Raw genomic sequence first — 121,896 nt, 5'->3', positions numbered from 1 at the left:
TTTATTGAATTGTCTATAGAATTTCATTCAAATGAAATTAATATTCATGCAAAAGAACTTAGATCTTAGAAATGATCTTAGCATATCACTCCAGTTGTGTCTAAACATTGTTTTCCAGTTACATTTAAGATTATTTAGAATAATAATTGTATAATAACAAAAATAATTTTATTTATAATAAATATTTATATATATAAAAAAATATTTATATATATATATATAACTCCAATATCCCCAATATACATGGCCAGGCTGCTATAGCCAAACCTTTGATAACTCGTGCCAATGCCAAACACTGGTTTCAATGGGGCAAACAGCAAAAATCTATGGCTGTGGACAATGTGAAACATGAATTGTTCTCTGATGAGTCCACCTTCACTGTCTTTCCCACAGAGTTACGGTGTGAATAAGCCCCAAATAACTGTCACATGCTCAGAGTGAAGTATGGTTGAATCAGTGATGGTTTGGGCGACAATATCATGGCATTTCCTAGTCCCAGTACTTGATGGGGACCCCACTGGCAGGGTCTTCCGAACCATTCAGGAAGATCATGTGCACCCAGTGGTTCAAACATAGTATCCTGAAGGCAGTGCCGTGTATCAGGATGACAATGCTCCAATACACACAGCAAGACTGGTGACAAGAGTGGTTTAATGAACATGAGAGTGAAGTTGAACATCTCCCATGGCCTGCACAGTCACCAGATTTAAATACTATTGAGCCCTTTTGGGGGCGGTTTGGAGGAGTGAGGCAGGAAACATTTTCCTTATTCAGCATCACGTGACCCGGCCATTATTATGCGATGAATGGCTCAAAATCAATCTGGCCACTGTGCAGTACTTGTATTTGTCATTCCCAAGATTTGTTGATGCTGTTTTGGCTGCAAAAAAGGCCCTACACCATACTAATGAATAATTGTGGTCTAAATTTGTGGTCTACATAGCTGGTTTTGGCTGGGCTCCCAGCCTGGCTAAGCTGGTCAAGCTGGTTTTAGCTGGTCATCTCTCAGCCTGACCAGGCTAAGACCAGGCTGGAAATGGCTGAAAACCAGCCTGGAAGTGGCCAAAACCCCTCTAAAACCAGCATGGTTGACCAGCTAAAACCAGCCAACCAGCCTAGGCTGGTTTAGGCTGGGTTTTTTCAGTAGGGTATAACAGTACTTGTTTCACATACAAACTTGTTTCACATTTTTATATGCATTCAATATTATTTATAAATATGCCTCCTGCTGCCTGCTGACGATGTGGTCCGAAATCAAACCCTGGTTCCAAACATAAGGCAATGTACTATAACAAAAATAATGAACTTTTGGCTAACCGGGAGCCCATCTGCTCACTACAGGAGGGTAATTGGGCTGATCTGGTCCTGTAAACACTGCGAACAAGACCAGCATAAATGTCTGGTTAGAGGCAATTCAGGTCCAAGCAGGCGCATTTTATGTTTATGGAGCCTCTGCAGATCCTCTTTATTGAATCAAATGTTTTTAGTGCCAACCCATCCATATTACACTGAGCTTAAGCAGAGACTACGTGGAGGTCACTAACAGAAACCCAGTAGCCTTCTAGAAAGATCGTGAATGATAAATAACCACACATTCAAAAATAATTAATGCTTGCTAATTAGCATTGCTTATTTACAGTGGGAGCACCATTGTATTTCTGAACTAATTGAATCTTTTGTGGTTGTCATTGTTGTGATTGTGAGATCGGATCTGAAAACTACCGTGCTTTGTTTGTGGGGGGTGCAGACAAAATTATTGACATTTTATTTAAAGCAAAAGATTAAGAAAACCATCCGAAGTGGCAAAGCATACAGGTGTAACGATTTTGGAGCATTGGCGCCGCCTGCTGTCTGAAAGTGAAATCATACATTTACAGTAGACGAAAACGTCTCAGGAGAAATGATAAAGATACAACTTCATCAGTTATTATCTGTTTTATGGGTCTGCCATTATACGTACTCTTTTTTTGAGTAATTAATGTGATAATTCATGTAAATTCATACACTCAATACATGACTTTTGCTGCTTGTTTAAACTTATTTAAAATAAGTAACAGTTTTTTACAATTGTTTTGCCACAAATTCCAGAACTCTGATGCCAATTTTCAGAACTATAGACAGAAAATTCACAACCATTGCCAAAATTGCACATTTTGTTGATTTTTTTTTTCAAATGCTTGGATACAATACACATAAGTCAAAGATACTTCGTTCATTGAACTAAAACCCCCTTTTCAATATGATACAATTGAACATCAAATTGATTGCATTCCAAAATGCAACTCAAACATTACATTTGAAATAACAGAGAATTCATTTAATTAACATGATGTAACTATCAACTACAAGCGCTCAAAATAATACATAACTGTTGCATTACTCTTGATGCATAGAAAAGGATGTACAATATTACATATTTAGATGATGAAAGTTTCAGGATAGATCAAATGGCGTCAGTTACCACCAAAGATGACCCTAGACTACATTACCTATGTATTTCATCCTTATTTTATATATATGGTTTCTATGTTGCATGTACCACTTTTACATACAATGTTGTCATACTTGACATTACTTCATGCAAGAAAGTCCAATCACAGCTTCACAGCAGCAATGTTTGGCCTGGGTTCACATTGACAGACGGTTCTTTCCATGATTCTTAAGTAATGAAAACACCACTGTGATGTGGAGTAGAACCTGTGGCCAAATCCAGAACACCAGACTGATGGAAACACAGATCCCCCCAAAAAGAAACCTGATATATGGAAATATATACAAATTACATATGTGACATACTAGTTCATATGGACTTCATATCATATGTCACGTCAAAATATTGCAAACATTGCCATTTGTGCATTTATAATACGTAAATAGATTACCTATTATGTTATATATTTTACCTACATATATAAGACCTATATTTTATATACTGTAGGTGTCCATATTTGGCTGTATATGAACACACACACAGACACCAGCTATCCCTCTACATTATGTGTAAACCATAATGAAACCTGTATAATATATTTCAAACAACAATGATTGTTAATGATTGTTTCTTAAAATGATGTGTATCTTGTGTGTGGGTGAACTAAAGTTATGTTGCTGTGGTATTTGTATGACAAAAAGGATTATGTGAACCAATGACCCTGCAAATGCAAGACGTCTTTAAGGAAATGTGTTAAAAGTAGTGACTGTTTAGAATTTTGTGTCTAGAGTTTTGAAATTTGAGATCAGGGTTCTGAAATTTGTAGCAAAACAACTGGTAAAAACTGTAAAACAACACAATTTTTTTGTGGGACTTAAAACTTGATTGTTTTAGGTTTAATCTACCTAAATTTGTAAAAACAGTTAACTTAATTTATTTGTGTTGGGACAATATGAAGGAATTGTGTTGAACCCAGCCTATTTTACAGTGTGTGCTGTACTTTAATGACAAACGTGTTTCGGAATTTCAAACAATAATTCTATTTAGAGCAGATCTTTTTTTCAGTGTAAATGTAAAATATTTCATGCTTTCAGATCTTAATATTGGGTGGAAATGTAAAAAAAGCATGAAAAATAATTAAATTATGAATATTAATTTATTATTATTATATATTATTATTTATTTATATTAATTTATAAATATACAATTAATAATGAAAAATTTTACATTCGAATAAATGATTAAAATAAGTTAGCAAGCATTTTATTAAGTGTGTCAGATAAATACGACTCGGAGCCAGAGATTCAAGTAAAGAAAACTTACTGAAGATTTAGTTTGCAATTTCATCAGCAAAAGCCAACTTCAGCATTCACACAGACTTCATAGGTCACTCTGCTTACAATCTCAAATCGACAACAATTAACACAGCTAACTGTGTCATACATATAGGTGTTTTAACCTGATTAGTTCAATTTTCACTTGTGTGCATACAAATCAGAACAATGATAACGTAGGTGTCAAACATACAAATGTCAGACATAACAGGAGAATACTTCTGTGGTCAGGATGACAAGGTTATAAATTCAGTCTTCTCCGATGAAGACCAAACACACACAGTAGACCATGAATGCTTATCTACTTCGAGGATGTTTTGCTCTCTTGCAGGCATTTTATCAGGATAGTAAAATAAACAGCAGACTAATACAGAGGCAGCTCATCTTATAACCGAATCATTAAACAATTATATATATATATATATATATATATATATATATATATATATATATATATATATATATATATATATATATATATATATATATTTATATATATATATATATATATATATATATATATATATATATTGTCATCCCATCTAATGCACTCAACTTAACCAGAGCAGTAATAGAAAGGAAGAATCTAAGAAAATACAACCCAAGCCAAATTAAATCAGATTGCAGAAACCGTCTTATTAAGTGGGAGAGATCAGATATAGTAAGTAAAATCACCTTCTGAATGGACGAAGATAATGTCAAAGATTCATAAGGTCGAAAGTTGACAAATTATTTACCACTAGAGGACGCTGTAACTCTGTAAATTGGTGTCCAATACGTGATTTATTTCAAATTTCTCAAATTAAACTAAATTTATACGTCGCAGTAATTGCACACGTTTACATTACACGTTTGCGTTATAAATCGTGTCAATCTGTTGGAGACTAAGATTAGAGTTGCACAGTGTTTGAAACAGTGCCTACATTCATACCATTTAATTTACCTTTGGCAGAATTGTCAAAATGAACGAGGAGTATCTGCTTTATGCAAAAATGCTACACACAGTGTAGTGTAGTGAAAAACATACTATATAATAACAATAATTTTAACGTGGTCTACAATTAATTTGTCAAGTGTAGGCTAAAACCAAGTATTCTTTTCTTTCTTTCTTTCTTTCTTTCTTTCTTTCTTTCTTTCTTTCTTTCTTTCTTTCTTTCTTTCTTTCTTTCTTTCTTTCTTTCTTTCTTATTTTTATGATATACTATTAATTAATATATATGAAGGTTTATGCAAATACCGAATGTTTTAAAATGTTTTAAATTTTGAAATGTTGTTATTAAATATTAATATTATAATATTAAAATATATAAATAATACAAAAGATGGTCATAACTTTAAAAAAGTTTAAAAGTCAAGTATATTTTTTAAAATGATCTCTTTTCTTTTCAGAAATGTTTTAATTGTATTTTATTGGTGTTTCCTTAATCTTTAACCCATTTAAACCCACCGGCAACTATAGTTGCCATTTTCCTTTTATGAGTAATTTTCCACATGTTATGTGTATGTTTAATTTCTCAATGACATGCAAGCAAACAACCAAATAAAAGATTTCAAGAAAGAAAAAAAAGGAATTGATTTACCTCCTGTCACATGAGGCCTTCAAATTCCTACCCCTAATTCCAGGATGCAAATATGATGCAAACCCTCACAAATAAAGGCAGTTTTCATGATACTAAAAATGAATTTTTGTTCACGAATGTATATCAACATAATCATGAAGGTCTCAGGATTCATCCAAATAACACAAATCTTTTAAGAGAGCTATAGTTTTTTGTATACTTTGTCAAATGTTCAAGCGGCAACTATAGCTGCCAGTGGGCAAATACCTTGTAAGTACATAAATCATGAGAAGGGAATAATGTGTTAATTAGTTAATAAATCAAAGTTAATGGTCTTGTTTAATGATTTTTGCTTTCATAATACCTCATCTAAACATAACTTAACCATTTAACTGATATCTTCACTTTAATTGTAGACTTTTTAGATACACAATTTGATACACAGCAAAATCAATAAAATTAACTTATCCCACTGGTCCCACTCCTACAAAGAGTTTGAATGACACTATAGCAGAGTTAAAATACGGAGTGAACTGAGAATTATCCTCCTGCTGTTTAAAAGCAGAATCACTTAAGAAAAACACAAAGCTACAACCAAATTCAGTCACAACCTGTCCACATAAACATGGGTATTGTCTAAATTGTAGATTTTTTTCTACCCAAAAACACAGTATCAGATCACTGAAACCCAGTTTTTTTGAAAACTCGTCAGTGTGTTTTCTAGAAAGCTGAAAAAAAAAATGTTGTTTACAAAAATACGTGTGTATGAGATCTCTCAAAATCTCAGCTCAACAGGATCATTAATTCCACAAACAGAATCAGCAGCTTTACTTATAAGCTGTAGTGTCATTTATCTTTTTGACACACAGTAGTCTGTTGGGGAAAACTAGTGTGTTTATTCACTTTAGGACAAATATTATTTTCATATTCATTAAATTATTTAATAGATAATTTTCGGGGGTTCATATCAAATGGTTTTCTAATTGTAAACATAATGAATGTGTTTATGAATATGAACTGATCTTTTGAAAGCAGTTGTTTTGAGTTAGAATGCCAAATGTTCTCCTCCTAATTTTACATTGAAAGGTTCTTAAAACCTATTTGCTATACTATAGTTGCCGCATATATATATATATTTATATATATATACAATTTTCTTGAAAAAAATCAAAAACATGAAGAAAATAAATGCAAAACATGTTAGTATAGGATACTATTAACAAGGCTACATGTAACCATTTTAAAAAATGTGGGCACAAATGAGTTAAATATGTTTTTTATTATCTGAAGAAAAAAGTTAATATTAAACATGTAGTTAATAAAAGGGAATAAATAAACATGTTTTAAAAATACTGAAAATTGCATCATACATCCTTGGAGACATGGCCAGGCACTCTACATCTGTCAGATGAGGACAGAAATGATAGAGAAGGGTGCAGGTTAAAGCTAAACTGATCATGTTTCACCCTTCAGTGTTTTCTTCTGTTCATAACATTCATCTGCTCCATCAATCTAACCTCAATTCCCTTTAATGGCTGATGACTCAGATGTACTTTTGACCTGTGCTCTAGAAGGTCAGTGATCGTCTACAGACTGGTGTATTTTACAACTTGCAGTTTATAACACCCAAGTAAATTTGTTACTACTTCTTTTCTATATTAAAGTGACAACAACAAAAGAAAGTAGGTCAGTTAAATGCAGAATTTCATGTCTTGTCACAATAGTGGCTAATTATTACTTTAACATTTTACATTTTTTATATAGCAGATGCCAAAATGATGAATAAAGGGGGAATACAACAAGCAATTGAACATTAAAATGCAAATAATGCTGATTCTGATTTTATGTTGTTTAACCCGTTTCAGACCCTATTAACAATGGACATCATATTCTCGCGGTGGCGTAGGTGCCACGACTCCATTCTACTGAACTTGTACGAATTTGTACGATTTATATTTACGTTTTCTCGTGAGATCAAGCTGGTCAGCCCGTTTTTTGTGGTTCCTGAGCATTTCATCTAATTTAAAGCCTGCAGTCCATGAGAGTAGACGATTGTCATCCAATCAAATGGCGGTAAGGCTCGGCATCTTGTAATATGAAAAAAAAAAATTATACTATACTGTACTATACTACACTATACTGAAGCGCAGCATGGCATCACTTCACCCCAGCCACAGACGAAAGCCACATTTACACATTTTTATTCAGATTACTCAGTTTGCCAAGATTTCATATATTGTATGTAAAAAGTGGGATTGCACTTGCTAAATAAAGATTTAAATCTTATGTAACATTGCAAGCTTTTGATTTAGATTTTTCAAATATGTCTGTCCATTAGAATGGGTTTAAAATCGTTTACTGAAATTAAATCTTCAGTAATGCCGATTGAACTTTCTCATATAAATAAAACTATAAATTCATTGCTGAAACTATTTCATATGCAGAATATACAGATCTTGAAGTTCTTGAGCACACAGCAGATGCAAATATCTCAAATGTGGACATTATGTGGAGTGATGAGGAAGATGAAGATAAAGTTTGTCATAAACAAAATGCAATTTATACAACAAAAACATCAAAATTAAAGTAAAAAGTTACAATCTTAAAGTTTTTGGTTTTTTTGGTATATATATATATATATATATATATATATATATATATATATATATACATAAATGAGGCCAGATTATAATAATAAGAATTCAACGCCTTTTATATATATATATATATATGTATATATATATGTATATATATATATATATATATATATATATATATATATATATATATATATGTATATATATATATATATATATATGTATATATATATGTATATGTATATATATATATATATATATATATATATATATATATATATATATATATGTATATATATATATATGTATATATATATATATGTATATATATATATATATGTATATATATATATATGTATATATATATATATATGTATATATATATATATATATATGTATATATATATGTATATGTATATATATATGTATATGTATATATATATGTATATGTATATATATATGTATATGTATATATATATGTATATGTATATATATATGTATATGTATATATATATGTATATATATATATATATGTATATATATATATATATATATATACATATATATATATATATATACATATATATATATATATATATATATATATATATACATATATATATATATATATACATATATATATATATATATATATACATATATATATATATATACATATATATATACATATATATATATATATACATATATATATATACATATATATATACATATACATATATATATACATATACATATATATATACATATACATATATATATACATATACATATATATATACATATACATATATATATACATATACATATATATATACATATATATATATATATATATATACATATATATATATATATATATACATATATATATATATACATATATATATATATACATATATATATATATACATATATATATATATATATATATATATATATATACATATACATATATATATACATATATATATATATATATATATATATATATATATATATATATATATATATATATATATACATATATATATACATATATATATATATATATAAAAGGCGTTGAATTCTTATTATTATAATCTGGCCTCATTTATGGGACCCTCAAAAACTGTGAAAACACTTACATTTTTCAGAAACTTGGAACATAATTTGGGTCTGTAGGGGTTGAAAAACAGCAAGTTAATATTAACGGCCTACATGTTAGAAGTTTGTTTTGCTCTCCTTTGCTAATAAAATCAGTTCTAAGATTAATCTGTTAAGTAAAGTCTTTACTTGCCTTCTACATAGTAAAAAAAACGGTTATTTTTAAGTTGCTTGTAGTTTGTGATTGGTTTTTCCATTTATTTACGCATTCAAATTGCATTGATCTCTTCTCTCGACAACTTTTGATACTGAAACCTTTAATAGTGAGTTTTATTGACATTTGAGTAGGGTTGAAACTATATATTGTCAGGGTTGGTCATGTAAATTAAAAAAAAAAAATCACATAATAAGCTGCCAGTTTTTTTTCTGTTTCAAAAACTACATTGAATTACACTGTTCCTATTTACTATGACCCTTTATGTGAAGCTGCTTTGACACAATCTACATTGTATAAGCGCTATACAAATAAAGGTGAATTGAATTGAAAAAAAAAAAGCATTTTAAACTTACTGGAGTGGAGGTTAAACTCTCCCAATATTATTCAAAAGCATAAATCATTGGAAACAACCATACTCAAGCAATGAGTAACTTAATTAACCATTTTTAACAGTCTGGTGGTTTTAGTTTCATATTTACTTATTTACATTGCATACAAATGATATTTTAAAATATACGCATTAAACCCAAACTAACCATATTGATTTTGTTATCTCACATTGCTAGTTTTGTGGTGAACAATTCATCTGTGCATGTTAATAAAAAAAACAAAACAAAATGTTTGCCCCTGTTATCTAAAATTAAAAATCTGAAAGCGCACTTCCTGTTTGTTATGAGTTAAATTCTCAGATTATAGCTGTCTGAACTGTCATTTTTGTCAGCGCTGACAACAAACAAAAATGGTGAGGAGGTGGTGTCTGTTAGATTTGATTAACTCTCCCAAAACCCCTTTCCCGATCTTTCTGAATGAATTACTTCATCCAATAAATCATTTTTTTTTTATTAATAATTTATTTACTTTATTTTTTACTCAATTTACTTCATCCAATTAGCTTGCAGTAAAAAAAACAAAAAACAAAGTCACTAGTTTAGAACCATGAGGGTGTAAATGTAAATTTTTGAGTGTGCTATCCCTTTACGTACTGTTACACTGGTCTTGAATCAGTTTCATCTACTCAAAGTAGTGGGCTATGTTCCACTCTACTTTTAGACATGCACTCAAATCACCACTTTAAAGTGTTCCACTTCATCAGGTGATATATCAATGAATTCAATGAACAGCACCTATATGTGCCAGAATACAATGCGATTGTGATGTCACAGCAGCGTAGTTTCAAAGGTTTAGAGCAAGAGCGTCAAACTCAAGTTTCTAGAGTTTAGCTTCAACCCTACTTCAACACACTCACCTGTAGGTTTCAAGCAAGCCTAAAGAACTTAATTAGTTTGATGAGGTGTGTTTAATTGGGGTTGGAGCTGCGGGCCTCCAGGAGCTGAGTTTGACACATTCCATTAAAACCCACTCAGATATTCCATCAGAAAGTTCCACTTTTGTAACAATCATACATCTGAGACAACAAGACAAGCGAAGTTAGTGAATAAAGGGCATAAAACAATTGGAATGGAATGCAGCACTGGTCATGACTTGTAGTGCATTCCATATGGCATATATCACACACCGAAGAACACTTCATAGTTTATAATCATGGTTGTCATATTGAGGTTTCATTACAAATCGAAGTTCTCAAAACTGATCACTTCGAAGTTTACTTATGAACAATTCAGACTCCCAGAAGTTGTTTGGTGCCGCAAACTGCTATGGGATCAATTTTCACACACTCAAAAAATTATGTTCAACGAAATTTTGAAACACAATTCTTGAGTTTTTTTGGGGGACAACTGAATTGTTTCATGTTCAATTCACTTAAAATTGTAGAAACTAAAAGTTAATTAATTCCTTCATGTTGTACCAACACAAATCAGTTGTGGAAACCAGCATTTTACAGTGCATATCGACAAATAATAAGCATAATAAACTATAAAAACATGAGAAATGAACACGATAAATGTATTTAAAACCATTTAGATTAATAAAATGCAGTCACAGGTCAAAAAATAATAAGCATGAATTATTAATGCAAACATTTAAAATTATACTGCATAAGAACAAAGCTGAAATTAAAGTTTTCCATATTTTAACACATTTCAACCATTTGCGTGCTTTTCCCCTTTCCTCGTTTCCATGTCCTACTCTTCCAAAAGATGTCATTTGCTCTTCGGTGTTTGGGCTTTCAGGAGTGACATTTACATTACACTGATCTGAACTAAACAGAGCTTAAACTCTGAAAACTGGACTGAAGCGGTTTCAATTAGCTAAAACCATGTTCTTCACCTATAATAAGCTGCTTTGACACAATCTACATTGTAAAAGCGCTATAAAAATAAAGATGAATTGAATTTGATTTTCATATAAATATCACAGCGGGTTTCAGCGTCATCATTGGTCCACTAGTTGAGGTTGACAGCAGCCCCTCTAGCCAATCGGTCAAGGTAAGTTGACGTCACTGTAATGTGACTTTCAGTGGAGAATTTATTCCATACACTGCGTTCTTTCGTAAAGACTCATCAATATGCCCTCAGCCACAGGTGTCAAGCTCAGCTCCTGGAGGGCTGCAGCTCTGCACATTTTAGCTTTAACCCTAATTAAACACGCATGATCAAACTATTAGAGTTCTTCAGGCTTGTTTTGAACCTCCAGGAAAGTGTTGAAACGGGGCTGGAAGAAAAACTGTACGGTTTAAAATAAAAAAAACCCCCAAAGTTGACTCAACATTTTTAGGCAATAAACATCACAACATTTTAGTTGACTTCAACCCAAATACTGCACTTGACTCGATTTAAGTTTAGTAAAATGTCCTGAAGTTTATTACCTTAAAATTTTAAGTGGAGTTTTTATTTTTTTTTACATCGTGTGCTGGGCTGTCGGTTTCAAGGTTTACAGCGGTTTGGAAAAGTCAAGGTTTTAAAACCACTAAAATTCGTTCCTAAGGTATATGTCAGGATGTTTTTGAAACTAATTATTTATTTTAATCATTTAGCCTGACATGTTTACCATTGCAAAATATTATAAAATGTTTCCTAAAATAAAATATGGTGTTCAATAGGGAAAAACCTTTTTGTTTTTACCCAGACATTTAAAAGTAACTTATTTTAGAGCAGTAATCACAATATGGTGATACCACAGTATTTTTATTCAAGGTTATCCGATCAGAAACCTATACCGGCCCATGCCTATTCGTAGGTACAGGTTTTAGAAAAATAAAATAAACCAACATTATTTCTGCTGATCATATGAACTGATGCCAGTTGACCTCAGAATTGTCTGTAAAATACTTCTTGCCGTGCTTAACAAAAAGAAAAAAAAAATAAAGTCATACCATACACTCATAATTTGTTAAAAAAACAGCTTTATTAATACCTCTCGTTCAAACAAATATAAAAAGATTGAGAGTTACTTCTATGTATATTTACAGAGCATAGTTTTTGCTTCAAACAAACAGAAACAAATCCTACTTGTACAAATTGAAAAAATATCCCCTGCTGTGACTATTGGATATCGTGTCTGCAGTAGAAAGAAAATAGTCCTCTTCATCTCTCAATAATGGTCTGTGCAAAGAAAGAATGCATATCAAACACACCGTGTTGCTGCTACATTAAGGCAAACCCCTAGGAACAATACACTTAGGAAACTCCTTGGTAAAGTGACAGTGTCGATTAATCATCTTTTTGTTTGTTTTAAATAAAAACTTTCCTATAGATAACCTTCCACAAAACAACAACGCATAATAAAAAAGCTCAATCTCTTAAAATGGTTAGCAGACCACACTCAGTACCCTTTTTAAACTCAAACCAAATTATTCTTCGACCAAAAAAAACAATGAAAACAATAAAACAAATACAATTGAAAGTATAAATCTCTCAGGAGTGTCGATTATGGAAGTTATGAATCTATGAAAGGAGGATCAGTAGTTTGACAACTTCCTCTAGTCTTAAAAGTGCTGGGTTTTTGCCACCTCCCCGCCATTAAATACCTTTTTCTTCATTGGCATGGAAAACTACTTAAAATAAAGTCAAATCCACAGCAAATAAACACTCAAAAAAAGTGGACGTTGCATATTAAAAAAAGCGAAACGTAAAATTCTTTTAAATAAACTACTTTCTAAACATCGGCATACAGATTTTGTGCAGGTTATGAGGCGAAAACATCAACGTCTGCATGCGTTTGCGGATGAAGAAAATAAACACTTTCATTTAAACGCGTAAAAGAGAACACTTTCAATTATCAGATCAACTGATAGAATTAATTTAAGAGACAAACATTCACAGACATGGAAAAAAAAAATAAGAAATCAGCTCCTCGATGGTTTCAGAAACATTTTCACCGAGGAGCGATTCGACCTTGGGCTCTCAGACTTTCAGTCCGGTGGATGAGCGGGTTGGTCGGTTTAGTTTTGGTAGATTTTCTCGCTGGTTGAGTAGTCGTTGGTAGTGCAGGTATGGGCCGCCATGCCTCGATGGATGGGTTCAGGACTGTTTTCCCCAATGGTCAGGTTTAGTAGGCTGGTACATGTGGGTAAGTAGACGTGTTGGACGTGTTCGACCTCTGACCGACAAACTGGGCATGACTGAAAAAAAGACAAGAGACTTAGGTCAGCATTTATAGCGCAATAAAATACTGTGTGCATGGTTATATGGTACTCAAATATTGATATAACCGTCATGTGGGGCAGTAGATTGTATGCCATGTATGGCGGAGTCTTAATTACGGCTATGGAGGAAATGTCAGCAACAGAGATTTAGTCTTTCTGGTTAATGTCGTTCATGGTGGTATTTGAGAAACATGCTTTGTGGAAGTCTATTGGTTTGAGCCTGAGCCATTTGATTTCGGTGCTTTTTCTAAATGTTGTAACTGTTTTATAGGTTGTTACATAAGGCGTTTAGGCATGTCTTAACTCTTTAACTGCCTGCTCTGCCAAATGGTTGACAATAGTTTGACTGTTTGAAATAATGACTGTTCTAAATCTAAAGAATAATGGGGTTTACACTACACAGCATTGTTGGTTTACAAAAACAAGCAAGATCCTGTTGCACTACTACACTTGATTTTGGTTTTATTGTTTAAATAAAAATAATTTAAAAAGTTAAATTAGAATCTGAAATATGTTATAGCATACTTAAAAAAATAAAGACATTTTTTAATACTAAATCATTTTATTTTGATTGTTTTTAAATAAATTTTGGTCTTACACTCATATTTTCTGATTGTTATTGTAGATGTATTAATTCCGGTACTTTTACCATAATCAACCATTCGGGAGAGGTCGATATTTTAGAAATTATGGTATGCATGGAGTGTGTTAACCAGCGACATTAGGAGTTAAGAAATGCAATCCAAATTATTATAATTATTATTTTTTTTGTGGTTGGTGGGGCAGTTAAAAGGTTAAAAGCAGTAGTCAAAAAATTTAAATTACCCCCATTGTGATTAATGCTTTAGAAGTTGTTTTTTTTTTGCAAAAAGAAGTTTAGAAATAATTATTTAGCTAGTTGATGGTACCCATTGACTTCCATAGTTTAAAAAGGTACTATGGAAGTATAAGAGTGACAGTTAGCATTCATTAAAATGACTTAAGTTGTGTTCAATTGAAAAAACACAAATAAGTTTTGAAAAAGTGAAGGGGGAGTAATTTCGAATTTTTTTTAGTGAACTGCCCCTTTAATCCCAAAGAAATCAAAATATATAAGATTCTGTAATTTTCTATAATATATGCAATAAAAAATAGTTTACAATTTCAATAAACTAATAATATAGAATAAAATAGTAAACAAATAAATATTAATAATAAAATGTATAGTTGAAGTCAGAATTATTAGCCCCCCTGTTTAATTTTTCCCCAATTTCGGTTTAACAGAGTTGATTTTTTTTTCAACATTTCTAAACAAATAGTTAATAACTCATCTGTAATTAATTTCTCTTTACCATGAAAGTAAATAATATTTGACTAGATATTTTTCAAGACACTTCTATACAGCTAAAAGTGACATTTAAAGGCTTAACTAGGTTAATTAGGTTAACTAGGCAGGGAAATTGCATAAGTTATTGTATAACAAGGGTTTGTTCTGTAGACTATCAGAAAAAAAAAATAAAAAAAAATACAGCTTAAAGGGGCTAATAATTTTGACCTTAAAATGGTTCTTAAATTTAAAACAGCTTTTATTCTAGCCAAAATAAATAAGACTTGCCAGAAGAAAAAATATTATCGGACATACTGTGAAAATTTCCTTGCTCTGTTAAACATCATTTGGGAATAAATATATAAATATAAAATAAAATAAATTATATTTAAAAAAAAAATCTATCCATCTATATAAATATAAAACATGATATATAAATATAAAAAATGAGTGAATGATATGTTCACTATATTTAACTAGATCCCTTTTAAAATATAGTTTACAACAGAAAACGACAGTTTTTTTTTATTTTTTTATTTTTTTTGAGTCTAGGCATAACCAGAACTTTAATGCATCAAGGAGGATTATAATACACTTAAGGACTAGTACTACAAGATTACACCATACTATAACTTCACTTTTTGCAGGACACTTTGACACCATGTTGAAAAAAAAAGTGCTTCATTCATCTAACATACTCATACAATAATTATAATAAATAATTATAACTAAATTCACATGATTTCACAATTAAATTAACCATTCAGTAGGTCTTATGTAATTCATTTATGTATTCATGGGATTTCCTTTAGAAAATTACATTTATTTACCCAGTGATTTTTTTGGATTTATTTTTAATACAAGTAATTTTATACATGCATTTAGGCTTAAACTTTTAACGGTCATTAAATGAAGTTGAAAGTTGCCTGACCTGCAGCTGAGCAGCACAGTTCTGGCAGCAGACCATGTGTCCGCAGGGGCAGAAGGCGGCGTCGATCTCCTCCTCACAGCACAGCATACAGAGCAGAGCCTCCCTCAGCTTCTGCAGCTTCTCCTGCAGCAGGCGGCTCTGCTGGCAGCCCCCACAGTCCAGCGCCCCCTCCTGCTCCCGGGACGGAGAGCGGCTTGATGGCGTGCGCTCTCCCGGCCGAGACATCATGTCCACGATCCCAGCATTGTAAAGCGCACGTCTGGCGTAGTCGTACACTTCCTTAGATGTGCGGCGGATATCAAATACGTACTTCTTCCCCAGGTTGATGTTCTCGTTGAGGAAAAGTGAAGCCAGGTGACCCTTGAAATCCCGGCTGTACTGCATCATGACTGCATTGGTCACAGTGTCGCATCTATAGGCAAAAATTAACACGAGATTAAAAGGATGGATTTTAATATAAACTATACAAAAATCACAATATTTGCTGGTAGTGCTGCATGAAAGATTGAAATTAAAAATCATAATCATGATAAATCAACAACTGTGATTGTCATGTGCATCTTGCTAGGGAAGCACGGTTCTGTGATCAGTAGTAAATCTTATCTAGCATAGAAACGCCTAGTACCTGTGAAGAAACAACCAGGAAACCCACATATTGGTTGCCTGATAAACAATGTTTAACTGCTTTAGTTGATTCAACATGACTAAGTGCACACCTTCATATGACTTGTTTTTACGAGTAATCATAAAATTAGGGCTATATGATATTGAAAAAAAATAATAAAATTATTATTATTCTGCGATATACATTGCGATATGAATACAATTTCACCTGATGACTTGAATATCTCTATTTGGAAATGAATAATTTTAGACTGATTGGGAGGATTCTGTAGAGAAGTGCATCCAGGTATAGATAAATACAAATAAAAAGAGATACAGTTGAAATAAACAAATGTTTTATTATTTTGAGCAAGATACAATAATTGATTACTAAAAATAAAAATCATTAAAGTTACACACTGTATCATTTCTTATGCCTGAATGCTTTAAAAATAATTATAAAGTCACAGGACTCAAAAACAGATGAAAACGAAGCTATAACAGTAATGTCACAAGATATGTAATGTTGAGTATATTGCGAATCTCATTGCGACATCGATGCTGAAACAATATATTATCATCATCATCATCTCACCGAAGGATTTCTTTCAAACACTCAATTGAAGTTATGAAGTGAGTAAAGCAAAACTGCTTTTTTTTTTAAAGCATTTTCAGAATTAGCAGCAACAGAGACAATTTACAGAGAAGCGATGCAAACAGTCGTCATTAGAGAATTAAAATTTAATTTAATTAAAAAAAAAACAAAAAAAAAAACGCCTAATTAAAATTATATGGGATTTTGCAAAACTTGTCAGTAAACTACAGCTGTGTGTGGTAAATGCTGCCCCATCTGAAAGCACATCCTAAAGATTTACTGCCAATCCTAGAAATCGGCTTTACTGACATCAAGCATTTATTGGTGTTTATTGCAATAACAATGAATGAGTTCAAAATGATCCACTGATACAAAAAAGTAATGCAGCTTCAGAGAGAAGTGTTATCATTCCTGTTCCCCCATTCACTTTTAGTGAATATGTCAGAATATTTTACTTAAAGTAAAATATGTCAGAGAGAGCACATGTAAAACGCTTCATTCACACTGGAAGCTAGAGGGCAACCTCATGCATTAATTACACATGCAAAGATATCCAGCTTTTATGGTAGCTAGTGATGGGAGAAAAGCCTTTCAAAGCTTCAAAATAAATTTAACCAATTGCTTTGCTAGAGGATTGATTTTGATGTATTTAAAAAGACAGCATTACGTTAAAAAATAGAAACTTCTAGCGAATCTTGTAGCAGCAACATGATTCATGTGGATGTTTTGGTTTTAAAAGAGACAAAAGGCCAGTGGAGAATCACTGATTTTTCTAAAGTTTTCAAAACTATTATGACTTAAACCTTTGATTACTCCAAACTACTGATAAAAAAAAAAGTATAGTGTGGAAACAAAAAAATAAATAAAGCGTAAAAATGCTTAAACTGAACATGAACAAACAGTGGAAAAATTTATTTTGTATGCGTTTTCAAAAAAAAAAAAAAAAAAAAAAAAAAAAAAAAAAAAAAAAAAAAAAAAAAAAAATTTATATATATATATATATATATATATATTTATATATATATATATATATATTTATATATATATATATATATATATATATATATATATATATATATATATATATATATATATATATATATATATATATATATATATATATATATATATATATATATATATATATATATATATATATATATATATATATATATATATATATATATATATATATATATATATATATATATATATATATTTTTTTTTTTTTATTATGTAATGGTAATTGACCATGCTTATTATAGTTATGCCTTTTTAAAATTAGTTATTTTTTTCCAATACATTTTTAAAATGGCTCTACATTTCAGTTTAGTTTGTTTCATTAATGGTTTTCCTATTTATCATTTCGTATCATTTTTTTCCATTATATGGCTTTTTCTTTAGTTGAAATGAAATGATTTCCATTTAGTTTTAGTACTTCTAGATTTGCAAAGTCAACAAAACACATCCAGAGTAAACCAAAGCAAAGTCTTATGTTCACCCAGCTTACTTTAACTCCTGTGCAAACCTCTTAGTAATAACAAAAAGATTAAGCAAACATTGAATACAAAAACAAATAGAGCGAATATAAGTAAATTATGAATTCAAACAAAATGCCTTCATAAAGATCATACATGGATTAATCATATACAACTAGTTTATATTTAACAAAAGAAGAAAATCTAGAACATGGATCTTATTACCCTGTAAAAAAAATTATATGATTAATTAGTCATGACAGCACATGTTTTTACTTCATAGTAACTTATCAAATTAAGTTAGAACATGATTAACTTATAAGTTAAGCGGTTTTTAAAGTCAGTTTAACATAATTTCAATGGACTCGAGGCAACCAGGATTTTGTTTACGGTGTAATAAATGATGATTTTGCAAACAATCATGTGCTTGACTGGTGTGTTTTGCTGTAAAAGAGACATCTACAGGTTGTCTAAACAGCCATCATCAATCATCATTTGAATTCTGAAAATTATTATTTATTTTTGATAATTATTTCAGTTTTACTTTGTTTTATTTATTTTCCTCATTCGTTTACTGAGTTTCAGTTTTTTAGTGACTGTTGTTCTAGTTTTATTTTTTTTGACCATTAGTTTGACTTCGTATTAGTTCATTTACAATAACAACTGTGTAGTCAACACTATGGTTTGATAAACAAACGGTATGATTACCTCAGTGTGTAAAAATAAAACCAGGTCTGTTCTCAAAAGGACGACATTTGCTTGACAACTGTTTGTAAACTGGCTCATAGGCATGCAGAACTGTATTGCACATGCATGCATACACACTATTTTTTTAATAATACTGTTTAGCCCTGACCAAACAACTTCATTTCTACGTTTTTTATTATCATCAGGACTAATTATTATCATGGCGAGGATTTTTACCTGTATATCTCAAGTGATATGATATCAGCCATTTCTACAGCAGATCAGACATTAGGAGGTTATCTGCAGAGCGTCTGTCGCTCCGCACCTCCAATTCTCCATTATCCATCAGGGATAATGGGCTACTGAAAAGCTGGCGGAGCGGTGAAAATGAAGGATGGTGTCGCTTGTTAGAGTTGAAGGGCGGAGAGCAGCAGCTGACTGCTTATCCAGCATCTCGCCAATAAAAAGCTCTTATCGGGAGCCGAAGAAACTGCACCTCACACACTAACACGCATTTAAACAGGTGAAAGCAGGCTTATGTAACACTGTCAGGGTTGAATAATGGGAGTGCACGTTGCTAGAGAGCGACATCTCAGTTTTTTTTTTTTTTTGACTGCTCTATTAAGACTGAATTAAAGTTTAAAACTTAGTTTAAGTGATTCTGATTCATGGGATTTCATTCATTTATGGGTTTTAATTTATTATTGTATTAAAAGATTTTAATAATCAATTAAATAAACCAGAATTTGTCAATTAGTTTTAATTTAAATAATGCTTTGAGAATTTAATCATGAAAATGATTATTATGGGAATTTACTTTATGAGATAACGGATTCATGAGATTAAAGCTTATCTGTGTCTATTGATTTTACTCTATTTTGACTGATGATTTTTATTGGTTGATTTCAATGGAAGATTTTATATATAATCGTCTGTATTTATTCGTGATTGACAAAAAACGCATTTGTTTTCATTTAATGCATTGCTTTATGGGATCTTTATTAAATTCCACGTGATTTTAAAATAAATCGCTCAGTCTGTCTGTTGCATAAACTTAAAAAAAATAAAACAAAAAACATTTGATTACTCATGGGATTTTATTTATTTTTTTTATTTAATGACCCACTGGGATTTTTTTTTAATTTGTGTAAACTATTATATTATGAGACTTTTTTTTGTAGACTGAATAACTATTTACTGTATTTTAGTTGTTAACAGTTTTTTTTTTTTTTCATAAGTCTGACCCACTTATGCTACCATTTCATTATTGGTTACTTTATAACTAAATTAACCATGCAATACTTTCTCCAAGCTTGCCGTTTCAAAATACCCAAAGTCCAAATATGCAAATCAAATCTTCAGAGAAAGTCCAAAATAAAAGCTCATAATCCTGTATTTCTATAAAACAGAAAAAAAAAACTAATTAATTTAAACCGCTGACACCGTTGCATTCTACAAAAACAATGCAAGAAAACTAACAAGAATCATGCCAAAGAGAGATTATCACTACCATGACCATAGATAGAAAAAGGCATACAAACAAGTATAATCAACCATGCTAGATGCTAAAAATAAATGTGAAAAAAGGAGTGCATATTCGCACGTAAAAGGCAAGTGAAAAAACACTAGATAACAATACTTTAATAATATTAAGAATTTAAATATTTGTTTTGTTATTACAAGTTTTCTAAGATATATTCAAAAGAGAGATTTATTATAATGTGCTATTTTGAATGCAGTTCAAACACAAAAACAAATACTAGATAAAGTCAGGTTCTAAATAACCAAGCTGATAAAGTGAGACAAAAAAATGCTTAAGTGTATACAAATGTTTTCTTTAGACTATACTCTAGAAAAAAATATAAATAAATAAAAAGAGAAATAATTATTTAATTAACAATAATAATAATAATAATAATAATAATAATAACCTAAAAATTGACAGGCAGCATAAAAAATAAATAGTTTTTTTTTTTTTCCAGCAGTGTCACCATACCAACCTGCAAAGCTGCTTAACTCCACACTAATGTTACACGATTTTAGAATGTAATGAAGCATGACTGTGTTCAATGAAGAGTTTTATGGTCTCTGACCCCTGGATGTGCTCGTCAAAGTGCGTCTCACCTGTAAAAAGCGTGCGTCTCTGTGATGGCGCGGTAAAGTCCACTGGCGGCTCGATTACTGATCAACTTGAACAGCAGGACCACACTGTCGCTGCTCTCCTTGGTGACAGTCAAGTATACGCTCTTCCCTGACTGTGTGGCGATTTGAATGATGGGATAGGAAATCCTGCATCAAAGGGAAAAGATGATGCATTAGACAAAGTTAGATGACACAAATTCACTTGGTCTACATTTATAATAATTTAGAGGCATTTAGACTAATGCATTTAGAATGGTACAGACTATTTAGATTTTTTTTATAGAAGCTTCCATGTTATGGCACAATCTGCAATCACTCCAGAACATCCAGTCAAACATGTATAAAAAATAAAAATGTTTATGATCTGCACCGGTCACACTGACTCATTGTGATGCCAAATGATAACCTCATACATAGATACTGAAACATAATTAAAGTACATTTTGTAGCTAAAATTGTGGGAAATCTATACGAGCTGTTACAAAGGAGTGACATCATTTAGCTTTAATTATATTCAGAAAGATATGTATATAGCAAATATGCATACTAGACCTGTACGGTTTATAATGAATGGTTGTAAATACACAATTTCATTATTTCTAATTTACTAATACAACTCGTATATACGGAATATAAATGAAACTCAAACGGTATACACAATTTTGTTCTAATATAGTTATATATGACTTATATTTTGTTCCCATTACAAGTAACTTTTAAATGATTTGACGGCGACTTGAGTTGACTTTTAATTCAAATGCTATAGTTTATAATAATCTGTGTTTTAATGAATTTTTGTATACATGTATAAAGTACTATCAAGACGTTTTCTGAAGGTGGAAATGCCAGTATTGATGATCATTGGTGACTTAAGAGATTTTTAATACAACCTAATTTAAATAAATAAAATATTTTATTAAAAAATAATTAAAATACAAATATTAAATACAAACAAACACCAAAAAATAACCACCAAATAAATAGAAATGGTATAGGATACAAATACACGTATTCATAAATATAAATAATAAAAAAAATAATAATAAAAAAATAAACACATGCATACAAATAATAAATATCAATACAAAGTAAATACAAATAAACAAATAAATAAAACAGACAAACAGATACTCTTCTAATAAAAATGCACAGTAAACAGACTTAATGTAACATGATTAATGCAAATTATTAGACAAACAATTACACCATTTGTCTGTGTCTGACCTGTTGACCAGGCTGAAATCATCTCGACAGATAGCGATGCCCTCTGGACCCACACCGATAGCCAGTCTTTGTGCTTCAGCGTCCCGCGCCCAGTGCCACTCCACCCCATAATGCTCCAGTGACGATACCAGCTGCAGCGCCTGATACTCCACCGAGGCCTGGCTCAGACCCTCCAGAGCCTTGTGCTTGGCTATGATACTGCAAAAGCACAAGACGCATTGAGTCTGAGAGGAAAACGCACACCCCACTTGATCACATGCCCAATTATGGTAAATAAAAAGTTGTTTCAATTTGATCAATGATACATCCTTTAAAATCCCTTCAGAAGACGCATTTTTTAAACATCTCTCTTAAGCACTTCCTGAACAAAAGCATTCACTAATATATATTCTATTATTAAATATGTTTTATAATTATTATATTAACAAAATATTCTTACACAAGTCATTAATAGGTTTTTCTTCTGCTTTCATTAAACATGAGCAAGTCTTGAGTGACCAATTCTACATCTCAGACCTACTACCCGATCACGTCTTTTCAAAATGATAATAGTTTCTTTCCTTCCAACCAATTTGTAGACGTGGATAAACTAGTAATTTAATATTGCTTCAGTCACTGAAATAGTCCATGGCTCCGTGTTGCCCTTTGATTTACTTCATGTATGCATTAGCCTTAACTTGATTTGATGACAGTGATTAATCACTATAGAAAAGATTTCATTAATCCACTCTCAATTGTGTTTGATTAGCAAGTCCGTTTACTAGCCAAAACAAGCTAGACTTTGAACAGAAGTGTATAAAAGGAGAGCTGCAATTAGTCAAACGGCATTACGAGTGCTTTGTTTACATCCACACAGGCTTGGATAAGAGGTTCACAAGGGCACGGATTACAGCTCACTGCGCTCATTTGGACAACTAACCAACCACAGCACTTTAAGGGTAAAAGAACATCCACTGCCCTAGCATTATTTATATTATAGCAAATAGATTTGCATTCTTTACAAAAACAGGGTTGTTATTTAGCTTCTCCAAGATCTGTGCTTGTAGTCTTATTTATTTTTTTTGTTTAATATTTATTTTACCATGTTTTATTGTTCTCAGAAGAGATGCATTTACATCACAAACAAATTGCAGTGAGAAATAATAGAACTGCAGTATTTTCTTATTATCTGAGTGACTAAATACCCTTTAGATTAACGTTTAGAGCTTCATTTTATAGGTGAAAATAGAGTAGGAATGTCCAGATCAGATCACGTGATCGGAAATCGGGCCCAATCACGCGGTTTCAAACTCTATCGGAATTGGACATTACCTCCCGTTCGGAACACGGACACACACACACTTTAACACATCTATAGTTATGTAGTGGCACAGAGTTAGACCTCTTTCCCGACTTCACACAGAAACAGCAATATATGCGCCATGACATCACTTTGTTGCAGAGATGCTATTGGTTAAATGCCGGCAAAGTAGAACATGAAGCAGAAAGCGCAAGTATGTCTACAGTCTGGAGGCATCACAAAGTTGATGACGACAACACTGCCATAGCAAACTTTGAGATATGTAAAAAAAAAATTGGATTGCCTGTCGGGTAGAAGTTGAGGTGCCATTTGTTTTTATATTTGATTAGTGCAACAGTAAATATAAAAATAAAGTCCAAAAGTGAGGAATATATATTATTTATTACTAGGGGAAAAATATAAAGGGACATCCTTGATCTGTTTCTTCGCTCTTCTTTATTCTTTTTTTTTTATATGTTTTATACAAGTAGTGGACAGATTTTCTGTACTCAAAATCAAATGAGGCAAATCGGGGGCAAAAACAACCTGATCAGGACATCCCTACAATACAGTTTAAAATTTTAACATACTCTAAGCTGATCCAAAGTGACAGCAAATACATTTATAGTTTATAATATCTCAAAAGACGAGATTTTATATAGGGGATCTTTTATGAAACATCATTTTTATAATGGTTGGAGGCAACCATGCGAGAATATAGCCAGCATCTAATGGTAAACATTTAATTAATTTTATAATCAGACTTCATAAAAGCAGACTGCAGAAAAGCTTTTCACTGATATTTTCTCTTTGTACATGTCATCAGAGAGGAAAAGCCTGGCCCATTAGTGATGATCTCTCCCTTATTACCATAGACAGCCCTGAGTGAGAAGCAGCCGTCCACCATTAGAGTTTTCACTGTACCAGTTGAATTATGATTCACAAATGAACATTAAAGTCTTCATTGACTACCTTCCTCTAAGCCACATCTTTTGACAGTTCCAGTTTTTCACAAAGATAATGTTAGTCCTGTTTTGAATCTGCTGCAGAGACATTTTTCGCATTTGTGGAGCACAATCTCATTTGAATTTAAAGCAACAAATCACCAAAACGGCAAAATTTGGATCAAAGCCTAAAAGGGGCAGTGTCAAAGTGATGTATAAAATAGGTGTTGAGTATTTTGAGCTGAAACTTCACATAAATACCACAGGGACATCAGAGATCAGGAAAAAAAACAAAAAAAACAAAACAAAACAGGACCCCGTTAAACTCTAAAAGCTGTTCTTTTAAAATTTTGGTCAGATTATTTGAAAAAGAAACATAAAAAATAGATCTGCTTTAATGTTATTAATAAATTCAAAATGTAAATATCAATGTAAATAATGTCAAATATAAATATAAAATATGTAAAATGCATAAAAAAAAATAAATAAAAACGGAAAAAACAAAAACAAACTAAAAAATAAAATAAAAACATTTCTAGGGTTCTGGTTTACCTGTTGATGGTGGTCTGGTTTGGCTCCGAGCCGCAGAGTTCAGTGTACCAGTACTTGGCTGTGTTCTGGTTATAATCCCCAAACTCGGCCTGTGCGAGGAGTGCGCTAAGCTCTTGGGCTTGTTCTGAGCACATGCGCAGATGCCCACGGTGCAGATCCTCTTTCACATGCATGAAGAACAGGTGCCTGGACAACAGCACAGAGAGAGAGAGATGGAGTTAGTAATGGGTGGAAGCAGGTGTTGTGGAAAGTAAGTGAAGGTTGTATGGATTCGGACAGCTGCTACGTCTCGAAAACAAGTACGATTCATGCAGACTGAAGCAACTCAATTTACAAAAACATGTCTTGCACACGTGTGCTGCATTTAACAAATGTTTTATTGCATTACCTTTTTTTGTATAGTAACTGATTGGATCAAATTACACTTATGCAATCAGATAACCAAAAACACATTGTAATTACATTTCTTTCTAAACGCAGACTACAAATCCTGTTTTACTGACTGTGCATTTTCCAGAATTTACTACTGCTTCTTAATTCCTTTTAATATTTTAAATATTATATAATTAAATTAAAAATACTTTGGAGGATTAAAAAAAAAAACTACTACATTCAATAATTTAAGAAAAATAATTACTCCACAAAGTTTTTATATCAATGGTACAACATGATTATCCTAATCAAAATTATCAAAAAAGTAAACTTTAAAAAAAAAAAAAAAAAAAAGTTAAGCAAAATAATGGCCGTTTAATTACAGAAATCTACGGAAAAATGTAAATTCAAGGATATTTCTGTAATTTAACGTCATTTATGTTACGATAAATGTCTAAGTTTATGTATTTTTATTTAATTAATAATTTTTTTTTTGGGGGGGGGGGGGGGGGGGGGGCAGTTTAATGATGGGACAGTGGAGATTAACAGACAGGAAAGTGTGGGGAGAGAGTGGCGCCGCGAGCACCTGGGTGCTATGTCGACAATAACCACTAGGCTATTGGCGCAGACAACAAATGTCTAATTTAACAGCTTTTTTTTTTTTTTTTTTTACACTCCCGGCACCCCAGCTGCCAGAAAAAAATAAAAATAAAATAAATAAAAATAAATTATTACAGTGAAATAAAAAAAAAAATTTACTTGAATAATATCAAAATTAACATACATTGTGAAAACAATTGGTTGACGTACATATTCCAAGTTATAATTGGTTTAATCACCAAGTAACTAATCACTATAAGGAGTCAGACTACAGTACTAATTGCAAGGTATCAACAACAACTGCACACCAACAATTACTTATGATAATGCAAAATATTCTTATTCTGCTTGCAGATACGTTTCATTATGGAGTGACCACAAACACTGTCAAATGACACAATTGTTATTAATGACTTAATTTTCTGCCAGCAATTGTTATTATTGTAGATATTTTCCTCATTTATTAATATTAATAAATGTTAAAAACTAAAACACTTAATACTGACATTAAAACCTATTCCTTTTGTAAATTTCTTTATTTTTTTTCCAAATAAATATTGAATACTACAATCTTAAGAAAATAAGAAATTAAGAAAAAAAAGTGTGATTAAACCCATTTCCTTAAGTAAATGAAAAAAGTGAATAATTAATATTAATAACAAAAAATAAGCAGAATCAATGGTTCCAAGTTATAACTGGTTTAAATCACCAAGTAACTAATCACTTTAAGCAGTCAGACTATAGTTCCTAATGCAAGGTATCGTTACCACACTAGAATTTACATGTCATTTGGATTAAGAAAGAAACCACAAATTGCAGCCTTCAAACCCAACAGCACTGAACATGAACATATGTTTTTAGTTAAGCGGTCCCTTTAAGAAGAAACAGTCAAAACAAGAAGTGATCAAATATCAATTGAAAATATCAAAAGGTCAACGAAAATGCAGAAATGGAGCTCCAATTTCATACAATTGTCACTTTCACATCAAAAATGAAACAGGAACACTTTCCGACTGCATTTGTGTGTGTGAAGTGCTTTGACTTTTGCCCTCGTCTCGGTTTAATCTCTCTTATCTGCCAGCAAAAATGACTCCTGAGGTTATAAGGCCTCTAATGCACAAAACCGCCAGCGTGTTTCAAATGATAAGCACAACGTTACAAAGAAATTATAAGAAACACTCACTGCTGACATAGAGCCATAATGTAGCGCTGACAGAAAATCCTGTTGCTAAAAGGTGTTTTACTGCGAATGGATTTTATTTTTCATTTTCTGTTGTTTTGTCTTTGATCGGTCTGTTTTAGGAGAGGACTGAGGAAAAGTTGACATTAAAAGTCACAATCCAGGCAGGAGGACTCTGGTTTGTCATTGACTTATCTTGTTATTGAGCCATTCTCTCTGTGGGAATGTTTTTCACCTTGACAGAGTCAGAGCACTTCCTGCTCAGCTGGAAAATGTAGGGACAGACAGTTCAATTACATTGCAATGTGAAAGGCAGTTTGCATGCACTAAATTGTTAATTATGCAGTATGAAAATAACCACAATAATAATAATAATAATAATAATAATAATAATAAACAAACAAGTTATGATAATGCCATTAGAAACAAAATATTCACATTTAGAGATAATTATGAGTAACATTTGTTAAAATTACACAATTAGTAATTGTTAGTACTGTAAATATTTTCCTATTTATTAAAATTAATAAATGTCAAGTAAAAACCACTTAACACGGATTAAAATCTATACTCATTGTAATTTACATTTTAAAATTATTTCATCTTACAATCTTAGCAATTATTATTATTATTATTATTATTATTATTATTATTATTATTATTATTATTATACTATTTCTATACATTAAATTTTACAATCTTTGCTACTACTACTACTACTACTAATTTATTTACAATCTTAGCAAATATTACTATTATTATTATTTTATTATTATTATTATTATTATTATTATTATTATTATTATTATTATTATTATATTGAGAATTGCCCAGAGTAAAATAAAAAAATTATTTCACAATCTTAGCAATCATAATCATCATTATAAAATTTAGATAAATATAATTTACAATCTTTGCAATTATTATTATTATTAGAATATTTTACAATCTTAGCAATTATTACTATTATTATTATTTGAATAAATATTTAATTTCACAATCTTAGCAAATATTAATATTATTATAATCAATATATTTAATTTTACAATCTTAGCAATAATCAATCACTATCATCATCATCATCATCATCATCATCATCATCATATTTAGATAAATATAAATTTTACAATCTTTGCAAATATATTTAAATAAACTTAATTTTACAAATCTTAGCAAATATTATTATATGAATATTTATTTACAATCTTAGCTGCTACTAATTAGTAGTAGTAGTAGTAGTAGTAGTAGGTACAATTGTCAAAAAAGGTAATAAAAATGTTTTACAACTTCTATTCTTCACATTATAATTTAGTAAAATCGTTAATATTTAAAAAAAATGATAAATCTAAAATATTGTTTAGCATTGGTTATTAAAATGTTAATGATTTAAGCTGCAAATTTTATGTCATTTAAGAATGATTTAATATTTAATTACATTAACTTGCAGCATCTTAATCATCAATTATTCTAATCATGTTTGTGTGGTTGTTTCTGCATTACACTGATGATTATGCAAAATAAAAAAAAAAAAAATAAAAAAAACCCAGACATTTCCTGAACTGTATCAGCAGTTTATCTGCTCCTGTGCTTCTTCACAAGCCTGTTTAACAACATCATAGTCCCCAAATTCTCAATTTTCCTGCAATTTAACCAGCTCTGACCTTTTAGCTTTATACCCATCTGACCCAAAGCCCTTCAGTCCATTTATATCCACCATAAATTTCACAAGTCTCCCAAGACGAGGTTTAGAGCCCAAACAGAGCTGATGTTTACCCCCCAGCATGCCTGTTCCAGACCAGAGCATGGGAACACCAAAAAACACAGGCCTGGAGATATTCCTGATCTGCACACAGGCGATGGCTCTTTAGGAAAACAAACACCGGCATATCAGTTCGCACAGTGCTGCCGACAAAAGCCCCGGGCCGATAAACATTGACTTTGGATGAAAAAAGGACACTAGACAAAAAAAAAAAAAAATAAAAATAAAAAAAAATAAAAAAAGAAATTGAGGTGGATTCATAAGGCAGACAAATAAACAAGAGCTGCCGTTTGACAAAGGGAGTCTGACGAGGCACTTCCCTGTTTGACATCAGACTCGTGTGATGAATTACCTGGCAGGCAAAACAAAGGCGTCTGATGGAGGAGGAGGAGGGGAGGAGGAGGCTGAGGTTACTAGCGGTCAAACTCCTGCTTCTCCTGGACAGAACATGAGCGCATGTTCAGTCAGGATCGTTATAGTGCTAATCTTAGCAACACGCAGCTGCTCGACGTCAACAGACACACGACACACAATGTGATCTTTCACCATCTAATAGGCTGCTGTGAACATGAGGTTTATATGTGCCACTAGAGAGCACATTACAGTAGCCTGCTGTAAACTGCAGAATTGAAAAAGTTGAAGGGATAGTTCATTCAAAATTTTAAATTTACTCATTTATTCACTCAAAGTCATTCTGAACCTTTGAGTTTCTTTCTTTTGTTGAACACAAGATGATTTTTGAATGAAACGCGTTACTTTTGACATCCATTGTAGGAAAAAAAACAAAAAAAAAAACAAAAACAAAAAAAAAGTACTATGGATGTCAATGATTACAGGTCTCCAACATTTTTCAACAGAAAAATGGTAAAGGTCGAGTAAATGATGACTGTTTTCATTTTTGGGGTGAACCATGCCTTGCCATAAATGACGACATTTAGTGATGCTATCTAGATGTTGATAAAAATCTACTTACGAAATGACGCAAATGTTCTTGTTAACGACTAAAATGTTTTCGTCTTTTGATTAGCCATTCAAAAAAAAAATAAAGATGAAAGATCATGGTAAGTTTATGTATAACATCATGGCCAAATCAGTGACTATTATTAATATTAATAAAAGGAGAAGTGCAAGTGTAATTGAAGCATTAAAGGGATCACCTAAACTTTTAATAAAGTTCACACAAAAATTTTAAAAAAGGGTCATCATTTACTCATTTTAGTTTATTTTTTCTGTTGAAATCTAAAAAAGGTTGATACTGCAGAATGCTGGCAGACAAGTCATCTTTTTTTCTTCTTTAGTGGTGAAGGGCTTGTGGAAGTTTTCATTTGTCAAGAGAGCCAATTTGTCCAAATGCCATGGGACGATAACCGTTTTCAAGGTATACCTCAGTTTGGAAGAGTCAAGGTTTTAAAACAGTCAATTTTATACCGTTCCTAAAGTATGTGTAAGATTTTTTAATTTACATTTTTATGCTTTTTTTTTTTTTGGACAACAGCATCTCCAGGAGAAAAGATATCCAAAGATACTGTTTTAAATTGTAACAGCAGGAATAATGAAGACAGCAGGAGTCACTGATTCATTTAATTTATTTAGCCAGACATCTTTACTGCTTCAAAATATTTTAAAATGTTTTTCAAAACAAAATATTTTGTGTGCAAAAGGGAAAAAGTTTTTGTTTTTTACCCAGACATTTAAAAAAAAAAAAATATATATATATATATATATATATATATATATATATATATATATATATATATATATATATATATATATATATATATATATATATATATATATATATATATATATATATATATATATATATATATATATATATATATATATATATATATATATATATATATATATATATATATATATATATATATATATATATATATATATATATATATATATATATATATATATATATATATATATATATATTTGGGAGCAGTAATCACAGTATAGTGAAACTGTGATATTTATAACCAAAGTTATAATACCACCAGAATCTTTTACCGGCCCATGTCTGGTACAAATAAACCCATTATATCTTTAAGGAATGATCATTTCACTTTTACATAAGCCAGGTGACCTGTAAATGCAAAATATTAAATAAACTGTAAATTTATAAAAATAAAAATGTATATCCCCCCACCCCCATTGCCAAATTGACTGAAACCCACCTCATGTAAAAAAAAAAAAAAAATTCTGCGACATATTTCAGGTTAGCAAAATCAACATGTTTCCATTAGTCACATCTTAAATAAATTAAGTTTCCATTACTCATCTTTAATAAATGCCATTTCCATTCGCAAATTTAAAGTGTAATAAACATTCAGCTACTGATTGACCATAGTTAAAAAATAATAATAATAATTTTTTTAAATAAATAAAAATAATTAATAATAATAATAATAATAATAATAATAATAATAATAATAATAATAATAATAATAATAAAAATAAAATAAAAAAACTATGATATAGAAGATATTGATAACCAAGTCCCCATCCTAAACGTACTCAAAAGGTCCCCATTTTCAAGAGCAAAAATAAAAATAAACTTCTTTTGGTGTTAACTTTAAAAAAAAAAAAAAAAAAAAAAAAAAAAAAAAAAAAAAAAAAAAGTTACACACACTACTTGTTAAATATTGAACAAACTAACAACAGTTTAAAAAGTTAACTACAGTGCTAAAGTAGTCTTTTTAAAGCAAGCACAAAGTCAATAATTCACAAGAGAAAGACACTGTAAGCTGAGAGCAGTTGAAAGCTGCCGGTTGTGGCGAAATACTATCATATAAATGGGGATAAGGGGGGGTCTGGGGGCCGCAGGTGCGTCCCACTCTCACTCAACACCTGTCCCAGTCAATTCAAAGCCCCTTCAGATAAGCAAAAGTGAATACTGCAGATGGTCAAGAATTGGTGTTATGAAATCAAATGTCTGTCTATCCTTCTTGAGCAATGCAATAAAAGTAGAGCACGGAGTACTCTACATGTTTCCTTTAACTAAACAAGTCTTGAGTATGCAAACTGCCTATAAAAGCATCCACACCCCATTATACTGGTGTTTACAATATTACATTTTAAATCAATAAGCACTGGCACACCTAAAAACAACAACAAATCAAAACACTCAAACTTAAAAATATATGGGGGCAAGTTGTCTTTATTAAAAAAATAAATAAAATAAAAAAAGAAATGAAAAAGAATCACTTCACAGTAGAAACGCTTGATCATGTAGCTGGAAGGATTCAATTAAAAACGCCTGTACCCTTCTGCTGACTGGAAATGGGTCATGCCATGATATCTGAAGTGCGAGCTTTGCGAAGGAGGGTGTTTGTTTTCGTTTTTGAGGTTTTGGCTTCAGATGCAGCGCACTTTCTGCAGAATTTCCCCCGGTACTTGGCTGAAAAGCGAATCTCATGACAGGCAACAGGGAAATAATCAAAATTACAGAGTTCACGAAGTTTATGGTGCTGTCAAACCAGCTAATAGTTGGTTTGGGAGACATTAAGGTTTACAGAGAGGATGAAGCTTGGCAAGATTGCAAGTTTTATGAAACGTATGTGCACACATGCTCAAAGTTAAGACATTAAGATCATTTTTATTACATAAACAAATCATAGATGATCAAATGATTGAAAATACCAAAGTAAATGTAACATTAAAACATTTAAAAAGTAAATATATTTTAATGTGTCACTACTAACTACTTTTGTATTTAAATAATTGTAAAAAAAAAAAATAATAATAATAATAATAATAATAATAATAATAATAAAAAAGTATGAAGGTCAAACAAATAAATTGAAAAATTCTCATGCAGAAATTATAAAAGTATTTAATGCATTTATATTGTTTTTGCTCGTATTTTCCCCTAAACTGATACTGTGTGCAGACTTTAGCTTTCTTTAAAAGGCCAAAGACATTAAGCCGAAAAAAAGTTAGCGTTATTTACTCAAATCCTGTTGCTACTACACCTTTCAGGATTTTGGCCACTATTTTTGTTTTCATGGATTCTTCCCTTTACTAATTGTTTTCTCTTCTCAGTTTCAAGCATGGTCGTTGTGGGGGGCCAGATGTTTGGGGGTCTGCAGCAAAAAGAACAAAACATTCCTCTGAAATGAAACGAGAAGCTTCTGCCTGGAGACAACAACAAAGAGGCCAATCCGCACAGGAGCTTCATTCTTTTCAGGCGCCCTCAGAAACAATGTGGTTTCAGAGTTAGTCAAATAACATTGCTGTGAGCGGTGTGGCGGAGGTTACTGGCAGTCAACGAACTCTAGTAAACCCGGCCGGCAGCTCATGCATCACAGGTAAACACCTCCTCGCTAAAGTGTTAATCATCATTTGCAAAAACGGCAAGTATTCAGATGAAGACGGAATCAAAAATGGGGAATCAAACAAAAGACCTGTTTGGTGAGCAAACGCCTGTGGGAAGTGATGTTCTGCATTAGTTTTCAAATGTTGATAAAGCCGTAGGCTAGAAAAACTAAAATTTAACAGAGCCAACATGATTCCTGAGCTAAACAAAAGGTATAGGTTACTACAGTTCATGCAGAAAGGTGGTTAAACCTGTTCTGCTGTTTTTGGAGCGCGTGTAATCTATAAACACAGTAAGAGCGCTAGTGTAAAAACACGACTAAATCAAGGTAATTTTATCAACTGTTTGCAATTAAAGTTTTATCCTGTGAAACCTTTAGATCAATGATTCATTGCTTTTAAATAAATGGAAATTAAACTGATCATTTTTAAATCAAGCACTGACTCCTAAATAAGAGGAAGAAAATGGCAAAAAGAAATATGCAAACGGCGTTTGCGCAGTTGACTAAAAGCAAGGAATTGGTGTCAAAAGAGAGACCTTTATTATGATTCTTGCTCCAAAATATGTTCTTTTAAAATGTCTGGGTAAAAACACAAGAACTTTTTTCCCGTTTGAACAATATATTTTATTTTGAGAAACATTTAAAGTATTTTGGAACAGTAAACATGTCAGGCTAAATAATTCAAATTAATCATCGACTTCTGGTGCATGTCTTCATTAGTGAAAAACACTGATTTCTTTACAATTTATAGTTATATCTTTGAATATCTTTTTTGTTGGAGGTACCGTTGATCTAAAAAATAAAATAAAAAATAATAAAAATCTTACACGCATCTTAGGAACGGTTTAGCAGAAAATTTTGCCAGTTTTAAAACCTAGACTAAAACCAAGGTATACCTTAAAAGGTTATCATCCCATGCCTAAATACGAGTATTAAACTAGTTTGAATCCTTACAAAAAAAAGTAAATAAATTATAATAAATAATGAAGTACGCTGAGCTAAACACACATGTGGTAGAAGCTTTTTAAAATGCATCAAAACGCCAGAAATGTCTAACAGCCAACATTACGAATTTGACTAAATGTAACAGGTATGCTCAATTAGGCTGTCCTATTTATGGTCACATCTTGCGATATCCTGTTCAGTTTAAGGCCCATTTTGAGGTCTTTGGTCTGTGTTGCATTTATATTTTAAAGTTAACTTGTAAGTAGACCAAGACTTTTGGTTTGGTCACCAGGTTTGGTGCTCTACTTTCATCAAATAGCAGCATCTGGTTGAAACAAACCGCACTAACTGCACCAGAATTGCAAGTGTGAAAACACCCTTAGAAACATAGATGCATTACATAATGTGAATTAAAGTAAATAAATAGCACACACACACACAAAAAAAACTAATTAACTTGACCCAAGTTTAAACTTTATTCCCACAATTACTTTTTCACTACTGACCTTATTCTTCTTGTACAAGCGGGCGCATTCCATTTGAATCTCTTTGCTTAAGGCTTCCGGTCTCATTCACTTCCATTAATTTTTAGACGTTAAAAACAGCTTGTTACGCTGCTTGATGTTGCAAATGATATTTTATTATTATATTATTCTACTTTGTCTGTATAGTAAGGCGCACACTTGATTGTAGTGAAAGTAGTTTGACTTTTTCTGCCATTTTCTACACTTTTTGCAATGTTTTTCTTCAACATTTGACATGTTGACAAAACCGCTCAACATTTCAATGCATGTTACCTACATTTCTGACAGCCAGCTTGTTTTTGTGCATCTTCAAGAGCATCTTGAGCGTCACAGTCTCCCTGCAGTAAGGAGGTAATCAGGAGCTTACTGGGATTGCTGGTGACCTTATTGTCAGGATTGGACATGGGGTGAGAGTGGCTAGAGGTTGCCTGTTCAAGCCCACGTTGACCCTGAATAGCACCCGCGCTCCAGTTCCTGCTGACAACACCCAGGGCCCTGACTGTGAAGATAACAAGACCTGAGATCACAGCGAAATGTTTTGCATATTTGCAGGCGTAAAGAAAACCAGTGGTGTAACACATTCGAGAGAGCGTACTGAAGATGTTCTCGTGTTGCCAAACAGCCAGAGTATGAGAATGCGCACGGCTTAATCTTATAAACATTATTCACTGCTCTTCCCAAGGGCTGAGGCTAAACCAGTGCACTGATTAATGTTTAAAAGAGCCCTTCTCTTATTTAAAGTGCATTGCGCCTCTGCTAATGGCGCTGGCCCTCTGTGGATCAACAGGATCATTCAGTCCTGATGAGAATGCTAAACACTCAAGCCCTCCAAAACAATACGGGCATCTTTACACAAGCCTGGCACGCATACTATGCCATAAAGGCCAGCTAAAGCATAATCGAGAGCATGGAATGATTGCTGAGAGCTGACTGCTCACTAATGACCTTACTTCTCTCCATAGCACAACAAACGCTAGCTGTGAATAGTCAAATCAACCATTCTTCTGACAAAAAAAGGCCTCCAGGATGAGTTAATGAGGCTTAGCAAGGTACTTTTGAGAGTCCTGCACAAATTTATGCCATGTCAGTGAATGGTGCCACATTTATTGATTTTAAGGCTGTGGTGCAGGGATGCTGATGAAAAACTCAAAAGGTTTGTGACATCCATCTCTGAATCTGATATAACGTGGAATTGCCTGAAAGGGTGTTTCAGGTCCCTAATATTTGTCTTAACTCAAATGTGAACGACGCCTCTGATAAAGTGTACTGAAAATAGAGCAGGGCAGATTAAGAGATACGTTTTTTGGGGGTGGGAGGGGGATGTGGTTGGGAAAAGAGGTGGGGCAGCTCTGATCCTCAAAGGATCCAATAATGCTGTAAGCAGGATTAGGCCCCTCAAGGCCAGTGGTTATCTTTAACTCTGCCTCGTTTGAGGATTTTCCTCAGCCCATAATTAAAACAGAAAACATAGATGTCCACTCACAGTCATTTGTGCGGAATCCTCATTGCGGTTCTAGTAAACATTTCTTCTTAATATCTGGCGAACATCCACCAGCACTCTCCTCAGGAGGAAGTATAAAGATCTATTTTTGGAGGATGCACTTATACTAATGAAAATGAGGAACTGTCATAATAAATGGGAGTACAGAAGCTAGCTTTTCCATTCGGGCTGCTCTGGGGCTTATATAAGAGGCTCTTCGGCATTCAGAGGCCTGTTCTGTGCATCTTACATAACAGAATAGGCAGAGATAGAAAGGAAGCAGAGAAACTGTGAAAGCCCAAGCAGAGTTCTAGCCCTGGACAGGAGTTGAGGTGAAGCAGGGTTCGGTGCGGAGCCCTTTCTCATTCTAACTTTTCAGACTCAGAAACCTCTCAATGAACAGAGAATGTTTTGCCTTTTGTTATTGGCTAAGGATATCTTGTCCATTTTTAAAGTCACCCCTTTATAAAAAGGCAATATAATAATATATTCAATTTAGCCTCAAATTGGTGTCACCAAGCATTTGTGTTTTAGCCTTCAACCACCTTGCTTTGATCCATATTTATCCCACAATCAAAGTATTTTCTGATAGGTTTCCTCACTTTGTACTAGATTTCTAGTTTGGAAAACTGGAATAGTCGCAAAAAGACTTGCGAATAAAGCAGCGTTTCCAAAATTCACTTCCTGATTAACTGCCGTCAAATATCAACAGCAAAAACTAAATTTGCTGTGGTAGGAGAAGCTGCGTGAATCTTTTCCTTATTAAATAAATGACATGTGCCTCAGAAGACAAATGCCAACACGCAATGAAGACGTGGTGGCATTTGAAGGCGTGAGACGCAGAGCACAAACACTCTTTAAAGTTCTGGAGGTAAATAATAATATAATAACACTAATACTGCAATGGTTGAGGCGTTTTAGAATGACCAAAACAACATTTCAGATGTTTTACAATGTGGCCAGCCTGCTGGTTTGTTCATTCACACACATTTTTCATCACATGAACTCTTGGAAAAATAAAACGCATGACTTTAAATGCGCATACCGGAATTTGTTCGGTAAAGGCATTTCCATAGTTTATGTGCATCTTTTCTTATTGAATAAAAAGTTCATCCTACTCTATGCGCATATGTTTTTATGCACATTTTGGCATTTCTATCAACCATTTTTATGCATATATCCAAAATGTGCATAAAAATAGGTGGATGGAAACATAGCTAGTGGTAACTGGTTTCCGTATTTCTTCAGAATTTCTTCTTTAGCGTTCAACAGAAACTTAAACAAGTTTGAAACAACTGAAGAGCGAGTAAAAATGACAATTTTCAGCTTTGGGTGAATATCCCTTTAACAGGTTAATTTAAAATAATATAACACGTTTAAAAATAATAATAATTTTTTTAAAAACGTATACAGCAAGCTAGTATTAACAATTCTATACAGGAGGTGGTTATTCTTTGCAACTTCCAGCACAAGCTGAACTATCATTACTTGTGGCTGATTCTAACACGCATATGTGCTTATAAGCTCACTTTCAGTCATACAAATCACCACATTGCTCATCTAAAGAAGTTTTATGGGAAGTTTTACTCAGTTTCTACAATAGCTTCACAAAATGAAAGCTAATTATAGAGTTCTAGCACATAAACAATTCACTCAAACATCATTTCGGAGGGGAAGACCATGTGGCTTCAGGCTGCATTCGTAGGAGTGCGTGGTGAATACATGCCATAGCTCACTGGTCGATGTGATGAGCAGAGGAACGCAGTGTCGAAGTAGGGCAGAGGTCATTGCACAAACAACAAGGTTAGAGAACACGACCCTTGTAGCTGGAGGCTGGGCCGCATCATGCATGCATGTGCGCGTGCACACACACACACAAATTTACAACAGTGCCAAAGAGTGAACAAAGGACTGTTTTCATGCAACAGCAGCCTGTGTTATACTCAGAAATGCCAGGCAGCCATCTATATTCTGCCATGGGCGTCACTTTCTCCACTCAGTCCATTTACTTTTGTATGGTTTACTTTGACAAACAAAAGAGTGGAACTACATGAAAGCGCTTAAATGGTTTGGTTTACTTTGACTACCAACAGAAAAGAAAAAAGATTGTATTCTGCATCCATTAGAAGAATGGACAAATATTACAATTCTGACTAATATGAAAAGTTGAAAATGTTTGATTGTTATTTAAGATCTTTAATTTATCTGAATATATTGCAAATAAAACTGAAAAAACAAAACAAAAAGATACTATTTTTAAAATAATTGATTAATTGATCAACTCAATGTACAGTACAAGCAGCTCAAGATTAATCTGAATTATACCTTTACGTTTAATCTAAAATGGGTGGTGGTATCCAAAAGCCATATATACCAGTCAATTAAAAAAATTACAAAGACATGCAAAGAATCACAGAACTTTAGACTTTTTACTGTTAATAATAATAATAATAATAATAATAATAATAATAATAATGTTTTCCAATACATTCCTTCTTCCATGGAGGGGCACCACAACAAAATTCATTCCCGGCATGGATTCATTACAGCTTCTCATTCAAAACATTTAGTCGCCTTTTTTTTTTCAAATATAAATAGCGGGTTATTTATTTATTTATTTATTTATTTATTTATTTAAATAAATAAATAAAATACAAAAAAAAAAAAAAAACGCAATACAAGCGAATTATAAGAGCAAAATTTTCTGTGATCACAGGAGTACAGTGCATTATTTGTTTAACCTTCATTTGAGCGCACAAGAAAATCTGTGCTTGAGCAGTGTATATTTGAGGGCGAGCAAGAAGATTTGTGCATAAACAGAGGAAATCGGAGAGCAAGCAAAGAGATTTGCATGCTTGTATTACATGAACGCGATCAACTTATGATACGGTACTCACGATATTTGTCATTGAAATAACGCCATAGGTAGATAGAAGATCTGTGTAAAAAGCCTGCCACCATAGCTGGAAAAAGTCCTAGAGGAATCACTAATAATAATAATAATAATAATAATAATAATAATAATAATAATAATAATAATAATAATAATATTATAATAAAATATACACATATAACTGAAAATAAACTACCTCTCCGAAGTTTTGTATATGGGACAACAGCCACAACCAATATTTTTAATGACTCATTGGTTCAGATTCTCATTACATGTCCTTTCTAAATTATTAATGCAAATTATTAATAAAAAATTAGCAAGGCTGCATTATGATTTAACAACTTGCCATACTACACTTATAGAATGTGGAATGAATACATCCATAAACATTCCTAAGAAAAGGGCAGTGAATAAATTCAGTGCGTGCTAAGCAAAATGCTAATATTTCATTCTGAATACTTCCAGCTCCTTCCATACATGAGGCACAATGATGATCTTCATTGTTATTCAATGTGCATCTCATTTCCTCTACCAAATTTTTAGATCTCAGCCCGAATCAAAGCTGTGCTCTCACTTGGAAAAACAAAGTCTCAACCCCCGCCATCTCGGATTTTCCTAACACGTCAGCCTTCACACTTTCACACACTGTAAGCTGTTTTCATGCCCATTTGGAAGGCCGTCCAGGGTGCCTTAACAGCTTGAACGATAATATATGTGGCGGCTACAGGGGTGTAACATCCCTCCACAATGAATCAAAAAGCCACCCGCAACACATCTTGAAACTTTTAATTACCGGTCCAAGTTTCTCCCCCCTCAAAAAAAAAAAAATCCTCTCATTCACCATCTGTTGGTGACCCCTGCTAATCTTCCTCAGGTCATTAAAAGTCCAATGAAAAAAAAAAAGGTTTTTAAAAAAAAAAAAAATAAAAAAAAAATAAAAAAAAAAAAAATAAAAAAAATCACAAATCCTTGGAAAAGGGCAAGTAACCAGGAAACGGAAGCAAGTATACATGTACATACTGCCCTGCCAGAGACGCTTTCCAGAGGCCACATGTCTGGCACACAATCGCTTCTCATTTTATTCAAAAGGATCCAGCAGAGCTTGGAGAGCGCTGAACACTGGGCTCCAAAATGGACCGGATATCAAATAACAGCACACAGCAGATATCGGAGAAGAGACTTCACTGGAGGAATAGAAGTAGCAAGCAGCAGGTTCATGTGTACTGTAAAGGCACGCACAACCTGAAGCGAATGATAATAAATTACTTGTAGAGACTTCGACATTTTACAAGGGGCACGAGTCTACATTTACACAACAATGTAGCCAAAAACAGAAAAACATTTAAGTATACCAAAGACTATAGAATACGCAAGACATGTCACTCATATTGTCTTGAAAAAAAGTGTAACAGTCAATATGGCGAATGAAGCCCCACCTACTAGTATGGGAGCCAATCATCGATCGCTATAGACTGACAATTCTCTGGGGGATAAGCTCAGACCAGACATGTGCTTTTACAACACACCGAAATCTCAGCGAATACTTGTTTCAAAGACATTAAAAATATATCCAAATGCTGATTCGAACGTTTAGAAACAAAACTTATGAGACAGTTGTTGTTTAATTTTATTGGTGATTCCAAATATGTAATGCAATCGTAAGCTTGGCTAACAGTTTGAGATATTGATGTTTTCCCATTTAGACAGAATGCCCAAGCATACTGCCTGAGAGGCTTTTTAAAGATGGCTGCAGAGTGAAATGACTTGCCTTAAAAGGGACTGTGTATACATTATGCTTTCAAAACGGATTTGTGTTTAAACATATCCACAAAAACGACACTTTGCTGAAAGTGTTAGCAAACTCGATACTTTTTTTCACTCTTGCTTTTAAAATTTGACATTTACATATCTATAACTTTCTATGCATTAATTTAATGGGTGTTTACATGGAAATTATAATGGTGGTGTTTTCCAAAGCGTGCACATGGAAAGGAATTTTTATACTTGCGCATTTCAGTCACCAACATTCGACTGTCATTTAAACGAACAGGCAAAATGCATTTAAATATACCCATATTTGCTGAAACAACTTCCATATAAAACCACCCCTAATAACAATATGAAACCAATCTGGTTGAATACATTTCTCAACTACACTTGATAATCAAAAATGGGTGAGCTCAAAAGTTTCTACTCAATTACACTAGCAATTAGCCTCATCCACTAGTAATTGGAGTGACAAAAACCTGCAGTAAAGGGCAAGAGAGAGTGGAAATTCACGAGTGAAGGGAAAATGAAAAACAAAACTTAGCACCTGTCTGTACTGCTCCATGTTAGAAATGAGCATTTGCGAGGGCAGCGTTCTGACAGAAAGAGTTTATTTACATGACAAGCAATGTAACGACGCAGTCAAATTATCTGCAGACTCTGTCTGGGGAGTAAGTTGATGGCTAGAGTGCTTCAAAACCTTCCACTAATGGCTTCATCTTGTTTTTAAACTGCAGAGCTCAATAAAACGGTTTCCAATTGAAAAGAAAAAATATATATAAAATTCAAAAAGTCAGAGAATTAGGGGAATTGCACAAATTCTACGAAAAACTTCAGCATATTTTTCCTGACCACAGAAAATAATTAACTGCAGTTCAATGCACAGTACATTTCATTGACTGTAAACATACTAGTTACAGTCTGGCACTGACAATAAAGGAACACAGGCTGACACAAACAATAAAACACACCTTACAAAGCCACATGACAGGTTAGAACAAGTCTAACCTTATTAGTAAACAAACATGGCTTTCCACTTTTCAGTGTTCTGATTTAAAGTAATTTATACCTTTATAATATCCAAATTCATCAATGTTGTGAATTATCACTTCATTATTATTATTATAGTTTAAGTTTCAGTAATTTTATTTGTAGTTTTTACTGTACCATTTAAAAAACATTATATTAAGATTAATTTAATAGTTCTTAATTGGAAATTGCTGCCTTAAACTAAATGAGCACATTTTTCCATCTAATTTTACAGATTTCTTCAATTAGCAAACACTTTCAATAGATATTTAACAGTTATTAACAAAAATTCTTTGAAAAATATATTTTTAGTTGTCCAATTGTTTCTTTTTTACTTGTACTTAAGAAACAATTCTATAAACCAAAAATATTAATTACTACAGGAGAAATCTTTCCTACAAATATCAAATAAAGAGATTAATGCTTGTGGTTGATTAATTTCTGCTGAATAAGCATTAGAACTAAAAATTAAAAAGTAAACGGTTGCAAATACCCTTTGCTATATTACATACACATGTTTATATACATATATAAATAAATAAATGTCTTCAAACTACACTAACAGCCTTTAATCTATCTTTTTTTTTGTTTCAAGGAATGAGAAGCATTTCAAATAATAAAAGGGAGTAAATAACACAAACTTGGTAAAACTGCCTCTAAGTCGATACTTTCAAAATGATTTTAACGCATTTCAAATTTACATTGCTGTAACTCCATTTTAAAATAACGGTCGAGGATAGTCACAAATGCAGCAACAAGAGATTGAATTGAATCTTTGTATCCTTTGCGCTGTGCTCCACATTTGTCTCAGACAAAGAAAAGTAACAAAACTCCAGAGTCAGAGTGAATAAAGACGCATGAGGTGGTGGTGACTCCGCCAGCTCAGTCTCTGTGGGCTGGAGCCTTTGAGCAGGGGGATCGCATTTCCTGCTGCCGTTCAATCGCACAACGACCTACAGTAACCCACAGGGAGCAGGGTTACTACAGGGCAAACCACTGTACTTCACAGGCTACCGTGCGCTTTCTGCTTTGCTACCAGAGATGCATGACTTCAGCCGAAAGAACAGTAGTTGAGAAAACCAGCATTGCTAAATCAATATTTAATATGTAACTTGCCCTAGATTTTTTTTTTTGTGTGGTTATAGCTTAACGCAGGCAGGCAGGCTCCAAAAAACGAGATACAGCTCAAGTCGGGCATTGAATCCACATTAGACACAGCGAATGGCAGAAAAATGGCTTCGCTTCCTCTGATCTCACACTAAATATTCATACACCCACATGCGCAGTGGCTTTTCTTCCTGTCGCTCTTCTTCTGAAACCTTTTCTGTTCTCAAGCGGAAGTTCAAAACAATCTCTACCCACAGACAATGATGAAATGTTCTCAACTTCCTCAAACAAGATCCAATTTTATGCATGTTTCTTGTGTTTTTGTGTGTACGTACCTTGTCTGCTCCTGCAGAATAAGATGAGGCTCCACGAAGAACTTTACTCGGAGCCGCAGTCTGCAGGGCGTGAGATTGTCCATCTGCTGGGAGATTCTGTTCCTCAGGTTCAGCCATAGGTTTTCTCCCTTACTGCCAGAGAACTGCAGCCCAAAGTAATCCACTTCTATAATTCCCAACTTCCGACATACCTGTTCACAAGAAACATTTTTTGCATTGTTCAAGTCTCCAAAACTGAAGAACATGATTTTTTTTTATAAAATATTGCAGTAAGATAAATGTATGGTTAATTCTTATGATAAATTTAATCTGTGCACATTTTCTATATTAATACACTCGGGTAAATTTTTAATTAAAAACTATTATTTAATGAAACTCTTCCCTGATGATTGTTTATCGGGGAGAATTTGTAACAACCTTTCGCCAATGTGAGATCCACCAATATTAAAAAACAGTCTATCAATTCAATGGATAAAAATCTAACAACGCTCTGTGTTCTTTGTTTATGAAGTGGTTTCATTCAAGGAATGACAAATTAAATAAATTAAATTAAATCAATCACAAAATAAATAAATGACAATCTTTAATACACTGCAAAACCCAAAAAGTTATGATAACTCAAACCGTTTAAGGAAACCGATTTAACCATTTAAGTAAAAAAAAAAAAAGTTAAAGCTATTAGGTTAAAAAAATAAATCTATACGAGTACTGTGAACTTACTCTAATTTAAAGTAATAAGGTATTTAATTAACTCATTCCCATCAACACGGAGTTCAAAACTCTTTTTAAATGAGTAGAATTTTGAGTTAACGGCACTCACTTCATTCGATAATGTTTACTGTTGGGTTTTACGGTGTATGATGTCGTTTCATGTTCCCCATTCACATTTAAACTTTCTCTTCACTTCAGTTGACCTCTTTTTCTATCGCTATTTGACATGTTTAATATGAGCTAACAATCTAGCCAAATTAGCAATAAAAAAAAAAAACTGATTTCACTCAGAAATGGTGTAATTGCTAAAATTCTCAATCTAAATCATAAAAATGTATAGGCATGAATGTCACAAAATAAGTCAGGTATCTTTTAAATAAAAAAATACATTTGTGAAATTTAAAATTACGACAGAATTGCAATTAACACTGAATTAGACTTTTAAAATATGAAAAATGATTAGCCTTTTCATTAATTAATTTATGTTTTGTTTTTTATAAAAGCCACACTAAAAGTATTTATTTTAATTATAACTTTAATATACAGGCTACTTAGGACAAGGTTTAGCACACAATAAAGATACATAAATTCATATTTGTAATCTATAGTTCTATATTTAAATTTAAAAAAAATATAGAAATCATATAAGATTAATTTAAATTATTATATATTTTTCACACCAAACAACTACATTTTTTTCCATGCTGCACATGGCTGACACTGCAATGTATAGCAAACAACGCAAAAGCTGGGTTTCATAATCTGGGTTTAAAAATAGCACCAACTCTCCTTCGTAATTGTGAAACAATCCTTTATGGTGGTTAAAAACTGCTGTTTAGCATGATTATAATCCTGTGTTATGAGCAGTGTAAAAAAAAAAACACAGCAGATTAAACATTCTGCTAAACAGCTCAATTTGTATGACGATTTTTTTGTTTGTTTGTTTGTTTTTGTAACAAGAAATCAGGACATCTGTGAAATAAAATGACAATTCTACACTAAGGAACTATTTAACACGTTTGTAGTACAACAACATATTTATAAAGTCATTGCATTAAGGTATAATTGTGCAGTTCATTAAAATAAATAAAATATTTGCTGAATTTTTCATCATGAGCCATGAGAGATTATTTCCCCTTCAGAATATCAGTTACATAACTAGTATAGAAAAAAAATACCTCTTAAAGGGAACATTTAAACTGCCCTGGGATTAAATAACGCTTTAAAGCATGCTTCTACGAACACAAACAAACTTTAAGTCAACGGCATCACATTCTGACTGAAGCAAACTTAATGATTCTAACCTGAGCCTCGTTGTTCCTCACATCTGCTCTGCTAATTAGATTTTTCGCTTTCTAAATTGATTGATTGAAATGTCTAAGTTGAGCGTACAAATCAAACAACTTGAGACCTTGTTAAAACATTTATTATAAGCAAAAAGGTGTTGAAAAGCTTTCATTTTGTCATTTTTTGTTCGAGAGGAGCAGTACCTCCATGCACACGACAAACATCTGCTGCTGAAGTAAATGAACTATAGTAACCTCGAGCATGCCATCACACATGCACACTATTGTTCGGTAATACCACAAACACTGCTCTCTTTCTAAAATATGAACGAAAACATTTCAACGACACACTCGTGTCTTGAATTATGATGCAAATATAAATTTTCTTTGTTTGTTGTTGTTTTTGCAGCAACATTAGTAGGCTAACACATTATATTTGATATAATGAATAAACATCATAGACAAGTGACGCAAGCACTCAAAATTGCTTTGCATGCTAAATGTTATTCGCCATTTTTGCCTAAATAAACGCATGACATTAAAGATATAAACAGAATGATGTTGATATTAAGTTTCCATGTGTGACTCGAACTCATTCATTCCGCGCTCAGGCTACATCTCTTTATCAACATTTGTTTTTATGTAATTTAAAGCAATGCAAAATAGCTAAGAGGCACATTTCAGACCCGTTTACAAATAACCATCACATCAATTTCACATTGAGACTTTCATTCATGAGCTCACCTTATTCAGACAGTCCTCTCCGTTCGCCTTCGCGTCTACTTCAATCTCCATCACCACCGCGTCCGGTCGAGTTACATGGCAGAGCATTTTGGAGAGGTGTTTTGTCTTTGGTCTACCAGTCCTGTACGAAAAACACTACAAACCGCTCTCAGTGTTGTCTTCTTTGAACACCCTACATCAGCCCTCGCTCACTTTCCTCAAGCCTTCTGTTTTCTCTCAGTCTGGAGCTCAGGGCTTCCTGCTCCTATATAAATGCGGCGCTGATCAGGCCCCGCCCACTCCCACCACAGCCAATCACACGAGGTGCTTCGAGCATTCAGCGAGCGCTCTGACAGCAACAGAAACCCTGCCATGTTCACTTAGAAGTGAACACTGTAGTCGCCACCAGCGTCCCCTACAGGTGCGCTGTATGAAGATGCTTGAGGTGTTTTCATTTAGACAACCTTACATAACATAAACATGGTGACATAAATACCAAAACTATATATACTATTTACATGTAGCCTACCTAATATATATATAAAATGAAACCATTATGACAATGAAACCTTCAAATGACCTATAAATCCATATTTAGGCCAACTGTTTTTAATTAATTACAAACAAATGCAGGAACACGGGAACACACATTGGCCTAAACATGAAACTGTATAATATCACATAAGTTAAGTTACTATCACAATAAAAAAGACATCTATCTTAACATTGTGTTGCTTCTTTTGTTTACATTCGTTTCATCTTTTGCTACACAAGCTTAAAAATTGATTTTGTAAATATCTCTCCAATAATCTTTATTTTATTTACAGCTTTAATATACAGAGTGCGGTTATCAGGACAAAAGGTTTTGCACAAACATCAAAAACAAAAAGCAAAGAAATAAATTCCTATTTGTAATACAACTCCATACTTAAAAAATAAATAAATAAATATAAATCCTAAAAAATATAAAAATCATTATACATTTTCACTCAGAAATTACTATATTCTCCAAATAATTACAAAGAAATGTAACAGGTAAGTAACAGACTGAATTAAATGTGTAAGTTAAAATATATTTAGTCAAAATCGTCAAAAATATTTATTTAATTTGAAATATTGGCAGTTTTATGTACACTTGTGAGCAAACTTCAAATCGGTAAACTGTATAAAAATGATGATACAAATACAAATTTAAAGATGAATATCATTTAAAATAAATGTAAATAATATATTTTGTAAGACAAATCTGTCCCATAGTGAGTGAGTCTCTCTTTAGAATAGACACCATTTTATGATCACACTTACACGTAAATCCTAGCAAACATTCTCTTGAGTGAGAGAGTGGCCCTGCGCCAGAGCCTGCGGTCGTGTCCAGTGACTAGAGTGACTAGAGTGAGTGCCAGTCTGTTGCTGACTGGAGATTACACTTCACATGTATTATGCATGTTTGCCCACAACTCTCCCTTGAGCAGCACGTTGACGCTATGAGTGAGACATCAGCAGAAAGCTTTTGATAATGAATATTTAAGGAAACACACTGCAGGTATAGGGCAAAAAAATAAACTAATAGTTTTAACCTCACTTCTCTTTCCCATGCCACTTTCTCACTCAAGAGAAATTTGCTAGGATTTATGTATAAGCGTGATCATAAAAAGGTGTCTATTCTAAAGAGAGACTCGCTCACTATCTGTGAGTGACAGATTTGTCTTAAAAATATATTATTTACTTATTGTATAATATATAATTTTCTTTTCAGCCTTGTCCCTTTATTATTTTGGGGTCGCCACAGCGGAATGAACCACCAACTTATCCAGCATATGTTTTATGCAGCGGATGCCCTTCCAGCTACAACCCATCACTGGGAAGCATCCACACACACTCATTCACACACATACACTACTGACAATTTAGATTACCCAATTCACCTGTACTACATGTCTTTGGACTTGTGGGGGAAACCAGAGCACCCAGAGGAAACCTACGCGAACACGAGGAGAACATGCAAACTCCACACAGAAATGCCAACTGACCCAGGCAAGACTTAAACCAATGACCTTCTTGCTGTGAGGTGATTGTGCTACCCACTGCGCCACAACGACGCCTTATTTACATTTATTTTAAGCGATATTAATTTTTATATTAGTATTTATATCTTAATTTTTTTACAGTTTCTTGTTTTGAACTTTGCTCATGAGTATATCCCCTAAAGGGCGACGTGGTGGTGCAGTGGGTAGTGCTGTCACCTCACAGTAAGAAGGTCGCTGGTTCGAGCCTCAGCTGGGTCAGTTGGCATTTCTGTGTGGAGTTTGCATGTACTCCTCGTGTTCGCGTGGGTTTCCTCCGGGTGCTCCAGTTCCCCCACAAGTCCAAAGATATGTGGTACAGGTGAATTGGGTAAGCTAAATTGTCCGTAGTGTGTGAGTTTGTATGGTTGTTTCCCAGTGATGGGTTGCAGCTGGAAGGGCATACGCTGCGTAAAACATATGCTGGATAAGTTGGCGGTTCATTCCGCTGTGGCGACCCCAGATTAATAAAGGGACTAAGCTGAAAAGAAAACGAATGAATGTTTCCCCTAAAACTGCAAATATTACAAATTAAATAAATATTTTTTTATATTTTCTCTACTTTAAACACATTTAATTCAGTCTGTTACTTTAGCCCCCCTGTTTATTTTTTCCCCAAGTTATGTTAAACGGAGAGAGGATTATTTTTCAACACATGTTTAAACAAGTTACATAACTCATTTCTTATTACTGATTTATTTTATCTTTGCCATGATGACAGTAAATTGTATTTGACTAGATATTTTTCAAGACACTTCTATACAGCGTAAAGTGACATATAAAGGCTTGACTAGGTTAATTAGGTTAACTAGGCAGGCTATGGTAATTGGGCAAGGTATTGTATTACGATGGTTTGTTCTGTAAACTATCGAAAAAATATATAGCTTAAAAGGGCTAATAATTTTGACCTTAATATGGTGTTTAAAAAATTAAAAACTGCTTTTATTTTAGCTGAAATAAAACAAATAAGAAAAAATATTATCAGACATACTATGAAAATTTCCTTGCTCTTTTAAACATCATTTGGGAAATATTTAAAAAAGAAAAAAAAAAACAAAGGGCGGGCAAATAATTCTGATTTCAACAGTGTATATTTTAGGAAAACACCCTTTTAAACAAATATCATTAAAACGGCAACAAAACTTAAAAGTTCATTTTAGATGTTTTTCTTTAATTAGGCTGAAAAGCCGCAAATCTAAAAATTGACAGGTGCATGAAAGAAGTCTTTTGCCTGGAGTGTCTCGCTTTAAGTAGTTGTAAGAAATCATGTATTGAGAGCAATACAATCAATATGTCCTCCAGTCATCTCAGATCCACAGAGAGGTGACTGGGCTTTATAGTTGTCAGGATGACCTTGCAGTATAGAGTTGTGTGAGACAGATGCCCCGGGACAGACGCCCAGTGTCCCAACACCTGTCCCCAAACTTCACTCACTGTTCCCTGAAAACATCACATCAGGACAGCAGTGTGCTGGAGGCTGCTTGAAGAAAACAACAAGCGTCAAATGCCAAGACGGATCTTTTCTGCTCACCGTGTCCTGCCCACACAGTGCCAGTACGAAACTCTTTCTCCGCACGCATTCACAGCTAGACATGACAACAGTCTGAGTAAAGTTGACTACGCAGACAGCAGAGAGTTCATATGTATGGAAGTCTGAGTTATTATTTTTACACGTTGTTAAAATTGTCAACAGGATGTCAGTGGATTTAAATGTACTAAAATCCATAAATATAAAACAAAGTTTCTCTTTCTGACTAACCGAATGCTGTTGTATAGAACTTCCAAAAGGATATGTTGAAGAACAAATAGACTTTGTGGCCACATATTAAAGGACTGGTTTACCTAATAATGACAATTTTGTTATTAAAGGTGCAGGCTATGTAAGTTTGACACCAAGTGGTTGAACTAGACATTGCACTCCTGGTTCAAAACAAACGCAAGCGCAGGTTGCCAGATTGAGGATAAACAGGAGCAAGTGATTTAAACCGTGCTCCAAATAAAAGCAACTGCACGCGATAGAAGGAATATTTTCCATATTAAAAGGAGTTTCTGTTCTAACCAACACCTCAAATTTATAAATCTGTGTCTATTTCTTGCAGGTGAACAATAGAAAGCTATGATAATGATCACCCCATGTAAACCTTGTGCTTTAATCAGTGTTAAATGCTAACGAGTTTGAACGGCATTACATGACATTTATTGACATACTACTGAAAGCAGAGGCAGATAGTTTACCTCTGATCTTAAAAATAAAATAAACCGTTTGGAATTGAACTTTAGAACTAAACACTTATAAGTAATTCAGCATGTACATTTAATAATGCTAAAGAGAGTTAATATGTATTAAATAGATTATAAACCTTACCATTTCGTAAGTGAGTGCATATTCTGTGTCTCTGAATGGATGTATTTAAATTTCTGTTGTGTTTCGTCTGGTGCAAACATCCAAATTGCTTATCACTGCATATCTCGTCACAAAGTGTGACACCTACACCACTGCTGAGATTTTCACAGGCCTTCAGCTCCATTGTTCTCTTGCTTTTGTTGACAAACACACCCATTACCTGTGAAGCCTGGCACATTTGCATTTGTTAGCTTAAAATGTTCCTAATTATAATTTTTTAAACAACTTTTTTAAGAACGTTGGCTATTTTGCAAACCAAACAATTTCTTATGTGGTCACCGAAATCTGGTTTCTGATTCTTGTTTACTCATTTACTCATTCAGCACCTTGTTTCAATAGAATCATGGCCATGCTGTTCCATCATTTTAGTTAAATTATGGCCACACTTGGCTAATTTTCTTCCTTCCATATGTAAAACATTTATTTGTTTCTTTACCACATTTGTTACCATGGCTGTGAAAAGTACAGCCTGCATTTAGGTTGATGAAAAAACAAACAAACAAAAGCTTAATTAAAACTGTACTGTGAAAATTAGCTAACCTGCTGATATTAAAGTTTAACCATGAAGTTTTAAACCTTGAAGAATGTGATAACATTTAAAATTGAAGCCTGTACTCTTTTGTCAAAAATGTGTGAATGGTTCACATGATGTTGCTATTAAGTTACTAAATGGTTGTAAAAATGTTTGCTAAGTGGTTGCTTGATTATGCTGTTAATGATCCCTTACTAGCATTCATGGAAAGAGCTCACTCCTTCAAAAAACACATATTTTTGTGTGGTCAAAAATAATAGCACCCCTCTTTTACACATTGTAAAAAACAATTAGTTGACTTTAAAATAGTAAACCCAATTGCTTTAAAAGTATTGTGTAAATTAACAATGTGCATAAATATAAAGTTAATTTAACAGTTCCAAGTTACAATGGGTTTACTTACCTTTTAAAGATAAGTAACTCATCGTCCACCTTTTTACAGTGAAGTTGTGGCAAGCTAAAATGAAAATACATAAGTAAGAGATTCTGAGTTATGGATGCAGAGCTGAAATTTCATTAGCTGCCTGTCTTTGTGGGACTAAACAGAAATACATCAAGAGCATTGCAATGATCTCTTATAGTCCTAAATTCAAAACATGCACACACAGTATGACAAACAGAACAAATTACATGCGTTTTGTTACATAATTCAAATCTGCAATCAAATTGTGGGAGCAGCTTTTGATGTAAAGTCTCTGACACAGAATCAAAAGATCTGTTGTAGCACATGATAGAAAAGATGACATTCAGAATATTAAATCCATAGCTTGTTTAAATGTATACACAGTTTATAGTATTCACTGCTTACCTTGGTACTGTGCTTCAGTGTCCTTAAGCCGATATTGGACCACATGCTGTTTTGGCACCATTTTCTTTTTTATAGCAGATTAGAAGTTCTAATTGGCAGATGATCAAATGTGCTCTGAAAGTCACAGAACGTCCAATCCTCTGTGATTATGTTTAGATGCACGTTCCATCAGAATTCATTTCCATTATTCCAGTCTTCAGTGTGATTATGTCTGGTTTTGCGTTCTTTACACAACAATGATTAAAAATTTTAACATTTGTCTTTTTTGCATTTATTATGTTGAAGATCCCTCCTAAACAAATATGATTAAAATGTTATATTGTGCATGCCAGGGTACTAGTTGGTAATGCTATTTTGTCTCTAATGCATCATCATTTTTTAATTTTTACAAAAATTTTTTGCATTATAACACAAATACAATAAGGCAAAATTTGATTAACAACTTTCATCTACATTTACAGAACAGAGAACAAATAATAATCAAATCAATAAGATCATAATAAAAACAAAAAATAAAACGTAAACATAGAAAAGACACACAAACACAACCAAAAGAAAAAGAAAGAAAAAAAAAAGAAAAAAAAACAAACATTTACACTGCCGGATCTACTAATTAGAATTTTTAATCAATAAACTTATCAGTCTTCTTTCACATTCTGACTTTAGAAATTTTAAAGATTTACCAACGCAATCTCATGACAATTCGTAACTTTTTGATTTAGAGGCTAATTCGTATGAATTCGTATGATCTAATTCATACAATTTAGTACGATTTGCTCATCACCCAATGACGGTTGGGTTTGGGGGTGGGGTTAGGTGCCACGCCTAAAAAAATTTAAATTTAAAGTCGTACATTTTCTTATGACAAAATGTAAAATACTTACGCTTCCTCATGAGATCAGGCTGGATTTACAGTATAACCAAATTTCCTTTTGAAAAGCTAAAAACAATAGTTTTGCTTTAAGGCACTTGCATATATTAATATAACATTTCTCCAAAATTAGAATATTATTCAATACAAAGTGAATATTAACATCTTCCCCAAATAATGCTAAGAAAATATAATTTTTAAAAATTGGGAGGACAAAGAGAAACTTTTAACCACTCGAATGAATCAGACCAGAAGGTTTTGCTATATAAACAGTCCAAAAATAAATGTGGCCAATAGCCTAGTGGTTAGTGCGTTAACATATAGCACGCAGGTGCTCACGGTGACCCAAGTTTGATTCCCAGCTTGAGGACCTTTGCTGACCCTCCCCTCTCTCTGCTCCCCACACTTTTCTGTCTGTTAATCTCCACTGTCCTGTCATTAAAGGTGAAATCCCTAAAACAAAATAAATAAATAAATAAATGTGGAGTTGTTTCAGTGTGAACTTCAGAGGATGTACAATTGTTGTGATCAAAATTAAATCAATGTCTACTAAACTCTGAAGAAGGGTAAATATTTTAAGTCTACTTCTTTTGCTTTGGGAGGTATGGGGAAGGAAAGAAACATTGTTCTTAATTCGATAATAGAGCTCTTGGAAAAAAGAAAAGACACAATATTTCTATGGCTTATATTGGAAATTTATCTTGGGTTAATGTTGATCTTATTATTTCTCTGATGCACTATCTTTGAGGTGGTGTAAAAAACAGTAAGGGTTTTCTGTAAAGGATGAAAGTGTAAATGCTAGAAATTAAGTCAACCACACTGTAAACAGTATCTGTTAATTAACAGTTTCCTTTTTTTGTGTTTTCCGTTTATTTACAGTTGACATTGATCTCTGCTCTGTTGACTCTGTTATGCTGAAAATTCAACTTTAGAGTTTAGCAAAGTGACTTTTATTGACATTTTAGTAGTTTGGAATAATATAATGTAAAAGAAATTATATATAGAGCAATAACGGAAACTGTACTGGCAGTTTTTCACAGGTTTTTGTATTGTGATTTACAACACAAATACAGACAATATATCACTTTAAACTATTAAAAATGTTAATAAAAGTCACCTTTTCAAAGTTTTTAAGGTTAAAAGTTGTCTGAAGACAGACTAAACTCCTATACTGCAATCCAAAAGTATTAACCTTTGTGCACTGTTCAAATTTACTACCCTTTTGTTATGTTAGGGATAAAAACATCCACAGAATTAAACTGCGGTAAAATGCATCAGATAAATGATTTTTGTCAAAATTATTTGCATAAATCTGTTAATCAACCTCAGCCCTGATCAAAAATAAATTGTTTAGAATACAGAAATTACAGGATTTTAACTCTTTATTTGACAAATTCATTAATGATGTCACTAATTTGGTAAAAAAAACACACAAAATGACCTATTTTCAATATAAAATTAATTTTGGACTGGAAGTTTTTTACCTTTTATCAAAGTAAATACAAAGTAAATATGTGAAGGAAAGACTGTGTTTGTCTCTCTGAGTCTCTGATGCATCATCTTTGAGGTGAAGTGTGGCAGTAAGGGATTTCTGTAAAAGCCCAAGAGGTTGTATGATATATATGTGCACAGACAGAAGTGCCATATGATTCTAATCATTCAGTGAGTTAATTTGACAGGGATGCTGCTCATCCTGACACAACATCATGTTTATCTGAAAAAAACACACTTGCTGTATGTAGAGGCTTTGTGTTTACAAATTAGGCCACCGTTACACCTCACATCAGCGTGAAGCTCTGAGGAATTCAGACGGCTTGCTTGTTTCCCCTGTAGCTCCACACTTCAGCTTATGAAAAACAGTTTTCTGTGTCAATGTAATCTTAGTAACAAACAGCATGAGGAGAGGAGAGTGAGTGGATTTTTTTTTGTCCAGATAGAATGAGAGTGAAGTTTATGCAAATCCATTAACACTGTTTAATTTATTAGCAATTTACAACATGAATGATATACTCAAAACGTAAAATACTTACGTTTTCTCGTGAGATCAGGCTGGGTGGAACAGGAGATTCGCATTATGGATGTGCAGCTGATAAATCTGCAGCAACTGCGTGATGCTGTCATGTCAATATAGAGGAAAGTCTCTGAGGAATATATCCAGTACCTTGTTGAATCTATGCCACTAAGGATTTAGTCAGTTCTGGAGGTAAAATGGGGTCCGACCTGGTACTAGTAAGGTGTACCTAATAGAGTGGCTAGTGTGTATATTAGTAATCTTAGACACATAAAAATAATTACGAGCAATACAGGATTCCCAAAAATGCTGAGGTTTGCCAGAAGAAACCATTTTCCCAATACATTTAAAAATTGGGGGATTCCTTAGCACTTTCTTTAGTCCCTCATAAACTTGTTTAGCCTAATTGTTTCCAAATCTATATGCACCTCTTTTTTCTGTTGATAATTTCATTTACAGCAGTGATGTTCCCTTCTTGTCATTGTTTTGTTATGCCATATTTTCTTGTGGACTACCAGTAAACCCATAAACTGTATGTGGATCCTAACTTCATCATTTCTTCACACTACACACCGGATGTGACAGAATGACTCATTTCAGACTGTTAAAAATCACTTCATTCTTTTGCATGACAGTTACTCCATTTATCATGCACTTTGATCTTTGAAACTTTCCAGACCTTTCACATTCACAAACAGCTTCATTATACTTGCTTCACACCAGATGTGAAACTTTCTACATTGTAAAATAAATGCTGTTTATTAGCAGTTTTTTGATTGTGTAATTCACAACTGTTTATTAATGTTTGTGAATTGCACTATGAGACATTCATCTCTGCTCTATCAACTTTTGATGTTGAAAAATCAACTCTATAGTTTAACAAACTGACTTTTTATTTACTGACATACATATGCACACATCATACCTTCTATACATATACACACATGATACACTCCACACATATGGACACATGATACACTCCACAAATATGCACACACTATACATATACACACTCCATGCATTTTATATATATATACACATGATACACTCTAAACATATACACACACATGATATACTCCATACATAAACACACCATACATTTGCACTCATGATAAACTGCATACATGATACACAATACACTCTATACATATGCACACACGATACACTCTATATATATGGACACTCGTTATACTCTATACATATACACACATGATACATTCTATACATATACACACGATACACTCCAAACATATGCACACATCATACATATACACACTCCATACATTCTATACATACACACTCCAGACATATGCACATGATACACTCTATGCAAATACACACATATGATATACTCCATACCTAAACACACCATACATATGCACACATGATAAATTCCATACATGATACACGATACACTCTATACATATACACACACATGTTACACTTTATACATATACACACTAGATACACTCCATACATATGCACACATGATACACGCCATACATAAACACACCATACATATGCACACATGAGTTACTCTATACATGAGACACTATACATATACACACATTATACACTCATGTCAGGGTCTGGGCTAGAACCAGGGTCTCTGGCGTGAAAGGTGAGTCTCGTTACCACTGGGGTTATGTGTGCATATGTGTGGAATACATCATGTGTGCATATGTATGGTGTGTTTATGTAAGGAGTATGTGCATGTATAGAGTGTATCATGTGCATATGTATGGAGTGTATCATGTGTGTATATGTATAGAGTGTATCGTGTGTATATGTATAAAATGTATGAAGTGTGTATATGTATAGTATTTGTATATTTATAGATATGCATATGTATGGAGTATATCATGTGTGTATATGTAAGGAGTGAAACATGTTTGTTTATGTATAGAGTGTATCGTGTGTGTATATGTAGAGTGTATCATGAGTGCATATGTATGTAGTGTGTCATGTGTATATATGTATAGAGTGTATCATGTGTGTATTTGTAAAGAGTGTATATATTTTAGTGTGTGTATATGTATGGAGTGTATCATGTGTGCATATGTGTGGAGTGTATCATGTGTGTATATGTATTGAGTGTGTATATGTATAGAGATTATCATGTGTGCATATGTATGTAGTGTATCATGTATGTATATGTATAGAGCTTATCATGTGTCTATATGTATAGAGTGTGTATATGTGTAGAGTGTATTAGTGTATGATGGTGTGTTGATGTATGGAGTATATCACATGTGTGTATATGTATAGAGTGTCTAGATGTACAGAGTGTTCATCAACTTCCAGTGGCTCAGTGTTAACATGGCTCAGAGACCCTGATATGTGTGTATACAGTATATATAGTGTTTCATGTGTCTATGTATGGAGTGTGCATATTTATGGAGTGTACATGTATAGAGTATATTGTATGTGCAAATGTATAGAATGTATCATGTGTGTATATGTATAGAGTGTGTCATGTGTGCAAATGTTTGGAGTGTATCGTGTGTATAAGTATAGAGTATATCGTATGTGCATATGTATGACTACAGAATTAGAACTTAACAATATAAAATGACAAAATGTACTGCAGAACATTTTACATCAGTAAAGCGATATGATGTAGCAGAATGACTGGGACCTATCCAGGCTACTAACAATATAGTATATATTTGGCGACGTGAAGGCTCAAGACAATGCAAGAAAGGATGACAGTCAGAATTACAAATGATCTAAGTCTGTTAAAAGTATGGTAAAGGTGATTATCTGGCAATATCTGTGAATAGCTTGGCTATATTTATATTTTACACAACAGGCCTATATGTAAACTCTAATGCCATGACAAGATGCATTTTTTTTTCTTATTGTTGCCATTATTCTATTCACTTTAAATTCAGGTTCACAACACAAAACTGTCATGCACAAAGTGAGCATGATGAACATAGCTTTCTCAATATAATGCTCATGCACCGATTTCCTGTTTGTGGACAAAACTGCTTGCGAGCTCTCAAATATATGCTGCTTGCATGCAAATTGTCTCACGCTCTCTCAAATATGCACTGCTCAGGCACAAATTTTCTTGCGCGCTCACAGTACACGGCTCGCTCAGTGAGATTATATGCAGACTCACAATTTGTGTCTTGTGTTCCCTCTTCCTCTCATGCTTTTTGATATGATTTATATTGGTGCACTATTTATTAACAATAACCAAAATACTAAAATAGACTTACATACTACATTTTTAATCTAATAAACCATAACTTTTTTTGCTATATGCTATATGATGAGATATTTCCAGTTTCAAACACTTAAGACACAGAGAAAAGAAGTTGAATGTAAAGAATAAATATTTTTAAAAACATTTATTAAACCTCCAAAAGGTGCACCATACTAATCAAATAAAAAACATTTAAACAAAAATAATAACGCAAGCAAAAATCTAACTGTGATAAAAATAGGGGAAAAATTGATAAGGTATTATAGCCTACTGTACTATTCACTCTTCAAATAACTCTCACTATCAATCTCATTTTATCATGTCAAGTAAAAATACAAAAAGAATGTACAAAATAAATTGTACACGTCTCTGCTGTCGTCCACATTGTTGATGAGATTGTGGAGGACATTTTCCCTGTCATGTACAGTGTTTTGAACAGTACTACAGTAAAGTACTTCAATTAATCAGTTGTGCTAATACTATAGTTGCTATGGTAACACAAGTGTCAGATAAACAAATTAAGTGCTGTATTTTTTTTTACAATATAGGGTATACTACAATTCACCACACTTTACTGTAGCAAAACTACACTTTGTATTTCATTTTATCACTTCACTATTAAATAACGGCATATGCACATACGTCCATCTCGCGAACGTACTGTCTTCTGCCATATTCATCTATTTGCTGCTCTTCCGCTGCAAGTCAGGGCTTGACCTTACTGTGAATCGGGCTGAGCCAGTAGCCTCGGACCTCGAGCTCAGAGGCTGAAATCATTCCGCATTCAAAGTAAAAAAGTTTATCATGTGTGCATATGTATGAAGTGTTTCATGTGTGCATATGCATAGAGTGTGTCATGTGTCAGACCCTGACGTCAGTGTATCATGAGACACACCATACATATGTGTTTATATGTATAGAATGTATCGTGTGTGTATGTTTGTTGTCTGCATATGTATGGAGTGTATCATATATGTATATGTATAAAGTGTATCATGTGTATAAGTATAGAGTATATCGTATGTGCATATGTATAGAGTGTATCATGTGTGCATATGTATAGAATGTATCATGTGTGCATATGTATGGAGTGTATCATGTGTGTATATGTATAGAATGTGTCATGTGTCAGACCCTGACGTGAGTGTATCCTGTGTGCATATGTATGAAGTGTATCATGTGTGCATATAAATAGAGTGTATTTGTATGGAGTGTATCATGTGTATAAGTATAGAATGTATCATGTGTGCATATGTATGGAGTGTTTATATATATATTTTTTCTTGTTTATAAAGTTTGTTTACTAGTGTATAAAGCTAGTATATTAGCTAGTGTATAAAGTGGAAAAATTATACTGGTTGACAAAATGAGTAGCATCCAAAAATATTATATTTTTTCCATTTCTTTTGTAGATTCTCTCTCATGTTGGTTGTCTGAAGGATAAATATGAGGTCTTTCTCATGGGAGAAGGGCTGGAAAAACTGTCCTTGCTGTGATTGGTTAATAATTTGTCTGAACTAACAACATCATCTTTATCCAAATGGTTGCGGCATACCAAACATGTGCGGACACTCTCAATGTCTTTTGGAGTAACAAAGTACTGCCGGTTGTTTAAGTCGTTGTGCCCATGAGATCTGAACCATTTGTGAGCCTCCAGTAGACTTGACACCCAGTGAGATCCATTCTTCAATTTGTTTGACCAACTCTGGACAAACAGTTTGAAAGTGTCCGTCTTTTTTACAAGTTGCATTGTGACCATTGTGTTCATTGTTGGTGCGTTGGTGGTGTATTGTCACACCCTCGGCTTGTTCCTGCAGCCGCAATCACCGCTCTCCCTCACCATCCACAACACACCACACCCATGAACCCTCACCTGTTTACTAATCACCCGCACCTGCACCTGCAATCACCCATGCACTATATAAACTCACCTCATTTATTCACTCTCCATCTGGAATCAAAGTCAGATGGTTCTCCCCAACGGCTCTCAATTTTCCTCCTTTGCTCTTCCGTGGATGTCCTTCTTCTCTTGTGGATGCAAACACACCTGCTTAAGGGAAGTGACTAAAGTCAGGCCCATAGCCAGCCTGGTGAAAGGGGTGGTTCTTTTTTTCTCAAAAAGTGGAATGATTAGAAAAATGATTAGACCTGTCCAGTTTCATCTGAAATGCATCACAGATCACCTCCTGAAATGGTTTGAGCGATCGGATATCTGATCAGAGTAAATCGAATGAAGTGAGCAAACAGCCTCATAAACACAGACGTGACAAGATTAGCGCCTTTAGCTGTGAAGTGACATCTGCAGCTGAGGACTCTGCTTGCCATTAAAGCCTTCGTCGGACAGTTATTTTAAAAAAATAATGTCAAAAGTAGGGAAAGGGAGGTCATGTATTGGACAAGTTAATAAACATACAGGACGTCCCGGCTAATGCGGCCAGTTAGCCTAGAACCTCATGGATAGGGACAGATTTTCATCTGTTAGGAAGTACGTAACATTAGCCTTACCCTGTTTGACAGTCTTTTTGAACATATGTTCAATATTTTGCGATAATGACGCCGCTGCCTGCCTTTTCTGCCTCTCTTGCTCTTTTCGACCCATAGCGTTACTCTGTATGAGCATAGTTCTAAGCTCTTAGTGGGCCATAGTTATGTAAAATTACACTTTATTACAATATATATATTAAATATAAATATAACTATATTAATTATATAATAAATATATTATATAATATTGACTTACATAAAATAATTAAAAGGACAAATTCTGGACCTTTTGGCCGTGGCCGGTGGTTTGTTCAAACCACCCGAACACCCCCTGGCTACGGGCATGCTATATTGGTGCATTACCAAGGATCTGAAACTTTTGAACTTTTGAACTTTTGAAACCATTTGAACTGTGTGTTCTCCCTCTGCTGACTTACTCACACCTGCAGCTTCTCCACGATGGACGTCCAGCATTTTTTTAGCCTCCGGCGCCTAGACTGCAGCTCTGCACAGAAAGTTAGGCCTAAGAAGAAATGGTCAGGCCCAAGTGAGCCTGGTTTCTCTCTAAGTTTTTTCCTTCACTTTCATCATTTGGTGAAGTTTTGTTCCTCACCACTGTCGCCACTGGTTTGCATGGTTTTGGGACTTGTGGAGGTGCGCATCGATGGATTTGCTCTTCAGTGTTTGGACTTTCAGCCGTGAAAATTAAACCACACTGAAACGAACTAAACTGAACTTTAACTCTGGAAACTGGACTGACACAGTTTCAATTTACTAAAACTTCTATGTTAAGCTGCTTTGACACAGTCTACATTGTAAAAGCGCTATATAAATAAAGATGAATTTAACTGAATCTACAGAAGTTGATACAATACTGAGGGATTCAGAGTTCAAAGTGCTGACAAACTTAATAGCACAATGACAAAATCTGACCACAGGTACTTTGTATGACCTCGTCTTCAGTGACATCACTGCTAAGTGCAGAAATTGACATCTACGGTAACTTCCAGAAAACTAGCATCATTGTTATGCCATCAGAATGTAGTCACCCCCCTTTAGCACACAACACCGCCCTTTTTGAGAGATCACATTTTGCTTCCTTGACTCCTTCACACAGGGCATCATTCTCCAGACAATCCTTAAAATATGGACCTGTCCGCAAGAACACAAACCTCCAGACTGGACAGGAATGATAAGAAGATGGCAAAAAGGTCAGACGAATCTAAATTAGAGCTAGTCAACAACAGACAGCCTGGGAAGTTTGTCTTGCAGTCGTTCAGGAAGGACACACACTGTCAGACTTCAATATCAGGTGGTCAGAATCAGCACTTACAACCAAATCTGGCATCCTGTTTGCCTCTGCGCCACTGCTGGTGGGTCTGTTTACCTGATAGTATAGAGGACACTCCAATCTCTATGGACTCCAACTTTGTATCGGTTGTTGGCAGCGCTGTGAGCTCTGAATCCTCTAGTGATATATCAACTTTCATAGATGCAGGATTGATGGACGGCTGCCACCCAGATCCGCACACCCAGGGACAGGAAATGGCTCTCATGACTTCTCTCTCCTGCTGTAATGCACCAAGTGAAGGAGAGCAAACGAAGATGGATTTGGGCCTGTGGGAGATCAGCATTGTGCTTAGAGTGGAACTCTGGGATACGGGAAGTCAGTGCGGTGCCAGACGCTACATGGCAAAATGGCAGCTGTCAGATGGAAATACCCTGCTGGCAGAGGACTTCTGGGTGCCTGGTGTGACTGAATGAGAGGATAAACAAACACAGCTCGAGTCATACAGCATTTGTTTGTGTATTTTGTGTATTTATACTGTTCTTTATTGTAATCGCATCTCTGTTATTAAATTACAGAAGAGTTTTTAGTGATGCAAACCTTTTTGGGTTCCTCTAATTAAGTAAACAATCTTATAATCTGATACGTTGAAATGTATGCGAACTAATGTACAAACACTATATGTTCAAATATATTAGATATAATTATATATTAGGTTCATATATGCCATATGTTAATGTTTGAACATATACAGTTGAAGTCAGAATTATTAGCCCCCCTGAATTATTAGCGCCCCTGTTTATTTTTTTCCCCAATTTCTGTTTAATGGAGAGAAGATTTTTTACAACACATTTCTAAACATAATAGTTTTAATAACTGATTTTTAATAACTGATTTCTTTTATCTTTTCCATGATGACAGTAAATAATATTTTACTAGATATTTTTCAAGACACTTCTATACAGCTTAAAGTGACATTTAAAGGCTTAACTAGGTTAATTAGGCAGTTTAGGATAATTAAGCAAGTCATTCTATAACGATGGTTTATTCTGTAGACTATCGAAACAAAAAATAGCTTAAAGCGGCTAATAATTTTGTCCTTAAAATGGTTTAATAAAAAAAAAATGTTCTAACCGAAATAAAACAAACAAGACTTTCTCCAGAAGAAAAAATATTATCAGACATACTGTGAAAATTTCCTTGCTCTGTTAAACCTCATTTGGGAAATATTTAAAAAGAAAAAAAAATCTAAGGGGGGGCTAGTAGTTCTGACTTCAACTGTGTGTACATATTTGTAATTTGATGATTAAAAAAATATGTGAAAGAGGCAGTTTTTTATTTTATTTTATATATGTAAAATTCAAATAAGAATTAGAATGTCATGTCACTCAAATGGTTGAAATGTGTGAGTGTGTATACTCTCACTAGCCACTTTATTAGGCAAACCTTTCTAGGTACAAATATCGAATCAGCCAATCACATGGCAGCAACAAAATTGCATTTAGGCATGTAAACATAGACAAGACGATCTGCTGCAGTTCAAACCGAACATCAGAATGGGGAAGAAAGGTGATTTAACGTGGCATGGTTGTTGGTGCCAGACGGGCTGGTCTGAGTATTTCAGAAACTACTGATCTACTGGGATTTTTGCACACAACCATCTCTAGGGTTTTACAGATAATGGTCAGAAAAAGAAAAAATATCTAGTGAGCAGCAGTTCTGTGGGCGCAAATGCCTTGTTGATGCCAGAAGTTAGAGGAGAATGGCCAGACAGGTTCGAGCTGATCGTAAGGCAAGAGTAACTCAAATAACCATTTGTTATGACCGAGGTATGCAGAAGAGCATCTCTGAATGCACAACACATTGAACCTTGAGTCGGATGGGCTACAGCAGCAGACTTTGGGCCCATTAGTATCAATGCAGAATCCTGTCAATGCCACAGCCTACCTGAGTATTGTTGCTGACCACGTCCATCCCTTTATGACCACAGTGTTCTGATGGCTACTTTCAGCAGGATAACACGCCATGTCATAAAGCATGAATCATCTCAGACTGGTTTCTTGAACATGACAATGAGTTTACTGTACTCAAATGACCTCCACAGTCACCAGAGCTCAATCCAATAGAGCACCTTTGGGATGTGGTAGAATGGGATATTTGCATCATGGATGTGCAGCTGATAAATCTGCAACAACTTTGTGATGCTATAATGTCAATATGGAACAAAATCTTTGAGTAATGTTTCCAGGATCTTGTTGAATCTATGCCATTAAGGATTAAGGTCGTTCTGAAGACAAAAGGGGTCCAACCTGGTACTAGTAAAGTGTACCTAATAAAGTGGCCGGTGAATGTATATATGGGATATTGGGGACATAGAACATAATTAAGAAAACTAATATATCAGATATAATTATATTTATATGTTTTTATTTGCACATGAATGCATACATAAAATTAAAGCAAATATATATGAACATATTTGTAATTTGAATAGTTAAAAAAAAATTATGAAATTGGCCATTTTTGCCATATTTTGATTTAAATGTTGCATATTCATTCTTTCATTTTCTTTTCGGCTTAGTCCCTTTATAAATCTGGGGTCGCCACAGTGGAATGAACCACCAACTTATCCAGCATATGTTTTAAGCAGCGGATGCCCTTCCAGCTGCAACCCATCTCTGGGAAACATCCATACACACTCATTCACACATATACACTAGGGTCAATTTTAGCTTACCCAATTCACCTATACCACATGTCTTTGGACTGTGGGGGAAACCGGAGCACCAGGAGGAAAGCGACCCGAACACAAGGAGAACATGCAAACTCCATACAGAAATGCCAACTGACCCAGCCAAGGCTTGAACCAGCTACCCACTGCGCCACTGCGTCACCAATGTTGCATATACGACACACAATTTATGTGTGAAAAACTTGAATACTATATATATATATATATATATATATAATATATATATATATATATATATATATATATATATATATATAATTGGCAAAAAAATACACTTTAAGAAAGCCATTAAGAATTCTAAGGATTCACACACAGATGTCAATCAATAGAACAGGGAATGTGTGCGAAACCAGTTGGAAACCACGGTAACAAACAATGAAGTAGAACTAAGGATGAAGCTACAGACAGTGTCCTGGCCAAAGCCCCTCAATCGATCATGGCCTCAAACGATCATGGCCTCCCATTCATCCCCATCCACTAAAATTGGCTCTATCACTGTCTCTTCACTCCACCAATAGCTGGTGTGTGGTGAACACACTGGCGCTGTTGTCCTGTGGCTGCCGTCGCATCATCCAAGTGGATGCTGGACACTAGTGGTGGTGTGGAGAGACCCCCCTCATGATTGTGAAGCGCTTTGGGTATATGGCCATCCACAATAAATGCGCTATATAAATACACATTACATTACATTACACTGTACTCTGTAAATGCTGACAAATTTCTTAACAAATGCAAAACAGTTTTACTACTGTAGAAATGATTTAAAATATTTATTTGAATCATCTAAAGAACATTTCACCCACTTTAAAGAACCTTCTGTGGAATGTAATGTTCTTTGGATGTTAATATTTTATATTTAAAAGTTTAAAATTATATGTAACAAACTAAATGAGATGTTTCATAGGTCAAATGCTGGGTTAAATAGCACACACATAAAAGCTGATATTCATACAGTTCAACTTAATATTTTTTGGCAGAGCAAACAGGTTTTTATTCCTCTAGAGAGGATTATGAACAGCAATCGTGGCTATTAAGAAAACACAGCTCCAGTGTATTTTATATGTGTAACAGACAGCTTATGAATCACCAGCCCTGAATCTGCCAGAGGGATCAAATATGTTAGAGAACGAGGATCAAACGAGGAAAGCTGGAAATAGTCAGCAAGCAAAAAGAGAACTGTCTGCTGACAATGCAGCCACACAGTAGGAACTCTGTCAAAGGAAATGATTTAGCCTAGCACAAATAATTTCATTGAATGAGGGAATCTGATAAGAAATGTTCATATTGAAATCTTTGACATTTGATTGATAGACTTTGGTATCTGGCAAATCTGAGGAAGTGTGTGTCATACTAGAGAGGAGGCATATCACAGATTATTCTGGACTTTTTCTTTAGAGAAAAGTCTGAGAGGCTTAAGACTTGGGCAATTTACTCTGTATTTAATCTTGTTGCAGTCTAGGAAACCATAACTAAATATTCAGGATTAGGGGGACTGGATGTAATGAAGCCATTCACTGAAAAGCACATATTGGTTGAGCATTTTAAATATTCTACATGACAAGGAAAAACAATTAAGATACACACGAGCTCTTACTATATGTATTATATAAAATTAAATCAGTTTATTATTAAGCTATGACAAAAAAAAGTTTATATTGTATGTTTGGCACCAATTTTATAACCCAAACTTTTGCATTGTGTTGCTTTTTATTTTTAATATGAGGGTCATATTCCAGGATCAAAACTGTGAAACAAAGTTTAATTTTCACACATGTATTAACCTTCAATTGACCCGAACACATCTAAAAGTGTAGACTTTACAGACCGGTCCTTCTCAGGATCCTTTTTAGTGTCATTTTAAGCTTTTTCCATTGTGCATGATGTTGTTTCAACAACTTTATGCAATATCACATCTTTTTTTATTTATTTATTGGGCAAAATCAGCTATTGACAATGGAGTTTCACTGTTTACTCCAGCATATTTGAAGACTTTCAGTTTATATATTACATTGTATTTTACTTTACATACAATAAAGATTATTGACATTTTCACACATACAGACATGAAGGGATCATGTGTGAACAGGCCCTTTTTAAAAATACCAGTAAAGCTGCGCCAGTAATTTTCCAGATATTTACTGGTATCGCTGTGTGAAAGGTTATGTCATACTGATATGTCTTGTTAAGGCATCTCTAAACTGCCTGTCAACCACAACCAAGGAAGCCATTTTTTTTTAACCCTCTGTCTGTCCAGTTAATGTTATTAATGGTGCCATAACATGTCTATGCTTCATGTCACAGTTGTACGGAGGTCAACTCTTTATAACCATGCTCTTATATGTTTGCCTTTCTAAACAGTATATTAGTTTGTTCGGTTATGGTGCCAGGAGAATTTGGTCATTAACCTTTGAATGCACATTATGCAGTCATAAAATGCCAACACAATCAGGCTGGAAATGCCCACCAATGGCAAACTAACATAGTACAGTATTTCAAATTCAATATGATAGGAAATTAAATTGAAAAGTAATGGGAATTATTGACAGGGCCGTTCAAATTGTGACAGTGTGCACAAAACCAAGCAGTTAAACTGTCTGTTAAAGGCACAAATAGGGAGAAAATAAGATATCACAAGCTTGCCTAGGGGAGCTCGGGGCAACAAAATAATGCAGGGTAAAATATAACACGGAGTTTTAGGTATTTGCTCAGGGTTAACCATGGCATACTTTCAAGGTTTTCACCACAGTGGTCGGCAGACGTCTTCCTGCCTATTTTTGAAAAAGTTTGGCAAAATCTGGATGAGAAACACAGGAGAAACCATTTTTGCAGCATAAATGTATTATTTATATAGTCAATATGTTTTTATTATTAAAAAAAATATGTGAAAGTATGAACGTAAAATCTTATTTTGTTGTGATTGCCGTCTTCTAGGCTAAAAGATGGAACCATTTTGAAAGATGTAAAAACACACAGTGACTGCAAGCGAGTTTTGAGGAAAACACGACACAGCGGGGTACAGTTAAGCCACACACTGTTGGACACCAACTAAACTAACAAAATAATTTTGAATTTTGAGTGTAATGGTAAAAAATGTTTCAAATAAAAGTTTTTTTGATAGAAAATATTTTTTTAATAAACAAAAAAATTATTTTATTGCTAATACTACAAATAAATGCATTGTATAATAAGGCATAATAATGCAAATAAATCCAAATATGTTCATACAATAAATAGATAAATAAATAAACATAGTGTGCTATGTAGAATAAAAAAAAATAAATTGAGCTAAAGTACTGAGGAAATATAGCTACTATTTAAAGTAAACTGAAACTTAAATTAATTGTGTAAAATCTGCCTTTTTAAGCATGTGTTACAACTAGCCCCCTGTCTGTTACAGGGGTAAATAGTAACATTTACACTCCTGGCACTTTTGGCAATACTGCACAGAAACCATAGGTCCTGGTGATCATACAACCAGTGCTCAATTTGTAGTAGAGACTTGTGTGTTGCTGGTTAAAAAAACAAATGGTTTGTCTAACCTTATTACTTTGCTTATTATTTGGCCAAAACCAAAAAGTGTTACTTTGTGCCCTGCTCTCCCCTATTGTTTTGTTACAGACTCAAAATTATATACATTTTATTCACAAAAAGAGTACACAAATAGGCAAATTGGGATGCAGCATAGGATCTTATTTGTTTCCATTGCTCCCCCTGTTAGTTAGTGAATCATTACCCGTACCTGGTTATTGTAACGCCTTGTTAGCTTGTTAGTGTTTACGCTTATAGCCCTGTGTTTGTGTTGTCTTTTGTCAGTTGCTGTATTATGCTTTACATCCTATTGCAGAGCTGCTGCTTTTGGTTTTTGTCTTATCCTCTGCCTAATTTGCAGTTAGATCCTGCCTTATTCCTGCCAAAGTGTACTTTCTGGCTCACAACGACAATATTTTTTAATGAAACCCTAGAGATTCTGCTCAATTCTGTTTTGAAAACATATTTCACCCAAAATCCAACTCCAAATAGTTAATTAAAAAACAGTTTTTTGGAAAAGACATGGTGCTTTATAGACAACAGATTTATATTAGTATTTTTTAGACATATAGTCTGATAAATGCTTTTAAAATGATCTTTCCAGTTCTTGATGCTAATTAATGAATCACTGTTTTAATTATTTAATAAAGCACAACTATATGCCAACTTCATTGAACTCATTTAGAATGTGTCACTGCACATCACATATTATATATTTTTAAGGAAAATCTAATTTAAAACATTAATTTATTTAAATATTAGACATTATTTCTGTGTTTGTTACCTTTAAGTTTGAGATTTTTTTCTCTGCCCATCAAAGAATGTCTTCTCATGTGGGACAAACGTTGATGTGTGAATTTGTATGCAAGTCCACACTTTCTGACTGAATATTATTGTAAAGTTTTCTTTTTCAGGAATGGTATTTAATGTCCATCAAGTTATACTGTTTAATGATTCTTCTTATGTGCAAACTTATTTCACACTATGTAAGGAAACAGGTCCAACTAATCTGAAGGATAGAACATGAACATTTTCTTCTTTTAAAAGAGATAAGCAAATGCCAAAATGCCTGTCTGAATATAAATCTAAATGGAATGTAAATCTAAATGCTGTGTTGTAGCTCATAACTTTAGTGGTTTAGAGCCGGAAACACCCTGAGATGCTTTAATAAGGCTTAATAATCTCCCGATGGTGCATCATCACCTTGTGACAGAACAACACAGAAGGAACACTATATTTTTTTCCATTCGTTCAAGCAATAAACCAGCCTGCTTTAATTCTGCAGTGGTATTAAGAGGGTTGTTTTGTTGTTTGCTGGGAAATTTAAATCACATGCATGAGCTGTACAACTGGCACGTGAGTCACTGCTTTTGTTTTACGTTAAGCCCTCATGAGCACTCAACAAATGCTTCAGTAATGAGCCTGACTCTAACACTCACCCTAGCCAAGATATGACCCTTAACCTTGAAACAGATTAACCTGTGTTTTGCTTATCTTAGCAGAATTATTGTATGGCTTAAACAGTTGCTAATGATTTCTTAATTAGCAGCTCATATTGATCAGAGATAAGTACTATCAGTTTTACTACAAGGGAACCTCTGATGACATTACTACAATTTAATGCTTTTTTTTCCCCACACATGGTTGTCATGATATCTTGCATCCAGAAGTACAGTAGATAATAAACCAAATTTAAAGTTTTTTTTAATTGAAAGATTACAAATTACAGTAATTTAACAGTATTTGTTAAATTTGTTGGTTCAGAAGACTCCTATTTCAAATAAATGCTGTTCTTTTAAAACATTCTATTAGCAAAGGATCATGAAAATGTTTAAGCAATATTGTTTTAAACGTTACTAATGATTATGGGTAGATAATGACAAATGCAAACTGACTACAACATTACAAGTTCCGAGCCAATTTCAACCAATTGCCCATTAATACACATATGTACAGTGTTTCTTTATAGATTTTGTTATTGCACTGCAAACTTATAGTTGACATCCTAGAAATCCAAACCCTTAACACATTCAGATTGTTTTGAGAAAATTGCCTACAAATAAATCACAGATATTTTTTTTTTTTGAGTAAATTGTCCTTGGCTTATCACTCTGATGTTTGTTTTAATTCTATAAAAAAAAGTAGACAAGTATGTCCTTTATCTCTCCAAATGGGGACAATGAATGGATACCTCCATTGTCTTGTAGATACATTATTGTAAGACCTTTTGAACTGAAAATCTAGAAACTAATTGTTCATACCCTGCCTGCCCATTTGTTGTTTTGCTACCCCTTACAAAAAATGAATCATGATTTTACTTTACTACTAAACAACACAAACCAAAGTTTAACCATTGTATTTTTTAACACAACTGTAATTCTTGTAAAGGTTACTAGACCTTTTACTACAATAAAAACCATCCATGATTATTTTTCTGCAGTAAACATATCCAAAGTTCTGCGATGTAAAAGTGCACATTCATAACAGATGTACAACTTCAAGATATCTTTTAAGAGTGCCTTGTCTTGACAGAAACTGCCTTGAACAAAGATCTGATCAACTTCTTTAAAAGTCTTAAGGTCATCCATTTTCTAAGCATCAATATAAAAACAGCCATGAAATGTCTCATGCACGTATTACAGATGAGTAAATTCTCTTAAATGGGAAGTTCACCCAAAAATAAAATCGGTCATTATTTACTCACTCTTCTCTTGTTCAAAACCTATTTAGTTTTCTCTGTCAAACACAAAATAAGTTGTTTAGAAGAATGCTGGTTTATGGTACCCCTTGACTTCCATAGTATTTTTTCCTACTATGGAAGTCAATGGGTACCATCAACCAGGAGTTTTTCTGATTATCTTTTTTATCTCGTAAAAATTCAAAATCACATCCCCTTTAGAGTGGCAGCATGGTGGCTCAGCGGTTAGCATTGTCACCTCACAGCAAGAAGGTTGCTGTTTCAAGTTGCTGCGCCAGTAGGCATTTCTGTATGGAGTTTGCATGTTCTCCCTGTGTTCATAAGGGTTTCCTTCAGGTGCTCTGGTTTCCACCACAGTTCAAAGACATGCGCTATGAGTGAATTGGATATACTAAACTGGCCAGAGTGTATGAGTGTGTGATGGTGAGAGTGTATGGGTGTTTCCCAGTACTGGCTGAAAGGGCATCCACTGCTTAAAAGATATGCTGGGAATAGTTGGCAGTTCATTCCACTGTGGCGACCCCTGATAAATAAGGGACAAAGCCACAGGAAAATTAATGAATGATATCCCTTTTAAAACCAACAACAAAAGTCTTACAGCATATATGAAAACATGCACATCAAATATACATCTCCACTATAAATGTTTTCTCTTTTGGAAGCAAAATCATGTGACACTGAAAACAGGAGAAATGACTGCTAAAAATGCATATAGAATACAACAAATAAACTACATATTAAAATAAATTCTAATAGGGATATCACAAAAATGTAGGGTCAAGCCTTTCCAATGAGTCTTGAGCTTGCATTGAGATTGGTGCGTTGTTTAGTCCCAGTTATCCAATTACATGATCTACTGAAGAAAAGTCACATTTGTGGGTTGCATATTGCAAAAAACAACTCCCAAAATTATTAAAATGAAAACACAGCTGCTGTCACATCTGAAGCGGAGGTAAGGTGTACTACCTGTCTTTCACAATCTCTCAGATCACGTTGCTCACACACAGAGTCTGAGCGGTAAAAACATTCAAAAACAAGAATATTTCAGAACTGCATCAACAACCTAAGGCAGCTACATTTCTAAAATAATGTACTGTTTTCGGTCTTGGGTAAAGTTTTGAAAGCATTTATCTGATTTTCAGAATGCGTCCAACTGTCAGTTTCAGAGCAGTCATGTCTGTAATGAATATAAGTTACGTCCATAACAATTGTTGCCGATCAGACACATAATTATTTAGCTTTATTCCACAAATGATACATCATCATCTTCTCTTACCAAGAAAAGATTAGATTTTCAGTGTGTAAACTGATTCCTAGGTATTTACGACACAAAGGAATGTGCTCACTAATGGACACACAGAGACCTGGTTAAACTTTCATAGCGTCCTTGCTTAAGACTGAGGCTTTTACTGTAAACATTTATTCTCTTTTTATGTGTAATCAGAGGTTTTGCAACAAGTCTCTTGCTCATGTAGTAATATTAGGGTTTTAATACTTCTGCAATCAATGTTTAACTCTACCACAGCTAACCAGATCATAAATGGTTCATGTTTGATGTCCCTGCAAAGCTAATTTGATGTACTGAACGATTGTTTAGATTTGATGTTATTATGTGTGCAATATATTAACATTTTAAGAAACTTAAACATGTCTGCATTGGGCTTACACCCAGCATGCCTATGCAAATCACCCCATTTTAGAACAAAGAATATATAATGTGCCTTGGGGATGTTAACTTCTCATTGGTCAACTCGGTTCCTGAGGGTGGGTACTAATTATATGGGGTGTTCCTTATAATAACTGGTGTCTACAGCCCAGAGAGCCCAGATCTGAATCAAGAAGAATGACAAAATGGGTGAACCGCACAGCTTTGACATTCCCCATCTCTGACACCTTTCTTTCTTTCTTTTCCGTCAAGAGTCTAGTTAAGTTTAGTGCGCTGTGAAACCAGTAGTCAACACAACTAGCCCTCTTGCTGCTTCAAAACTTGAAGCAACCAACTCCACCCCACTGCAAACCTCGTGAGGACAAAGAACTGACCACCAGCTAACCACATGCTCAACAAAGGGAGTTCTTCCCATTCAAAAATGGAACGCAAGCAACACCTCTAGACTACCAACTTAACTGGTGTACATTTAAACTTAAATGTAACCCTAAAGAGACCATAAAAGGGGTTAAATTGATTATTTTTGGTCCGAGTTTTTCCATCATTACACTCTCTCAAACTCTTATTTTTTCTTTCTTTACTCCTCTCTACACTTGTATGAATGTGTGTTTGTGTTTCTGTTAGATTAGTCAATAAAGTTTCATTTTGTATATAAAAAAAGGTGCCTGTGCATGTTTATGAACCTAATGTCTTAAACTTCTTTTTATTTTATTTTTGATAGAAATTGAAGTCAACTGTCAGTTCGAACGATTGCTGGATGATTTAAAGAGTCCCTTTGAGCCAATTCGCTACACATAGTTTTTCCTCATTAATGCAAAAATGAAAAACTAAATATAACGAATTATATATGTTCCATGGAGAGCCAGTCCTTATCCTTTTGACTGTTTACATTTCTGCATTTTAAATTTCTGCATTTTATTCACAATGTCAACTCACAAAAACTCATTACTTTTTTTGTCACATCCATAACGCATTAATGTTGCCGTTATTTTAAATATAAAACACATGCATAGACTGATATTTTTTAATGCCTGAACTCCCTGGTTAAGGGGTAAGAAAGATATAACCAGATATTTCAATATACTGGTAATATATACATTCTCTGAGTATGTATGTTTCATTTTTTTTTACTGCAAATGTCACATACACAACACTGGAATCAGCCCAATATGTCTGTTAGATTCGTCTGCTGAATTACAAGCTTTGCAAGTTCTGAAAAGATTCAAAATCCTGTCAAAAGCTTTCAAAATACTGCCTTCCAAAACTGACCAAATGAATCTATTTCAACAGACAATCTCAGTACAATGAGGATTAGCTCACCAACCACATGCAATGAACATCTCAGTACATGTCACAATTCGTGTACATTTGGAACCAGCAATGACATTTTAATCATTTTCATATCAATCCGAAATGCATGTGGCTGAATAAAGCCTGCATTTAAAATTGTAGAAAAAATTATGCAAGCGTGCCATTTTGATACAAACATCAGTGAATCAATGCGGCTTGTTTCTGAGCACGGACTGCAAGCTCTGAGAGATTATCAAAATCACACAAACATTTACACACTGAATGCAGGATAACAAGATAAGAAGCCGCTCTCAAAGGAATCCGTGCATATTAAGAATGCACACACATTCATGTAAGCCCGGTTGGCATTCTTGGGTGAATCAACAACATGAATAAAAATGTAATCCACTGCTGAGTTTGGTTTCGATTGGGCAAATAGGATAAATGTTGACATGTTGTTCCAAGGTCTTTTTGTACTCATCATGTTTCAAAATTTATTTCTAAGTGTTTCTAATTGTTTTGCCAATATTGTATGCATAATGTTGATATTATTTCAACCACATTTCAGCAACGATGGTTAGTCAATTGTCAGCTGGAAGAGATCAAAAACGTGATGGCCACCATTCTCTTAACAATTTATATTTAAAATCTGTATGAAATGTGTTTGACACAGGATCATAATCTGTAGCTATTTACATTTAATTGCACATTTAGATGCGCTCAACAAAAATATAAACACGAGACTTTTTTGCTCCCATCTTTCATAAACTAAAATTTTAAACTTTTCTATATACATTCATTCATTTTCTTTTCAGCTTAGTCCATATATTTATCAGGGGTCGCCACAGCGGAATGAATCGCCAACTTATCCAGCATAAGTTTTTACGCACCGAATGCCCTTCCAGTTAAAACCCATCACTGGGAAACACCCATACACTCTTGCATTCACAGAAATGTCAACTGACCCAGCCATGGCTCGAACCAGCGACATTTTTGCTATGAGGCGACAGTGCTACCCACTGCTCCACCGCACCGCCCTTTATATACACACAAAATACCTGTTTCTATCAAATATTGTTCACACGTCTCACAAAAGAGCGGCCTTTTATTGTGGCAGTCTAAGGCACACCTGTGCAATAATTATGTTGTTCTAATCAACATCTTGATCCGTGAGGTGGATGGATTATTTTGGCAAAGAAGAACACTAACTAAGCTCACTAAAAACAGATTTATTCAAATGTGGTGAACAATATTTGACTATAGTAAAACTGCCATACAGTACCACTACAGTAAATACAGTAATCCAGTAAAACTGCACAGGAAAATATATTTCCCAAGGGGGCAACTCATTTTGACATAATTTTTATAATGTAAAACTTTGATTTAAGCCGAACTAAAAGACATTTTTTTCCAGAAGAAAAAAAAATGTATTACTGTGAAATGTTTCTGACTTTCTTGCATTATAAATGTGAAATAAACTTATTTGGCCCTAGCCAATAGACATTTTAACAACAGAATCAATAGACAATGTGGGATCAATAAGTACAAAGCGAATATTTAGAAATAAAGTCTTAAAGTATACATTCATTACTATTTCTGAGTATTCATTCAGAGTTCACCCCTTAGCTGATGATTGAAGTGTGTTGTCATGTATAAAGTGTGTTTTTCATGTTGTCCTGGGAGAGAGCCCTAAGCTTGTGAGATCCTCAAGCCCGGGGCTCCCTCCCGTTGCAGGGCGAGAGGAGGAGTCTGAGTTCAGGTAGGTCTCAAGAACTCCCCTGCTTAATAATGGTAAATGTAGATTTTGAATAGCTATGGAGAGTCATATGCTAAGTTCAACGCTTGTCTATGATGTCGATTAATTTTGTCAACTTACTTATGTTACATGTTTTTGTCTGTGGGGAGGAAACCGGAGAGCCCGGGGAAAACCCACGCAAACACGGGGAGAACATGCAAACTCTACACAGAAAATCTGACTTGACCAGGTAAGATCTGAGCCAGTGACATTCTTGCTGTGAGGCAATGATGCTAACTATTGGGCCTACCGTGCTGCCCTGACATAGAAAGGGGAGGAGTAAGGGTGGAAGGAGGGATTTTTTAAGAAGAAGATGGCTAAGGTAAAATTCTCTGGTTATGTTATAGGGATTTAGGAATCGTCTGATTGGTGAATCATGCGTTAGCTAATGAGGACCAGCTGCTATCAATCATAAGTGCGTGCTCCTCTCGAAATTAGTTTATAAATAAACTTCTCTTCATGATATAGCTGAATAAGGGGCCAATCACACTGAACGTGTTTTTACGTTCCAAAAACACGAGGCACACCACACTGCCTTTTTGTTGACAAGAAAAACGACTTGACAACGACTGAATCAGCTGCATATTGTGCATGAGTGTTGCTGTTGATGTTGTTTTAATTTTAATATTTAATAATATTGTGATATTCAAGATTTGTGAAGTCATACAGCTCCGGATAACGCAAAACAGCAACCATTAGTCTCTCCTCCATCTTCAAAGTCCCCATAGTTGTCTTGACAACACAAACACAGCTGTCGCCTTAATGGAAACCCCGCCTCTGCTTTCATTTGATTGGAGAATGAAAAAAACGTGACTGACATAATGTGCTTTTTCCGCTCAGAGTTGACGTTTTTCAGTGCAAACGGCTAAAACGCGAGGGGCAGCAGGTGGTTAAAACATGCACAGAGTGCATAAGCAGCATGCAAAATGATCACGGCTGTTAGTAAAACATTAAAAAAAGGCGCCTCCCCAACGCAAAAAGCACATCCGGTGTGATCAAATGCAAAACAAACCTGTATTTCAAGCTTAAACGTCACATGCTAGTTTGCCTACACAAAACATTTCTATTGAGTCAAAATATTCCCCATCTTGCTCGCTTTCTGAGTGGAAGTTTCTCTGAACCGTAAAACAAAATGAAATGGAACACTGATTTCCTTTCCATACATACACACTAGAAATAATTTAAAATAACATAGTTTTAAATACGTGACAGTAATTTGAATGTAGCCATTGTAAAAACACAATGAAAAAAATATATGAGCCAAAAAAGGTCAACAGCTAGTGTTTTTAGTGTCAACTAGCAGCTATAGTTTTGTTAGTTTACCCTTTTTCATGATTATAGCTCTCAAAAAATTGCATTGTTGTAGTTCACTGAGAAAATAAATTTAGCATTTCCTAAAATATTTTCAAAATTGCATTTTCAGACCCACAAAGCACTGCTGTTGTGTGTTTTGCGAGCATAAACTTTGTATAATTGTCCTCTTAATCTCTCTTTACATCATCAACAGCCAAGCCAGACTTAAAATTTGCCACATATTTTTGCAAGAAAATCTATTACCAAAAAAATTCCCACCAGATAAAGCCTATATTAAAACTCTGGAAAACAACAGCCTAAAGGCACGTGGCGTTCACAGTGAAGCTGAATTCAAGGATGACTGCAGCACTTTGAAGCATTGTGATTCCAGTTGGTGAGGCGGCGGGAGTCCTCTTAATTAGCCTGTTAATCAGCAGCTTTGCATGGGAGAAACTAACGCTTTTCAGCATAAAGCAGACACTCGTTGCATCCCAGCATGTGGTGAAGGAGAAAACACGTCTGAAGGAGGAACACAGCATGTATTCTTCTATCTCGACATGCTTACTGTTGGAAAAAACAAGACACGGCTTCGTTTATGATTAGCATGCTAACATGAACAATTAACTAAGCCGTATTAATAAACAGAAGACATTTCTGAGATCACAGCTTTAGCAAGCTCAAAGAAAAAGCTTCTTTGGAAGAAAAAAATTATTGGTTGTGCTTGAAATTCTGCCTTGACAACCGTGCTGATTGGTTGATATAGTTCATGACACAAGGTGGTTATTGTGCTTGTGATGCTGAATTTTGCTGAAGTACAGCAGGACAGAGACACTACCTGAAACCCATCTGACGAAAGAGAAAAGTTCAATTAGTAAGTAGATATTTGAATGGCTTAATTAAATTTTTCTTATTGATATACAGGCAGGGAAGATACATAAGTAGCGCTGTCGCCTCACAGCAAGAAGGTTGCTGGTTCGAGTCCCGGCAGGGTCAGTTGGCATTTCTGTGTGGAGTTTGCATGTTTTCCCATGTTCGTGGGTTTCATCCAAGTGCTCCGGTGTCCCCCACAGGTCCAAAGACATGAGCTTTAGGTAAATTGGGTAAGCTAAATCGTCTGTAGTGTATGTGTGCATGTCCTGGTTGGGGGTTAAGCATTGGGACAACAACCCACCTCGTAAAAATAAGATGTTACAAAACACCAACATGCTGCGGCTAAATATCAACTTCGATATAAATGGCCGAAAATAAAATATTAAAAAATATAAAAGCTGAAAATTTGGAAGCTTAGTGTATTAGCTATTTAAGTTAACTCGTGTAAAGTTATATGTGAATTAAACATGTAAATTATTCAATGTAGAGATACATTTGGTCAACTCAATTATTACTCATTACTCAAAATGAACTGAGGGAATCACTTTCCTCAAATCATTTGGGTAGTACTCAACTAAAAAAGGTTTAGAGGTTTAGACGCAGTGGCGCAGTAGGTATGCTGTTGCCTCACAGCAAGAAGGTCGCTGGTTCAAAGCCCTCGGCTGGGTCAGTTGACGTTGACGTTTCCTCTGGTGCTCGGGTTTCTCCCACAGTCCAAAGACATTGGTAACAGGTGAAGTGGGACGGCTAAATTGTCCGTAGTGTATTATGTGTGAATAAATGTGTATGGATGTTTCCCAGAGTGGGTTGCAGCTGGAAGGGCATCCTGCGTAAAACATGTGCTGAGTAATTGGTGGTTCGTTCCGCTGTGGCAACCCGGATTAGGGACAAAGCCGAAAAGAAAAATGATAAATGTAAAAAAGAGCCATTGACTTTCAATAGTATTTTTGTTCCTACTATAGATACCAATGGTGTTTCCCCCAACATTATTCTGAACATCTTGTTTTGTGTTCAAAATACTAATAAAAAATCATAAAAGTTTAGAACCACTTGAATAAATAGGGAGGAAATAATAAATAGGGAGCTTTATTATGTTGTTTGCAGCATGCTTAATAGGTTTTATGGAAACCATTATACATTTTATCAGCATTCTTTGCTAGAGCAAAATAACAGTATTTATTAAGGCATAGGTGTCAAATCCAGTTTTTGGAGGGCCACAGCTCTGCACAGTTAAGTTGCAACCCTGCTTCAACACACTTACTTGTAGTTTTCAACAAACCATTAGTTTGATCTGGTGTGTTTAATTAGGGTTGTAACTAAACTGTGCAGAGCTGCAGCACTCCAGGAACTGGATTTTACACCAGTGGTATTAGAGAAATAATAACTTGTAACATAAATGTCATTTCTGTTATTTTGTTGTATTCGTGATGACTAAACTATGAATTTCTTTTCTTTCAATCAATTAAAAAAAAATCTAGGGAGGCAAATATGCTTTATGAATGAACTTTTTCCAATAAGCAACCTAAGAACATTTTTTGTATGACCAAGTGCATTGACATGCTTTAGAAAATGCACTAATGTTGTTTCTTTTATGGCTATTATAGTGAAACAGCAATTTTCACCTCACAAAGTAAAAAAAAGAGAACAAAACAAAACAAACATTCATCTTAAGATTAATAATAGAACTAAAAGGGCTTGTTAAAAGGATTTGTGGTCAAGGGCTTCAAAAAGGCCTCTGGCGGTGAGAAATATGATTAGCTTGTTGGTTGCGTTAAGTTTTAATGGAACATTAATTGGATTGGAGTGTTTAGGTCTGACGGCGTATGCCCACTGACTCTTGTGCAAATGGAGTTGTGTTTGTAGGTTTGCTGGAAACCATCCTGGTCACATTAGAGAATTCAATTTGATGAAAAAATTTAAAAAGATTCCTTTGTCCTTGGGATAGTTTCCTAAGGCATGACAAGAAAACTCATTAAGTTAAATCTCTGAGAGAAAAAAAAAGTTACGTAAGCATACAAGGGCAGGATTAGTGCCAAACTCTTACAAAATATGTTTGTGTGGTGGTAGTAGAGTTCAGTGATGTTATCAGAACAGCAACACATGGCACTCTTTGATAAATATCTTAGCATTAGATATGAATGCATATTCACACATTATGGAAGTTACAAAGTAAAATGTATACTGACTTCAAGCTTTAAAAAGCTCTAAAAAAGTAACAGAACATGAAGCTTGTTATACAGTAGTTGATATACATATACATCATTAATGTATTACTCAAGACAAACAAATAATTAAATAAAAATTACAAAAAACAAAAACATTACATATAAATAAAATTAAAAATACAAAGTCCATCCTAATTATAGATCATTTTCATATTAATAAAGCACAGTGTATTTGAAAAAAATATGGATTTGATGTTTGATATAATTGTAGATATTATTTTAGAAATTGTTATAAATGTACAAATAAATTTTACATACTGCTTTTTTCTTGTGATACAAACAACATAGGCTCATTCTGAAAACTAGCTCTATATACATTTCTGGAGATCGAGAATTATGTAGCCAAAAGTTCGTATGTCTGCATTTAATCTTTAAAACGAATGCTACGGGATGAAAAGCGGCAAAGAACGATTCCAGAAAGTGAGTAAGACAAAAACAGAAGCCAAAAACAAAAAAAATAAACAAGGAAATAACAGGGTGAGAATGTGGTAAAAGCTGAAAACATGGGTTTAGGGAAGCGGGTGGAAGGGTCATTAGGCATTAGAAAACACTATTGGTTGGGTTTAGGGAAGGAGGAGGGTGGGTCAGTCGATTGGTCAGTCCGACAGCGACCTCTGGTGGATTTACGTGAGAACAGCAGGCGCAAATGGCACTCACGAGAGAAATTTGAGATCTCAAAAAAGCATACAAAGCCGGCCTCAGGGTGGATTTGTGAAAGCAAAAAACTGCAAAAAAAGGGTTGTATTCACGATATCCAGAAATGTATATAGCAGTACGTTTTCAGGATGAGCCTGGGTTGGATACAATATACAATTTCAAACTTTAATCACTGTTCTACTATAACCATAACTAAAATTACTTTATATTTTGAACAACCTTCAAAATACTTCATATAAAAAAACATCACATTTTTATAAATTCTTTTAAAATGTTGATCTCTGCTGTATTAGACAGTCTAGCCAGCATTTTATCCGGCTTAATCTACATATACAGCTTTTCATTGTAGTGTAATAATTACACATGGTCGCTCTACTCAATCACAGACTGACTTTCCCGTCTGAAGGTCACACAAGACTCATGAGCAATTAATATCTGAAGGATGGAAGGGGTCACATTGATTAAAGACTTAGTTAGTGGTTACAGAAACACCCACAAGCCAGTGCTTCTCATTGATTACTGCTAATGTATTGCATTTTAATTTTAGATCAGATTAGCATCAGATGCACTAAAGAGCTAAGGCAATGTTTGTTGCAATGACCTTTCAGCCTTCTAAGGCATGCTGCAGTTCAATTCAGTTTGGCTTACAAAGCATTTTTAAGATTTCACATCGCTTTGCAACAGTTTTACTTGAATAACACCAACAGACAGACCAGGTGAATGTGGTAAAGAAAGAAATGTTTTTTTTCCTCAACATTTTCATATATGTAATAGTTTTAATAACTAATTCCTGATAACATTTTTCATTACACTTTTTTGACTTTGTCATGATGACAGTACATCATATTTTACAAGTTATTTCGCAAGACACTAGTATTTAACTTAAAGTTTACTTTATATGCTTACCTAGGTTAGGTTAACTATGCAAGATAGGTTAATTAGGCCAGTTATTGGATAACGGTTTGTTCTGTAGTAAATTGTTTCTTAAAGAAGCTAAAATACTAAACTTAAAATTGCTTTTAAAGCTGCTTTTATTTCAGCCGAATGAAAAGAAAATGTGATTTTCTCCAAGAGGAACAACTATATGTGTAATAATAAATGGTTTATTTCTTACTCAAACATCAGTGGAAATACACACATATATATATATATATATATATATATATAATATATATATATATATATATATATAATATATTATATATATATATATATATATATATATATATATATATATACAACACACACACACACCACACACACACACACACACAATGCAAAATGCAGCTGCCAGAGTTCTTACCAGGTCTAGAAAATTTAATCACATCGCCCCAATTTTATCCTCCTTACACTGGCTGCCTGTTAAGTTTCATATTGAATTTAAAATATTGCTTTTTACATATAAAGCTTTAAATAATCTAGCTCCTGTTTATCTAACCAACCTTCTGTCTCGCTACAATCCAACTCGCTCTTTAAGGTCTCAAAACTTCGAGTAAAGGAGCCTTCTCATTTACAGCTCCTAAACTCTGGAATAGCCTTCCTGATAACGTCCGAGGCTCAGACACACTCTCCCAATTCAAAACTAGATTAAAGACCTATCTGTTCAGTAAAGCATACACTTAGTGCACCACTTAGCGGGCTTCCACACAGGTTCTGCATCTTGTTGATATACATTATGAACAGCAGCTACGCTAATTATTCTCTTTATTCTCCATTTCCACCTTGGGATACTCTCTTCCCGATGCTCTCAGACTATGCAGAGTCACTGATTCGATCCAAGACCAAACGACGAGATTATCCCAAGGTTTCCATATCCTGGACCAGGTCCGTATCCTGAGCAGCTACTGTGATGGTCTGGAAGAGTGAGAACATGAGACTGATTCCTGTGACGCTCCGGAGACAGACGAGTCCTTCGCTGAGGCCAGCTTCCAGCCTCCGCCACTTGAGACTAACAGCTCTGCAACAAGACGTTTGGGCCAGCGGAGAAATTAAAATGATCGGTGCCCAACTGAGCCTGGTTTCTCTCAAGGTTTTTTTCTTCACTTCCGCCATTAGTGAAGTTTTTTTTTCCCTCTCCGCTGTCCGCCACTTGGCTTGCATGGTTCAGGATCTATAGAGCTGCGCATCGTTGGATTTGCTCTTCAATATTTGGACTCTCAGTAGTGATTATTATTAAACCACACTGAACTGAGCTAAACTAAACTGAACTTAAACACTACAAACTGAACTACACTGTTCCTATTTACTATGACCTTTTATGTGAAGCTGCTTTTACACAATCTACATTGTATAAGCGCTATACAAATAAAGGTGAATTGATTTGAATTGAACACGCGCACATTTAAATAGGGCTTTTCAAAATGGCTTGTAATTTTGCCTACAATAATTACTTACACATTCATTTCATAATCGTTATTTAATTTGGTCAATTTAGACACAAACCTGGTTGAAACAATACAATTCTTAAGGTTTTTTGGGCACAACTTAAAATAGTTTTATGTTATATTCACTTGGGAAAAAAAATTTATAAATAAAAAAAATTCGATTTGGGTTGGGACAACATGAAAGAATTGTGTGAAACTCAGCATTTTTTACAGTGTATTTGTAAATCGATTCTGTGTAAACATTTGCCTCTAATATTTACTAAATCTCATAAAAACATAAATCAAGTTTAGAGCAGACCAGGAATAGCATTTGCTCCAAAACCCATCTTCTTTGCAAGTTTATAGGCCATATATCCTGATAACCATTACATCCTCACAACACAGAAAACCTCTCCTAAAGGACTTCTGCTGTAACATACGGTAAATATACTGTAAATGTATTAATGAAGATTAAAGTAGTTTAAAATGAGTACACACACAACGTGCACACGCGCACACACACACACAGTTTTTCTCCCACTCTCTGCTATTTTTTCACCTCTAGCACACTCTTTAAACCAATCCACTGAAATAATGATTAGAGAACAGTGCACCATCAACCCACTCTACACTCTTCATGCTCTCCAGAGCAAAGAATAATGTAATGTTCATTTCATAACCAATATTAGTGTTGCATAAATGTGTCTTAGTCAGAAGAACAGTGTACCATTGTATTTGTACACCAAAACACAGTTTTGTGCTATTAATGTTTTTGGTAATGATATTTTCCACAAAGTTTCCTCAAAAACTTTTTTCGGACATTCCACATTTGTACATACTGTATGTACATTACTGTAAAACGTTTTATTCAAGAACATTTGAGCTGGTTTCAGTTCTTATTTTTTGTATTTTCACTTTATTTAATATATATTTACTTAACCTGCTTGTTAATTAAATCCCATTTTGTTATTTAACAAAATTATTTTATGCATCAGTCAAGTTGCATGTTAATTTGCTATGCGAAGAAAAGAAAAGAATTTATTTTTGGCATGCTAATATATCTGAAATCATGAATATAGGTCTATGTAATCACCTTGCAATTTTGAAATTATGGCTTTTTTTTGCTTCGAGTAGGCTATTCAGTTCATAAGATCAGTTTAAACTTTTATTAAGCTTTTAAAATAAAATCAGTTGTTCACTGTATAAAATATAACATTTTGAACTATTTATATTTATCGGCTATAGTATATCGGCTATCGGCCTTCAAATCTTAAGAGTCATCAGTTATCGATATCGGCCCAAAACTCCATATCGGTGCATCCCTAATTTTAAATAAACAACTATTCATTAGCTCTTCTTATGAATATTGTCATCGATAGGTTATATATATGTTGTTTGTGTTAATATTTTCTTTTATTTTTGCAAATGATCAAAAGATATTGTTATGATAATGACTATTGTTGGTACAATGTGCAATCTTTTACTCAGCATTATAGGATAATACACCTTAGTACTATATATATATATATATATATATATATATATATATATATATATATATATATATATATATATATATATATATATTATATTATATATATATAAAAATCAGATATAATAAATGTTAAAATCAGAATTATTAGCCCCCCTGAATTATTACACTGTAAAAAATGGCCGTGATTTCAATGATAAAAACCTGTAAAAATGTAACCCGGTTAACAGTATGCTTCCTTAAAATATACAGCGAATAACCATAAACTGACTTTCCCAGAATTCTCTGGATGGCACACCACTTTTTATGCTTTTTGTTGACATTACTATGAATCTTTTTAGTTGTTTCCCCAATATTTATGTACATTACAGATTTATGTTACATCTAATGGTGATAAACAACGTTTATTTCATGATTTCAATTTTATGCGTGTTACCATACTGGTGTTTAGTAGCTGTGTGAATGACACTGAGCACTTTCTAAACACTGATACACTTTTCTGCTTGTGGGAAAAGTTGTTTGTGATGAGCATTGGTTTATTATGCAACTTTCTCATCACCACCTGCTTATGGCTATCTATATGCTGTATGTCTATCTATGTAACAAAAGATGTGTAGATGTTAGTAATTTAAAATATAGACATATTACATTTATAAATTAATGAAATACGGTAGTTTACGGTAAAAATTTGAAATTTACTTTACGGTTTGTATTGTATTTTTAATGGTGAAATACTGGCAACCACAGCTGCCATTTTTTACCCTAAATTTTACGGATTTATGTTCTATAGTGTAGCCCCTTTGTTTACCCCCCCCCCAATTTCTGTTTAACGGAGAGAAGATTTTTTCAACACATTTCTAAACGTAACAGTTTTAATGACTCATTTCTAATAGCTGATTTATTTTATTTTTGCTATGATGACAGTAAATAATATTTTACTAGATATTTTGCAAGACAATTCTATACAGATTAAAGTGACATTTAAAGGTTAAACTAGGTTAATTAGGTTGACTAGGCAGGTTAGGATAATTAAGTAATTGTATAACGATGGTTTGTTTTGTAGACTATCGAAAAAAATATAGCTTAAAGGGGCTAATAATATTGACCTTAAAATAGTTTAAAAAAAATTAAAAGCTGCTTTTATTCTAGCCGAAATAAAACAAATAAAGACTTTCTCCAGAAGAAAAAATATTTCCAGACATACTGTGGAAATGTCTTTGCTCTGTTAAACATCATTTGGGAAAAAAAAAAAAAAAAAAAAAAGCAAAGGGGTGGCTAATAATTCTGACTTCAACTGTATGAGCAATATCACACAAGTAGCAGTGCAATATGGCTGTATATCGGCACTGGTGGGAGGCGTGCATTGGCTCGAAGATGCAGGCTGAGTGCCTTAGTATCGCACCAGTGATGATATACGGCCATATTGCACTGCTACGAGTGTGATGTTGAGTTTATACAACAGTTCGACGGCATAATCATGTATATAAAAAAGAAAATCAAACACAGAGAGTCTAAAATCCTTTTGTATAAGGAGCAACTTTCTTCCGCCATTCATACACATCTGCAGCTGATAGTGAGAACAGCAGAAATGGTTGCTACTTCACAAACGTCACTTTAGTATTTGAATGGTTCTCTTGTGTAATGTCTAAAATGAAAGCAAAACAGGTTATTTAGCTCACAATTTAAGATTATAAGGCTGAACGGCATGAAATGTATAAACGTATATATACACTAGTACTAATAATACTTCCCTTCAACATGGTCCCTGATTCATCAGGGGTTGCCACAGCAAAATTAACCTATATTACTATAGGAAATACTACCAAAACCATAATTGATCCAAAATGTAGATTTTTTTTTCACAACATTAAAGAAGATTTTTTTGCTGAAACCATTGTCTGAAACATACATAGGCAAAACAAAAATAATACTTGTGAGAACTATTATATAAGTACATTTTTAAATAGTGCATATTTACACTAATGTTCAAAGGTTTTATGTTAAAGTACTTTTTAAATCAATGCTTTTAATAATGTTGTCATGCTTTAACAAAGTTGTATAAACACATCATCATTTTTGTCAAGTTTAAAGTATTTTAAATTATGTTAATGCATATTTTTGGATGTTTTGGCAAAATACTGTGCACTAGTATTATAATTATATAGTTATAATGCAAGTACCCTTTTTAGATCCTGAAAGGTTTAACCAAACGATTTTCTTATGAACTTTTCATATGTTCCACTCATCTTGCAGCATTTTGCTTTTGTAAAATGGAGACACTAAAAAGTCAAATCTAATCATCTCCAGAGAGACCGTTTACTATCTTACAAGTATAATAAGTGATTCATGCAACTACAGAAGATGATTCAAGCTTTTCATTTCAAACTGCTAAACCATTCCTTCAGAAGCCTAACGAAAACAACTCTGCATTTATAAGTTCCAAAAAAAATCCCTGTGCTGATGATCTGACCATGATCCGAACAAATGTGCTTGTTTTTTTGTGTGTTGTATGAGTTTGTGACTGGGACAACCTGACTGCATACAGGAGGCGTGTGTGTGTGTGTGTGTGTGTGTGTGTGGGCTTGTCTGCAGGTGCTGTGACTTGCCTGTGGCTGAATCTTCATGTTCCCTTGAGCCATGTACAGGTCTGTTCCTGTCCACCACCTGTATTGATCTGCTCTAACATGCTTCTGGTTATTCTCCAGTCAGTGTTATGCTCATACTTGCCCACCACAAACACACACATACTTGTTTTGGTGGTTTATGGAGTTTCCATTTGTGTAATACATTTTATACTCTAAAAACTGCTTATTATATTGACTTACCCTAACCAAACCTCTAAAACCAAACCCACAGGAAACATGTGGCAAGTTTTGAATGTGAATAGACCTATTAAATACGATGTTTAACAGTTTTGAATTAAAAGGACACATGGCATATCTATGAACTACCTCAACATGGTCATACCTAGGTCATCATACCCATTTCATTATACAAACTTGCATGCACACACATGGACACACACACACACACACACGCACGCACGCACCGCACGCACGCACACACACACACACACACACACACACACACACACACCACACACACACACACACACACACACACACACACACACACACACACACAAACACACACACACAACACACACCAATATTTGCCTACGTACAGGGTGCTATGTAGAGAACATCAATCAAGCAATCAGATTAGATAGATAGATAGATAGATAGATAGATAGATAGATAGATAGATAGATAGATAGATAGATAGATAGATAGATAGATAGATAGATAGATAGATAGATAGATAGATAGATAGATAGATAGATAGATAGATAGATAGATAGATAGATAGATAGATAGACAAGCTATTTTTAAGAAATCATCCTATGTTGATGTTATCAATGGGAATAAATCTCACCTGTTTGTTATGATCCTTCTTAGCACAGCTGCCATACTGCTTCTTGTTGGAACTGTTTGAGATAGAAATCAGTTGCATTACAATCCTTTAAAGTGTTTGTTTTGGGATACACCAGTGACACAGTGTTATACTCAGGGCCAGATAAAAGGCTAGGTGGGGCTTAAGCCTCAGGGCCCAAGGAAGGAGTTTAAAATTTGTATTAATATACTTCTTTGTATTATGCTTTTGCATGTCAAAAATGTGGAGACTTCTGTTCGACTCACTGGTGTTCAATTAATAATCATTTTGAGACAGCCCTGGTTTAGCCCCCCAAAGGGACCCTTTTCACATTTCTGGGTTTCTAGCAGACTTTTGTAATAGTTGGGTAAACTTAGTGCACAGTGAAAGGGAGAGTACAACAATACATTTTTGCATTCCATCCTTGCTCAAATAATAAAAGAAAAACTGAATATAGTGTTATCAGAAAAAATAAAAAAAAAATGTGAGTCTAAAAAAAACAGCAGCCAGAAGAGAAACAACATCAAAACATTCTTTGACACTACATTAGAAACACCTCTATTCATTCATTCATTCGCTTCGTTTAGTCACTTTATTAATGTGGGGTCGCCACAGCGGAATAAACCTCCAACCTATGCAGCATATGTTTTACACAGTGGATGCCCTTCCAGCTGCAACCCAGTACTGGAAAACATCCATACACACTCATGCACTATGGCCAATTTAGTTTATTCAATTCACCTATACCGCATTTCTTTGGCCTGTGGGGGAAACCCACACAAACATGGGGAGAACATGCAAACTCAAACCAGTGACCTTCTTGCTGTAAGGCAAAAGTTCTAACTTAGAATCCTTGTCACCCTTAGAAACACCTTATATAAAAGGTAATTCTTTTTTTTTTTGTAATTTGATGCAAAGATGATATAATAAAATGTATAGCTTTAGAAATGTATATGCATTGTTTAAAACATTTAAATATTAAAAACTTCATAGATTCATAGATTTAAGATGCTGATGAGAGTAAGCGCAACATAACCATCTTGTAAAAGGGTCCATAGTGTGACCGAATGTCCCATTTTTCCTGGGACTGTGCCATATTTCTATTTTTAGTGTTCCGTGAGAACAACCTAATCAAAGGTAACCATGCTTGTTGTAGAAAACAAATACAGTTCAAACACAATTCTTAACTTGCAATTAAAATGCAGCAAGAATCAGAGCAGAATCAAGCCAAATGAACTTATAACTAAAGCGCTCTCTGGGGCCAATTATTGCAATTATTGGATCTTAGAAACATAGATTTTAAAGATATCATCATAGGGATTTCATCTTAGCTGAAGTTTCTATGAAGATGGAATACCCCTAATTTATTGTAAAGTACTCATTTTAAGTATGACTTATTATTTTTGCAACCTGTTTGAATTTCACGTTTGGAGTTAATGCATTTATGTGATTAATGTGTTAATTTGCATGTTAGCACACGTATAAAATAACAATAATAAAAAAATACACATTCACGGTAACTTTGATTTAAATTTATATAAACATAAATCTGAGAGGAAAACTACCATTGTTGTAATCTCACTAGAAAACACTGTGACCAATCAAACGCAGCCTGGAGCGTGCATATTAATGATCCCATGTGCAACATCTTATTATGTGTTATGGCTCCCAAATTCTGATGACTCGGCTGCTGGTCAGACACAGTAGGTCCCATTTAAATTAAATCCTAGGTTTTTGACCCTTGAGACCCATAGGACATTGTAATCACTTACATCTTGAAAGTCATACAGTACTACATCTGGAGCTATAATGACCCATAACTTCTTCATTGTGACAAATTACACAAATCTCAAGGTGAGCATTTTGTCAAATGGTGTCCACTGACTGGCTTGGAAACACAATCAGGGGTTTATATTGACATCAAAAGAGATTAACACAGGCATGTAGCAAAAAACATCTGCCCTCTTCTGATTACATAAGTGTGACCAATGAGATGGGTTCAAATTTGACATGAGCCGTATGTCCAGAAACCAGATTTATTTTTAAGCCCATTACATAATAGTTTGTCCTAGGAATTAAACACGCAGGGTGAAGGTGGCTGTGACTTTCTAGTGGAATTTACAGTTTAAAATGGATTAGAGCTCATTGTGATTAGGATTGGATACTGATGAGCAGCATCTACTGGACCAAATCAGAGCATACTTCTCTATGTGAAGAAATCAATATACTTTTTAAATAAATAACCTGTTAGTAACATATTTATAAGTTGCATTTATTGTTTAACCTATACTATATGTGCATGTTTTCAATCATTTTTACATGAATTAGTTTGTCCATTGTATATTTCACATTCAGGAAACTAAAAAACAAGAGACAGAACAACTAATTGTTATAATCATCACGATCTAGCTTTTGCAGATTGCTGGAAAACACTCCCTGTCATTCACCTGAACTACACTATCTGCCACTGAACTGAACTACATATCCCATAATGTACTTTACTCACACACCAGTCCTATATTACCCCTTGATTGCGCCCCACAGGTAATGCTGTTCAAGACTGCACGTCATGATTTTGCAGAGTACAATAAGATCCTGGATTACCATCTATGTTGAACCTGGAACATAATTTTTGTTTGAAAATATAATCCATATCTACTCCCTACCCCTAAACCCAACCCTAACTGTAAATCATTCCCAAAATCAGAGGGGAATAATGGTCAGATAACAATCATATAAAAGTGCATAAACGCTAAATACATGTAAATGTTTCCTTAAGGGGCAGCATGGTGGTGCAGTAGCTAGTGTTCTTGCCCGAGGTTGCTGGTTCGAGCCTTGGCTGGGTCAGTTGGCAGTTCTGTGTGGAGTTTGCATGTTCTCCCCGTGTCCACGTGGGTTTCTTCCGGGTGCTCCGATTTCCCCCACAGTCTAAAGACATGTGGTACAGGTGAATTGGGTAAGCTAAATTGTCCGTAGTGCATGTGTGAATGAAATTGTATGGGTATTTTCCAGTGATGGGTTGCAGCTGGAAGGGCATTAGCTGAGTAAAACGTATGCTGAATAAGTTGGCGGTTCATTCCGCTGTGGCGACCTCATATTAATGAAGGGACAAAGCCGAAAAGAAAATGAATGAATGAATGTTTCTCTTAACTGGCTGATTGGAATGTTGTTCCAGGATCAACATAAATGTTAATCCTGGATCATGTCCTAATGGTGAAATAATGTTGGTGGGTTAGGACTAATGATATGGACTATATACACACCTCATACACACATCTCTTGTTTACCTGTAGTGAGCATTACAAAGTGTTTTCCTGGATTGTCTAACAGTGTTTTTGGCTTTTGTTTTGTTGTACTGTTAACGTGTGTTTTGCCACCTGCCTCGAACTTTAGCCTGTCACATCAATGACGCTTTGAACTATTTGCTTATTACCATCTATCGCTGACTGAATCTTGCTTGTATGACCATTCTTTGAGTAAAGCTGCCATTTGGATCCAACCTTACTTGCCAACCCTAATCATTACACAAACGCACTACTGAAGACAGCAATAACTGTACATTTGGTGACCGAACAATGGGTTTTTAAATTGGTACAAAAACATGGTTATTGATGATAACTGTGAAAATCTCAAGAAGTTACTGCAGGATAGACTATGTGTGACAATTGTCATGGCCAGGTTTGATCCTTGTTAAGTTTTTCCCATTCTGTGCCCTCTCAGCTGTTAGTCTTTGCAATCAGTGCGAGCACTTATCTCAAGACACCTGTTCTCAGCTTTACTCTTATTGCCGTCCTTATATCTCCCTTGCCTTTCATACCCTTTCTTGTCAGTTTATTGTTGCTATGTGCATTATCTCAAGTCCACATTGCTCAAACTTACCTTCATAATCCTGTCCTGTCTCAATCCACGTTTGCGTGAACATTCTAGGTGAGAATTTTGCTTTTACCTGTCACTCTGCTAAGACTGCCAACAACTGAAAGTCGGGAGTTCTCAGCGTCACTGTGGTGGGCTTACAGAATCCTCCAGCCTTCTTCTCCCTCCGGGCTGAGTGGGTGACTTTCGTATATATGCAATTAGATGTAAATGAAGTGCAATTGGAGTAAAAAATATCGGTTCAAAATACTACTCTAAGTACAAGTTCAAAATTGCTTTTGATAATGAGTATTATACGCTGTGTAAACCATTCCTCCTTATATCCTGCAAATTAAAATGTAACTTACTCTTCATCAGTATTTTGTTTTAAATGTATTATGTGTAAGTTATATTATTTAACAAACCAGCTAATGTGCCCGGCAGTTGGTGCCGCAAACTTAAGCTCATGCAATACTGATAGAATACATGCAATTTGTGCATTTATTTGAAAACGTAACATTCTGTACTGAATTTAACTATTATTTCTGGCCATTTTGCAACTTTAGCCACCAAGTAGGCATCCTTCATCTTCCCATCGGTGACAGTAAAGTCTAAACAGTCTCTTGGTCATTGGACACTTTTAATGCTTCAACACTTTAAGCAATGTTTGCTGCATTTATTCATCATTCATGTCTTGAGGTTGGTCTGTCTGATTGGATTTTTCTATGCACAATTTGATTGAAAAGAAATCACGGAACTGATTATTCTACTTAGTCAATAACCAAACAATAAAATAAACATAGTGACTGCAGGTTGCAGGAAAATAGTACAGTAAAAGCACCGATTTAGCACAAACATTTCACTCAGGTACACATTTTGAAACTACTTAGTACAATTCCTGAGAAAAAAAAAAATACTCAGAAATTACAGTAATTTGGAATTCATGACTTCACACTGCAGATGGGTGGATTGATGGATGGATGAATAAATAGATAGAACATCAGTTTTATAGAAGGACAGACAATACATTAAAATGAAATACAGACCGAACACAAGGATAAGATAGAAAGCATGCAGTGAATAGTCTGGGATGAATCTCTCTGGTTTATGTAATCATCTGCTACTGCACTCAGCAGAAAAACTTAGCTGCACATTCAGGGGTTTGAGACTTTCATGTGCAGGTGTGTATTTGTGCAAAGATGAACAATACAGCTCAGTGAGACTGATGATCTGGCTTAATAAAATGCTGACTCCTGACCACTAATAATAGCATGAAAATCACACAAACTTTAGGCTGAGTGAGACATTCAGCGAGAAGATGATGCATTATCTGCTCTACCAAAGAGGAAAGCCTTGTATAATACGCTCAGTCAAACTGACTGCCAGTTGTCATTTGGGGAAGATAATAACTACTGCAAAATTGTACATTGACAGGATGAAACATAAAGATACTAAAATCGCTCTCTCTTTCTAGCAAAAATGTTAACCCAAAGTTTTTCAAAGCAAATGTCTGGTGCATTAAATCTAATTGCATTTCCCGAGGAGTTGCGTCTCTTGAGATTCATCATGCGTCATGCACTGTTTGCGTATCCACAATGAACTGGGAGGCTGTTTGTTAAAATGTTCAATTAGTTTCACGAATATTACACAGATCCAAAACAGAAGACCACTCTGATATGTTTTATTAGTGTGATGGCTCTGTTAGACTGAGTTTGGAGTCACTTGAAATGAGTAAATGTAAATCACAGAGCAGTAGGTGGTGGAAAATGTGGGTAGCTACAGTATATTACACACAATTCTTCATCAGAAATAAGCAATGATGCTTACCCAGCATACTTATTTTGTAAGCACTGATTCATTCTGTAAACAATTTCCAACAAAGCACAGTAATGATTTGGACAATTATATTGACTGCATTACATAAAAGAATTTACTACTGTTTAATCACAGCCATGAGGCAATTATAAAAAAAGATATGGAAACTGTAAAATAGCAAAAAAAAAAAAAAAAAAAGAGAAAGAAAAACAAAGGACTGATGAGGGAAAAAACTTTAATATGTCTTTTATATGTAAAGAGCATCAATTCTTCAAAGCATTTAGAAAAGCACTGGTTCTGATACTACAGCTGACCAGAATTTGGTAAAAAGGAATCAACCCATTTTAGGTATTTAATAATTTACACTATTGCTCTAAATACAAATTATTGTCGATAATAGATAAATGTGTACCATTAAAAACAAATCAAAAACTCCAAATACAGTTTTGAGTATAAATGAACTTAACCCTTTAACTAGCATTATAACCACTTGGTTGACCTTTTGTCCTTAGGTTCAGTTCAGTTCAATTCACTTCAAGTTTATTTGTATAGTGCTTTTTCCAATACTTTTCATCCCAAAGCAGCTTTACAAAAGGTTAAGTTCACTATAGACTACATATACATAGTAAACCTGCAATTGTACAATATATGGTGGGTATTTAAAAAAAAGGTTGTCTATGTGTGTGTATATATATATATATATATATATATATATATATATATATATATATATATATATATATATATATATATATATATATATATATACAGCTAGGTCAATTAATATTTGGACATAGACACAATTCTAACATTTTGGCTCTATACACCAACACAATTGATTTGAAATGAAACTAAATTCATTTAATAAACATAATGTGCTTTAACTGCAGAGTATCAGCTTTAATTTGAGGGTAATAGCATCCAAATCAGGTGAACGCTGTAGGAATAACAACAGTTTGCATATGTGCCTCCCACTGGTTAAGGGACCAAAAATAACTAGACCGAATAATCCATAAATCCTACTTTCACTTTTTAATACTTGGTTGCAAATCCTTTGCAGTCAATTACAGCCAGAAGTGTGGAATGCTGGATTTCATTCCTGGTGGTATATATATATTAGAGGTGTGAACCTACACTGGTCTCACGGTTCGGTTCAGTTATGATTATCATGCCATCTATTCGGTTCAATTCGATATCTCGGTGCATTACAGTGCAATGACAATGCTTTACATACACAATTTTATATTTTACTACACAGGCGCTGTTCACCGATGAGTGACAGTGATAAACTGGAGCGGCACAGTGTTGCCAGATTGGGCAGTTTTTGGACAGGCATTTTGGCGGGTTTTGGATAGTTTTTGGGCTGGAATCAGTCAGCTACATCTGGCAACACTGCAGCCATGATCATAGCTGATCCATGATAGACGTGGTAGATAAAACTTGCGCGCTTGTGTCTGTATCCAGAATTATCGCTGTAACAGCTGAGAGGAGAGGAAAAGTCATGCAGCCGGTCAAATGGGCCACAGTGAGAGAGAAAAATGGAGTTTACTTTTATTCTCTCAATCGCAGTGAAATAGGGGCTTCTAGTGCAAGTCTCAGTAAAAGACTATCCAGCAAACACACACGCAGTGAAATTGTGCACAGTTTCTGCGTTTTTAAGTAGTTGGAGCGTAAATACTCGCGCTCGCCTCCCTCATCATAGTAAGCTACCACGACATAACGCATGTGAGATATATGACGTCAGTACATAATAACGGTAATAATTATTACTGAACCGATACCGAATTGTCTGCATCTGCATTGCGGTGCACCGCAGAAACAATTAATTTTGACACCCTAATATATATATATGTTTAAAGTGATCTGATCATTACAATACATAAGATCAGTTTGTATTGCTTAAGACTGTCCTCAAAGTCCTCAGAGGGTTGGCATCATCTATTCAATTGCTGTTAGGGTTGGCATCATCTCTTCAAGGTTAGGTTATCATTAAAACAACTTAGAGTGGTTTAAAGAACACAATTTAAACAAAAAAAATGTAGTGGAAGTAAAAGGTTAAAAAGATAAAACATTTGGAAAACCTTTAAATGTGAAAAAATAATTACATCTAGTCAAAGAAAAACATTTAAGCTCTATATGTCAACTGTGATGGAGAATTTGCATATGGCCTGTGCTGACACAGATAGCTTTTTTTGGTTCAGGTTCTGAACCTGAAATAGGGTATAGGCCAACACAAATGGTAAGAAATGTAATATACACTCACTCTAAATAGGGCAGAAGCTTATTTGATAAGGATGTTGGTTACCAGCTTCAATCAAGACAATGTCATGTCTCTCAGTATAATCAAATGCTTAACAGTTTTTAACAGATCTTATTTTTGCATCAGTGGCTCATCTTCATTCATCTCATGCCACTATGTGCAATGTTTTTTATGTTGTAAGTGTATGTATTTAAGTTGTACAATTTTGTGTCAGTTGTATTGGTCAAAGCTCTGGTCTTATCCACAGTCTTTCAAGCTTTAAAGTCAATGTTAACATTATTATCAAAAATTGCTAGAACATATGAAATCTTTAGAGGAAATCCTAACAAGTCAAACAACACCAAAGTTAACATAACACAATTGTTTTCTATCATATTAGTGACTGTTATTGTTTAATGCATTTGTACATTTTCATCAAAATAATATTTTAGGAATTTTAGGATATTATTTCAGAAACCATATTTGCTATGTGGATTTCATGACATTTGGAAGACAAAACAGTGCCTTTAAATTATCATTCCCATGTGAAATAATTACTTTATTTGTCATACAGCCTCAAATCACATTCCAAACAACTTTTCCAGCCTTTGAAATGTTTTGGCCTTCTTCTAACCTGTGCCTTTTTACAACTTTTCCCCAAAGGTCTTTTTAAATCAGGGTGTAATGTGAGATTTTCACATGGTATGATGATTTCCCATTACTTGACAGAACTGAAACCAATTATTAGGGATTGTAATATCAATATATAAAACACACACTATGCTGAGCTTCTGGTGAGTTCTTCCTTCTTGAGCATTTTTTGAGCTATATGAATGTCAATATGACCCAGACTATAGCAAAGTTGAGGATGTTTAAACATCTTTTTGTGAGTCTTTGTCTCTCAAATGTCTCTGTTTCCTGATTTTCTTGTCTGCCCCAAGAGGATCCAACCGAGGAGCATACATAACCAGGGATGTGTCTTTGATTTCACATAACTTATTGATAGAAGCGAAGTATCGTAACTGTTTCCCTTCATTCACATTTAATGAGCTGTGCTATTTGATACTGATTACATCAACACGTGCAGTGTTTCATCACATCTTCATCAACTTTAAGAGTCAAAACTCTTATAGTATGCTGTTTATTATGAACTCAGGACAGATTCAATTACAGACATTTCCAAAACTACTTTAACTACTTTGAATCTGCAATGATCTGACCAGAATTTTCCACTTGTGCATACAGTATCTACTGTAGACGTGACTGAATCATGGAAAGTGAAATAGACCTGTAGCCTTGCTCAGCAGTTACAATGATTCAGAGTTTGGTAAGGAGTAAACCAAAACCTTAGACACAAGGGACACCAAATCAGAGTGAATTGCATTCTCGCTTGGGTGTGAGAAACTAAAGAAAGACTAAAAAGTGATAGTAAAATACTATTTGGACAACCGAATTGTACTGTAATATAATGGTTTACAGTGATAGGGTGATATAGCACCCTAACAAAAATGTCACCCTACTAAAAATTCCATGCTGACCCAGCCGGTGCTCGAACCAGCGACCTTGCTGTGAGGCGACCGTGCTACCGACTGCACCACCGAGACACCCTCCCCTGGTTTAAGGAAAGCAAAAACTGGCAAGACCCAGGTCACCAAGTGCAAGGGCAGAAAAACTATCCAAAATTCATGCTTCTTTATTATGCATCATAATAGGTGGGGTTTGAGGGATTCCAGGAAGATTTTACTTGCCTGCGATGCAATGTATCATGTACGTAAAGTATGAGGATGGATAAAGCTATAGGGCTGCTTTTCAGTGGTCGGCATAGGCCCCATGCTTTCAATGAAGGCAAACTGCTTCAGCATACCAAGACATTAGGTACAATGTGTTATAATTCCAACTCTGTGCCCATGTGTACATAGCAAGTCTCAAAACAACATGGTTAGGTGAATGTGGTGTGGAAGAACTTGTCAAGCCAGCATAGAACCCTGACCTCAACCCCACTGAACACCTTTGGGAGGAACTTAAAGGGAGATTGCATGCTAGGCATTCTCGATTAAAAAAAAAAGAGTGCCGGACCTCACAAATGTGACCCTGGACGTTCTATGAAGACATCCTTTATCAAAACATTATTTTGATTAGTAATATATTACCGGCAACACGGCGGCTCAGTGACTAGCACTGTCGCCTTACAGCAACAAGGTCGCTGGTTTGAGTTCCGGCTGGATCAGTTGGCATTTCTGTGTGGAGTTTGCATGTTCTCCCTGTGTTCATGTAGATTTCCTCTGGGTGCTCAGGTTTCCCCCACAGTCCAAAGACATCCGGGTATAAGTGAATCTAATAAACTAAATTGGCCGTAGTGTATGTGTGTACATGTGAGAGTGTATGGATGTTTCGATTCCCAGTACTGGGTTGCAGCAGGTAGGGCATCCACTGTGTAAAACATATGCTGGACAAGTTGACGGTTCATTCTGCTGTGGTGACCCCTGATGAATAAAGAGACTAAATTGAAAGAAAATGAATGAATGAATGAATAAATAAATGAATATGTATTACTTAATTTGGACAACTTTAAAGCTTTTTATTGAGATTTTCTTAATATTTACATTTTGTTTCGCAATCTCAGTTTTCAAATTGCTGTATCTCAGCCAGGGACAGGTCCAGGGTCACAAATGATCTTCTACAAAATTTCCCCAGAGAGGTTGCAAAGGTGGACCAACTCTATCTTAGGAAGCTTTCACACCTGGTTTGATTGCCTGATTGCTCACTGGATTGTTTTTTCCAACCCTATTATGTTTGCATCATCAGAGTGGTTGTTATCATCTGTTGTTATAGGCAACCACTCTGCACTTTTACTTTAGCTTTGGAAAATTCTGATTAATTTCCATAGCGTGGACACAGAACATCACGTGTCTAAAATACTGTAATGCAAAAGTTTAAAAGAATGTGGGAGTAAGTTTTTGCAGGCAGTACTGAGATATAATTGCTCTCCACTTGCCGTTAGTCAGTCACACTTGTTAAGAAATTGAGAGTAAACATTAAATTACAGTTTGTCTAATTCAGTAGTTCAATAATACCAATTTGCTTTTATGATTTAGTTTGATTGTGTTCTCATCAGAAGAAACAGTACCATAGACCACCTTTAATATTTAGAGTGTAAAGTAAGTTTTTTGATGGGGGTGATGGTTAGGGGATCCCAATTCTGTAATAATTATGCTAATATTATTTCACTTTAATGCAAGAACTTAATCTAAAACAGTTCTAGCCAAGTAGTTTGTTAAAATGCAGCACTAATGAGTCCTAAATCCCAAAACAAGTCATCATTTTAAACTTCTGGTTTTAGTTATTTGTTATAATTTTTGTTCAGTGTCCAAAATTAGGTCTTTCTCAAGCCTGTAAACTATTCTAATTCAAACCTTGAGGGATTTTAGTTATAAATAAACCTTAATGTTAGTGCAGCTGCAGTCATACGACTGTGGTGCAATTATTTTGTAGTCTCCATTTAGCTTTTCACTTCTGGCGATTGTATTTATGCTTCAAAGAAGTAGTATTCATTCGTGTATTCAAAGCATGTAAGAATCATAAGCTGGGTCACAGAGCAGCAAATTAGTTTTGGGTTATTTAAGCCATTATTTAACAATAGAAATGGGTCTATGTTTTAAAGGCCCCGACACCTAATGTTTGGCTGCTGGCCAATGTTGGACTGTCATCGAGCTTCAGTCAAATTGGCACTTGTTTTGGTTTGTGGACAATTAAGCCAGTTGAATTGGCATCCACTGGCATCATCAGTGAGCGACAGAACTCAGATTAGCTGTCAGTGCAGGAGAACAAAAGCAAAAGTGAATAAAGCGAGTAAATAATCAGTGTTGCCAGATATAGCAGACGTTTCCCAGCCCAAAAGCTGTCCAAAACCCACCCTAACGCAGAAAAAAACGCTCAAAATATTAGATTAATATTTTATTTTAATTTACTTAAATTAGAAATGAACCTAGTTACTTTAATTGTCATAATTTTCAACCATAGAGCAAGCAACACCAACAGTCACAGAACCACAATAGTAAAACAACATAACTGGACACATCACATCACAGCATTCATTGTTCTGTAGACTACCTATTCGCCTATATATTGTAGATTTATTTGTTTAAAGATGATATTTAAATAGTTTATAAATTCTTTGCATTAAATGTTCTGTGTAATTAAAATTAAGTATTTTAGATGTTAGTTTCAGTCTGTTAGTTTTAAGCATATCAATTAGGTAGTGTGCTCCAATGGGTCTCCGGTAAATCTGGTGAGAAATAATTCATTTGGCAACTCATGAAATGGTGACTTGTTTGACACAACAGAAGCAGGAGTTCCAGCTTCCACAGCAGCTCCATGATTTCCTAGTATGGATTCTGGTAGATGCATAAAGGCGTAAATGAATAAATTCGTCCCGTTTGGTGTTTTACATTCTTTTGAACACATCGAGGTGCTGCTTGTCAATCAGGCAACGCTTCTGTGTTCATTCTTGCTGTCAATTGCAGGAAAAAATGATCGATAATAGTTTTATGAACTGCTTTGAGTTTAACTGCAGGCGCTGCGTGAAACACGTGCATGCGAATGGGAGTCCGATTTTGATACAACTTTTCCTCACTTGCTTGCGGGTGAGCTAATGTAGCGTGTCTCACCCAGCACCACAAATTACAACAGACACCAGACCTTTTTTTTGGATCAGTGAGCCTGCAGTTTATTGACAGAGGACAGAAAATTAACACACGCTCCTTCACACACCACACTCCTTCCTCTCTCCAGTCACACGCTGTTCTCAGTTCTCACAATTTTATGACTTTATCAATAAACAATGTCTTTGCCTCTTATTCACATAAATTGACATTCACACTTATACACACAAAAAACAAATAAAGTTATACAATAAACATTAACAATTCACATTAATTATCATGATATATCTGTTCATTAGATCGTATAGTGGTACTTTCTGCATATCACATTTTACATACCTGCAGTTTATTGACAGAGGACAGAAAATTAACATACGCTCCTTCACACACCACACTCCAGCTGAAGGATGCAAAATAAAACACATTAATACTGCCCTCTTTAAAATCAACTGCAATTTGAATACACAGGTTCGGTTTTTTCTTTGTTCTGCAAGATAACCAAATAAAAAAAGAGATGCTCAAAAATAAAAATATTTTTCTGTATAAAAATAACTTGCCTAATGAAAAATCGCAAAAAGAAATATTTTCAAAGCAAAACACAAATCAAAGGTTTGCTGGAACTGAAACAAAAATAAAACCCACCACACTACACTAACACAGATTGCGCTACACATTGGTCATTACTAACTGAATGGAATAAGAGCACATATAAATGTTTTGTCAAAGAAAATGGATATAAAATTTGTTTCAAACCTGTCCATATTTTGTCAACTCCCCTAAGCTATTTTTTACCCGCACAATCAAAACCACCCAGTTGGATGGGAAACCACCCAATCTGGCAACACTGCAAATAATTCAGCATGGGCCCAACAGAAGGCTGTTGTAATTTTATGTCATTTTACCTGAGCATTTCAATATGCAAAGACTATTTATAAAAATGTGAGCCTTCTGGATTGAAGAAAGTGACCAACGTTATTCATGGTAAACATGCTAAACAGGAACAGCTTTGCTTAAATGGACAGTTCGCCCAACACTAAATTTTATAATTTACTCATTATTCACTTGTCACAAACCCTTTCAGATTTTGGTAACATTTTGCAATAACAGTACATGAATAATGATGTGTTAATACATAAACTAAACATTATTATGAATTAATGACATTAAAGGCATGTGCTAATCATGCTAACTAACTTTAACTACAACAATAACAGCTACCTTAATTACTTGTTAGTACATGATTGTTTGTTATTAATGTATTTATACCACACTAGTTTATACTTCATTTAACCACTCATGATATCTTAATGTATAATTGTGTCATGACTTTACTTGGAGGGCACACCATCATTATCATCATTAATCATCACCCATTCCTACCTACCCATGAACTCCTTATGCACATCCATCTAGTGCGTTTACACTGAATAACAAAAGAAAAGTGTTCTGTCAACATCAACATGAACAGTTTAAACACAGGAGTTCATGAGTAGTTAAAGATAAGTTAATGGTGATGTGCCCGTCCAAGTAAAGTCGTGACATTATTATACATTAACAGCTCATGCGTTCATGTTGGTTACAATTAGATTAAACTTAAATGTTACACTTAAACTTAAATGTTAATTAACAACATGTACTAACAAATAATTAAGGTAGCCATTATTTAGACAACTCTTGTTGTAGTTAAAGTTCATGATTAACATGTGCCTTAACTCATGATTGATTCATAATAAAGTCATGTATAATTTACATATTAATACATCATTATTCATGTACTGTTATTGTAAAGTGTTATCCAGATTTCCTTCTTCTGTTGAACACAAAGGAAGATATTTTGAAAAATGCTGAAAAACTGTAACCATTGACTTCCATCGTATTTGTTTTTTCCTATATGGTAGTCTGTGTTTTAAATGTTTTCAAACATTTAAAAAAAAATGTAACATTAATAACCACAACAATAATCCCCAATAATTCTTTGTTGTTGGTTTGGTGGATGGCCCTAATAGCACTACAGTTCCATTCAGTAGTTTTTGGTTTCAATTCAGTTTATACCATGGAACGTGTTGAGAACTGATCACAATAGCTGGATGCACATTATAACATTAGATATAGATATTAGATAAAATCTCCAGAGCTAAGTTTTGCGGTTTTTCTCTCTCATCTGTTCCCCTGCGACTTCAGTAAAAAATAATCTGCTTATGTACGTTTTCTGTATTTTGTGATTCATGTTTTCTGTTTGTTAACGGTTATGAATAGCATTATGGTACATTAATCTCTGCTTTGTCTTATTTTGATTATGTAATATCAGCTCTGCAGTTTAACAGAGAGAGACTTTACCGACATTTTAGTCATTTGTATTCGGTGGCCGAGAGAGCTAAATGCGCTGCAATTTAGGAAAGCACATGCAATTACAAAAAATGCCAGCAAATTAAGAAAAGATCTTCATCTGTTTGACAGCACACGTGTTGAAAATCCTCACAATGCATACACACTTTAAAAAATGCGCTGAATTTTTCCACAATGCAAACAAGTTAATAAAACAGGCTGCATTTTCTCACGGCGCAAACAATTTACAAAAACGAGCTGCGTTTTCTCACAACACAAAAAGAACGGAACACAACGAAAAAGTTTGAAGTGGACCCAAAAAACGTGATGGACGCCGCTGTGGTGTGACTATTGCTCAGTGAAGTTGTAGGTGATCTTTGAAAGGTGAGCTTTTTGTTTGTTTAAATTAATATCCCGATTCCCATGTCTTTCGTATTTATTAGTCTAAATAACCATAACCTAAATTGCTGGGTCCATCACGTTTTAGGGTCTCCTTGAAACATTTCCATTGTGTTGTAAGAAAACGCAGTGCATTTTCGTAAAATGTATGCATTGTGAGAAAATGCAGTGCGTTTTATTAATTGTTTGCGTTGTGTAAAAATGCAGCTGTGTTGTGATGATTTGCAGCACAATCTTTTCTTTATTTGCTGGCGTTTTTTGTAATTTCACATGTTGCCTTAAATTGCAGCACATTAAGCTCTCTCGGCCACTGTACATTTGTAATAAGGTATATTGTATAAAAATAATATATACATAAAGAATTAGGTCCATAAACAAACAGAAAAAGCATGGCAGTTTAATTCCATTTTTCACTGAAATTTACAACAACAAACCCAGACAATAAATCACTAAAAGCTATCAAAAATGTCAATAAAAGTCAATTTTTACTTTTAAACATCAAAACTCATCACAAAATATGGATAACTTAATTTAGGGATATTTTTATTGTGTACTGTACACAGAATCTAATATTTGAGGAATGCTGTCAGAAGTCATAAAATCACAAGCACAAAAACAGCATTGTATGCCTTTGTACAGTGTATCCGGAAAGTATTCATAGTGCTTCAAATTTTCCACATTTTTTATGTTACTGCCTTATTATATTAAATTCATTTATTTCCTCAAAATTCTACACACAATACCCCACAATGACAATGTGAAAAAAGTTTTTTGAAATTGTTGCAAATTTATAAAAACAAAAAACCTGTAAAATTACATGTACATAAGTATTCACGGCCTATGCTCAATACTTGATGCACCTTTGGCAGCAATTACAGACTCAAGTCTTTTTGAATATGATGCCACAAGCTTGGCACACCTGTCTTTGGGAATTTTTGCCCATTCCTCTCTGCAGTACCTCTCAAGCTCTATCAGGTTGGATGGAAAGTGATGGTGTACACCCATTTTCAGATCTCTCCAGAGATGTTTAATAGGATTTAGGTCTGGGCTCTGGCTGGGCCACTCAAGGACATTCACCGAGTTGTGAAGCCACTCCATTGATATTTTGGTGGTGTGCTTTGGGTCATTGTCCTGCTGGAAGATAAACCGTTACCCCAGTCTGGATATCTCTGTACATTGCTGCATTCAGCTTTCCCTTTATCCCGACTAGTCTTCCAGTTCCTGCTGCTGAATAACATCCCCACAGCATGATGCTCCCACCACTATGCTTCACTGTAGGGATGGTATTAGCCTGGTGATGAGCTGTGCCTGGTTTCCTCCAAACGTAATGCCTGGCATTCACTCCGAAGTGTTGAATTTTAGTCTCATCAGACCACAGAATTTAGTTTTTTATGGTCTGAGAGTCCTTCAGATGCCTTTAGGCAAATTCCAATACCAAGGTGTGGCTTCCATCTGGCCACTCTACCATACAGGCCTAAATGGGGGATTGCTGCACAGATGGTTGTCCTTCTGTAAGGTTCTCCTCTCCACAGAAGAACGCTGGAGCTCAGACGGAGTGACCATCGGGTTATTGATCACCTCCCTGACTAAGGCCCTTCTTCCCCGATCATTCAGCTTAGATGGTCGGCCAGCTCTATGAAGAGTCCTGGTGATTTCAAAAATCTTCCACTTATGGATGATGGAGGCCACTGTGCTCATTGGAACTTTCAGAGCAGCAGAAATTTTTCTGTAACCTTCCCCAGCCTTGTGCCTCGAGACCTGTCTCTGAGGTCTACAGACAACTCCTTTGTCTTCATGCTTGGTTTGTGCTTTGACATGCACTGTCAACCCTGAGACCTTATATAGATAGTTGTATGCCTTTTCAAATCATGTCCAATCAACTGAATTTACCACAGGTGAACTCCAATTAAGCTGCTGAAACATCTCAAGAATGACCAGTGGAAACAGACTGTGAATACTTATGTATATGTGATTTTTCAGGTTTTTTTATTTTTAATAAATTTGCAACAATTGCAAAAAATCTTTTTCATGTTGTCATTATGGGGTATTGTGTGTAGAATTTGAGAAAATAAATAAATTTAATCCATTTTGGAAAAAGACTGTAACAAAAAAATGTGGAAAAATTGAAGCGCTATGAATACTTTCTGGATGCACTGTATATTTTTAAAGACTTTTAATGATTTCTATTAATACAGTAGCAACTATACATACTCTGTATATACTGCAGACTCTTGTTTCCAAGCCTCTCTTCCAGTGACAAAGTCATATTCTTATCAGCCTGAGTGCTGCTTCCAGTGAGTCTGTGAAAATGCCAGGCCAATGGCATGCAATGGCTCTGTATCTCTCTCAGTTAAACATCATGCCCGCTGCTTCTGCCAGTGGTGCCTACACTCCAGTTTAAAACACTCATCGAAAATAGCCCTTTATCTGTATTTGCTGTTCTGTCTTAGTGGCTCCGAAACATTCCTATAATCCCTCTCTGTGTTTGTCTGTATGATTGTGCACTTCTTGCACATAAAAGACTATGTGTATTAGACTTTCAGACAAACATACAATTACTCATCCACATATGCCTATACATGCAGGCTAGTGTGGGTGGCTCTGTGCCAGCGCTGCTGCTGTTGCTTTGGTGGCCCCACAGGAAGAGCCTGGGCCGCTGGTGCCTACTGTCTCACTGCTCAAGCAGATGTCCTACAGACATGCATATCTGTGTGACGCACCTTTAGATAAGACTTATTTATAACTCACCAGTTGCAACAACTTGCTGTTAAATGCTGCTTCGCTTTATAGACTTTGCCTTGTTACAAAGACTTTGGTATACTGTTAAAGAGGAGTAAACATTGTTAAAAAAGTCATACTTTAAAAGAAAATATACTTAACTGAATATAAATGTATTATATTAATCTACTGTAAAACTGTAGATTTAAATGAATTAAATTTGTTGCACATTACAGTGAATTTTGTTTCAGTTTGCTGCAGTACAGTACATATTTTAATATAACTGTTTTTTAAAATGTATTGGCAAAAACTGTCAGTAGTGGACAGTAACTTTACTTCATTGTACTTCAATATATTACAAAATAACATATCTAGGCTTCAATAATTGATTCACCATAAAAATGGGAGATCTCACAGCTTGAGTGAGACATATGCTATAGCTAATGTTATATTATATAAAATGTATGTTATTCATTTTTTAATATTTTACATGTACATTACTAGATATCCGACTAATTATTTAATGTACTGGCATTATGTAATGCACTGCTATCATGCACCAATACCTTAAGTCATTAAAAACCTGTTCTGTATGGGTGTTAGTTTCTTCAGTGGTATCACAAAGATACTCTTCAGTATAATCAGTGAGAACAAGATCAACAACAATATTTGTGAATGAGTCATTTATGTGTGTATCCGTTTTGTGAACTGGATAAACACATCCACTGAAAAGCTCAAAACCCACAAATGACTTGGAGGACTGAAAAAAGAGTCATAAGGCTTCTTGCACTGTGCTTAACCCCAGGTTATCACCATGCTAAACCCCAATTTTTCACTCTGGGTAAAGGAACTGTCACAAGAAAGTCACAGGATCAAACTTCATAACAGCCTAAAGTCGACGAACTAACACAACAAATAAATAAACCAAAATAAATCAGGGTTTAGAAATGTACATTGCAGCATAGTCAGCATAAGAATACCTAGAATTAGCCCAGGGTAAATATGAACAGTGTTAAAGGTGAATCAGGGTTTAGATTGACTAAACTATGTGAAACAAATTTTAATCCATCCATCCATCCATCCATCCATCCATCCATCCATCCATCCATCTAGGTAGTCTAGATCTGATATGCGGCTGGCCGGAAGTGTGATATGCACATTAATATAGCAGCATTTTTTAATGTCACTGTATAACAATAATTAATATTTTTACAGTAATTTGATGGTTGGGTTTAGGGTTGGGGTTGGGGTAGGCATTAAAAAATAAAATTTATTAGGTAATTTGTCACGTGGCGCAGTGGGTAGCACGATCACCTCACAGCAAGAAGGTTCAAGCCTTAAATGGGTCAGTTGGCATTTCTGTGAGGAGTTTGCATTTTCACGTGGTTTTCGAGTTTGCATGTTTGCGTGGGTTTCCTCCGGGTGCTCCGGTTTCCCCCACAGCACAAAAACATGTGGAATAGTTGAATTGGGTAAGCCAAATTGTCCGTAGTGTATGTGAGTGTATGAGAGAGTATGGATGTTTCCCAGTAATGGGTTGCAGCAGGAAGGGTATCCGCTTCGTAAAACATATCCTGGATAAGTTGGTGCATTATTCCACTGTGGCGACCCCAGATTAATAAAGGGACAATCTCCCTCTTTCTCTTTCTCTCCCTCTCATATATATATAGAGCAAGGTCATTTTCAGACATATCCTGTGTTACAATATAAATAACTGCAACAATATAAATATATACTGTACAAATAGAATAACTTTCCTAAATACCCTAACTTGCATAAATAACAGGTCTTGCCTAATGACAAGTCTTCAAATTGCAAGCTGAATACTATTATCTTGTAAAATAAGTATAAATATGTTAAGCACTGTCATCATGGCACAGACAAAATAAATCATTAATCAGAAATTTGTTCTTAAAACTGTTTAAAAATGTGTTGCAAAAATCTTCTTTTATTTACACAGCACAATTTTTTATTTTTTTCGTAAAGTCTCTATGTCATTTTCCCTTTTTTGACATTTGTCCGAGCATCTCAAATGTGAAAAAAATTGGAGTGACTTGATTTAATTCACTGAGAATGAACTGTTTACTTACAGCAATAAAACAAATCATTATTTGAAAAAAAAAAACACTAGAGAGAGGGTAATTAGTTTGGATAACACAATTAAGAGGGCACCTTTTTATTTTTAAGTGGCAGCATTAAAAAAAAAAAACTTGATTTCATGGAAACTTTAAGAATAGCGATCCACCTCCTTAATAATGATGCCCATTAGATGAGATTTGCATTCTCTAAGCGTTCTACTTTCTAGGTCAGTTCAGCAGTTCAACAGACATCCAACCAAGCTGAACAAAAACTCATGCTCATCTGCCTGGCTGAGCAGCTCATATATTCTTACTCTTTACTTAAGATGAGATCAGTCACACAGTGGAAATAGTGGAGTCTGTGTGCTGCTGCATGACATGCTTATTTATCCCAGTTAAAATCCTGCTTTATTTATCAGATTTAAAAGAGTCAGAGTTAGTGGCGAGTCAAGTGAAACTGATTCATTTGCCCTTAACATATGAGTGTGCACTCAGACATTAACTGGAAAATAATGCTCATTATCTACAACCGGACAATATTGTGCGTAAAGCTGCAGATTGGGTCATGTTCAGGGAATAGACCCTTGCCATGGTTGAAGCAGATGGTGTAATTCACGCTTTAATTAACAGTCTAATCAGGACCCTGATTAAAAATCTGCCACTAGAAAAATTGTATAATTAAATTAGCACTCCCAGTGCATCCATCCAGAATTTTATTAAGAAGATTAAATGTTATTTTAGTACAGAGGGAATTTGAAGAACTCCGAAAATAGCTAAAGCAGTATTTGTTTCACTGAACACACAGTGAGAGAAAATACAGACGATGGTACACAGTATGCAGCTTTTATTAGTTAATTGTACATTATTGGGCGTTTTTAAGGGCATACAGTAAACTGTGGACAGAATTATTTATGAAAAAAACTAATTCTGTATGATTTTTTAGAAATGATATTTTGAGGACATCAGCGGTGTCCTCATAATTTACCATCTCCTTGTAATAAAAGGTAATGTATTCACTAACATAAGCTAAGAACAACCAATATGGAGTCAATTCAGGGCCATATATACTTGCAACATGAAATACAGTTTGCAAATGAAAAATAAAGTATTGAGCAAAAAATTGTAAAAAAAAAAAAAAAAAAATGTAAAGGGAGAAAAAGAAAAATTCACAAAAAAAAAAAAAACTGCAAATAAAAATCAAGCAGTGCAAAAACACCTAAAATACCTAAAATCAATCAATCTATCTATCCATCCATCCATCCATCCATCCATCCATCCATCCATCCATCCATCCATCCATCTATATTTGCAAAATATATTTTCCAGGATTGTCTTTACAAAACCCCTCAAGTCAGTTGGAATCTTGATTTGCTTTCTAGTTTGCGATGCTAGTTTCACTTTGCATTTCCCATTTCTGCACTTTATTAAGAACTTAATTTTCCATCTACAGTTTTTGATATTGCTTTTATCTTTCTTTTTAAAATTTTTTAAATTTTTTTTGCACGTTAGTTTATTTTTGTTTGCAAAACCTTATTTTATGTTGCAAGTATATATATATATATATATATATATATATATATATATATATATATATATATATATATATATATATATATATATATATATATATATATATACATACACATACACACATACACCTGTATATATATATATATATATATATATATATATATATATATATATATATATATATATATATATATATATATATATCAGTTGAAGTCTGAATTATTAGCCCCCTGTTTATTTTTTTTCCCCCAATTTCTGTTTAATGGAGAGACGTTTTTTTTTAATAACTCATTTCTAATAGCTGATTCATTTTATCTTTCACCTGATGACTGTACATAATATTTTACTAGATATTTTTCAAGACACTTCTATACAGCTTAAAGTGACATTTAAAGGCTTAACTATGTTAATAAGGTTAACTAGGCAAGTTAGGGTAATTAGGCAAATTACTGTATAATGATGGTTTGTTCTGTAGACAGTCGAAAAAAAAAATATTTTGAGGGGCTAATAATTTTGACCTTAAAATTGTTCATAAAAAATATAAAACTGCTTTTATTCTGGGCAAAATAAAACAAATAAGACTTTCTCCAGAAGAAAAAAATATTATCTGACATACTGTGAAAATTTCCTCGCTCATTTGGGAAATATATATATAAAAAAAAATTCAAAGGGGGGCTAATAATTCTGACTTCAACTGTATATTTGACTAAAATTAACTGCTGGAAATGTCATGTAAAATGAATGAAAATTTAACAAACAAACCAACAAAAACAACAACAAACCTCCAATATCCTATTGTATGCAGGGTCTCTGGGGTGTAAACTATTTCAATATCTTGGTTTGAGCAGATTTAGTTTGTTAGTTATGCATTGCCCATGAGTATTAAGCCGAATATATCAGTTTAGTCAAGACATATTTATACGAGTTTGTAAAATGTTGACTGTTTTTCTGTTTTCAAACTGCTACCAGAAATATATTAAACATTTCCAAGTCAGAAAGTGTACATGAACATCATCTGAAGTTGTATCTACTGGGAAATGCTGAGATGGAGCTAATTTAAATATCAGAGATCATTGTGATATTTTGACTGGTGGAGGGATAAGCAATTGTTGCTTTGACTATTTAAGACAGGTTAAATAAAAAGTAAGTAACTGTTAAAGTGTATTTAGTGTTATTAAATAAGATTTAGAATGCATTAGATGGTTTAAATAATTGATTATTGCTGATATTTTAATGATTATTTACTGCATTGTGTACTGTATTGCACACAGCATGTTTTTTTCAGCTCATGTTTCCATGTTAATGTCAAAAACAGACCCGCACAAATGAGAGAATGCATTGTGAAAACTGCTTGATGTTATTAAGTCTAACATCCACTGAAAAGAAGCTTCCTTTCTGTACTTTCTTAAACAGTCACAGACACAGACGTTTGTTTCCTGCATTAGCTCTTAAAATGACCGCAGGCTCATTTACCACTCCCTTTTCTGTTTCTGTTCTATTTTTTCCCTCTTCCAGGTTAGACAGAATTTCTAAATAGTTTCATTTTGATCAACTCATCATTGTTTCATTTCAGGTGTGGTTTCTAAAGCATGTTTAAATTGTTGCATTTCACGTTGTACATTACCAAAATGCAGTGTTGTGAAAACATGTTTACTGGGAGTGATTATGAAACTGGAAGTCAATGTCAGTTTGATAGAACTACACTTTTTGTAAACAAATATAAATACTAAACAAATATAAATACTAAACAAATACTAAACAAATATAAATAAATAATGTGGTCTAAATGGAATTGTTGCAAAAGTCTGCAGTAATTATACATTGCAATTACCTTTAAAAGTTTATTTTTTTAATCTTTGGTTTAATAGAGTCCTATTGATGTTATAACAAAATGTTATATAATCCTCAGCTGTAACTTTATTATCTAAGGGATCATTTATTGTACCATGCTGTAAATACCCCTTTTCATAAACAGTTGGGAGAAGAATCACATGGATATCAGCAAACTAGATCTGTAGAACATTGTTATTTCAACATGGTTACACACACTGCATATCTTCACTAGTTCTTAACAGTAAGATATTAAGTAAGTAAATAAATATAACATTATTTAAATTGAGGATATTTTACTTAATTAAGGCTTTTGCTGATATTAAGAATAACTGTGTACTTTGTAACTGGAGATCTTTTTCGTGCTCAAACGAGCGCATCATTTGATCCGCTGTTAACTAATTCTGAGCATTTGCTGCCCTCGTCAGGCCAACAGCTGCAGTAATTTGGTTCGTTATTCGGTTTATGGTTAATTCATCAACAAATTCGCAGACGTTATGCCAACATTCTTTCTTGCACGAATTACAATAATATAGAGCTCATGAAGAAAATATGCAGTCAATTGTAAAGTTCAGGCTATACATCTGCTTTTGTCAAGAAAAGAGCTTAGTTAAGTAATTCAGGGGGGAGTTCACCCAAAAACAAAAAGTTGCCCGACATTAACTCACACTTAAACGGTTGTAAACTTTTATGAATTTCAGTCTTTTTTTTTAACACAAAACAAGAGAACATAAAAAATGTTGGAAAAACATTCACTAACATCCATAGTAGGAACAAAAATACAATGGAAGTCAATGGCTGCTGCTTTCCATTCTTCAGCATATCTTCCTATGTGGTTAAAAGTAGTAAAAAATACAGACAGGTTTGGAACAAGTGGAGGATGATATAAATATGGCAGAATTTAAATTTTTTTTGGGTGAAATATCTCTTCAAGTTCTCAATGAAGAACACGGGACTGAGTCTTTAGAAAATCTTTATAAAAGTCTTGATGAAATTCCATTAAAATTACACTTATTTATTATTTTCACAGCATCTGAGAACATTAAATATCCATTAAGAAATGAAAACTAACTGAAATGAGTGCAAAATTTGTCATAATTTGAAAAGGCCTTTTGCGAGGAGAGACCATCTATGATTGGGGGTTTTCTTCATCAGTGTAAAGATTCATCCTCAAAGACATTCATGATGAATAAATGTTACAGTTTTATGAATCACGTCCTAAAGGAATAGTTCACCCAAAAATGTACTCACTATTTACTCACCCATCCAAACCTTTATTAATTCTGTTGAACACAAAGAAGGCATTTTGAAGAAAACTTAAAGAGCCCATATTATGGGTTATTGAAAATGCCCTTCCATGTAGTGTGTAACACAGCTCTAAGTGAAGTGAAATATCCAGCTAAAGCTTAAATCTGTAAGTGTACAGTGTTTAAAACTGTTGATTCATCTATAAAAGAGTCGATTCATAATGCTTCAAACAAGTCGTCTTGATCATGAGTCACTAGGTGTTTCGCGATGACGCGGATTCGAAACACAAGTAAATGCGCGCGCAAACTCGGGAGATTTGAAACCTGCGGTTAGTTGTGTTTTGTTACTTGTAACTTCGTGTACTGTATCAGGTTAACTCTTTATACTCTCATATCGCATGTAAAGCCACGTTGAAAACGTGCCGCTTTGTTTACGGATTTAACGTTAAATGTGTTTGTGAGCTGGCTTTCCACTGCCTTTTGTTGTTGCTATGGCCATCGTAAGCTGATATAATTGAGGAAGCGGGTGGTGAGGGAGGTTTTGCGGACGCCCGTCCTCTCTATACTGCTACCCATAGGCGCGGATATAACTGAGGACGCGGGTGGTGAGAGAGGTGTCGCGGACATAACTGAGGACGCGGGTGGTAAGGGAGGTGTCGCAGACCGCCTAGGTCACCTCTATGGATGCGCCAGTCCTGAGCATGTATGCACTGTGACTACTTCTATATTGTTGATTAGCTGCTGGGCATTTCACTCTGTCTCGCGCGGAAGGCTGTCAGTGTCGACCAATTGCAGCAGGCTGTCATCAGTCCAATCAGCACAGATTAGCTTCGCGCTAAGGAGGGGTTTGGGAACAAATGAATCACTGAACGATTCATATGGGAGTCGCTGGAATAATTAGGTAAAAATAAATGCATATTATAAGACCATGAAAGTGTTTTTTGACCTTGCATGCATATTAGACTGTTACTGGAGACCCTTACAATCAAAATATGACCCTATTACATGTATAATAGGGGCTCTTTAAAACCTATAACCATTGACTTCCATAGCAGGAAAAACAAATACTATGGAAGTCAATGCTTAGTTTTTCAACTTTCTTCAAAATATCTTCTTTTGTGTTCAACAGAAACAAGAAAGTGAAACGATAATTAAAGTGTGAGTAAATGATGACAGCGGTGACGCAGTGGCGCAGTAAATAGAGCTGTCGCCTCACAGCAAGAAGGTTGCTGGTTTGAGCCTCGGCTGGTTCAGTTGAAGTTTCTGTGTGGAGTTTGCATGTTCTCCCTGCGCTGCGTGAGTTTCCTCCGGGTGCTCCAGTTTCCCCCACAGTCCAAAGGCATGTGGTACAGGTTAATTGGGAAGGCTAAATTGTCCGTAGTGTACGTGTGTGTGTGTGTGTGTGTCTATGGATGTTTCCCAGAGATGGGTTGCGGCTGAAAGGGCATCCGCTGCGTAGAACATGTGCTGGATAAATTGGCGGTTTATTCCTCTGTGGCGACCCCAGATTAATAAAGGGACTAAGCCGAAAAGAAAATGAATGAATGAATAAATGATGACAGACGTTTCAGTTTTGGGTGATTATCCACTTGTGTGTTACAAAGTAGATTTTTTGAAATTCACATTCAAAGCAGGTTAATGCTCTTCCAGCCAGATGTAATATATGTAAAAATTGCTTCAAGTTACAAATTATACAACAAATTATTTCACAGCGATATTTTATCTTTACTTTATAAACGATGTATAGATTTTACTCTTCTTCAACACTAGATGGCATAAACGATTAATGAAATATTTAGTTTAACCTGCCTCATTTGGGACATTCTACCAGAAACGTACATTGTGTGTCCCTGAAATAAAAACAAATACAGTGAACAAAAAGTATTTCATCCTAAAAATTTCTAAAATGGACTAATGGTTGATTTATGAGTTTTTCTATAAAGGAATATATCATTCATTTGGTTCTCAGATTTTTTTTCTTTATTAATTTTTTTTTTCAAAATTACAAACTCTGTCATTGTCCTTGTCCTCAGCCCAGCTGAACCTACAGCTCTAATAGTTTTGTTATTTAGAAGAAGAAAAAAAACATCAATTGACTAAAAACATTAAATGATAAATAAATTCCACAAATAAATTTTGTTTTACAATTGTCCCCATGTTTCTGTCAGTCCTGTCACATTTGCATTTAATTAGTTTAATAAAATGCGTGCATTACACGTTTAAGGCTATGACTCGGAAGTGACATCAGTTGATGGAAGAGAAGCTGACAGTGATCAAGGATGCGTTCTATCATTGAATTGTGACAAGCTTGTTGTCCTCAAAAAATTCATACAAAAACAAGCATAAAATTAGGCCCTGTCACATTTTTTATAAGTGGAAATATACGTTTCTGATAGAATGTGCCATATGTTCTCGAGCTTGTCTTCTTAAAGGCGTAGTTCACCAAAAAACACATTAATGATAACTTACATATTTTTTTTTCTACCATGATATCAATGGCTACTGGTTTCCAGCATTAGCAAACAATCTGTACTTTATACAAGGACCACAATGGAAGCACGTTTTGGTTTTATAACTTTGTTTTTATTCTTACCAAATAAATGTATTAATTCTTTCCCCTGTCAAATGAAAAGAAAATGAATTAGACCCCTTTAAAATATCTTCGTTTGTGTTCAGCATAATAACTTCAGCGCAAACTATCTCTTAAAAGCTGCTTATATGCAACAATGTGCTAATTACTGCTTCAAATGCTTTCCTTTCTTCTTTTCATCTGCTGACAGCAACATTCATTTTGTTTATCCAGTCAGCAGAAACAATGATCTCTCTTCCCAAAAAAACAGGACATTTCTGAGTCTGTTTCCCAGTACGACAAGGCAATCTAATAGACTACAAATGAGGACATGGTTTGTGAATTTCTTCATAGACAAAATAACATCTTATTATCACATCTGAAAGATGCAGAAGAAAATGATAGAGGTATCAGTGGTGCTTTTATTTATTTATTTATTTACCTAGTAGGAAACTAATAGCAACAAGACAGCAATAATGTCTAGCAACCAGGCAGAAAACCCTATTAATGTTACAGCAACCGAAACTATCTATCTGTTTGTTTAATTTTTCAGATTATTTGAAAACTAAAAAAATAATGAATAAATCAGGTAATTAAGATGAACTACAGTTTTAAATGCAAATGTTACACAAGTGTTTTTTAGTAATGAGTAGGCCCACACAGAATCAGCACGCATAGAAATCCACAGATTTCCACAGATTTTTAGCCCATCGTGTATATTTATTTACTTGTGCAAATGTGTGTAAAATTATATTAATTTAGTTTTTAAATTAAATTTAGTAATATTATTGACAAATATGAAAATGTTCATATGATTTATTTATAATACAATTTGTAAAGTAATATTTAGTTTTTTAGTAAATTTTATATAAGAGACTTGCTTTGTTTACCAAATGTGTGCATCTAATTAGATTTGCATTGTAAATATTACATTTAAAAATTTAAAAAGTTTAAAAGATGTTATTTTTGATTCCATATATTAAGTTTTTGTTATGATACTTCCAAAATCAATTCACAATAATCCACAGATTTTTTACTAAATTCTGCACAGAAACAGCAAAAAATGTTTGCAGATTCTGTCTGGCCCTAGTAATGACCGAAGATACATTTTAGGTTCCCTCTTTTGGTTCACTTTGTTAATTACCTGTTGCTCAAAGAACAATTTTTCTTAGTGCCTTGTAAAAAAATGACATGACAACACTAGGGATGTGACAAGATCTCGAGCTACGAGATCTCACGAGATTAAATCGCGACGAGATTACTCGTCAAAAAGTTGTCTCATGAGTTGTGACGGAGCATAAGGGCACACACCTGGTTGCCCCTGGCTGGATATTTAGCAGTGTTTGCTTGTCCTTCATGACATAATTCATTAAAATAATGTAAAATAACATTCATTAAAAGTTGATTTAAAAAAGCACCTAAATAGTTTAGCATTTTGTGATTTTTATTTATTTTTTGTTGAATAAAAATCTATTTCCCATTCATATATTAGCAACTATTTTGCAATATTTAAAATTATATATAAACACTATTTCCCATTCATATATTAGCAACTATTTTGCAATATTTAAAATTATATATATACACTATTTTCCATTCATATATTAGCAAACTATTTTGCAGTGTTTGCATGTCCTTTACAGCATACAAGTTTATTTTAAAAAAAGCACCTATATAGTTTTGGAATTTGTAATTTTTTTTTTTTCAATTGAATAAATTGTTTTCCATTCATGTATTTCATTATTGAAGATTTATTAAAAAAAGTATAAAAATCTCATCTTGCCTCGTTCTTGTAAACCAAATCTTGTGTCTCGTCTCATGGAGTAAGCATCTCATCACACCCCTTGACAACACTGTAAAAAATGCTATGATGAAAAGATCATGACAACAAATGTTTTCATGTTACTAACTTGAATTACCAAAAAGTTAATTAGGTTTCAACTAAATCTTTGAGCAATACAAAGATTAACTGAATATTTTGATAATAATAATAATAATAATAATAATAATAATAATAATAATAATAATAATAATAATAATAATAATAATAATATATCAGAAAATCTCTTTTGATTCAACAAAAAAAGGTTAATTACATTTTTTTTTCAGTGAAAAAGCCATGACATCAAATATTTGAAGTTTAACTTAATATATTTAGTGATGTAAAACTTTGATGTAAGTTGAGATGAAACTAAACTATAATTAACTAACTAAATAATAAAAGTTTATTAAATTAATATTAATATATGTTGTCAGACAATTTAGGTCAGAGATGCCCAAAGTAGGGCCCACGGGCCAAAGTTGGCCCATTGTAACCTTTGATTTGGCCCACCAGAGTGAGTATGATAGAGAGGGTTGGGGTGAATGCCTTTAATACAGAGATTGTCATTTCTAATTTGATGTGACCTTTTTTGTTGCTGTTTTATTGCTAAGCTACAAAAAAAGCAACTGAAATTAAATATTAAATGAGATTTTTTAAAATGTAAAAACTGTCACTCGACGGATAGAGGACTTTGCAGAAGACATCGGCAAGCAAATCAAGGCAAAAATGTTGTAATTCTGTTATAAATTATATTGTTTTGTTTTTACTGTAATAAGTTTCTTATACAATGTAAAAAATATAGCATTAGTAATATAAAGCAATGTTTTCTAGTTGTTTTTAAACATTATTAAATAAGTTAGGAAATTACCCATGGTAAATTACCTCACCTATATTTGTCTTCGGCCCATAGCCTCAATCTTGTTTGGTTTTTGACCCTTCATAAGAAACAATTTGGGCATCCCTGGTTTAGGTGATCATGGCAAAAAGTCACATTTGTTAATTTACAGTACCATAACGGAATAATGCTATTAATATTAATTAACAGTCGTGAGAGATTGTTTGTAAAGTAATAAAACTTCAGTTTGTAACAGTTTACTGTGTGGTGTGTTGTTTCTAAGGTCTGGGTGGTGGATCGTGGTCATATAAAGTACAAAGTACAGACAGTCTTGTATAATAAAATTCTAACCGAATAATAAAATGCCTCTGAGAGCAGAATTAACTGTTCAACGCACAGATCTCTGATAAACCTGCTTACATCAGCATGTTTAGCTTACATTAGAGAGTCCCTGCTGATGTGAGCTGACTAATGATGTATTTCATCTGCAGTGTGTGTGTGATTACAACTTAACACCTTGTAAAGATTGAGAAAATTGAGAGAGCATGTTTTGTTTATGACAGTCTATAAGCATAAAATGATGCAGTTTATATGAACACTGAACATCTTTCTATGAGCAAAAGAAAGAGTTAATGTAAGCAGAGTTTAGTAATATTGAATACCAATGTGAAATGAAAAAATAAAGGCCTTTTCACAACAAGCACGATAACTATAAAGATAGAGTTCTGTGTGTAAAATACTAGCAGAGTTCAGACTGCAGCTATGAGAATAAAAATGGAGAGAAAAAATATAATAGAGATCACCTTCAGAATGAATTTTTTTTCTCAGCTAAAAATCGATAAAGCTCATTCATCTAAAATCTTAATATGTATTCATTCATTTTGTTTTTGGCTTAGTCCCTTTATTCATTCGTGGTCGCCACAGCGGAATGAACCGCCAACTTATCCAGCATTTGCGAATGCCCTTCCAGCTGCAACCCATCACTGGGAAACATCCACTCATTTACACACATACACTACGAGCAATTTAGCTTACCCAATTCACCTGTACCACATGTTTTTGGACTGTGGGGGAACCGAAGCACCCGGAGGAAACCCACGCAAACACAGGGAGAACATGCAAACTCCACACAGAAACGCCAACTGACCCAGCTGAGGCTCAAACCAGCGACCTTCTTGCTGTGAGGCAAACGTCCGCCACCGTGCAGCCCCAAAATATGTACTTAATGTAAATTTATTTGTGCAAGCTTTGAAGGTAAAGCTTGTTTCTATTTTACTGTAAAAAAATAAAAGCTGGATTGTGTTAACGCAACATTGGGACAAACAGACAAATCCAATGTTGGGTTAATTCTTTTCATTAATTTGAAATTAGCTTATTTTTAACCCAACTATTGGGTTTAACCATTTTACCCATGCAGCGTTGGAGTGTTGCATCACCTAAATCAACCTTGTTTTCAATTTTTCAACATTATTCTTCTTCAAAATTATTCTTAAAACATTTTACTACATTTCTTTGACATTAAATGTGTGGCAAAAACCTGCATGCTGAGGAAAAAGTTTGCCGTTTTGATTGAAACCTATAATTTTGAGTAAATTCCTCCGTTTTGTAAAAGCAGTATCATTAAAGTAAAACATATATTTTAAATTTAACAAAGTTTAAATTTAAGCTACTAGGTGGTTGTTGGATTTAAATTGACCAATCTCAGGGTTTCATTGGCAATAAATTGTCATGCAAAAATCGCCCTTAGAATGTCCCCCGAATCAAACGTCACATAACCCGCCCAGTTCAGCGGGAATCAGGCAGGCAGATAAAGCCCACCATCGCATCATCACAAAATGATTAAAATGAAGACAAACGAAATAAATAAATGACACGTTACAGTACAGCATTACATTATATGTCTATTTGCACAGGCCTAGTGTACTGCACTGTATATTGTTGAAATGACAATAAAGCCAACTTGACATATGCTGAATATTTGTGACCCTGGATCACAAAACCAGTCATACAGAAAGTGTAAATTTTTTTTTAGAAATTAAGATCTATACATCACATGAAATGAATAAATAAGGTGTTTATTTATGTTGTCTTATCACAGTCATTTTGAGTTTCACTTACTTTTGTGGCCTGTCATTAAAATGACCCACCCCTGCTGAATTCGTGCTAATGTTTTACAGTATGTTAAATAACAGAACCAGGCGGTGCAGTAGGTAGTGCTGTCGCCTCACAGCAAGAAGGTTGCTGGTTCGAGCCTCGGCTGGATCAGTTGGCGTTTCTGTATGGAGTTTGCATGTTCTCCCTCCCTGCATGGGGTTTCCTCCGGGTGCTCCGGTTTCCCCCACAGTCCAAAGACATGCAGTAGGCTACAGGTGAATTGGGAAGGCTAAATTGTCCGTAGTGTACGAGTAAGTGTATGGATGTTTCCCAGAGATGGGTTGCGGCTGGAAGGGTATCCGCTATGTAAAAACGTGCTGGATAAGTTGGGAGTTCATTCCACTGTGGCGACCCCGGATTACTAAAGGGACTAAGCTGAAAAAAAAAAAGGATAAATGATAAATAACAAAAGCTTTCATACGAATCATGCAAAATTGACACATCATGAAATTCTCTTGTGAGATTGGGTTGGGGTTTCTATGTTTTAGTTCATGAAGTGTGTTTGCAGAGGCAGAGCTAATCTGCCTTTAATCCTCTAATTGAGTCAGTACACCTAAGCTTAACTATACAACTCTCTCTCTCTCTCTCTCTCTCTATTTCAGTGTGCAGCCAGCCATGCATATCTGTCAGTCTCTGAAATGGTTGTTTTTCTACATGCAATTTCTCATCTGCTTTCACCCCACAACTCCTCCGCTTTCTATCTGAAGAGTCTCAGTCCACATCAGCTATCTCTTATTCAGTTTAATACTCATTTGACTCATCAGGACATTTCCTTCTTCTGTGGTTTGCCCAGATATCAGCATTTGTTACCAATCGTAAAGAAGCTATAGCTTTGTGTTTACACTGGGCATGAATGGTTTGATTAAACACAATAAAACCCATTTTACCAGCCAGGCTAATTGGAAATACATGCCTCAGCCTATATTTTTGCAAAATGTAAAATATGTTGCTCTGGTTATGGTTCATTACACAACTCTGATAACAAATCCACTAGATGGCGTTGTTCGGCTTTTTGAGAATCTGGTAAACGTTACATACACACACGGCTACTTCATTAGGTACACCTTACTAGTACCTGGTTGGACCCGCTTTTGCCTTCAGAACTGCCTTAATCCTTTGTGGCATAGATTCAACAAGGTACTGGAAATATTCAGCTGCACATCCATGATGCAAATCTCCCGTTGCACCACATCCCAAAAGTGCTCTTTATTGAGATCTGGTAACTGTGGAGGCCATTTGAGTACAGTAAACTCGTTGTCGTGTTCGAGAAACCAGTCAGAGATGATTCCCGGTTTATGACATGGTGCATTATGCTACTGGAAGTAGCCCTCAGAAGATGGGTACACTGTGGTTATAAAGTGATGGACGTGGTCAGCAACAATACTCAGGTAGGCTGTGGTGTTGACATGTTGCTCAATTGGTACCAATGAACCACTGATACAAGGCTTTCCACTGAATCCATGCTTTCCTGTTGATGATGCCAAATTTTGACCCTACCATCCGAATGTCGCA

The 121,896-nt window shown here is 34.2% G+C and overlaps 1 protein-coding gene across 1 annotated transcript; it reads right to left on the bottom strand.

The window, feature by feature from the left end:
- Positions 1–12,532: 12,532 nt before the first annotated feature.
- mylipa (myosin regulatory light chain interacting protein a) lies at positions 12,533–46,804 on the bottom strand. The gene is made up of 7 exons (XM_056480319.1): positions 46,596–46,804; positions 43,855–44,045; positions 25,533–25,718; positions 22,758–22,955; positions 21,516–21,680; positions 16,029–16,440; positions 12,533–13,767 (listed from the first exon to the last, which is right to left on the bottom strand). The coding sequence occupies exons 1-7, from the start codon at positions 46,680–46,682 to the stop codon at positions 13,588–13,590; spliced, it is 1,419 nt and encodes a 472-aa protein (XP_056336294.1). The 5' UTR covers positions 46,683–46,804; the 3' UTR covers positions 12,533–13,587.
- Between the last annotated feature and the right edge of the window lie 75,092 nt (positions 46,805–121,896).

The sequence above is a fragment of the Danio aesculapii genome, chromosome 19 (genome assembly GCF_903798145.1).
Source record: "Danio aesculapii chromosome 19, fDanAes4.1, whole genome shotgun sequence".
Classification (NCBI taxonomy): domain Eukaryota; kingdom Metazoa; phylum Chordata; class Actinopteri; order Cypriniformes; family Danionidae; genus Danio; species Danio aesculapii.
This window is presented reverse-complemented; position numbering and strand designations above follow the sequence as displayed.

Bases quoted from the DNA above. Each gene is read 5' to 3' on its own strand.
- mylipa (XM_056480319.1), bottom strand. From the start codon at position 46,682: ATGCTCTGCCATGTAACTCGACCGGACGCGGTGGTGATGGAGATTGAA. The intron at 44,046-46,595 runs GTGAGCTCATGA...TCTTGTGAACAG, and splicing joins GAGAGGACTGTCTGAATAAG to GTATGTCGGAAGTTGGGAAT. The intron at 16,441-21,515 runs GTGAGACGCACT...TTTTGCCTATAG, and splicing joins GAGACGCACGCTTTTTACAG to ATGCGACACTGTGACCAATG.